We start from the raw sequence: 125,691 nt of genomic DNA, 5'->3' as shown, positions 1-125,691 counted from the left end.
TTTTTTTTTTTTTTTTTTTTTTTTCTCATTAGGTTTATTGGTACTTTTTAGGGTATATGGTATAGCTAGGGCATTCTTGCTTCAGAATCATCTTTTCTTTTAAAAATTTTTATTAATCCATGTTTGACAGTACAATTGATACAAGGGAAAATAAAACCCCCAACCTGCTAGATGTCAGATGTGCTGAGTTTGTATCCCCTGAAAGAGAAGAATGAATTTCAAAGGACAGAAGAGGTTAAGGGTAGGAAAGATTTATTAGGGAATAAGAATAGTTCCTGAGAGGTAGGAGGGGACTGGGAAGTGGGTTGCCACTGAGGCTCTTATTGGGATAATTTGTACAGCAAAGTCATAATGTGGGTACAACATGGGTCAAACTATAACCTATAGGACTAGAAGTATAGCTGCCTAGCCAATATTGGTCTAATAGGGAAGCAGGTCACATAGCAAGGGTACGTGGAAAGAACAGAGGCATTTTAGGGGGGAAGGGATGGGTCCAGATGCTTTGGTCACCAACCTGGGCAACTGATTCCTGTCTGGACTTTCTGGACCAGGTAAGGCCAATTATGGTATAATTCTGTGTTACTGCTTATTCCTTAGGGAGGCATGTAGTCCTGACCATTGTATCTTTTTCTTGAGGCCTGGTCGTCTTCAGATGTACCTCCAGCCACAATTCTGATACCTTTATTTTTTTTTTCCAGCTGACTCCCTTGAGAGCCCAGTCCCTCCAACTACATAGTAATTTCTAACTTAGCTGCCTATAATATTACGATTGCATTCATTGTGGGAAGTTGGTACATGGATGTAATACAGTTTAAATCTTGTTTATGGGGAACCTGACACTAAACCATTCTTTTGTTTTTTTCATTGTTAACCTACCCACTCCCCGGTGACTTTAGGAACTCTTTCATCCATTGTTCCTCTCTCACCATCCTTTAGTAAGATTACAATTTTAAGGAGTTAGTGATCATAGTGTTTAACTAAATGGTGACAATGCATGTCTTTAACTTTTAAATGATGATATAAGACTTTCTAGCCTTGTGAGACACTTGCATGTAGGAAGATGTTTATGGACAATGTTTTAGCTTTCACATACCTGGGTTACAGGCTAGACTTTCATCATTAGTTGTGATTGTGGGCAAAATACTTAACTGTTTTGGACTTTGGTTTCCATGTCTTTTTTGTTTGTTCGTTTTTGAGACAGGGTCTCGCTATGTAGCTCAGGCTGGCCTTGAACTCACTGTGTAGCCCAGACTGGCCTCGAACTCATGGCAATCCTCCTACCTTAGGCTCCGGAGTGCTGGGGTTACAGCTGTGCACCACCATGCTGGGCCCAGTTTCCACATCTTTAATGGAATTTTACAAATGGGATCTATTTTTATAATGGAATCTACTTTGTGAAGCAGTTGTGAAGATAATGAATATAAGTTGGTTTACACATAGCCAAACATAGAAAAACATATTTAGAAAATGTGACCTGTTAAAATACGTCTAGTAATAGTAATGGTCTTTGAAAAATACTCAGAAAGATCCCCATTGTCAGTGTTTAGGGGGTTTCAAATCTTATTTTAAAATAAAAATTTATTTACATATGAATCATAATTTAGCAATTCAAAAGAACAGTTTTGACTTAGACCCATTTTCCTTCATACAGGTAGAAAGTTGAACTGAATCAGATGAGCATTTCTTCTTTAGTGGCAAGTCTTGTGTGCTCAAGCTTAGTGACTTGCTTAGTTTAATGAGAATCATGTTCAGACTGTTTTTCAGTTGCCTTTGAATTTCATGATAACTGGGATCTGGTATTACACTAGAATTGGATGGGGTTTTGGAGGTTCTGAACATGTCAAATGTGATCAGTTGGTCAGCAGGCTTAAATTTAAGCCTGCTCTGAAATGCAATTCAGAAGAAGGAAGAAAATACAAAATAGTTTATTTCTAGGGTATAATTAAGTATATCATTACAGAATTTGAGAGGATATAAACTCCAAAAGTTCACAGAGAATGTGTGCGTAAGGCTGAATATGAATGTGGTATCACTTAATGGTCAAGAATATGATTCAGAATAGACCTTTTCTCTGTATTCTAGTGATTTACTGATGTCCAGTTTTCTTTCGTGATTGAACTGGTTGGTAGTAAAGTGAATGAAAACCAGCATCTTTTACTTCTTTTGTATGTGTTAGCATTAACTTTGACTTTGAGCTTGACTGAGACAATACTCTTGGACACCACTTGGTCTGGCTGAGAGCTCAGCTTTTTGTAAAGGGCCCAGAGGCACCTTTCTGTGATTCTAAAATGACTCCTATGTTGGAGAATGATGTCTGTTCAGCTGCTTGGAGCATGTAGTTCTTACAAGGAACAAATGCTGAATCCGAGAGCTAGTTTAGAAGAATATATTCAAGGCAGAATATTTAGTCTAAGCTTGTTAATTACTGTATATTCCTCTGTCCAGATTCTGAAAGTTTCAGGAGTTGAAAGACTGGTATGAATTTGGAGGTCTTGACTTCTAATTAAGTATAATAAATACTTCCCTTAGAGTACTTAGATCTGTGGGGTGGGATTTATCTTTAAAGGCAAGTATCGTTGTGGATATAAACAAATTTTTCCACTTAGCAAACTCTATTTTTAGTTACATCCATGGCTTTTGGACTGTAGGGAAAGTTTTGTTTCATTCTTCCTCTTGTCTGGAACATTCTTAGTCTAACATTGGCACATCCTGACCCTACTCTATACGGCAGGGCTGGCCTTAGCTCATGAACTATGCCTTTCAAGGGATATCAGGAAGCCACTCAGAATGCTCTTGCTTAGCTCTTTGCCCTGAATCTTAAGATACTGCCTCAGTTGAGAAGTGCTGAATGGATCCTAAGTGCAGTTAATGGTTCAGATAATGCTTGCACTATAGTTTCCTATCCTAGGGGCCAATTCCAAGCTTTTCAGATAAGCCTGGATGGATTATGATTATTTTACATTCTGCCATTGCTACCTCCTCTTATGGAAGTATAACCTCAAGCACATTCTGGGAAAGTTAAAGTAGGCATCAACTACAGGTTTAGAGAGTGCTTTGAAATGTTTGTTGAGACCTGGCCTTCATGTTAGAATTCATCAGTGTACATTCCTCTTTCTTTTTGGAGCTGATTTCTAGAAGACAGCTAACTAAACTATGTAAAGTGAGCTAGTCAAAACCATGTTTATTTGAGGGACTGGCTTTTCACATTTTCCTAGGTGAGTAAATTTATGGAATTCTACAGTGAGTTGGGCTGCTGTTATTTCTGGTTCAGCTCCTGAGCTAACACTGATAGTAATTCTCACTTGGAGTCAAGTACAGACTGTCCTGTCTCCTGTGCCTAGGAGTCTGCGTTCGAGGAGGGATTGTCTAATGGTAGACCACTGGGCTGTGGTTTGCCATAGGCACAGGAAAGAATGAGTGTCAGGCATAGTCTAATCTGAACTCAGAAACCTGCAGGAGAAATTTGCTACCTTTCAGCTGAAATCTGGACTGGCCCCCAAGAGAAAGTACCAGTAGGTCAATTAATACTTCTTGTTGAGGCTTACAAAAGACCTTGCATCTCTAACAAAATGCTTATGCATCCAAAAGAGAGAGATCCTGATCCTGACTTGGCACATAAACATACTGCCGCTTTTGATTATCCTTCATCATTCTCCTGAGTTTTGAAAAGGTAATGGTTTGTGCTGTAAGGAAAGAGGCTCTTCCCCAAGACATGAGGCTTTCTCGTTCCTTCCAGCCGGGCCCATTGCTCAAATGCTTTCCAGTGGGCTTGCTTTGCCTGGCCAGCACCTGGGCTGCCCCAGCTTGCAGTGGCCTGCCTTTGCTTCATAAGCTTCCCAGGGTGGTTCTTCTTCTAAAGGCTTGTATGAATTGCTATTACTGTCTCCTTATGGTTTAAAAATGAATCCTTTTTTGTTCTTTGCAACTCATTTGCTTTTTTCTTTTCTTTTCTTTTCTTTTAAATTACTATTAACACCTGTTGATTCTTTTTTTTTTTTTCTGGTTGGCCTTTCACTGCATTCCTGCTCCCCCTCCCTCTAGCTGGGTTTGACCCCTTTTGACTTTTTTTTTTTTCTGGTTGGCCTTTCACTGCATTCCTGCTCCCCCTCCCTCTAGCTGGGTTTGTCAAGTCGCCCATGTCAGAAACTAAGCTCACGGGGGACGCCTTTGAGCTGTACTGTGACGTGGTCGGGAGCCCCACGCCAGAGATCCAGTGGTGGTACGCAGAAGTCAACCGGGCAGAGTCTTTCAGACAGCTGTGGGACGGTGCTCGGAAGCGCCGTGTCACCGTAAACACCGCCTACGGGTCAAACGGCGTGAGTGTGCTGAGAATAACCCGGCTCACCTTGGAGGACTCTGGGACTTACGAGTGCAGGGCCAGCAACGACCCCAAGAGGAATGACTTGAGGCAAAACCCTTCTATAACATGGATTCGAGCCCAGGCCACCATAAGCGTCCTTCAGAGTGAGTCCAGCACCCTACAGTAGTAGTACTGTAGTCATAGAGGTGGCCCAATGACCCTTCCCTCTGCTTCCTTTCCCTTTTCCCCAGTATGATCGCTCACCCCACCCCTTGTCTTCGTTTTTCAAACCCACGACCCTTCTGGTTGTAGTGTATGAAAACATCTGTGGCGACTTCTCTTTGCTGTCCTCTCTGCCTCCCTTGTCCCCCAACCCTCCTCTGTGTCTTTCTCCTCAGGAACAAAGAACTTGAGGAATCCGTGATTGTCCAAAATCATCTGCGCTGGGAAGAGGTGGGGAGGGAAAACTGGGAACGTTACAAATTTTTTTTTGAAAAAAATAAAACAAAACAAAACAAAAAACCAGGCAGTCAAAATGAGGGTAGTGTTGAAATTGTTTATTTCCCTCTCCTTTAATTTTGTAGTAGGTTTCCTGCTATCCTTTTCCTGATTTCTTCCTTGGTGCCTATTTTTGTTTTTCTCCCCAATCTAACTACTTTTATATTGTGTGTTTATCTGTTTGAAGCTCTGAATAGCTGCCTTCACCTCTATGGTTTTAAGTTTGTGTCTGCCCAGCCTCTTCCCTCACCGTAACTTGGTGTCCCACTGTTTTGTGATGGGAATGTTGCCTTGGGTGCAGTGTGGTGATGTGTTTTGATTGTTGGGTGGCATGTAAGCTTGGATATTCCATAGTTCTGGCTCTTTTTCTTTTCTAAAGCAGTGGCATGTTTCTCTGACAGCAGCCCTCCACTGCAGGGAGAGACCTCCTCTCTGGGCCTCCCTATTCAGTCTCCTGAGATTTGTCTTTATATACCTTACCATTCAGTATTAGGTGACAACAGCTGCAATCTGCATATTATAATATATATTCCCCCACCTGCACCCCCAGTACTGGGGATTGAATCCATGACCTTTCCCTGAGCTGCATCCCCAGCCCAATTTTCATTTTGAGACAGGGTCTTGCAAGGTTGCCCACGACTGGCTCAAACTTGAAATCTTCCCACTTCAGCTGCTCAGAATGGTAGGCAAAATAATATATTTTTAAAACCCTATCACACTGTCTCAAAGTCTTTTTAACAGAGTTTCACCTGATTCCTGTTGACAGATAGTTTGGCTTTGATGAGGAACTTGGCACAGGAACCCTCATTCCAGAAGATGGTAACTCCCGAAGTAGTTTGGCTGCCATTCACACTAGCTGTCCTTTGTTTTTGAAAAAGGAGGAAATGAAGTTCAAACCTTGTTCCTTGTTCCTCTGAGTGAACAGCTGGGTTGAAATCCTCTTCATCTTTTGCAGTGGGAACAAGGAGACATCTGACACAGCAGCTTTGGAGCCTACTTCTCTTTCTGGAAAGTGACTGACTTTGGTAGGAAGGAGGGGGAAGTCACCACAGAACCAATGCTCCTGGCCAGGAAGAATTCCAGCCCTGCATTAGACCTGGTTATAGCTGAGGAAGAATTCCTATTTAATAGACGCCTTTACGTTTTTCACATTATGTTCAAGGGCTCAGTAAGACCTATAGCCACTTCTGTCTTAAAGAACCGATTGATTTAGACAGTGAGTAAAAGTAGTAAAACTATTTTTATGAGGAATTTGGTAATAACACAGGAGGTAAAATGATTTGGGCTTTGAATCTATATACGTAAATGAAAAATAGTGAATTAGTGCCTGATCTTTGTAACCAATGAGGGGGTGGGCCACAAAAGAAAAGCTTGAGAGGAGAGACCGGAAAATCTGCTGCAGTTGGCACTGTTGACTCAGAGAACCTGCTTCTGTGAAGGGGAAAAGAAAACCTTGTCTGTGTGAAAATGGGGAACATTAACCCAGCGATTTTTCTTTTCTTTTCTTTTTTTAACAATTTTTTTCCCTTGCACGCCTCCTTCTCCTGCCCCCTTGCTCCTTTCCTTAAAAAAGCAGAATTACCCAAATGGCCACAAATGTCTGCAGAAGTTTATAGGCATGGCCTGGGCTGGGCATTTGCTAATTTCCTTCCAAGGCCTGATTTACATCTTAGAAAGGCCATGAAAGCTAGAAAAACAAGGCTTTGGGAGTGCCTGCCTATCAATCCTGAGTATATAGCATCTCCCAATTGATTTAGAAATGCACTTCCCAATTTAAGGGTGTTTGCATGTGGTTGAATCAAACCTGGCTAGTCAGTCTCCCCAGACTTATCTATTCCACTTTAATCCAAGTTAGTGATTTTGGAGAGCCAGGCTGTTGGTGCTTTTTTTTTTTGTTTTAAAATATCCTAAATTAACTTTAACTGAATTGTTTTATGGTCTCAGGCATTCCCAGAGATATTGTTTCTATGGGGAGGTTAAAGTCTTCTAAAAATGACCTCCTGGTAATACTTCTCTCAGAGCTTTGAGTAATGTAAGGCAAAAAGAAAAATGTGCTTAGTGAGTGAATCTCGCTGGCCAAAGCATGTTCTTCACATGTGCACGATGGCTAGGGTAAGAGTCTCCTAGCCAGTGCTTCTAAACAGGAGTCAGTGGCAAGTAACAATGTTTGAGCCTCTCCTAAATGTTCCTCAGTCTTGGACTTTGGGCAGCACTCAGCCCTAGCAGTAAAATCCCCACCTTCATCCTGGTGCAGAATGCAGATATGGCACCATGGCCAGAGGAGCACAGTCTAGCACTGGCTTCCATATACAGCAGTCACAGGAGGAAGGGCACCCCGCAACCCTCCTGTGTTACAGAATCATATTTAAACCTGTTACATTATCTACTTGCTCCCAGCTGACTCTTCTGGATCTTTAACACTTAAGGGGAAAAGTGCTATCCTTTGCCTTCCAAGATTTCTTGGCAGAAAGTCTACCAGGTTGGTTTCATCAACTTCTTAATCTCCCTGAGCTTCAGTGGGCATTTGCATCACCACAGGTAAGAGTAGCATTTACTTTGGCCTCCTTGTATGTAAACATCTGGAAACTCTTGGCCTCGTTCTCAGAGTTCACCCTTTCTCGGTGCAGTCTGAGAGGAAGAACAGTCCCAAGTGGGACAGTGAAATTGGATAATAAAAATTTAGTAAAAACCTAAAAGTGTGTTTGGGTTTTAATGTTGCCTTGATATTTTTTAATTTCTATTTTGTGGAGTACTGGTTCTATCTTTTTCTCTTTTGTTTTTGCTTGGTTTTGATTTTTCTTGGAATTGTGATGCTTTCTGCTGATGGTGTGTGTGCGCCTTCCATTGCAGGGTTTGCAGCTGTTCTGCTCGACTTCTTAAAGCCCAGGGATTTGGCTTCTGTCCAGTGTGTCTTGGAAACCATGGGACACCACTGCGCTAACATGTTTACATGCATCTGCTTTTGTCATAGTGGCTGCTATGCCTCCATTATCTGTACATAGAAACTCTGTTTAATGTTACTGATAAGGACCAGTGCTGAATGGAAGATAACCTCTATCCTTTTGCCAGAATTGGAAATCAGAATAAATCTGTTAGTTGAGAAAATATAAGGATTTGCTTTATCACAAGTTTGAAATGCTATTGGCCAGGAGGACCTTAAGTCACTACATTTTCCAAGTAGCCCATGACTTCTGCATCCTTTTACCCTCCTGAACAACATGAATTCCAATGAAGGGAGACAGTCCTGTCTTCACCAATTCAGTCAGAACCACCCTGCATAAAGTGGTAAGGGGAAGTTGCTGCACAGATGTAGGAGTCAGGTAAGGAGAAATAAATCAGTTATGTGTTTTAGAGAAAGAATTAAGAGGAAAAAGAATAAGTATTTCTTATTGTGGATGGAAAAAGATGCTTAGTTTAGAATTCACCTGAAAATGTTTGATCAAAAGTAGAAAAAGAACTAAGCATGGGAAAGGATTAAAGACAAATGAAAAAACAAGGAATAAACAGACATGTTCTAACTAATATAGCAATGAATATTTCAAAATGCTTTAAAGATAAATTTCCATGAATGGTACAGTTTAACTTACTTAAAATTTTTCTTATCAGTGTGTTATATTTGACTCATAGGATACTTTTGAAGATAAACTGGTGATCCTATGTTATCTAAGCCCGGGATAGAACCAGAAAGTGAAGTACACACCTTGTTGTAGGGTGGAAGGTTGGGGTGGGGGTATTTTGGCATGGGGGTAGGGGTAGAGAGAGAATTCAGTCAAAATGGGTTTCTAAGCCCAGTTTTGCCACTAATAATAATTATGGCCTGCACAACTCATTTTATTTCTTAAGCCCTTAAAAGGGGGGCCGGGGTTCAGTAAGTTCTAAGGACCTTGCAGCTCCAAAATTCTAGGAGCCTATAATACCTAGACATACTGCACTCTCATATAATTGTATTATCTTAAAATGGAATGTGAAGTGCAACTCGGAAAAAATTGGAAATAAATATGGGCCAGAGAGAATAACTAATGGAATTTTTTCTCCTCAGTGTTCAGAAAATGAAGAGTTCCAGTGGGAAGTTTGCTTTTAGGATCTGGAATTTTCTGCATAAACAGCTATGGATCATTTGCCATAGGTTTAACAGATTTAAATGTAGGAAACAACACACATGTATCTAATTATACCTATTAGTATTTCAAGGCCCAGTGACTCCATAGGGAGTTTATTAGTTTTAAGCAATAATGCCTTTGTCTTTAAAATTGGAAGGTGGAGCCTGGTTTTATAATTGAAGCTGAATTGGTTGGTGGTTCATATATCATAAAAAGGTGGTATTCAAAATTATAAACGGTTTGTTGCCAGTCCGAGCACCTGTAATATTCCCATTCTTTCACATCTAGGCCAACTGGTCTTCAGGCTGTTGTCTGCGCTAGTGGTCATTTGCTTATAATCATTGTTTTTCCTTTCTTGACTCCTCCAAAGTGATAAAGTGAAAGTCCTCATGTAGTCCTGTCTGCCCTCCCTCTTCTAGTCTTCCCCTCCTACCCCACCCAAGTCAGGCCAGGGCTGCAGATGCTGGAAAGCTGTGGCCCCCTGTCATTATGCACTCTTATTACAGAGCCAAAGATTGTCACCAGTGAAGAGGTCATTATAAAGGAAAGCCCTGGCCCCATCACCCTGCAGTGTAACCTCACCTCCAGCTCTCATACCCTTACATTCAGCTACTGGACAAAGAATGGGGTAGAACTGACTGCCACTCGTAAGAATGCCAGCAACATGGAATACAGGTGAGCGGGGCTGGCAGCTCCTGGGAATGGGAAGGAGCGGAGATGAAATGACTTTGATGTTCCTGTTTCATATTGTCAGGAGTTTGTTTGCATCTACATGTTGAAATGATGAATTTGAGAATGTTATCTAAAAGATAGGCCCCAGGGCATGGTAGTGCATGCCTGTAAACCCAGCACTCAGGAGGCTGAGGCAGGAGGATTGCTGAGTTCAAGGCCAGCCTGAACTACATAATAAGACCCTATCTCAGAATAAAAAAGACATATTATGAATATTTATTACAGTGAATTGAACTGTTAACAAAATTATGACCACTGTAATGATGTATCCTCAACTTTTTTAAGGTCTTACCAATGCATTTCAGGATTTACTGGGAGTTGTCATGTGCATGTTGAAAAGATGAATCTAAGAATGTTTCTTTAAAAATGCACTGTGAACTCTTTATTTCTGGGAACTGAACTATACCAAACTATGAACTTTGACATGAGATATATTTGGTCCTCATCTGCATAGTTAATTCAGTATCTCTGAAGTGAGGTCCAGGAATCTATAAAAAACTCTTGAGATCATTCTAGCAAGTAGCTAGGTTGAGAACCATCAGTAATCTCCCTGTGGTAAAAGACTGGGTAGAAGGGAGTGCCTTACTCCAGGTAGCCATGAGAGTCACTGGTAGGGTCATCAGTAGAATGCAGGCCTCTGACTCACTCTAGTGCTTGAAGGGATCAGAGTGAAGTGGGCACCTACTGAGTTACCTTTTAGGAGCCTTATCAGGCCCAGCAGGCCCAGGATCTGGAATGAGGAAGGTTACCTGGAAATAACCACTGAAGAATGAGGAATGTTTGTAGGCCTTAGTTACTACGCACCCAAACAGCTGGTGCTTTTTGGAATATCTGGAACACACAGCACCTCATTTTTCAGACTTTCTATTTGGAAACCAGTCTGGAAAAGGATCAGCTAATCCTGCTTGGCAGGTTGATAGAGTGCAGAGAGAGCCCTGGACTGAGGCCAGGAGACCCTGTGTACCCAGCAGTAGCAAGGGCATCTACAGTGTTTACAGCTTTGAGAACTTTGACACCCTTCAGGCGAGCCACAGGGGTTCATAGATTTTGTTTCTCTTTCTTTAGGTGAAAAAACTAAGCCCCAAAGAATAACTTTTGACTGGTTTGAAGACCAGGTACCTTATCTGCTAAGTTTTAGAGCCAAAGCAAAGTTCTCAATCTTCTGACTTTCTACAGAATTTTTTTCCCTGCTGCTGTACCAGTACCACTTAGTGGCAAGTTAATTAACTATCTCCACTGTAGTTTCTTCTGATATCAAAGTGGAGATATGGCCTCAGCTATATCCTCATAGTTTGGAAAGGATTAATCAGAGATGTTAGTAGACAAAAGGTAATCCTAGTCTGCTTATCAGATTTTACATAGATAATTTAAAAAATAGTACTTGTTTCAAGGTAGCAGACATCCAGTGATATTGGGGTATAGGGGGTCTTGCACTGTTGTCCACAAAGCTTTGAGGTAAAGCTTCATGGCTTTATGCCTCTTCTTTTTTCATGGTTTTGTTTATCCTGTGATACTCTGCATCTCTTAAGAGTTTTTCAGAGATTCCGCATTTGTGGAATAACAATTTAGGAGTCTCTTGGGCTACTCATTTATAGAGCCACGTTCAGAAACCTGCATCTGCCTAGCTTGTAGGGATTCTGTGTGTTTCATTTCCTTCCCAGTGTCTAATTGAAGGGAATGGTGTGTGAAGATCCTGAGCCCATGGGTGTGGCCTCAAGCTAGGGTGGATATGGTGCCCCCCCACCCTTATCTAGGGGAATTTAGAGTCAGTCTGGGCCCTAAATAGGGTTCCTCCAACACACTGAAATACTTGTTATGAAGAGCAGCTGGTCTCTGTCTATGCCTATTGGGAGCACGTTAGTTTTTAAGATAAGGTGTTTGTGTCAAATTGAGAAGACATCTTGACTGTTCCTATTAGAATATTATGCTGCAGCTGGGCATGGTAGCGCATGCCTGTAATCCTAGCACTTGGGAGGCTGAGGTAGGAGGATTGCCACAACTTTGATGGCAGCCTGGGCTACATAGCTCAAAAAACAAAATAAAACAGAAGAATATGTTGCTGTGGACATGCCAAGACAGGCTTGGGGTGGGTTATGCCTCACTTCATCCATAATGAGTCATTCATGTCAACACCTAGCTCTGTATCTCTCCCTCTCTGTTTGCAGTGTGTAATAGTTCAAAAATTTTTCTATTTGGTAATTTTCAGTCTCTTTACTCTCTTTTTCCCCTTTCTCTTTCCCCAGATAGTCTGTCTCATTCAGTCTCTTAACCTGTGCTTTTTTTTTTCCCCCATAATGAACAGTAAGCTAGGTACATGCTTGAGCCAGTTAGTGGATGAGATTCGTTTTTTTTTATTAGATATTAGTACAATAGAGATTGGATCATAACAAGTCTCATATTTTGACTGATAAGCAACAGAGCAGGAGTCTAACCCTATCTAAATATTTATACCTAATCTGGAAGCTACTGATTTTCTATTTTCTGTAATTACTCACTAGCCTTTCTGCACATTTGGTGTGTTTATACACCAGAGTGTGCTGAGGTGGTGTGAAGTTGCCCCTCAGAGGCAAAAAGGCTTGTTTTTTGATTTCTTGTGAGATTGAGAGGAGGTGCTGTTAGGGTCACACTGCATATCGTATGTCCTTCCTTTTACTCTGCTTAAATTGGTCTGGATCTCTGAACAATTCTTCATTCTGAATGTGTTCATTTAGTCATTTGTTTATTGATTTCCCACTGTACTGCAGGCACACAGGTAGGTGCTGGGTTTCTAACTGCACCAATTAAATAGGATCTACCCACACGGAAGTTGGTCCATTAGGAAGTGAACGTGAATCAAGCAGTCACATACATACATATGTAACTGCATGTTGTGATGGACACACTGAAGAATCAGAATTGTGTGAGAAAGAAGGATAATGGAGGGTGGAAAGGAGAGTGACAGGGAAGCCCAGACCTGATGGCAAAGGAGCTAGTAGGCTAAGAATGATGGGAAGAATATTTTGTGTAAAGAAAAATCTTTTGTGAGGATCTGGCTTAGGAACAAGCTTGACACATTGAAGAGAGCCTAACAGAGCTGGACAATGCATGGATGAGTCTAAGGAGAGGAGGCAGGGGCCAGATCTGGAAGGGCATTGGCGTTTATGATAAGTAAGGCCTTTCTTTCTTAAGCTGCATCTCTGTGGCTGATGCTCTGTTGTCAGATTTGGCTGCTTGCTTTAAAAAAATAAAAAGAAAAAACAAGTATGCCTGGATCCCGTTAGTGAGAAACTTACCAAAGGGCATGATACTAAGTATTTAGGTCTTTAGGAAGGCTCAGAAAAGGCTATTTTTTTTCCTGTTCTTATCTGACTAAACTATGAGGCAAGACGTTTTTAGTGATGGCTCCATCCAGTAGATCTGAGTAAAAATTGTAATACTTGGTATGGCCTTCATTTTGATTACTTATTTTTGCAGTTTTTTCCTCCTAATAGACTAGAGCATGTTAATATTATGGCCATGAGTCATTCCTTCTCTGTGTTCCTGTTGTCCGTAAGTCATTAATGTTTTGGATGCACAGAGGGAAGTTTTTACTTTTAGTTAGGAACAGGTCATTTGAGTTAAGGAGTAGGATTTGTAGAACAAGGTCCCTCCCTGATGCTCCCTTTGAGTTTCCTTTTGCTGTATATTTTCACCATACTCAAGTTACCTCACTTTGTTTTTCTTCTCATCTCTGCAGGATTAATAAGCCGAGAGCTGAGGATTCAGGCGAATACCACTGTGTATATCATTTTTTCAGCGCGCCTAAAGCAAATGCCACCATTGAAGTAAAAGGTACAAACTGGCAGAAATTGTGGGTTAGCCTCTCATTCCTGCTAAGATATCTCCTCGGTCTGGATTAAGTCGTCAAGCTCTTACTGTTTCCATTTTGAGATGTAATGTAATGTTATGGTTAGGACCAGATTCAGGAGCCGGGCTGCCTGGGTTTAAATCTCAACCCCATCATATCCTAGCTGCGTGACATAGGCAGGTTTCTAGCTTCTCTATGCTTCTGCTTTCTTGTTTGTAAAATGAGGATATCATAGTGTTTTACCTCATGAGTTTGATAGAAGGCTTAAGTAAGCTTATATATATAGTGGGTTGGACTATACAGAGCAGTTTTTGCAATTCAGACATTATTAAAAATTGGCAACTCATATGGCCCAACCTCATGTAAAAACTCTTAGATCAGTGCTTTACACGTTATAACATGGGTCTTAGTGGGTTGGTAGGATTGAGTAAAGTACAGCATGCAAGGTGAATATAAACTGTTTGTGGGTAATTCATAAGAAATTTAATAGAAAACCTATGGGTTTTCATCTTAGAAGTGAGGCTATAGTGGAAAGTTTTAAGAAGGGAAAATTATAAAAATTAAGAGTTACTTAACATTATTCATGTCAGCTTTCCCATGGTATTCACAGGAAGCAGCTAAGACAGAGAAGGAAACCACCAGCTGTGTATTCTGCCATGAGCTAATGGCAGAGCTACCATAGAGCCCAAGTCTTGACTCCCTGTCTGTTGTTGTTCCCACTGTCATAATGTGACCGGGGGAGGCAGGGCTTCTGTTTGAAGTCAGACTGAAGAGATGAGGTTTAAATTTTTCATTGTTTTTCATTTGCTTAGGAAGGACACACATTTCTTCTTTACATCCATAGTATCATCTCAAGAAACTGGATGGACAGATTTAGGAAAAAGAACCTATTTAACAGGTATTCAGGTTTCCTTAAAATAGTTGGAGGATTAAAAATCCCGATTTGGGCTGGGTGACGTAGCTCAGTGGTTATAGGCTAACCCAGCTAATAAAACAAAATTTGAAGAAAGGCTTAGTCACTTTCAGAGTTTCCATCATATGGTAAGAAATGAAATATCTTTGTGATCTCACTGTAATTTGTGAGTGGAGGAAGGGACAGCTGGTGCCTCTTTGGGCTGCCAGATTTAACTCTGAATGCCCGGGGTGGGGTAGGGAGTGGAATCACAGTGCTTACAGGTCACACAGGCCAGAGCCTAACTTCCTCAGTGGCTTTTCTTGGAGACATCTAGCGGCCTTTCTGGTTTTGAAGAATGTCACATTTGTGCAACATGAGGATGAGAGGAAAATGTTTTCTTCAGGATGGCAGAGGCCTCCTCCACTTAGGTGAGCTGAGCTGTGTGGAGGCTTCCACATAGGAAACTTGAGGCCCTGCAGCGTCTGGGCTGAGCTGTTGGCAGAGTCCAAGGAGCAGACAGGACGGTGAAGGAGGGAGAGTGATATGTCCAGCTGGTGCTCTCTCTCATGCCCAGGGAATGAATAATTACTGCACACAGCTGCAAGTCTTGGCTGACTGTGATCCTTATGGGTTGGGAGGTAATCCTTTCTAAGAGTGGAAGCAAGAGGTTTTTTTCATTGGTTTGGCTGCTATAGAAGGTAGAGTTCAGCCCCAGAGTCATCAGTTTTCACCTTCACATATGAAACAGTAGTGGAAAGGGGCAGAGAATAGGCAGTTGTAGGCAAAGCAGTGCTTCTGATTTTCAGATGGAAGTTAGAGCTTGAGTGGCATCTTCCATGGTGCCATACTCAAGGTGCTGCCTGCTCTGTTGCACTTCTAGGGTGTCACAGCCCTGGGGAAAGGTGGAGCAGGTGCTGGTATCCTGGCTTAAAGAAGTATTCAAATTATATTTTATGCAATCCTAATGCATATTTTGTGACTATGTTGGATGTATATAGTGCATTTTCTGTCAGGGAAATTCATATGGAATTTCTTCCTCTTCTTTTCCCCTAACACCTGGACTGAAAGCTTAATGTCCTGGTCTTTCAGGTTCTGGATCTTTGAGTCTGGTAAAGGCTATGAACATTGGGCCTTTTCTGCATAAGTTGAAAAGGTTTGCACATTCCCAGGACAATATTCTAAGCTAGCTTTTAATTGTGGTTGGGTAGAAAACTTGCCTTACATTTAGAGTGAAGTGTGTGTTAACTCTCAAACCACTGTCATACATACTCTCGTTTTATTCCCTCAGAGCCTCCAGGGTGGAGTTAGTTATCTTTTTATAGCTACAGTGATTGGGAGAGTAATGAGTATGAGGTGATTGTACTTGACAGAAGAGATATATTGACCTCTTTACTGAAAGGAGTCCCTGAGAATCTTCTTGCTTTATGGCTTTTGCTGAGCCAGTACTTCATAGCAAAAAGATAGTTCTTTGGCACTTACTCTGAATTCAGCCCATTTCCTCCCCATCTGGCTTTTCCTGGCTTTCAGAACATAGCAAGGGAGTTGTTTGGGCTCAGCACTGTGGAGAGTGAAGGACTCAGCTTAGTCAGGAACCGGGCACTATGTATCTACCTGTAGTAGTGATGATCTTGCATCTGAAGTAAGTTTTGTTCCACTTTTTTTTTAATACCAGGGATCAAATGGGCCCTTGTGCTTGCGAGGCAGGTGGCGAAACCACTGAGCCAAATCCCAAATCCCCAGTTCCTCCACTTTTTTTTAAAGGACAGGAATGAGGCATGCAGGAAATTGGGATTACTCTTAAGGTTTATGTTTCTCAGGTATTTGGCATTGACCTTGTGTGGTGGTGAAAGCAGAGCCAGGCTGGTCAGGACAAAGGAAACAGTCTGAAGCCTGGCTTTTCTGGGATCTGCCTCCCTCACTTCTTGACATTTCAGAGGTGGTGGCTTCCAGACTCTATACCTTGTAGGGGATGTGTGAATTAGTAGATGTTGAAAATGTCTAACCCTGTATTGTATTCTTCAGCCTTCTGCCCTTTATTCCCTCTGTCTTCCTCTTCCTTCCTTTTATGACATTAAAATATATGCTCATAAAAGAAACTTAATATTTCTATTTAATTTACAAAGTAAAAAGTAAAATTTTCTCTCATGATTTCCAAGCCCTATTCTCATTTCTCCATTCGTTTAATACAGCACATAAGTAGTTATTTTTTATTGCCATTTTTGAAAAATGCCTATTGCGTGAGGTGCAGCCCATTCAGAAAGGTATGGAGCTATGGACTTGTCAGAGCCATCTCTCTGTGCTTACTAGGTATTTCTAATGAGTTTGTGGCAACAAAAGTCATATTGGTCTTGTTTTTCCCCTCCCAGTTACTAGTTTTCTTTGCATTTTCATGTTTTTTTAGGACTAAATGTTAGGATTTCTAGAAAAGGGTTTGCTTTGATTCTATTTGCTGTTGTACAAATGCTGTACAGACGACATGTCTTAAAGAGTCTAGACCAGCTGAGGTGGACTGTGGGGATGATGAATATCACTGAGAGAGGAACAATACACATCTCACATTTGTGCAGCACTTTTAGAGTCTGGGCAACAGCATGTTTACAGATATTTCTTGCTATTTCTTAACAGACCACCTTCCGTAGTGATAACAAGAATAGCTAACATTACACTTACTACTGTAGGCACTGTTTGGTCCTTCTTCAGTCTTCATAACTGCACAGGATAAATTCTGTTGTTATCTTGCAGTAGGGGGGTTTGAACAGGGGACCTTCAAACTGAGCTACATCTCCAGGCCGTACCCCACCTCCCCTTTTGCTATGTGTATTCTTGGTTTTTTGTTTGTTTGTTTTTAACATGTATGCTTTTTAATTGAAGGGTTACTCAGTAATTTGTTTTGTTTTGGTTTTTTTTTTTTTTTTGAGACAGGGTCTCACTATATAGTTGAGACTGACCTGGAACTCACCATGTAGCCCAGGCTGGTCCGGAACTCACAGCAATCCTCCTGCCTCAGCCTCCCGAGTGCTGGGATTACAGACATGCACCACCACGTCTGGCTACTCAGTGATTTTTAAGTACATAAAATCACTAATTTTAAATGTGTTTAAAAATACACATATATCTGTTTACAACAGTAATACCACCCACATCAAGATATTGAACAAAAATCTTATATATGAATGCCACAATCTTAAATGTGAAATTTCTTATAATATCCTTATTTCTGCCTAATAAAAATGTTACTCTCAATTTCTCTGACCTGTGAGTTTCTATTACCTTTAAACCCATTAACTTTTGTTTTATACAAATGTATCTTGAGTCAGAGACTGATTTTTTTTTTTTTTTTTACTCAATTTGGACTTACTCTATTTATTTGGTACTGGGGATCAAACTCAGGACCTTGTGCTTGTGAGGCAGGTGGCAGAACCACTGAGCTAAATCCCCAGCCCAATTTGGACTTTATTAATTGTGAATTTAACAGTTTACAGGTATAAGTCACCTTTACCTCTGTCAGTATCTTCTATGCAAATTTTAACATTTCCTTGATATTTTTCTTTGGCTACTTTTCCTTGGTTTTTCACTTGTTTCCAATTCCAGAAACTTAGAATGTATATAGTCTATTTTTGTCCACAACTCAATGACAAATTGACTAATATGAATGATCATCTGATGCAGTAATTATTGGTTCTCCCAATTTAGTATTTCAGCATGTCCACCCCTCTAACCAGTGCTTTGGAAATTTTCTCCTTAACATTATCAGAATTAACATTACGAATTTGTTAGTTTTTTCCTTTTACAGGAAACAGAACTGTACCATTTCCAAATGTCTTTTCAGTACTTGTGCCCATAGTGACAGAGCACTTTTATCTGACATACATTTGGCCTAACAATATGTATCTTTATCTGTAACATTATATGCAAAAATAAAACAGTATTTGTCCAGTACATTGAATATTTGGTATGTACTTTGACAGTTTAAAACTATGTAAACTGAAAATTTTAGATATAGCTTACAGATCTGTTTTGCATTTAGGTTTATTACTTTATATGTAACAATTTTAGACATCATGCTTAATTAGTTGTAACCATCAAATCTTTCATATAATTATGTCTCTACTCTTTAATTTTTCTGTTGGCTGTAGTAAATCAGCAAAATTTTCAAAGAAGATTCTTGGTCAATATCCTTTTTTGGGGGGTGGGTACTGGGGATTGAACTCGGGTTCTTGCGCTTGCGAGGCAGGCAGTGGAGTCAATATAGTTTTTGAACCTCTTAGCGTCTGAGAATTCCAGTTACCCATCATACACAGATGCTAACTTGGTAGGGTCTATAATTCTTGATTCTATGTTGTTGTTATTGCTAGCTCATACCTTTGCCCACCCATTTTCCTCTCTTGGGGACAGTCCCTGCTTGTAGTCCCTGGCTTCCAATGCTGGAGCAGAAGATAGGTTGGAGCTTTTGCTAAATTCATCTGATGTGTGGCCTGGGTAACTAGATGCTGAAAAAGCCCGTCACTTGATTATAATGTGCAGCCACCCTTGAGAACACTGAGAGGAAATGTCCACACTTTCTCAGTGGTCTCACCTACAGATTGCAGTGATAGTCCTAGATTGCTGTCAGCCTCCACAACCAAGAGAATGTGCCTCTGTGTGGAGAAGGCTTGTTGAGCCAAAAGCCTCATTTTGTTTCCATCCAGACCAGCCTCATAGTCGTTCTGGGGCTTAGCCCTTGACTAGCAGTAAACCTTAAGTTCTTCCTCTGCCTTTAGTCAAGTCTTTATTTTGCCTATAGCAAAGATAAGATGTCCCGGGGTTAGAAAGGTTGCATAAAGGAAGCAAAAAAGACTGCAAAATTAGAGCGTTTACTTGGAAACAGCCAACTTGTGGACAACCTTAAATGATAGGGTTTTAAAATGAGTTGCCAGGTTGTAAGTTTGCTTTGAAAAGCGAGCACTAAACAGGCAGTCTGTGTAGACCTAGTGAAGAAGTGGACACTGCTCTGAGTGCAGGTCAGTCAGGCAGCAGGTGCCACTGAAAGGCAGGCATTTGTCCTCAGCCAAAGGCCCAGACTATCCAGATAATAAAATTGGGTCAAGTGCTGTTGGGTAGCTAAGACTCTTTAGGGACCCTGCATGGCTCTTCATTAGGATGCTAGAAGAATGTCATTAATGTGCCTGGAGTGTGAAACTGACAAGGCCACAAAATGAGTCTGTTCCCAGGTGAATTCTTCTAAGGGTCCTTTGGTTGCTTTCTTCTCCTTATTCTTGTGGCTCAGCCGTGCCCCCCTCCCAGGGGAAGGGAAGGAAAGAATTTGTGCTGTGTTTCTTTCATGATATGGAAGCTTAGTCAGACTCCTCACAACTGTTTCTAGACAGTAGAACCAGGTTAAGCAGTCCCTTGTTAAATGGCAAGCCTGTTGTACAAGGTGAGTCACGAATAAGAGCCACCAATTTATAATTTGTCAGTATCTGACCTGGTTAAACTTTACTAGAGCAAAAATAAGAGTCCTGTTTATAGTAGTATCAGCAGATGGGAGGACAGCATATCATATGATAATCAGCATCTCTTTTTCCTTTCCCTGACTGGCTGTTTAGGTGTTTATTTCAGACCTTGATCTCTAACCTTGTGTAGAATAGTACAAAAGTATCATTTAATCCTCACAAGACTTCTGGCAATTATGTGAGTCTTATTCCTATTTTACTAAAGTAAATACTGACACTCCAAGATTTTAAAGAACCAGCCCTAGATTACCCAGTGAATGTGAAGTAGAGCCTCAGATGGTCCAGATTTCTCTGGCTTTAAGTCCAAAGTTGTGTTTTTTACATTATTGTATGTGGCATTAACTCTGTTAGGTAAACTAGCCCCCTCAGGCCCAGGGAGTCCTATACATCTACAAGTGGGTAGTCTGTTGTATAGTTACAATAATGCATATTGTATTTTAAAAATTATGTGTTCTTGTTTGATTTTTTTTTTTAATTTTTTTTCTTAGGAAGAAGATACACGGTGTATGCATGATCTCTGGAGTTAGATAGCCTTGAATTGGATTACAGTTTTACCATTTACTAATAGTATAATTTTAGATGTTAAATAACTTTTCCAAACTTCGGTCTTCCAATTTGTGAAACTGGGTTAATACCAGCCCTTCCCCTTTCCTATTTCTGACCTTTTCAGCCCATTTCCTTGCAGAATAGTGACCAGTAGAGGCTGTGGAACTGTATATGCCAACTAAACTTGCAGTTTTGTAGGCAGTGACCGGTTTGAGGACAAGTCCCCAAAGCAAAAGCTGATAGTATCGAATGCACAGTGCTAATGGCATTTCTCAAATAACTGGCCCAGAGTGGGTGTTCTTTTAGGGGCAAAGGAGAATGAAAATGGGAAAATATACCACATGCAAACTGATTTCTGAAAATTCTGTCTCAACCCAAGCCCATATCCCTGAGCATCAGACTTGATACTCAGCTGCCTATTAGTTAAGAGTTTTCTGCAGTATTCTTTATCTCAGTAACTGGCAAGTCCACTCTTGGCAGTTACTTAGGCCAAAACCTCAGAGTCATCCATGATTCCTTTTTCTCTCATGTCCTACATCCAAGTTCATTAACAGCTGTATTAATTTTGTATTAACCTACAAAATATGTCCAGGATCTCTGTGCCCCTGTGCAGACCCCCTCTCCTATATGGATTACACAAGTGACCACCTGTTCGTGTAGTTAAAACCAGACTCAGTACTGTCACCAGTGGCTCCTGGCAGACTCATTTTATAAATGCCAGAGTTGTTCCAGTGACCTACAAAGTCCTGACTGATTTGGATCCCCAGTTGGTCTTAATTCTACTGTCTTCCTTACTGTGTTCCAACCAAACTCCTCTTCACTGCTTCTCATATAACAACCACACAAGAACCTCAAGGCCTTTGCTTATCTCTCCAGAGTGTTCTTCCTGCACATATTGTGACCTACCTTATTTTCTTCACAACTATGCTAAAGTACACTTCATCAGAAAGGCCTTTCTTGACTCCTCTGTGATGCACCTGCCCTGTAGGAGTTGCTCAGCAAATGAATCAGCATGGGGTAGTTTTCCTGTTCTTCTGCACAGTGTCTCCTGGCCTTGCCATGATGGTGTTTTGGTTATGGTATAGTGATAGAGCTTACTCTTTAATATGTTTTGACTATAGACAGCTCTGAAGAATGGTGAACAGTAGGCTTGAAAAGTGGCTGTGGAAAGTTTGGCTTAGGAGAGATAGAGCCAGCCTGACTACTTCCTTGGTGGTAAATAATTTTGACTGGAAAAACAAAATGTTTCTTTATAACTTCCAGGCTAGAAAACATTCCATACTGAGTTGGTGCTGAGTGGGCCTCAGTTTGGCAGTGACTGATTGATTACAGGAGCAAGCTGGAGGTCTTCCTGCTTCATTCCTAACCAGGTATCCCTGGAAGTTGAGTACAGAAGCAAGTTGGACCTCAGTAGCATAGTCTGTGAAAAATAGGATTTTGGATTGTTTCTAAGACAAGAAAAGCCAAGCTAGTCAAAAGTAATATGGGGCGGGGGTAATACATGGGCTATGCATGATTTAGTACAATTCAACTGGAGTTTGCAGTTTCAAAGTGAGTATTTTGACATTTATGTATCTTCAAGAACACTGGGAGACAGGCAAGGTTGATAATTATCCCCATTTGATAATGAATATAGAATCAGAGAGCCAGCAAAGCTGGAGTTTGGACCAAAGTCTATTGATTATTTTCCTCATCTTGGCCAGCACAGTGATTTCTGGCCTACTTTGAATTTCACTGCTTTTAAGTAACTGATCAGGCATTAATTTAAAATATAGTTATAATAAAAGGTTATATTGAAAGAGCCCATCTCATGCTCCTTGGATCTTTGAAACTGATCTAATTTTTAAATTATAGCTGCTATTTATTTCTTCCTAAGTGATCCCTAAAATTAGAGAAGACACAGTAGTCTCTGGCACGTGTGGAAATTCTTCCAAGATTGGATTCATTGAGATTGTTGCAAATCAGGTGTTGTTCAAGTCTTTTTTGGTACCAGCAGTTGAACTCAGGACCTTGTGCTTTCGAGGCAAGTGCGATGCCGCTAAATCCCTGGCCTTCAAGTCAGATTCTTAATCTAACAAAAGATTTTTGAGACACTAGCTAAATTTCCTGTTCATTCCTTTCCCCTTATGAAGCCCAACTGGCTGGGTCCCTCTTTCCCGAGAGAGCTGTGGTCATTGATGTCAACAAGTAGGCTTTTTAAGCCATCATTGTTTTTACATGCCTTGTAGTAGGACTTGGTTTTATGTATTGACATATTTACATATTTGGTCTCCTGTTCTCTTAAGGGAATATGACATAGGACATCTGTAGTTGTTAGTCCACGTATTTTAAGAAAAAAATTGGATGGGGAGAAGATATGATAATGACTTTTGTTTGCATTTTCTTTAACCACTTATCAGTACAATTATGTAAATACAAGATGACCCAAAATTGTATATATTTATCAAGTTTTATAAGGTAACAGGAAATATAAAGAAAACAATTTTATCAAGTTTATTCAATACAGGAATTGACTGGTTGAAATGAAACCTGCCCAAGCGATGCTCAGGATAGTACATAATCACACTGCCCGAGTGATGCTCGGGGTAAACCGCTAAGTGATTCAGGAGAGTATAACTTAGGACAGTTGGGCTGCTGTGTCTTTTCCAGGCGGAGAATCACCTACATTAGCAAAATGTCATACGTGAATAATCCTGATACCTGCTTCACTGCTTTGGGGCGTGGAGGTGTGGCATGGGGTTGGCCTCATTACTCTATTCTGACCTGAAATGCTCTTTAGCAAAGCTGAATGAATATGGGGGTGTGCCGAAGGCCAATAGGTAGGGCCTTTGCATCCTGTTCAAAGTAGATTACTGTGGTAACTGTGTTGAACTCTGTCATAGCTGCTCCTGATATCACTGGCCATAAACGGAGTGAGAACAAGAATGAAGGGCAGGATGCCATGATGTACTGCAAGTCAGTTGGCTACCCTCACCCAGAGTGGATATGGCGCAAGAAGGAGAATGGTATGCTCGTGGTGAGTAGGAGGAGCCCTGGGTCTCTATGCCTGGGTCTCTCTGGTTGCTAGAGTTTTTCCTAGGGAGGTCCAGACATCTGAACCAGTTGCTGTAACAGCTATATCTTGGATGTGTGCATGGCTTGGGCTAGTCTATCTAGAGTGGGGTATGATTTACACAAAGGATACAAAGGCCGTACCTATTGGCCTTTGGCACACCCTCATATTCATTCAGCTTTGATAAAGAGTATTTCAGGTCAGAATAGGGTAATGAGTCCAACCCCATGCCACACCTCCATGCTTCTGGAGGACTGTGTGTATCCAACATGGACTATCTACATGATTTGTCAAAGCTGTCTGTTGGGTTAGGGATACAACGCAGAAAAAGATAAGCCTAACCTTTAAAACAGTCACAAAGAGGTTGTGATTCATATGTCTCATTGCTGAGTGGATTGATCCACCAGTGCTATGACTGTCCCATTGGGCACCTTTTTATTTTATTAGTAAAAAGACTGATAAAAGTAATTAGACCTGTTTTGTACTACCTGTGGCATAAGCTGCCCAATTGGACAGTCAGGCTTGTACCATTGGTAGATAAAGATGTTGGCAATGTGTTAAAGTTTACTGTTATTCTGGGGCTAGGATTTAGCTCAGTGGTGTCACCTTGTAAGCACAAGGTCCCAAGTTGGATCCCCGGTACCAAAAAAATGAATAAATAAAGTTTACTGTTAGTCTAGTTCACTAGAGTACCTATCTTATTGTTGAGGAAAACAAGTGCCTGAGGACAACTGTGCATATATTCAAAGAACTCAAAAAATACTGGTAAGGAATTGGGGCAACCTGAGGATACTGAAACAAAGTCTAAACACTGGTAATTTGATGACACCTGCTTCAGAAAAGGTAAGGAGAATCTCTTTTCCAACCTGTGGGATGATTCTGATAATGTTTGGATAGTTGGTGCCTTAGCTTACAAATGCTCTCTGATTCTGTGATTTCTAACCCATTTCCCTTTCTAGCAGAGGGATGTGGTACATTCCTCCTATCCTTAGGCCCATGTGCCCAACTTCATCCTCTTTCATACCCTCTGTGTCAGTCTTCTGAACCAGTAAGATCATCTAGTCCAGCTCCTTTGGGAAAGTTATGTAGTAACCCAGAGGCCTGATCCAATTTAGTTTTGTTTTTTAAATTTCAAGTCCTGTTATTCCCTTTCCATGACCTCTTGATAGTAATCATTGAAATATTTATAGCAATTCCACATGGGCATTAATGGCTGGACTTCAGAGGCCAGTTGGAAAGGAAGTCAGGAGTGGGCAGCAGAAGATTTGAGTTGAGTCTTTTCAAGACAGGCCCATGAATGATCAACAAGACAATGGTTTTTCTGAGGTGCTAGTCAGGAAATGCCCATCTCTCTACTGGGCCCTGGGAAGAAGGGCCAAGCTTTTGCCAAAGCAGGTTGAAATGATTTAGTGGGTATTTTCATCTTCTGAAGGACAGACTTTGGAATTTCACTTTAGCTTTTAAAAGCTGTGATTTCTGCACTTCAGCCTTACCCACACTCAAATACAGATAGGATTAGTAGAGTCATTTAGGGGATAATATTCTATGTTGTTTCTTTTGTAGTTGTTGCAGGGTGGAAACACACAGGCCTGTCTTCACCTGCTGGTGTGCCCTGAGATTGGGGCTGCACCCAAACCCCTGACTGTGCACTGTGATCCCTCATTGCACACATTCGGTGTCCTTTGCGGGGAGTGCTCCAGTTTGCTCCACAGGCTCTCCTCCTTTATATTCTTATGCAGACGTTAGATGTCAGCCCTACTCTGACTTCCTGCATTGGCTGCTGCCTCTGTGCCCTGTAGCACCCCATATACTTCTTCCCCATTGAAGCCAACGTCTTTTGTATCACATCTTTCCCTGTCCATCTCACCTTCCTTTCAGGGGGATATGAAATGTGTAGTGTACACTGGTAGGTATTTGTTGATTAAAATAACCTTTCCTTTCATTAATACTATAGGTCTGAAGGGAAAGAGAAGTTAGGGATTTTCCCCACTTCAGAGCAAGTCTTAAAGTCTTAGCACTGTTTGTCAAAGAAGTTTAGATTCACCAAGGATGAGGTCTTCAGTTGTTTGGTGGGGGAGAGGTCCTGCCCTCCTTCCTCATCCTCCTCCTGCTTTGCTTTCTCACCTGATGTTGGAAGTCGCATTCATTGGCTCATTGGTCTTTTCAGGGTCATCAGACTGTAGTCCTCCTTGCACTTAAGAGGCAGAAGTCCAGAGGGACCAGTGGTGGCAAAGCAGGGGGAGGGGTGTGTGCCGTATTTCTGTCCGAAGTTTGTTGATTTATTGTTTTGTAGATTGACATTGAAGGGCACTTATCAATGGAGTGTTCAAAATGCTTTGAACAAAGACAAAACCCAAACACCGCTGTCTCATAGCAGCCAGCATCTTAGTAATAGTGGAGACAGCATCACCCTCTCTCAAGCACTGGCTTATCTACTTGGCCTTTGTGTGTCCCCACTTCTGCAGGACATTGTCAATTCCTCTGGTCGCTTCTTCATTATCAACAAGGAGAATTACACTGAGCTGAGTATTACGAATCTCCAGATCACAGAAGACCCGGGCGAGTATGAATGTAACGCAACCAACCTTATTGGCACTGCCTCCATTGTCACAGTCCTCAGGGTACGGAGTCACCTGGCCCCACTCTGGCCTTTCTTGGGAATTTTGGCTGAAATCATAATCCTTGTGGTGATCATTGTTGTGTATGAGAAGAGGAAGAGGCCAGATGAGGTTCCTGACGGTAAGAAAATTCCTCCAAAGCAGTAATATTGTGATTGGGTTACTCAGGGTGGTTTTGAAGTACCCAAAGAGGAATATAAGAATGTTGGGGTTCAGTTCTCAAAGGAAGAGGGAAGAGTTTTTACTGGTTCTTAACCTCCCACCTCTGAGATATTTTGTATTTGCTACTTAGAGCTTTAATTAGCTCTCTTTCTCCATAGGTGTTCTTCAAAGTGTAGGCCCTGCCCTTAAGGCCATGTGGGGAATGGGCAGCTGTCCTCAGTCTCTGCTCAGCTCTGTCCTCCTTCAGTATAGCCCTCAGGCAGATTGAGAATTCCAAGTCACCCCAAGATGGCAGGCTGCCAGTCCTTTCAGGTGGATTTAAGGTATCAAATTGATTGTCACATGGTTGCCTGTGTAGCTGCCATAGATCACTGCCCCAGTTCAGTCAGACCATTTGAGGAAAGCCATTGGGACAGGCCACCTTTGGCTTGTCTCTTTCTTTGCTAGGTGCCTAAGGGTCTCTACCAGACAAGCATGGCAGAGAATGTCTTGATCTACCTTCCCAGGTGAGATTAGAGGTGGCTAAGTGCACCTGCTGGGAGGCCATGACCAGTGTAGGCCCCCTCTAGCCCAGGGTCAGAGAGAGTAGATAGTGGCAGATTATTAAACATTCGAAAGAGCAAGAGCTGCCTTACAATATGACATGCTTAGAATCAGTAAAGCATTAGGGATTTTAAATTTTTTGGTCATAGATTTTTCATCTCTAAACCTGTGATTGCAGTTGGGGGAAGCTCCTTATAGAGACTACCACTTGTGCTTCAGATTCCGGACTAGTTCCTCATCCCCACCCTCCTGACCTCTAACAGCAGTTGAGAAGTATTTGTGGCCTGCCACAGAAGTGTGTGTCCCTGTGCTCATTGCCGGCCAGTGAGTGGTGATGGCAGGGTCACCACCTGCGTTCTGGCTGTCCTGAGGCTTTGGCTGGTACATTTGTGGTACTGTGTCCTGTGCCACCCCCACCCCCATGTATATCAGGTGAGGGCTCCTGCTCCCTTGGAAAGAGCTTGCCTCAGAGGCATGCCACTGCCACGAGACTCTGCAAGGACACATTGGAGAGTACAACCCACTGTGTGCCTTTTTCCTCTTGGCCGCTAATTCCCTTGCCTGCACTTGGTTGTCAGTGCTGAGGCTGGAAAGAGGTATTTTGTTGACACTGATGATGCCTGAGGGAGGCCTGGTGGGCATCCCTCCAGATGTTCTCAGCAGTGAGCTGGATGGTGGGCCAGATAGTTGTCAGCTGGAAGCAGAAGGACTTTGCAAAGTGATCTACTTCCCTGCAACAAGGCTGTCCGCAGAAGTTTTACTTCTTGTTCTATGAGTGAATCTGTATTCCTGGGATTTTTGTGTTACTTTTTTTTCCCCTTCCAATTTTTTTTTCTTTTCTGCTGCATATTAGACTCCTGAGAGAGAGCACACCTATATTTAACCAGAGAGTAAATGGAGAGAGCAAGGCCTGTCTCCTACATGTTTGTAGCTCTGCCCTTGGGGAACAGTTTGTATCTCATTCCTGTAAAGGGGATTCACCCCTCAGAATGCTTCAGCTTTGCCAAATACTGCCTTCCTCATTCTGCCCTTTATAGGGATTAGATGAGAAATGGGCACAGATTTCAGAACCTAATTTTTAAAGTTTTAAGACAAGGTTGGTTGCTGCTGTCTGTCACAAGAATGACACAATAATTAGCATGCCCCCCCCAGCTGTGCTAGTTTCTTCACAGAGGCCCCTTTGTTGATGAGGATACTGTGTCAGCAAATGTGGCATGTGTTCAGGTTGAGACTTGAGAAGTGGTTCGGATCAGTTTTGATAAGTACAGGCACACCTGCCCAGGGACAAAGCTGACTTTTTAAAAAAGTGTTCATTGGCTATTGAATTCAAAGGAGGTACCAGTTTTGTTACAGGGGATATCTGTGGCCAGCCAGTCTTCTGAACCACTATTAAGCTCTTAAGTTAGTAGAGGCAGTGAATGGACCCTACTTAAAAGACATGACTGCAGGCTCTCTTGGGAGAATACTTTAAAGCTAGCTAACAGCTTTTATTTCCTTGCTTTGGTTGGACTGGGGTTAAAAAAAAAAAAAAAAAAAAAACAGTGATGCTGAAATGACTGCAGCATCTGCCTTCTCTGTCCCTGCCAGCCAGCTCCATCTCCACATACCTGCCCTTGCCTCAGCCTTTCCATCTCATAGTTTCTTCATCTATTTCTTTCTCTTAAACTCCTCCCTGCCCTCCCTCCCTCCTGGAAGTAATCGTTTTAAAAGTTGGTTCTTCAGGGGCTTTCCTTACATTGCATTTTTCCCCTCAACTCTGATTACATTCACAGGCAAGACAATTGTGTTCTTCCCAAAATTACATGGAGATGTATATATGTACACTCTTTTGGAAGGAAGACACACACATTCTGATATAATCTTGGAGAGTTAGAAGTGTTAAAGTGCTGGCTTATTTATGTCACTGTGGAAATGGAAATTTCTTTGGGAGGCCTGACATACTTTTTTCACTTCTGCATAGGTGCTTTAATGTCAAGACCTCTTGCTCATTTCAGACTCCCTGAGCCTTTTTATATGAATTCACAATATTCATATGTTGGGCAGTCTATGGATTCTTGGTAACCCATCCCTTTACTAGACAAGCATTAAGTGGAGAATACAAAAGTATAAAAATAACACACATTTAGGGGCCAGGGGTTTAGCGTAGTGGTTCCAATGCCTACCACACAAGGTCCCGAGTTTGATCCCCGGTACCAAAAAAAAAAAAAAAAAAAACCACACACACACACACACATTTAAATTTAGAGTTTAAATGGGTTTCGCTAGAAAAGCTGTGATGAATTCCCCCTCCCCGAATCTGGACAGGGTGGGGGTTCGGTTAGCTCCTGGCCTCTGCAGCAGCCATGGTACACATGAGTCTCACAGTTGACTTTTAGGCATCTGCTATCGTTAGGAATAGTGAATCACAGAGCCCAATAACAGCTTTGGTTTTTCACTGATTCTGTTCTCTGAACCAGTTTAGCCTTCCATCCATGGTACAGCTGGACTCTGGCTGGGAGCAGACTCGCTCCTGGGTGCTGACCGAACAAAAAGAGCAGCTGTGTGTGTGTGCTCTTGGACTCCCTCCCCACCCGCTGGGAGATGCAGTGATACTGCCCAGCCACTGGGGTTTCAGTTGTGCTGGATGTTTTAGTGACCTCACAGACATTAAATTAACATAGCAGGAGGAACTGATTTAAGAAAAAGAAGTGCTAGAATCAAAGAATTTCCTGTTTTTCATGCTGGTACGATTCTCATAAGTCACAGGGATCCTTCAGAGTTTGGGGTGAATTAACTTTTTTGATGAGTCTGATGTATCAAACTCATTTACATACTTCAGATTTAAGCAGTCACAATGTTGAAAATCTATTAGTTGGTCAAAGTGTTTGGTACATAGGAAGCTTTACAGTAGGGGAGGCATGTGACTGTAAAATGATGTGCAAAACACATTCATCTCTTCACCCTTGGGCCGTCTGGGTCAGTAACAAATTACCCTACAGAGAAAATGCCATAGGACCAAATGAGAGGAAACTGGAAGTAACTATCTCCCTTGGGTTTAATGCTACTCTGAGATCAGGCAAAGTTGAAGTGGCTTGAGAACCACAAAAGTCCATCTTCTTTGAAGTGAATGCATTGGCAGAGGAGCTCTGACCAGAGTCAGCTCTTGGTCATGCTGACTCTAAGCCATCTTTTTGGAGGTGACATTGTGCCAGGCAGTGCTCTTTACTAGGCATCGCAGAGCACCTTCTAGGCTGCAGGGTGGGTCCCAGAGGTGGGGCGAGGGAAAAAGGAACCTGAAGATACAAGTGTGCACTGGCTCTGCCAGGAACTCCGCTTTGGACAGGCGGACTCCAGAGGCATCTGTCTCTATCCTTCCTGCCCTCGTCCTCTTCCTCTTCTAGACATGGCTCTGTGTAGTCCCTAGGTGGAAAGAACCTGTCATTGTTTAAGGTCCCTATCTTTGGCCTGAGGGTTTGGGATATGTTGATATTTATCGGTTACTATGACTTCTTTTTTTTCCCCCCTCAATTGCATCAAACCCTTAAAACATGGTGGTAAGTGAGCGATATGCATGCTTTTGGAGTTTGTTTAATCTCCGCTTCAGTCTATACAATGCACAGTTCATGATGTTAACACTTTCAAGTTTACTTCATTCACTTTCACAACTAATTTGGATTTCAGTTTGCTGTTTAATCTTCATTTACTTTGATTTTCATACTTTTTTTTTTTTTTTTTTTTTTTTTTTTTCATTTTTTTTTTTTTTTTTTTTTTTCTGTAGTTCTGTTCTCTCCCTCTCTCTCCTCTTCCCTATCAGGGGCCAAGTCACCTTTTTCTTTTTTTGTTTTTTTGTGTGACCTGTAAAGGAGAGAGGTGCTGCAGGTAGTGACTCAGTGCAGGAGTGGAGGGAGACGAGGCTCTTTTCTTTGTTCTCGTTGTGAAAGTGGCTTTGGGGAGAGGGACTCTTGGGAAGCACAACTCCTCCCACTTGTAGGCATGGCTACGCCACAGGCACTATGGCTAAAATCCAACATGCAGCCCCTTGCATGTGAGCAGCTTGTCAGGTTGAATAGTGAAATTTCTGAGCAGCCACCAGATCAGACCTCTGCAAAAGGAGGTCTGAGGTGCTTGGATTGGTGCCTATAGGGTCCTACTTGGAAAAGATTAGCCTGCTATTGTGATTCTCTCTCCTCCACTTTTTAAAGTTGGGAGTAGATTGGTGATATCCTTGATTCCTCTTGCATTAGAATTTTGTATTTTTGGGTGCACAGCCAGAGCACTAAAAATACTGCAAGTTTGCTCCTGTGTCGTTGTCTTTAGCTCCCTAAGATGCTTAGCTCATAGCATGTAGTAGAGCTGGCTTGGCCAGGCGCTGAGCAGCAGGCCGCTGTGCAGGGAGGGTTTAGGCTGGGCTTGTGTGTCTCAGTACTTGGTGTCTTTGTAACTCTTCACTGCACACACACATACACACGTCCTGGGTGTCCTCAAGTCTTAGTTTGTTCTTTGTACCTGTTTGATAGTGTGCTGTTGTTAGTAATGGATTTGTGGACACTGGTGTGTCGCTAGCCTATTGTTTTGGCTGATGAGTTGTTGGTTTGTGGTTAATTTTTTTCCTTCCCACCCCCCCTTTTTTTTGAAATCCTCTTTTGCTCCAGTCACTGTGTGTGCTGGCAGTGGCTTTGCCTCTTCGTTGCCTGGAAGGAACAGGTGGAGCAATGTCTCCCTGGGACAGACATTACTCCTGACGTGTGCTCCTGCAGATGCCTCCACTGAGACTGTAACCTCATAACTGCTTCATGTGCACCAAGCCCTCTTGTGGAATCCTGCTGAGAGGTTTTCTAGACACCTTTCGTGCAAACTTCTGAATCCTTTCGTCCACCATACTTATATATAGTAAAAGCAAACTAAGAGCACTTACTTGTTTCCTCCCCTTTTATCTCTGCTGAAAAGGGACCAAGTTGCCCTTAGTTGAAACAGGAAAAGCTTATAAACCAGAAACATAAATACCAATTTTAAAAGGCTAAGTTCACATAAAATTAAAAAAAAAAATCTCATGGCTGTTCTGGTTTTGGCCAGTACACAAGAACAAGCCTGACTTTTCTATCTGAAGTCTTTTCTGGAGGGCTGTCACTGTGAGCTCTCCACGGTGTGGCGCAGAACATCTGGTGCTTGTTGCTGGCGTGGCTGACTCTGTAGTTGGTTAAACTATTACAGCTTCCTCGTCCTCAGCCTCATTTTCCAGACTAAGACTCCCAATGATCACAAACAGCAAGAAAAGCAGGGTGCCTTTTGGGGAAATGAGGATGTGTGGCTAAAAGGACAGAATGTACACATCCACATACCAGTGTAGGATGGAGCTAAAACTGCATGTGTTCACCACAAGAAAACAAACAGCAGGATTTTACAACTGAAATGTTGGTTTGTCTTCTCATCTTTTTAAGAGTGAACCACTGGAACTTGGGGACAAGATGAGTATGATGATAATGCAGCCTATCTGTCCGCTACAGTTGCAGTTTTTCATGACAAGCATTCAAAGTGTTAACTAAAACCATTGAACCAACATACCTGCCATTAAACTTGAATCTAGAAATAACAACTCCATGAGTGTTTTGCACCTCCAGACGGAATGGCCTCTAAACGCAATGAATAGCCATGTTTGCCACTTGCAGTTTGTTGTCCTGCTAACCCTTATGCAGAATCTAACAGTTTTCCTCCTTTCTTTTATCTCTCATGGCATATTAAAAACTGAACGCTCACATAGATGATGAACCAGCTGGACCAATGTAAGTACTTTAGTGGACTTGAACTTCACAGTTTTTGATTGAATTATGTTGTATTTATAGTTGAGTTAAACGGAGTGGGGAAGACAGTGAGTCTAATGTTGCAGTGAAGACTTCTAGCCTGATAGTTCTAACTCAAGACCATTTGATTTCCAAGGCAGGTTGCCGTCTTGTTTTAGCTGTACAGATGGGACACTACGCAGAAATGGTTAAAATGTTGTCTGCTCTGTATACTTAAATTGATAACATAGGGGAAGTGACCAGTGTTTTAATGATGCCGCATGTTTTGGCCAAGCTCACTTCAAGCTGGACAGTAACATGGATAAACTCCAGCCTCATTAACAACTTCTGGTGTGATGAGATGGAGCTGCAAGCTTGGAATCAAATAGTGGCAGTCTCTTAGAGCTGGGGACAAAGCAGCATGAGGCAGGCAATGTCCACGTTAGTGAAGGGCATCGCACAGCCAGTTAATGACTGTCTTCTCTGTCAGTTAAGTAATGGTGTTTAGTAGAGTAAAAGTTAACCTCACTTTGAATCAGCTGCAAAATCAGAAGGCAAGTTACCTCTGCGTGTTATCTGCCTTGGGAGTCAAAAGCTCTCTTAAGGGGAGGTGTGAGGCTGCTTTAAGACTGTTGTCAGGCACTGATGTTGTGCAGTAAGTGAAAGAGCCCTGTATTTCCATCTGTAACTTTCAAACCTTGTAACTAGTTTAACTCATGTAATGCAATTTTTTCCCCCAAAGGAAAACCAACTCTACCAACAATCACAAAGACAAAAACTTGCGCCAGAGAAACACAAATTAAGTACTGCTTACAATGTAAGTATGGCCTTCTGTAGAGATTTTAAAAACTGTATTCAAATGAGTTGTGCCTCTGTTGACCTTGCTATCAGTTCTCCAGTAGTTGGTGTTATATGGTTAGACCTTTGAACTTTATTTCCGAGTAGCTGATACTGATGAACAAGTTCTGCTTGCTGAGTATAGTGGCTGGAAAGCAACATTCTTCAGCTGCCTTAGTTCACACATAAAAGTCATTTCAAAACTGTGTTTCAAAATAAATACTTTGCACTACCATTTACTTACATCTTTAAAAAGAGATAAGAAAGCAATAGTCAGAAAGTGGATTATTGTCAGAAGCCTGTGATCACTGCTTTGCTTCAGAGGGCAAATCAAAAATGGTGGCCAGGAAGCACGGGGCCAGAGTATCATCTGCAGAGGCACACGGAGATCAGAATTTTATACCACATCCCCGCGCATGCTGCTGGAATCAGAGCTTTATTTTATGGGGCACTTAGTGTAGTCCTGAGTGACAGCACATGTTTGTTCCCTTTTAATTTCCAAATACTTCCTTTCTTTATAGATCTTTAGGTTCCTGAAACTGGTGGCATCATGACCTGCTCAATTTTCTGCTTGGACCTCTTTGGTCTCTCTCCTTCAAGTGAGCAACACCACAATGACCGTCTAAAGCATGCCTTATTTAGCCTCTCCTGTAAGGGTGACCTAGCCAGGTACATTCTAAACAATGCTTCAGTGTAGAAGGTGTAAACTATTTTTGGGCTTGATGTGCTGTGAATGTTGCTTTTTTCCCTTTGTTAAAATATTTAAATAGAAGTGAAAAGGTCCTCGGAGGATCAGATCATGCATGCACCATTTTTTACTTAATGCAGCTGTTAAATTGGCAAAGCTCTAAAGTGCACTGCTGCCATCCAGTGGTACATTTTTGTAAAGTACAGCAAACCTACAGATATATACAGTATATAAATATATATATCTATATTTATATTTTTTGGGGTGGGAGAAATCCAAAATAAATGCTTGTTCCATTTTTAAGCTGCCGATATTCATTCCTTATTGTATGTTGTTGGATGAGGAAACTGTGCAGTTCTGGTACCTAAAGATAAGTGATATAAACTGAAGTCTGTAATTTAAGGGCTTAATCTATGACTTTTAAGAAGCTGGCACAGTCCAGTGAATGGATATAATGAATTGCAGTATATAATATGTATGATTGCTTTTTAAGTAACTATTTTTTCTTTTGTTTAAATCTGTAAATTCTTAAATCCTTTTGCACTGATATGTTGACCCTTACTCTTGTACATTCAGTCAAGGCAGACTTTTATAATTTACCTTTTGTTTTCATTGACCTTGACATGTTATAGCATGATGAGATTCTATGCAAGTAGTTATACTTTCGGTTTGACACTGTACTTTTTCATATTGATTTAATGGTTGATGGTAGATTTTATAACCTGACCGGGTTCTCATGCAGTACGTAACTGTAGATGCATGTCCTTGTGTTTTGTGTAATTGTTGAAGTGCAATGGTGTATAAAAAGTGGATTCACCTGTTTTTAACAATAAAATATTGATAAAAGGTGTTTGGAATAATACTTTTTCAACACTTGAAAGTTGCTTAGTTTTTATAGATTCATCAAGTCTTAATTTCTCATCCCTGTCAGCTTTTTAAGTTCGTTTTCTACCTTTTCCACAAATGCTGGAAAGTTTTGGTCCATGAGGCACAGGCGTAGGAAAGGGCCTAACTCTTCCACACTCCATGCAGATTGTTGATAGGCAAGGGGCAGCTCCTTGGATGCCAGGACAGACTGCAGGGACAACACAAGAAGAGTCTGTTACAAGCAAAAAAGAATACTCTTTAATTAGCGGTTATAATTTGTTCTTCCCTAATCGCTAACAGTGCAAGGCATCTCTTCATAGGCTTATTTATCATCTGTATGTTTGCTTTGGTGTCCTACAGTGTTTTAAAACTAGTTGACCTTAAAATTAAAAAGTCTGGCTTTGCTTGGCATTCCTGAGAAGTGACAACCTGGACCCTCTGGGACTCTTATGTTGACAGTGGGCTGCAGCTCTGCTAGGATCCACTTTGTCCGCACATGAATTCTATGAAGTATGTGGTTTAATTCCCTTCCTGTGCATGGCATAGTTTATTTTAATTAATTTATTTTGGTACCGGGGATCGAACTTGGGTCCTTGCGCTTGTGAGGCAGGCGGTGGGCAGAACCACTGAGCTAAATCCCCGGTCCCTGCATGGCATAGTTTAGTGCTTAAGTATCCAACTGCCCTCTGTCTAGGAGCTGTAATAGAATTTTCCTTTTCTAAATTCAGATTGCCTTCCAGACTCTGCTTAAAGGCCTAAAGAAGAAAATGAAAATAACATGGAGCCTGTCCATAGCAGGGAGGGCCACTGCTAACACTGCACTCCCAAACAGTGTTACAGAAAAGGAATCATCTTGCTATTTTGTAGCATTTTAAACAGGGGGCATGGACCAACATCACTTACTGATTACAATCTTATCCCATCTATGCTTATGCTGCACTTCAGCCCCTCAGCTCCTATCAAATGAACTGCCTGATACTGTTTGTGTGTCGCTGAAAGGGAATAATGAGTAATATGATACATAGTGCTAAACTGCTTTCCAAAAGGTTAGAGGAAACAAGGAACATAAGAGCTCTGAGTCTTGTGCCTGTTCTCATTTGTATGTAGTTCTTCTGTATTACAAGTAAACTGCAGTAAGGCATCACTCATTGTTTCCTCAATCTCTTTACAGCCTGGTGTCCTCAACCACTCTGATCTGATTCAACTCCTAACCCCAGTGCAAATGGGAGCATTATCAAGTCTATGCTGCTCCTGGACACAGAAGCACAGTGGTTTTTTGGCACAGTCCAGGGTTTTTAAAAGAAACAAACATGATGTGGAGATTGCACCTAGAGCATGATGCGTGCTAATGAAGCACATGCTCTGCCACCGACCACCATCCCCAGCCCAGATCTCCTCACCTCTTGAGTTCTTTATTCTCTGAGTTAGTGGTAAGCCAGATGGAGAAAATACAGAGTTCCTTTTTGGTACCACTGTTAGCATAGCTTAGTAAATCCGCGGAGTGAGCACCCACAAAGCTCCCACAGAGTAGACAGAGGCCACCACTGCAACCACGACAGTGAACCTAGAGGTTCTGTGGGACTCTGGTGGTGGCAACCTACTACACGGTCTGAAGTAGCTCAGCTGTGTCTTCCTGGGTGTCCACACTGAACAGTGTCCTAAGAAATCACTGCAAAGCCAACTCCAAATCCACCTGCATGTTTCTGAATAATTCCCAAATTTCCTTTCTAAAGTTAATTCTTTCTGGGAAAATGGTGAATAAATCGCTATCTCACATTCAACTCGTCTTCCCCTCTTCTGTCCAGTCTCCACCAGGGTAAAAGACAATGGTCTGTCACACTGTACCACCTCCTATCAACTATCAACGTGCATATTAGATTTACATTCTCAAGCATGAACAGAGGAATACAAGTCCTTAAAGACCACTGTTTTCAGATATACAAAAAAGCCCCTACCTGTGCTAACTGTGCTACAGAGGTCTTTCCTTCTGGAGCATCAATACCAGCAGCCACATGTTTTCCCTGTTCCAGGTCCTGGTAGGGCTGGAGTAAGATAACATTTCGTCAGAAGAATGGTAACCACCACAGACGAATGGAGAATGGCGGCACAGGACTTGGCCTTCAAAGAAAAAAGACCTGTAAAAGCAATCTTTTAACTCTTCTCAACAGAGGCCTACCCTATGTACCCTATGATGGTTGCCCACCTATCACAGCAAGGGACCATAGCCGGTGGCCTGTCCAGAGGCCCACCTGGGCATCAAGTCCAGCACTCAGGAAGCAGAGTGTCATGGCAGCTATGTACTCAAGCCCTGCTGCTAATGGCCAAAATGTATTCTGATGTGAACTAGAAAGTGTAAAGTCGGGGGAAAAAACCTTGTAATTGTGTCCATTCTCTACACTATTACAGCAGACACTGAGCGGGGATGGGAGCTGTGTGGCACAAGATGGAGACTGCTCTGCAGGAACCCACAGCTTGGCCTGCACTACACAAGTCAAGGGTGCTCATCCTGCAGCGCAAGAAGCGTGGGTGCCAGCCATGAGGCATTGTCTTCAGTAGAACACAGGGTGCTTCCCACAGAGAGTGGAGGTGCAAGGTCCCTATTGCTCCTCCTTCCCTAGCCTCATGGCTGCAGGTGCTAGTTCTCCCAGTACCAGGAGTGAGCTGATAGTGTGAGAAGGGGAGAGAGCAAGGTCCTCCTGAGGGTGCCTTTGTTGGCATCAGTAGCACATCTGACAGGCAGACAATACCCAACTGTGTCTTCTGTCTTGTATGGGTGCTGATGCTGCTAATCCACAGGTAGCAGAAAACTAGACTGGGAAGCATCAAAAAAGAGGTAGTGGAGGGACAACGGAAGAAAAGAACAACAACAAAAAAACAATATTAAAATCAAAGTAGGCCAAAAGGCCAAGGGACCCTACAGTCAGAGGAGTCCTTGGACAAGCTCTATTTCTGTTAGTTTCTTTAGTTTCCTCATCTGTGAAATTAAGCTGCACTCTAGTGCAGCAATCCTTCCTACTCCGGTAACTGATGCTTTCCTAGGACACACAGCAGTTCAGCCCATGGTATCCTTTATACTGAAAATGACGTTAGCTAAAATCCTGTGCCACAGCCACTAAATATACAACCATGTGACTTGGCCCAGGAGACTGGGAGTTCACCTCACCAAGGGCAGAAAGGAAGGAAGGCTCAGCACACAGCAGGCTCTTCTGGATCTTCTGCGCTCACAAAGGTAAGTTCATCGGCTAACTGCCAGCTTCCTTCCTGTTTCCCACCTCCCATTCTGGGGTGGGCTGGATTGCCTCAAGAATCCTCAGGTTAAGAAACACCTGATTGGGCCACAATTAACAAAATTATGGCTGAGGAAAAGTAAAACTAAAACATGAGCCAGGAAATAGACATGAAATTATCCCAATTTGCAAAGGGAACTATTTTAGACTAAAAATATACTGTATTGGAAAAAGGACACATCTGAATCTATGGGCACAACAACATGACCTGAACCTACCCCACCCCCACTCCCACTCGCCCCGCCATTCAAAAGGTAGGGAGCGTGATACCAAATTTGTGCCCAGCCACTAAAGCCAACCTAGGAATGTTCTGCATTCAGGACAACTGAGCTGTCCTGCTTTAACATGCTGCACCCAGGGGAATGAATCCAGGGGCTTCAAACACTGGATCTTCTTCTGGAGGTTCTGACTCTTGTTACTTAGGTCTTTGACCTGGATGCTGATTTGTGTACAAGTGAAGGCAAGTGTGAAAATGTGAGTGCTGCCAGTAACAGTAATGGGTAATGTGACTGAGGTCACATTGGCTTAGCATTGTGCTCTGTGCCTCTTACATGGGCTTCACTGTTAGCTGTGTACAATCAAGAAATTAAACGATGATTCAACCTAGATCTGCTTGGGTTCCAAAGCCTGTGGTCTGTGCCCAGCATCATACTGTCTTTATTTTTCAGAACACCAAAATACAGATCCCAAAGAACCTCAAAGGGGGAGATCCAAGAAAAGACATCAAAGTTTTCTAACCACTTACAGGGTATTTCTACTTAGACCCTGGGAACAGCCTTTAACATCAGCATGCTGAAGCCTTCTGCTGCTGCACCAGCTCACAGCTCTCAGCCTGAATGTGTTACCACAAAGTACAAATGCAATTTAGCTTGTGTTTTTGGATATGCAAATAACTGGATAGCTTGATGTGTCTACCTTTGTAAGTCATTCAGTCCCTATTCCCAAATCCTGGGACCATGCTGGGTCCTGATCACACTCTAGGCATTGGGGATGCTGTACATAATCTGACTCTAATGGCCAGTGAAAACTGAAAAAAATTTAAAAGGGCAAAGATTCCTAAGCAATAAAGCACTGATTCCATTGTAGGGAAGGGAGTCTTAAAGATTGTAGCAGGAGTAATGAGCATCTTCACAAAAAAGATCAAAGGGAGGGAAAGAGTTGGAAAACACCAAAAGCTAGCAAATGAAACACATTGAAGAGGAAATAATGTAGCACCTGCTTAAAGAAAAACTAATGTTCATTCTTGTTCACCTGAGATAAGCTGTGAATGACAAATTCTGTGATTAAGCAGTAGAAATGAACTGTCTTAGTTAAGGGGATCTAACAGGATTAATGAAAAAATTGGGTTTGGAGAATCATTTCTCAAAAGTAGAAAAATAAAAACCCTGCTTGAGCCAGGGATTTAGCTCAGTGGTTCTGCCACCTGCCTCGCAAGCACAAGGTCCCAAGTTTGATCCCCAGTACAAAAAGAAAACAATTCTTGAAACTGGAATTCTACCCCAAAAACAAATGCATGCTTATTCTCACATTTGAGTCTGCTGAAAAATGCTAGAATATGTATTTTTGGAAGGAATGCTATACTAAGTTCCAAACTTGTGATCTCAAGACCCCTTTATATATAAGCTTATAATTACAGAGGCCCTCAAAGACTTTACTTGCATTCATGTATATCTGGCATCTATATTAGAAATTAAAACAATTTAAAATATTCTTTTAAAATTAAAAAATCATGTTAACATTTTATGAAAATAACTTTTCTGAAACATAATGTGTAACTCCTGCAATATCTAGCTCACTGGAAGGTCACTGATTCTTACGCCTGCCTCTGCATGCAGTCTGCTGTTTGCAAGTTGTTTCGGCTAAAGTCCATGAAGAAAATCTGCCTTTACACACATGAAGATGGAAAGGGAGGAATATTTTAAAACAGGCTTTTCACAACATAATTGTAGGTATTCTTGACACACAAAAACAAAGTGGTAGCTGCTCCAAGGTTAGTCGCAACACAGAATCTGAAACCATGGTAATAGATTTGAAATACTGTGTTATATCAAAATCCACTGGCCTATCTTACACTTGAAATAGCTTTATATTCAGTTTTGTAGCAGCACGCATCAGTCATCTGGGAGATACTGGCTCACTGAACTCTACCTATCTTCCAGGTGTTGCCTCACACATTGCCTCACGTCATACATTTACATAAAGTGAGTCAGGTTCATCAAGCAGCCTCAGAACAGTGTTCTGGGTAAGGAAGGTGCAAAGCTCATGTGGTTCAGACTCCACTTGGATGCTTCCTCTCTGTTATGGGGAAGTGAGAGGCTCATGTCTTTCATTTCAGAGAACATGTTCACCACACACCTATCTGACCCCAGTGTGTCCATGGTGGTATCCGTGGGAGGAAAGTTCAGCTCCCAGCACAAGCACCACTTAGGCACTGTCAGGGTCCTGCAGGATGCTGGGCCATTCTGTCCTGGTGGTTTCTGCTGCAAGTGATTGGTGAGAGATTACAGCTGGTGGCATGGGGCACCACTTGGTCGGTACTGACAACAGCTTTGCTCAGTGCTCTCATCCCATTGGTGCAGATGCTTATGCAATGAAAATTCCAAGGTTTCAGGGGAAGGTGGGCCAGTGTGAGAACTGTTCTAAGCAAACCTTGTGGCATCTATTTGGTAGGATTATAAACTTAAATAGTAAGTACCAACCTTCAAATTTAAAAAGCTACAGAACATTAGATTTCTAGAGCTACAAACCCAGTGGACCTACTGATCCCACTGCGACTGGGTGCCCATGGTGTGTCACACCGGGTTCTCTGAGTAGCCAGTGCTCGCCTACTCACCCCAGGCTGCAGCGGTGGGATGCTCTTCACACAGTCCCTCCCTTGGTGGTCACCTGCCCGCAGCAGGCCAGGACTCGGCTGGGTAACACTGTCCGGCACCTCAACAGTTGTGTAGCGGGCCAGACTCTGCACACAGCTGCAGCAGTGCTCCAGGGCCTGCTCCTTTGACTCTCCACCAAACTGTATGCGGAACATGCGGCTCTTGTTCTGTTGACAAGTGAAAAGTCATTTGAGAGACCCTTGATTTTGATTTACTGTGGGGGCTTCTGGGACTGGCCCCTTGGCTTGGGCAGAGGTATGGGTAGCAGAGAGGTCACCCATGCTTGTTGGCGTAGCTGTAGAAAAGCCAATCTGTTTTCTTCCCCTTTTTGGAAGCTGTTCTTCATGCTGAAATTAATTTCACTCGGAACTAGCAACAGCAAAAATGTTAAAGCCCATTACCATAAATGCGAGAAAGGTCATGACACTGCGGGGAAGATCCTTGTTATCTTGCTATGGAATACAGATTTTAAGGCTGCAGACTGCTTAAACAGAAAATCTGAGGATAATACCACATAGTTCTTCCTGGCTCGTTGAATTTTTTTAACCTAAGTAAAAAAGCACACTCAGTAGATGTCACATTGAGCAATGCAGTGAGTGCAGTGAGCTTCAGTGACATTGGGGAGAAGGAAAGAGATGGCTGCTAAAAGGAGATGTATTGCACGTTAAGAGCCCAGGGCGCCTTTCTCTTTAGGAGGCCGGACCACCACTCTGGCACAGAGGAGGGTGGCCCACAGTGTGCTATGTGAATTACTTCCCTTTAGTACAGCAGAGGTGGAAAGGATGAGGTTAAAAATTTCTTTAATACCTGGCAACTACATCAAAGTTATTGGAATGTAAGTTTAAAAAACTGACCCAGTAAGACCATTAACTTAGTAGTTTGCTCCTCTTCTAGTCTAATATTCTGTGTAGTTCAGGCAAGTCAGCCTACATAAAAGCACAAACAGGATTGTATATTCAGTTTGTTTTGGTTTTAGGCTGAAGGTTCTACTACCATTTCATTACAAAAATGTTCATCATTCAATTCTTTTTTTCATTTACTTTTTATTAGTACATAACACATTCATCTCAGGGAATAGGTGCATATACTTAACACATCTTAATTCTTTTTTTTCCCCTTTCCTTTCCTTCCCATTTCTCTGTTCAGTTGCTTTCATAAAGAAATGCAGGTGTTTAGCACAGTGCATCATTTTCATTTATTAAATATATTACACTGCTAGCATGAAAACAGTTCTAACTTCAGGGAAAATCCTAAACGTTCCAATAAGTATGGTTCTTGATTTTCCAACTCATGGTTTCTACTGTTTAAATAAATTCATCAAGGAAATCCACCCTTTGGGTTCTAGAAAACTTATGGTAGACTCAAGACAAGAGCAGGTGCTCCTGTCCAATAATAAGAAAATATGAAAAGGAAGTGTTCCAATATATGTACATATTATATACACAGCAGAAAACACTCATTTTTATAGGTCATGTACATAATACATAATATGTAGGTTATATGAACTGTGTATGTGTATCTTTACATTGCTGTCTGTAGCCAGATCCTTTTTAACAGTGTATAAAATAGATGTACACCTCATTCATTTTAAATGCTGAAGAGCATTCTTTTTATTAACTGGCCCCTGCTGACACTGAGATTACTCTTGCCTTCTTTCTATTACACACTACCACTTCTCCAACATCACTGTGGATAAAAGCCTGAAAGCAGGTTTGTTGTGTCAGGGTGCCACATGCCCTGCAGCAACAGGGCTGGTTTACTTACTGGGAGCAGCTGCCCATTCCCTGCAACTCCAACCCAGGACGTTCTTACTCTTTTGAATATTTGTCCACCTTCTGGGTCAATGGATTTTTACAATTTTACTTCTTTGATTACAAGTGAGGTTGAATATTTTCATGCTGACTGGTTGGTTGGGTTTTCCTTTTGAGACATGCCCTTGCCCATTTCTTTCTGGGATGGATGATCCCAGTATGTGAAGAGTCATAAAAAGCTAGCTTTCCCTGAAGAAGGGAGGAACTGATGAGAGAACTGTAACCCTGCATACAGTGATACTAAGAATCTTCTCTCAGACTGAGCTGATTGCTTGTTGACAGTTAATTAGCTATTTCTAACTCCCCCTACTTTAGATGCCGTATGAAGACACCTACATCAAGTAGCTTTGTATTAGCCACTTCTATTCGGATTCTGTAATTATCTAAGCAGCCCTGTATGTAACAGCACATCAAAAATGGTGTCTTGTCACTAAGCAACAGCATACAGACACAGGTTAAGTGTATGAGCAGAGCGCAGATCCAAGACCAGTTATGGTACGTAAGCCTAGAGGTGTATGTGAGTGCACAGAGGAATCTGTCTGGATGGTTCAGGTTTCTTTGGGGAGTAGTTAAAAAATGACGGGAGAGCTGGGAATTTAGCTCAGTGGTTCCACCACCTGCCTTGCAAGCACAAGGTCTTGAGTTTGATCCCTCGTACAAAAAAAAAAAAAAAAAAGATGGGGAAATCTGATGGTGTTGGTCCATGTTTACTTCTGTACAATTCTCAGGACTTAAACTTATAATGTGAAGCCAGAACTATCACTTCAGTGCATGTGGATGCAGGATAAGCACCCACTACCATCAGGAAAACTGGAGAGTTTGCTCTTCCTCCTGAGCCTCACTGCCATGGGCACAGTGGAAAAACTGCTGCTGGGTTTGAAAATCTCCATGGTAGGTTGAAAATCTTGGTGAGATTTATTTGCAAGGCATAAAGTCAGAAAGAGCTTCCTGCTATGAAATGGCAAGTTTTCAAGTATACCACGAGCCAGAACTGCCCCAAATAGTCCCCAGTTTCCACCACTTGAGGTGATCTCAGAACTGCTGTGTTATAGGTAGTGGTTTACATGTTAAGTTGCCTTCACCCTTCCTTAAAATACCTTATTCTCCAGTTTTAAGAACTTTTAGGAAATTCCATGGTATACAGACTCCTTGAGGAAACAAGTACTTGTCTTTTTACATTGCCCTACACACACACACACACACACACACACACACACACACACACACACACACACACACACACACACACACAAACACACACACACACACACACGAAAATCACAGCTTTCCTTCCTAGGAGGAAGAAGCCCATGAAATGCTCACACTGGTGTGAGCTGCATCACCTGTAAGATGCTTGAACCACAACTCTACAGCCGATGGTACAGGGTTCCACCACACCTGTACAGCAGGATGCCTGGGGGCACCATGAGAGCCAAAGTTAGCATTAGAAGCCCCATAACCCAATATGTTAGTTTATTATATTAAAACACGGATCTGTAAACTGATGGCATATATGTCTCCTTGGTGTCTTTCTTTTTTCTTTTCTTTTTTTTTTTAGGTACCGGGGATCAAACTCAGGCCCTTGTGCTTGCAAGGCAGGTAGTGGAACCACTCAGCCAAAAACCGGCCCTATGCTTCCTTATTAACATCCAATAAAAAGAGCTGGTACCAGGACTACTAGTAACTAATTCTGAGGTCTGATGAATATAAATGACACTGAGACACCTCAAACCACTCTACTAGGTATGAAAGTACCTGTGACTTCCACTGATAAGAGGGTCTAAGCTGTGGTCTGCTGTCCACATCAGAACAGAAGGAGATGACAAACTTTAGTCAGTGAAAACTTTTGCAAGTTCAGAGTCTCCCTAAACTCTGGGGTCCCCCTGGGTATTGATGCACCTCAGGTCTATATCCCTGCACGAGACTCTCTTCAAGACTTCATTTAGTTCTTAAGATCTGTGAGCCCATTAGACATGAGTAGCTTTCAACAACACTTCAGTATTATTTACTCGGTAAATGCTAACAGATTGGTTTTTATGATTATTCTGAAAGAAAGTAATTCAGGTGATTAGTCTGCATGTTTCTTTGATAAGATCATTCTTTATGATTAATACAGCTAGAAAGCAAATAAAAGTTTTTAAACAGGGAAATGAAAAGACATGTTCAGAAAAGTATTCAAAAATATACACCTTTAAGAACATCTAAATTGTAGCAAATGAACAGTGCTGTCCTCCACCTGTTCCTAGTCCATGTTTGGGGGCCAAGATGTGGTGCAGCTCCATCAGACTCATGCTGACAAAGCAGTCAACCACCTATACTTCTGCCTCTACAGCCTTTGTCTCCTGCCTTGCTTTTGATCCAAACCCTTTTTTAAGGTGCAAATTCTTCTCAGAACCATCTCATCTCCAGAGAAGCTTCCCCAACCCACCCCTGGCAATACCCACATGTGAACACACAGGGAGAAGTATGATTCTAGCATAAAAATAGTTGGCCACATGGTTAACATGATCTTGCCTTTATCGTTGTTCCAAACAACAGGCAGTCCACTCGTCTTACAATCTTCAACCAGTTCTTGCTACCAATGAGTGAAAACCCTTCCTGAAACAAAATAATTAGGCAAAATTAGCAACAGAAGCAGAAAAGAACTAAGAATAGCTATAGCAGGCTGGGTACCTGTTCATTCCATAACTTATGCACAGTGGAGAGGACCAACTGTGGGGTTACCTTCACACCAAGGCCCTGTATCTTGGTGCACTTCTGCATGACAAACCAAGGTTTTTCTTAATCTTTCATATCATAATAAAGGAAATAACCCAGAGAGTCAATGTCCATAGTCATATCTGCTAAAAATACATTACTATGCCTCTAGAATTCACCAAAATATTACTTTTTAGTTCCTGAGAAACAAGAGTTTATTATACTAATCTTACGAATTTGGCAGGCACAACCCTATACACAATGAATTTTCTTTTCAGATTCTTATGAATGGGAAATTCAAGACCATTTGTTTTTGGACTAAATGTTCAGTTCATTTCCGTGTGAAACAACAAACCATTCAGAGGACGGTAGAGGGCACAAGTCTCAAGGAGGACAGCAGCTGGCTCCTCAAGGTGGAAGGGTAAACATCAACTACATAGAACAGACCACCCAATGCGTACAGCAGCTCTCGGACTCAGTCATGTCCTTGTATTTCCTTCTGAAGCCAAGGCTAGACTGTGTTAGCATCCAGCAAAACTAACCCAGAGGCCCCACTCATGTAGTGTGCAGACTGCATGTAAGTGGCCCTTCTGCCCTCATGGGAGCACTCTGAAAAAGGCCTTCCCCAAATCCCTCTTTCTAAATCTATGTATGAAAAGCTGTGACTTCCACAGACATTTCCTTCCTGGGGAAGCAATGTGGATTCATTCTTTGATATTTGATTTTAAGAGTCAACTTGAAGATGCAAATTTTAACAATTTTATCACCAAAAGTAGCATTTTCTTTATTTTTAAACAAAAAAGTGAGTTAGGCAAAGCATTTGTTATGTCTTCTTAAAACTCTCAGTAAGATGGAACTTGTTTTCCCCAAAAATAGAGAATTGTAGTTGCAGATGGCAGTGTATGGGAAAGTGGCGCTCACATACATTGCTGTTAGAGAAGAAACTGATACACCACTACGGAGGATAAGTGGGTCTTCATCACAATTACAAATAAACTGTGACTTGCAACCCAAGTGCTAGGGATTCATTTTATGGATCAGCCTGCACGCGTAGGAAGTGATGCAGATGATATAGGGCACCAAGTAATCCAAAAATGATATAGAGCAAGTAATCCAAATAAGCAAAAACAATCCAAACAAAGCAAGTATTATAACTCCCAACCTGCTAGATACCCAAAACTCGAGTCTGTGTTCTGTAAAATAAAAAAATGAGGGAGCAGACTGGTGAGGAACTCCAAGCCACGCAGAAGCCACTGCAGCATCCCCCCACCCCTCGTCCTCTTGGGCCTCCTGATTGTGCTGGTACCTGGATCCACACTGCAGAGGCACAGGTGGTCATAAAGGACATTTTTTACTGAGCTCCAGAAGATAGAGTGGAAGTGAACAATCGTGATAAGATACATCAGACCTCTGTAGAGATAAGTTGGAGGGATCACCACCTTCCATCAGAACTTGGACTATCTTCAGGGGAAGGGCAGCTGGAATCTGCAGAAGAACCTTGCAGAGTTCAACCCTGCAAGAGGTCAGGGAGCTCACCTCGGGCCTTGCAGCCAGAATTCAGCCTGTATCTCAGGGGTCTGCCATTGGCTAGCTGAGACTAATTGACTTAGTTCTGCACATTGCTGAGTACGTTGTCTTCTGTGACAGCAGAGATATACCCTGAAAAAGGCTCTTCAAATTTTTCTTTCTTTTCCTTTTAAATTTTTATTTTTTTCCATCCTTCAAATTCTTCTTTTTCCCTTCCTTTTTCCTGCTCAGTCTCTTGCTCCCCCACAGTATTCTTCATCTCCCTTTTTGTTCCTGTTCCTTCCCTAATGAGGATTTCTTCTCTCATTTTCCTTCACTCAATTGTCATTAGTTTCAAAGGAAAGTGAATATAATTTAAAGCTTCCCTATTACTGTTAAGTTGTTCTATTCTTGTCTTTGTTCTTGCACTGTGTCTTTCCCTCTTGTCTTCAACAGTTTCCTAGAGTTTGCGAGGTCATTCTGTGTCCTCTGACTTCACTTGAAACCTTCTTCTATTCTTTTACCCATCTATTCTCCTCCCAACTCCTTCTAAGTCCCCATCCTGAAGGGTGAAGTTGCCATACTGAAGAGTTTATTCACTATAAACACTTTGGGCTGGTCCTCAATTTTGATTTAATTCACATGGTTTACAAATGGTCAATTTCTAAACTGTGCTTGATGCTATTGTGTTGCTGATTGTATCAATTGGGTTAAAGGGTTGTGATTGATTTAATGAGTTGTCCTTTATGATATTAGTGTCTCTGAGTCACTAGAGACTCAAAAGTTAAAGAACTGCTATATCAGGAAGATCAAAGTACTAACCCAGGAATTAAACCAAAGAGCCCAACAACAAAAATAAAAATGAGCAAACATTTAAGCAAGGTACAAATACAGACTTCCAGTTCACCAACAGCAAATTCTAGGGGAAACAAGGTGGAAAAGTCTGACAACCACTAGGACACCCTGAACTCATAGCACAGGAAGTAACAAAATAGATCAATCAGGCTTTAGAAAAATTCAGAACAGAAATAGTTTCCCAGATAAGTACAGAGATGGTGAGCACAATGAAAGACATGATTAGAGACTCTAGAAAAGAAACAGACAAAAAATAGATGAGCTCAGGACCATGATAGAAGCTATGAATGCCCAACATAGGAAAGAAATGGAATCCATGAAACAGATTCAAATAGATATACAGGAGATTAAAAACTGTTGAAAGCATTCACAGCAAGAGAAACAAATGTGAAGATAGGATTTCAGATATAGAAGATAGGATTGCAGTCAATGACCATGAAAAAGAGAGATCTCTTAAAAACAGTAAGGGACCATGAGAAATCAATTCAACAACTCCTAGATGATACAAAGAAGAATAACATAAGACTGATGAGAATCTATGAAGTTGCAGGATAAAGTACAAATGACTTAAAAAAAACTGTTCACAGAAATAATGACAGAAAACTTCCCAGAGGGGAAGAATTTGATATACAGATAAGAGAAGCATATAGGACTCCAATTAGCCATAATAAAAAAAAAATCTACACCTAGACATATAACAGTCAAGATCCCGGAAACCCAATAGAAGAACAAAATACTGCAAACAGTCAGAGAAAGAAATCACATGCAAAGGAAAGCCCATCAGAACCACAATAGACCTTTCAACACAAACCCCCAGGTCAAGGAGAGCCTGGAATGAGGTATTTCAAGTCCGAAGAGAAAACAACTTCCAACTTCCAACCTAGACTGATGTATCCTGCAAAACTCTCTTTTAAAATGAATGGGGAAATAAGATACTTTCATGACAAAGAACACCTGCGAAACTTCATGAATACCAAACCAGTACTACAAACAATTCTAAACAATATCCTAGAAAAATACAATGAAAGTCATAACACCTTAAGGCCCAGCAGAGCAAATAAATTAGGCAAGGCAAGAAACTAAAGGGAGGGGGGAAAATTAAGAAGAGCCAACAGCAGGACAATAACATGACAATGATAAATCAATACATATCAGTTATAACCATCAATGTCAATGGCCTCAATTCACCAATCAAAAGAAATAGACTGGCAAAATGGATTAAGAAGGAAAATCCAACAATATGTTGTATACAAGAAATACACCTAGTTCAAAAAGAAACTCATAGACTGACGTGAAAGGATGGAAAACAGTTCTCCATGTGACAGGAGCCCAGAAAAAAGCAGAGGTAGCTATCTTATTCACAGCAGATAAAGAAGATAAAGTAAATTTCAAACCAAAACTGACTAATAGAGACAAAGAAAGCCTCTACCTGCTTGTAAAGGGAACAATCCAAGAGGAAGAGATGACAATCATAAATATACATGCACCAAATATTAATGCCCCAACTATATAAAACAAATATTAAGGGACATGAAAAACCAAATAAGCACTAATCCAATTGTTGTGGGGACCCAAATACCCCACTATCACAAATAGACAGATCATCTAGACAAAAAATCAACAACAAAATACTAGAACTGAACCAGGCTTTTGAACAAATTGATTTAATAGACGTCTACAGAGTGTTCCACCCCCCAAAAATCAGAATATTCATTCTTTTTGGCTGCACATGGGTCATTCTCCAAAATAGACCACATATTAGCTCACAGAACATGTCTAAATAAATGCAAAGGAATCAAAGTTATCCATAGTGCAATTAATCTGGAAATCAATAGCATAAGAAACCATAAGAACTTCACAAACACATGGAAACTGAACAATACTCTCCTAAATAATCAATGGGTCACAGAGGAAATTAGAGAAGAAATTAGTCAGTTTTTACAAATAAATGATAATGCCAATACAACATACAGGAATCTTTGAGACACAATGAAAGCAGTTCTATGTGGAAAATTCATAGCAGCAAATGCTAGGAAAACAGAGCGAATCCAAATAAACAATTGAATGATGAATCTTAAGACTCCTAGAAAAAGAAGAGCAAAAAAAACCCAAAGCTCGTACAGAGGAAATTATAAAGATCAGAGCAGAAATCAATAAAATGGAAACTAAGAGCGATATAAAAAAAATCAATGAACCGAAGAGTTGGTTTTTCAAAAGAATAAATAAAATTGATAAACCTGTAGCCAACCTTGTCAAAAAAAGGAAAGAAAAGGCTCAGATCCACGCAATAAGGAACAAAAAAGCTGAAGTCACAACAGATCCAGCAAAAATCCAGAGGATCATCAATACCTATTTCATGAACCTATACTCTAATAAAATGGAAAACAGAAGAAATGGACAGATTTCTTGATACTTATGAATTATCAAAGTTGAACAAAGAAGATAAAAAAATTCTAAACACCTCAATTACAATCAGTGAAATTGAAAATGTAATTAAAAGTTTACCAACTAAGAAAAGCCCAGGTCCTGATGGATTCACTGCTGAATTCTACAAGACATTTACAGAACTACTGCCACTACTCTTTAAACTTTTCAATGAAATCGAAAGGGAAGCAATACTTCCAAATTTATTCCTGGAAGCAAGTGTTACTTTGATTCCCAAACCAGAGAAAGACCCAACCAAAAAAGAGAACTACAGGCCAATCTCCTTAATGAACATAGATGCAAAAGTCTTCAATAAGATACTGGCAAACAGAATACAGAGGGTCATCAAGAAGATCATACAACCTGACCAAGTTGTATTTATTCCAGGGATACAAGGATGGTTCAACATACATAAATCAATAAATGTAATACACTATTTTAACAGACTCAAGGACAAAAACGATATGATCATCTCAGTAGATGCAGAAAAAAACATTTGACAAAATTCAACACCCATTAACGACAAAAACCATGCAGAAAATTGGAATAGATGGTCTTTATCTCAACTTGATAAAGGCTATCTATGAAAAACCAATAGCCAACATCATATTAAATGGCCAAAAACTGAAAACCTTCATGCTAAAATCAGGGACAAGACAAGGATGTCCACTATCACCACTTCTGTTCAATATAGTTCTGGAAACATTAGCCACAGCAATTAGACATGAGAAAGAAATTAAAGCAACAAAGATAGGAAAGGAAGAAGTTAAAATGTCATTATTTGATGATAATATGGTATTCAACATAGAAGACCCAAAAAACTCTGCCAAAAGGCTTCTAGACTTAACTGACACTTTCATCAGAGTAGCTGGATACTTCGAGATCAACATTCAAAAATCAATAGCTTTCTTGTACACAAAGAACAGACTCACTGAGAGAGAAATTAGGGAAACAATTCCTTTCACAATAGCATCCAAAACAATGAAGTATCTAGGAATCGATCTAACAAGGGAAGCAAAAGACCTCTACACTGAAAACTACAGCACTCTGAAAAAAGAGATTGAAGAGGATAAAAGAATATGGAAAGATATTCCCGGGCTCCTGGGTAGGAAAAATCAACATAATGAAAATGGCCATACTACCAAAACTGCTATACAGATTCAATGCAATCCCAAATGAAATTCCAACACTATATTTCACAGAACTAGAGAAAATAATCCAAAAATTCATTTGGAACCTGAAGAGAACTAGAACAGCAAAAGCCATCCTAGGCAACAGAGACATGACGGGGATATCACAATCTCCAATTTGAAGCTATACTACAAAACCATTATAATAAAAACAGCAAGGTACAGGCAAAGAAAAAGACCCAAAGATCAGTGGAATAGATTGGAAGATACAGAAACAACTCCGGATATACTCAGCTACCTCAACTTTGACAAAGGAGCCAACCATCCTTAGTAGAGGCAAGATAGTCTCTCTAATAAATTGTGTTGCAGAAACTGGATTTCAACCTGCCAAAGATTAAAACTAGACCCTTATCTTTCACCATGCACTAAACTAAAATCCAAGTGGATTAAAAATATAAATATTAAAATAGAAACACTAAACTTGCTGGAAGATAAGTTAGGCAGAACTCTCAAAGACATTGGCATAGGAAAAGACTTTGTGAACAGATACATGGGAACTTGCACAAAAAATCAGCAACTGAGATATCTTTTCAAAAAGCTTCTGCACTGCAAAAGAAATCAGCAACAGAGCTAAGAGACAACCTACAATGTGGGAAAAATTTTTACCAGCTGCTCCTCAGACAAAGGATATTATCTAGAATATATAAAGAACTCAAAAAAATCAGCTTCCCCAAATATAAAGACCCGATTCAAAAATGGGCATATGAAATGAACAGACATTTCTCAGACCAACAAGTAAAATCGGCAAATAAACATATGAAAAAATGTTCAACGTCACTGGTCATTCGAGAGATGCAGATGAAAACAACACTGAGATTCCACCTCACCCCACAAAGAATGGCTGCTATCAAGAAATCAACCAATAGCAAATGTTAGCGGGGTTGTGGGGAGAAAGGAACCCTTCTCCATTGTTGGTGGGAGTGCAGACTGGTGCAACCACTATGGAAATCAATATGGAGATACCTCAAAGAACTAGGATTAGAGGTTCCATTTGACCCAGCCATCTCTCTGCTGGGTATCTTTCCAAAAGAATTAAAAGAATCACACCACAGTGATGTATGCACATCCATGTTTATAGGAGCACAGTTTGTAACAGCCAAAACTTGGAAACCGCCCAATTGCCCATCAATTGGAGATTGGATAAAGAAGATGTGGTTTTTCTATAAAATGGAGTAGTACTCAGCCATAAAGAATGAGAAACTAGAATCATTTATAGGAAAATGGATGCATATTGAGACAATACTCAAGTGAAATATGTAAGAGACACATCTAAATACTGAATAGTTTCTCTGGTGTGAACAACTAAAAGTGTAAATATCCAAATTGTATATCTGATAATGTGAAATAGGAAGAAAAGGGCTAAAGGTGTAGGGGAAGTGGGAAGGGCAGGGGAAAGGAAATAAGGGAAAAGAAAAAATATGAGAAAATGAAAAAATGGAAACAAAGTTTTTGTAAATAGCTCAGGAGGGTGGAGGTGGTGAAGGGAGGGCAGGGGTATGGGGAAAAATGAGAACCAAGATCTGTCATGTAAAGGTACAAAATCCCCAGTGATGAATGTAACTGTACTGTACACTTTTTTTTTTATTTTTTTTTTTTTGGTACCAGGGATCGAACTTGGGCCCTTGCGCTTGCAAGGCAGGCAGCAGAACAACTGGGCCAAATCCCTGGCCCTGTACTATATACTTAAAAAATGCCAATAAACTCAATGAAAAACTACAACAAACAAAAAAAAATGAATTCTAGGAACAACAGAAGCTAAGAGTAGGAAAAAATTATTTCAAGAAAGATAGCTTCTAAGAGAGACACAAGGGGGACCAGAAAGTGGGCTGCTGCCCATCTCACTTTTCAAAGGGGTTTTATAGGGCAAACCCGTGAGATTAGGCAGGTACAAAGTGAGATAAAACTATAAGACACAATGGAAAATTATGAAATGGGACAAAACCATGATTGACCAATAAGATTACAAGTACAGTCAACCAGGTGATATTGACTGAATGGAGAGCAAATAGGAAAACAAGGAATTTCTGGAAAGGAAATAGGCTAGGGAGATTGATGTGTATTTAGAGTATCAATCACTGTTACTCATCTCTAGGAAAGTAGGTGTCATACCTACTCTCTTTTTATAACATTAACCAGTAAATGTGCTTCTGTTGTTTTTCTATGCTGAGGGCCCAGCTCTGTCAAATAACTAACTTAGTTATCTGCAATACATGGACAAAGTTAAGCATTGTGCGTTTTTAAAAGATTGGGAACTCAAGTATGCATCTAGGGAGAACTGATGAAGATGCTACAGTGGAATACTGTACAGCTGCAAAAACACTGTCTTTGAAGTCCAATGTGTACTTTATGTTTATATATTCCTAAATTTTATACTGCTTCCATTTGAAAATCTAAGTTAAAATTCAATTTTAAAATGCCCTTTCTTAGTTGTATCAGCCACATTTCAAGCTCTCAGTAGCCAGTTACATAGTTCATAGTGGCCACGCACAATAAAGCTATAAGACCAATCTCTAGGAAATACTGTGAAACAAACAAACAAACAAAAAGCAGCTCTAGAACACTGGTTGCCACACCTCCTAAGTCCCACACAGGCTGGGCTGATCAGATATCTCTTGCTGCTCCATCCTCCTGGAATGCCATGTGCACCGTGGCCTCTGCGGTGGCCATGCAAAGCAGCAGTCAGCACACGACGAGCATGGCTCTGTTTGATGCCTCTTCTCACCCTTCTGCTAACGCCAGCCAGCCCAGAGCTCTCCATTCTCCCCACTCACACTTTCACTGCCTACAGTGCACCGCCTTTATTTCTCCCCAGAACTGCTGCAATACCCTGCCTCAGTGGTGGTGAACCTGTGGGACGTGTGTCGCAGTGAGCTGTTTCTTATAACTGAAAGCTCTAGGGCAGGGGATTTAGCTCAGTGGTTCCGCTGCCTGCCTCACAAGTGCAAGGACCTGAGTTCAATCCCCAGTACCAAAAAGAAAAAAGAAATGGGTCAGGGATTTGGCTCAGTGGTTCCATAGCCTGCCTCGCAAGCACAAGGACCTGAATTCGATCTCCGGTAACAACAACAACAAAAAAAAAACCAAAAACAAAAACTGAAAGCTCTTAAAGGTTCACCATCACTACCCTACCTGGTCCCCTTCCTCCAGGCCCTATTCCTCATACAATCCATCCATGCTACTGCCAGAGCAGTCACCAGAAACAAAACCCTGCTGGAGTGACTTCATTGCAGGAAAAGCCCAAATCCTCTTGGTAGAGAAATCTCCACACCCGGCTCTACCTCATGCAGATTTCCTTCAGCTCTTGTACAAACCCTCCATTAGACTGGTACTAAATTCCTGAGGTCCTGTGGATGTGCTATGCTCCTCATACCTCACTTTCACTGCTGTTGTTGTCCTGCTTGTTCTTGGAACCACCTTCCTTTTTCAGCGCCCAGCATGACCCCAGCCGCACAAGGCTGTGCTGTCTTATACACATGACCTCCGTTGTAACTTTGTACCTTTTCCCTCTCTTGAGAGGAAATGAGGGCAAGTCATGTTGCAAGACAGGCAGTCCTACCCTCAGGTCCCCAGCAACTTAACATGTTTAGTAACGGCTCTGGTCCCAGGCTGGAGAGGGCATAAGGCGAATGCCCGCTCACTGAGCTGTCCTGTGGCTTTTCTTCTGTGTGCCAGACCATCCACCCTACCCTGGAGCTTCCTGCTTCTCTCTGGCTCGTCTCCCTGTCTTGCCTGACCTGACTTACCTCCTTCAGTTGTTCATTTCGCCTCAGCTTCACTGGGTCCCGTTACATTTCCCCTTAACTCTTTTTCCTACATTCAGTTTTTTACTTTTTTTTTTTTCTCCTTTTTGGTCCTGGGGATCGAACTCAGGACCTTGTGCCTTGTGAGGCAGGCAGCAGAACCACTGAGCTAATCACTGGCCCCTCTTTTTCCTCTCCTTAAATCTATCTGTGTGCGTCATGGCTATGTGTTAAATGTTTGTTTTTTTCATCAGACTGCAAGTCTCGTGAGGGCAAGGGCCCAGCATGTCCTGCTCTCTACACCACTGCAGCGTCTGACATTAGAAATGTGTAGCAAGCTTCACCGTGTGAGGGATGAGTCAACAATATGTCAGGCCAGCCTTACTTCCCAGGAGCAGTGCCATCCATCCACCCATCCACTGACACGCAACATCTGATTTCTGACTCACATTAACCTTGTACAAAATTCAGAAAGAACGCCTCAGCCCTGCACTGTGGGAATGGAGAAGGCTGTGTGCCTCCTTGCTCAGAAACTCCCAGGTTTAAATGGCAGATACTCCTGTGTTTGGGAGTCCCTCCACTCCGAGTGTCCTCTAAGACTTGTCCATGGGGTGCTCAGCCTGGCTCTCAGCTCCTGGGCAAATCCTGTCCCACCCGTCTCAGCCAGTGACCTGCACTCAGCTCTCACTGCTGCTACAATTCACTCCCTGATCTCTGACCCTGACCAGCCACAGGGCAAATGCGGTGAGGTCGGGGGTGCACAGAATCTGCCTTGGGGTGCGGATGTGCCTCAATCACCCTGGGAAGATTATCCGACTGGTGCTTGTGGTACTGTCCCCGTCCAGGTCAGAATCACTGTCATAAAAGCCACCATTCAGGGATGGGAGTCTGTCACAGCCCTGGAACTGCTGAGGTAGAAAAGTGGCTGAGAACTGATAATACGGGATAGGAAACGAAACAGCGGAGAACACTAGGAAATGCCACCTTCACCATCAAACAAAAGCAGAAGCCAATACCAAGAAGCAGCGTCTGGAGGATGCACGTGGAGGCAGGGGGAATGAGGTCCAAGCTGCGCAAGGCCCGCAGTGTCGTGTGGGCACAGGGAGGACTGAAACCCGGGATGAGAAGTCTGTGCGGCATTCAGCACCGAGCGCTCCTTCCTGCACACTCCGCAAGCGTAGGAGCGCCTTTCATCAGTCTGTATCCTGTCTGTCTGTGGAATCAGAACAGCACCAATCTCCAGCACGTGGCTGTCCCTTCCTCTGGCAGAGTCTAACCACCCTTCCTTCCGCCCAGTTCTGGCAGTGTCCCCACAGGGCACTGGCCAGGATGCCACACGATTCCAAGATGGGGCGCCACACGATTCCAAGATGGGGCGCCACACTTGCACAGTCTTAAGCTGGGCTTTCATCATTACACACCGTGTCAGGGTTTTGATCACCCACGTTCTCCTGGGCCACTGTCGTTACATATAATCACAGTTGCCAGGAACAAGAAGGAAGCCATCAAGGGAGGGGAGAAAAGGACTGAAGTGAAAGAGACGATATCACAGATGCACAGAGCTGGGAATCCAAGCATGAGGAAAAACCACCCGTGCCCTCCCCTTGCCACGGCTGTTCCTTTGCTGTGACCTGTCATCGAGCCTCCCTTCAGTGGCACAAGAGCCTCTCAGTCTGACTGTCCACCAGCGGGGGAGGTCACTGGTACTCAGCAAGGCAAATTAGCATCAAAACCATGCCAGGGAGACTTCATAAATACTTTCAAGAAACACAACATTTAAATTTTATGGAAATAACAATTAAAAGTATTCACACCTGCTACAAATACCCTGATTCAAAGGAAAGCAGCATCGGAGACTAGGGTTACAAAAATAACTTGATGACTAACCGTTTAACAAGCCATCTAGTCCCCAAGTGCAAAGAACCAAAGGGCTTCTTGATGAATGTGAGACAGTGTTTCAGTGCCAGGTGATTTATTTAAAACAGATTCTGGCTTAAGCTTCAGGACTGTGTTTCTGACTCACTTTCTGGAGCTCAGGATTTGTGAGGTTCAAATTATACTAAAAACAAGGAAAAATCCATTAAAAGGAGCTCCTACAGAATATGAAGATGATAATGTGAAGAGGGAATAAGGTAAAGAGAATTGAGAGTTTTAAAAATTAAGTTTTTAATAAGCAATTGCTAAAAAAAATAGGAGGAAATGAAAAAATGGAAATATAATGTTTGTAAATGGAGAGGGGAGGAAGAGGTGCAGGGAGGGCAGGGACAAGGGGAAAAAATGAGAACCAAGATCTGTCCTGTAAAGGTACAAGATCCCAATAATAAATTTAACTGTATTGTATACCTAAAATGTACCAATAAACTCAATGAGGAAAAAAAATAACCAATTGCTATTCATTAAGGATTAATAAAAGGAAGTTAAGATAGAGCATAATTTATAGCTGGTTTGAAGATTAGATTTTGGTCCTAGATTTGAATGGGGATAGTTCTGCTGTTTTCAAAAATACATAGTCTTGTGCTTGAAGTAAGAATGGTCTCACTGCAAAGGACCCACTCTTCACTTTGTGTGAGATAAATAGTATATCCCCAACTGACACAGCTCAAACCAAGAGACTATTCATTCATTCTATTTTGGACTTATATTCTTCCTGATGTATAAGAGATATAAACCAATTTGGTTTCATGCCAACCCACACAGGCCCTTGGGTAGAAGATAATAAAAATAACTAACTAGGATGCAAAAACTGATGATATGAATCAGACTTTTTCCCATCACACCCAACTCAACAGACCAGAGACCAGATCACAAACATTTGCTACAGGAACTGCCTTGCAAGCCAACCCCATGAACCACCCGAGACTGATTTACCCAGGACACAGTCCATGCCAACTGGACGCCCAGCTATCACTTATGCATGTGCATGCACTTGGGCTTGCTTTCAAAACACTCCAATTGGGTTTTTTTTTCCCCCTTCTCCATAAAACCCCAACCTCCCAACCTCTTCCTCTGTTCTTCAGATGCATCAGAGGCTACTTTGGTCTGTGTCTATGTCCCAGATTGAAGCATTATGCCTTGTTTATCCCTAAATAGAAACTTTTGCTTGGAGATCCATCTTAAATTCTTATTTGCCTGTGACAACTATGTTTTAGAGTGTTTAATATCTAGAAATCAAGATAAGCCATGGAAAGTCACAACTTGTTTCAAAAATGTTTACTAAGGGTCTGTTATAATCAGATTGTGTGTCAGTCCTCTGACCAACACTAAGAACCAAAGTCACACAGGCCCTGCCTCCAAGAACTGAGAACACAGAGGCATCTAACAGAATGATGGATGCCTAAATTCCACATTTCTACAGAAGCATAGAAAACGGGCATTAGATTATGAGGCCCAGAAAAAAAAAAGTTTATTTATTTATTTTTATTTTTTGGTACTGGGGATCGAACTCCCTTGGGCCCTTGAGCTTGTGAGGCAGGTGGCAGAACCACTGAGCCAAAACCCCAGCCCTTGAACTGATTTTTTAAAAACCTTTTATTTTCAAATTGATTTTAGCTCCATGATATAAATTTTCAATATATATAAACAGTGATGACCTACAACACACCACTTTCCACCTGTCCAAATGCAGCCAATCTGACTCCCTGCACCACACACCCAATACCCAACTCCCTGGGTCACTCCAAAGCAGACAGACATACCTGTAAGATTTCAGAATGCATTTCTTAAAAGCCAAGGCCTTTTTTTTTTTTTGAGACAGGGTCTCCTTATGTAGCCCAGGCTGACCTTGAACTCCTAGTAATCCTCCAGCCTCAGCCTCATGAGTGCTGGGATTATACACATGTGCCACCACGCCCACCTAATGACTTCTTAAAACTAACCACTAAACCATTATCACAGCTTTAAAAATAAACAATTCCTTGATTTCAAATACCTCTGGGGCTACTGACATTTCCTTGATGATCTTGTTTTTCTAGTCTGTTTCATTTGTTGAATAGGAATCAAAAGAAGGTAGATCTTACATTGTGACACTTGACTGACGTCTCTTAAATGATTTAAACGATGAGCTACGCCTTTCAGCTGTGTTCTTTCCTTGCAGAGATTGAGCCATCAGTGTTTACAAATTTCTTTCTAGTTAGGACCAATGAGTAGATAATTCTGGCACTGTAGGTCTTAAAGAGTTTGGGCTCTGCCCTTGGCACATGTAAGCAGCCATGGGCAACAAGTAAAGAGCGCACAAGGCCTGTGTACCAATAAAACTATGAGCACTGAAAATGGAACTTCATATTTTCACACAGTATTATTCTGTATTTTTCAAACATCTAAAAATGTAAAAACCAAGCTCAGCTCGTTATTCACCAACAGGCAGTGAGTCAGATATGCTCTGGGGGCTTCTGTCTGTGAGTCCTGCCCTGGAGTCACCCTCCTCCGTCCTGTACAGTCCTCCACTGTCTTTAATGTGCTCCCCTCTCTCACGCACTCCTTACAGAATGGCAGTCAGATGGAGAAGCTGGAGCACGTTCGGCTGATGCGTGACTCCCTGGCAGGTACTTTAATGCCTATGCCTCCTTGATTGGGATGTGGAGTCAGCAGCTATTGATGATCACTGCCTAGGCTCATAAATTCAGTGGGGCCTGCAAAATGATGATATTTTAATTTTTTCATTCATTCTTCATTTATATGCTTGAACATCTCTAAAGGGAACTTATCAACTTTTTTGTTATTCTAAGTTAAAACAGGAAAGGCAGGATAAATGCTCACTTCATTTCTTCTATTTGCCAGTACTCAAAATAATGACATGGTCCTTTAGTATCCTCCAAAGACGACAACGAGTTTGTTTTTAAAGTATAATTTAAAACTCAAGTTTAAATACATCGGCTGTTTCAAAGCAATGTAGTTACTGGTCTTTAAACAGTCTCTCTTTGGTTAGTGAGGCCTTTCCCAGCTGTCCTCTGACACAGCCCTAGCAACCTCAGGCATCCTGTGCTCAGTGCCTGTTTTGCAGCTGTCGGGATTCGGCAGCACCCATTGGTACCTGGGTGTGCCTCTTCATCTCACTTCGCTGCAGAGACTAGCAAAGAATTTTTCATTCTGGAGTCCCATCCACCTGTCTCTATCTTTTTGTTTGTTTGTTTGTTTGTTTTTTTGGTACCGGTCACCGAACTCGGATCCTTGCGCTTGTGAAGCAGCCGCCGGAAATACTGAGCTAAATCCCTAGCCCCTGGCTCTATCTTTTTTAAAAATTAGTTTTACTATAGTACATTTAAGGTATACAATATACTAACATGCACTGTTGGAAATTTGTGCCTTTCCATAATCAATCTTGGTTCTATTTTTCCCCATCCCCCTTTCCTCCCTTCAACCCCTCCTCCCTCCTTCCCTATCTATAAAGACTTTGTTTCCATTATTTTTCATGTTCTCATATTAATTCCATTCCCCTTCTTTTCCCCTACCCCTCCCCTTTCCCCTTTCCCCTTTTCCTTTGTCCCTTTTCTTCCTATTTTACATTGTCTATTATACCTTTCAGTCCTCATTTACACTTCCAGTTTCTCACACTAGAGAAACTATTCGGTATTTATAATTGTGTCCTATTTATTTCACTTAAGAGTAGTATTGCCTCAATGTGCATCCGTTTAGCTATAAATGTCTCTAACTTCTCATTTTTTATGGCTGAGGAGTATTCCATTTTATTTTAAAAAAACACACACACATCTTCTTTACCCAGTCTCCTGCTGATGGGCAACTGGGCTGCTTCCAAATTTTGGCTATTACAAATTGTGCTGCTATGAACATGGGTGCAGATATATGACTGTGGTATGATTCTTTTAATTCTTTGGGGAAGATATCCAGCAGGGGAGCAGCTGGGTCAAATGGGACTTCCAATCTTAGTTCTTTGAGGTATCTCCCTACTGATTTCCACAGTGGTGACCTGTCTCTTTCAAGGGGAGATTTAAGGAAATTAAAATTGAGCAAAGTCACAGGATAAAAGGCCAACATACAAAAGTCAGCTATATTTGTATATACTATCAGTGAACAAATGGAGATCAAAATTTCTTTAACAGTTTATAGCAGTACAAAAAACAAAGAAAGCTTAACATTAAGTTAACAAAATGTTGTCCCAGCACTTGAGAGGCTGATGCAGGAGGATCATGAGTTTGAGGCCAGCCTGGGCTACATGATGAGCTCAAGGCCAGCCTGAGCTACATATTGAAACTCTGTCTCAACAAACAAAAAAAGTATACAAGGTTTGAACACGGAAGGCTACAAAATCCTGTTGAGAAAAATGAAGTTAGACCTAATAAGCAGAGGGATTTGCCATTGCTATGGACTGAATTGTCCTGCCACCATACTTTATATGTTGAAGCCCTAACCATCAATGTGATATGCTTGGAAAAGGAGGGTTTGGTTCTAGATAAGGTAATAAGGATAATTAACAAGTTGATACTAGAATTCACATGGAAGTGCAAAGGTCCTAGCACAGCCAACATAAGCTTGAAAAAGGACAAAGTTGGAGAACTTCTACCTCCAGTTTTAATAGTATTATAAAATTAAGAGTAATCAAGACCCTATAGTTTTGGCATAAGAACAGACACAGATCCTCAGAACCCTAAGTCCAGAAACAGTCCACTGACTTCAATAAAAGTGCTACAATGGTTCAGTGAAAGAAATACACATAGTCTCCAAAAAGTAGTGCTAGACAACTGAATAAGCCATTTGGGAGAGAGCAGGAACCTTGCCCCTCACCTCACAAAATGATGACCCTCATCATACACAAAAATTAACTTAAACCATAAGCCTAAACATGCTTGCTAACTCTATAAAACTGCTAGAATAAAACATGAGAGAGATTCTTTGTAACACTGGAGTAAGCGAAGATTTCTATCACAAGATATAAAAAAGTATGAACCATAAAAGAAATATTTCAGAAACCGGATTTCAGAAAATTTAGTGTTTACCTGTACCAAAGACAAGACTACGAAAACAAGGGACACATTTTGAGAAAAAATACATACCTGAGAAAGTGCCTGAATCCAGAATATGTAATGTTTTAAAACCTCTCACCACTCAATAGGACAAAGATTTGAACAGACATTTCACAATGGAAGATTTACAAGTGGCCAAAATACACATTAAAAGATCTTCTTCATTGTCATTGTCACCATCTCATCATCATCAGAGAAAAACTACAATCTCAAGACACCACTACCTACTCATAAAATGGCTAAAATTTGAAAGACTGCCAATACCAAGTCAGAATGCTGTGCACTCCTGACTGATGTGTAAACTTTCCCATTTTGGGAAAGTTTGGTGGCTAAAAGGGTTCCTACAATATTATCCAGTGATCTCACATTTACTTACCTAGGGGAAGTACAAAAACACACATCTACACCAATACTTGTGTACTAATAGTCCTGTTGTATTCGTAATAGTTTCAAACTAATCAGCCCAAATGTCCATGCACATGTGCTTGAATAAATAATTTGCAGCTTATCCACACTAACTTTGGAAGGGTAAATGGAAGTCACTGAGTAAAGAAAAAGGTGGAGTGATAATACACGTGAAGGCAGTGACAAGGGTGTGCAAACTGCTCCACAGGTAGCTGAAGAACTTGTACATCTGTGACATGGGAAGGGGAGAGGAGCTGGAGAGATTCTTACCTGGAAAAATGGTCATGAAATGTTTCTACCTCCTGAAAATGTGGTGAAATGTTTTGATTTTTAAATATTTATCTATCTTTGCATACTTGAAATAAAACCACATCATTGTAACATAGTGTTCTTTTTGTATTCAATTTGCTAATTTTACATCAAAGATTTTTGCATCCATAAAAAGATCGGTAAGAGATTAGACTAATTTTCCTTTTTGGTAAATTCTTCCTGTAATTTCTTTTTTATAATCAGAGTCAGAATTCCCTCTTTTTCTGTCATCTGGAAAGTTTGGGCAACATTTGTGGTTTTTCTTCCTTAAATATTGAAAAAAGCATTCAAAAGTTCTATGGGATTGAGGTTTTCTATAGTGAAGGTCTTCAATAATGGAATCCATTTCCTTAAAAAGACCTTGAACTGTTTAGATTTTTCTAGTACCTTAGCTTCAGTAAATTGTATTTTGAAAAAGTTGGTGCATTTCATCTAAATAATCAAGTGACATGACACAAAGACCGTAGAATAACCTCTTCAATCTTTCATGTCTGTAGGTTCCATAGCAATATTCCTCCCTTTCTCCATACCTGATACTAGAATTTGTTTTTAAAATCTTGTCCTTGAGAAGGTTCAACTTTAATAATCTGTTTAGTGTGTCAATTTCAGGCTTTATTGATCTTTGCCATTGCACATCTGCTAATTGATTGATTCCCTTTCCTGTTTTCCTTAGGTTTGATTTGCTGTCTTTTACCCATCTTTTTTGAGATAGAAGCTTAAATCATTGATTTTCAATCTTTCATCTTTTCTAATATGCTTTTATAACTACAGAATTTCCTTCAAGCACAGCTTAAGTCAACAAATATTCACTGTCTGGACCTACATTATGTGTACTTAAAAAGAGCATGAATTCTGTCATTCTTGGGTACAGCGTTCTGTATGTCAATTAGGTTAAGGTTATTAATTGTTTTGTTTCGTCTATCTCCTGGTTTTTGTCTGCTCTTCTAGTTGTTACTGAGAGAGATGTGTTAAAATCTTCTGTTAGGGGCCAAAGATTTAGCTCAGTGCTTTCGCTGCCTGCCTTGAAAGCACGAGGACCTGAGTTCGATCCCCAGTACAAAAAAAAAAAAAAAATCTCCTGCTAGGATAATGAATTTATCTATTTTTCCATGTTCTTTACATGTTAAAAAATCTGTTAATTACCTCAGCAAAGACTTTCCTTACTACCTGGTTGATCCTGGACAAGATGCCAGTCTTCCAGGTTCCCCAAATCCCTTGTGCATCCAGCACTCACCATTATGTCCTCTATCATGGCCTTGGCTGTGAGGTCCAAGAGCAAAGGCCTGTCACAGGCTTTTGTATCTGTGAGCTCAAGGCACTTACACTGAATGCATGAATGCAAAAAGAGAAGTACAGCAATCTTATCCATGGCATAACAGTGTGAGCTGACTTCTTCTGAACAGATATAATACTGAACTACAAACTATTAGAAAATATATTAAAATGTTCTTTTGAAAGATAGTTTCTAGTAACACAAATGGACTATTTAAGAGAGAACCAGGACAAGAGGGTTTACAGAGCATATCAACTGACAACACTGTGGAGTAGAATCCACATGGCTGGAGACATCTCCAGGGTGAGGGACAGGGAGTGACAGAGGTGCAGCTTCTGGTTGTTTTTGTTTGCGTGGTGCTGGGGACCATCTCCAAGGCTGTGGCCATGCAAAGCGAGCACTCTACCAGTAAGCTACCACTTCAGCCCAGGTTCAGCTTCTGACAAGCTCAGCCCCTGGAATCCTGTCTTGGGTTTCAGGCACTGATTCTTACAAAAGAATACACTAAATTAATCAATAAAGAACAACTATTTATGCAACTATTATTTATTTAGTCAGTGTATCTTCTTACATTTTTAAGCTGTGGTAAAGTACACATGAAATCAACCTTCACCATGCTTACATGTACAGTTTACTGGTACTAAATATACTCCTAATGTTGTATAACAAATCTCCACAACTTTTTGATCCTGTAAAACTCAAACCCTATGCCTATTAAATAACAATTCCCCATTTCCCCTTCCCTAGTCCCTGGTAGCCACCATTCCACTTCGTGTCTTGACTACTTTAGACATTTTCGATATCTCATAGAATTGGAATCATATATACCTCTTTTTGTGCTGGACTATTTCACTTAACATAATGCCCTTAAAGCCCATTCACCACAGGGTGGCACAGAACAGTATCGCCTTCCTTGTTAAGGCTGAATAATATTCCACTGTCTGTATGTACCACCTTTCACTTACCAATTCATCCACTGGTGGATACTTGAGTCCTTTCTCCCTTTTGCTAATATAACTAATCTGCTATGAACGCAAGAGTACAAATCTCTTTGACTCTGCTTTCATTATTTCAGATAGAGTTCCCAAAGTGAAACTGCTGGATCACATGGGAGTTCTATTTTTGATTTTTTGGAGGAGCTGCCATAGAAATTGAACCTGTCTGCAATCCCCGAGAGTTCAACTTCTCCACACCATCACCAATGGTCTCAGTCCATTTTGGCTGCTATCACAGAACACAACACAGTGGTGGTATGTTAGCTGCAGTTCAAGAGGCTGGGAGTCCAAGGCAGAGGCCTGGCAGATGGGGTATCTGACAAAGACATACTCTCTGGTTGATGGAGAGCATCTTTCTGGTATGTCCTTGTGTGGTGGAAGGGGTGAGCGAGCACACTGGGGTCTGTCATGTGAGGGCATCAATCTGAGGCATGACAGCAGAGCCCTCTAGACTTAACCACTTCTTTAAAGCCGTGAATGCTGTCTAAGATTAACTCTGTCACCCTGTAGAGTAAATTTCAGTATGAATTTCAGGGGCACACAAATATCCCAACCACAGCACCAACATTTGTCTTCTGGTTGTTTATTTTTTTAATAGCAGCCATCCTGACAGGTGTAAGGTGATAGCTCATCGCAGTTTTGATTTGCATTTCCCCAGTGATTAATGATGTAGAACAGCTTTTCATGTGCTTGTTGGCTTCAATCAGTCTTTAAGATTAGTTATTATTCAGGTCCACAAACCAGCAGCAGAACGTTCAGCAAGAAAAGTACAACCTTTCTCTAGTCGTAAAATCAGACCCAGTGGCTTGTTCTTACACATTTCAGCAGAACATGATCCCTTTATCTTAGGCCAAAGGACTGTCTATTACAGAAGCAGATATTCAAATATATTGAGCCAAAGAAAGGGATTTTATTTTCTTTTTGAACAGCTGAAAGAGACAGTCACTGTTTTTGCCTACCTAGCCTGCATTTTTCCTTCTGGGATCATCTTATTTTCCTTCCTAAAATCACCCCTCCCCATTCACGATCCAGATAAAACTACTTCCTCACCTGTCCCCGCTCCAGGAGTGAAAGGTAACTTGGGCCTGGCCTGTCAGTACATCCAGTTGTTGCTCACCAAAGTGATGGGTTTACAAATAAGCACATGATATAAATTAGTAGAGCCCCAGTGAATCCTGGGACTTATGCTGCAACAGGGAAGGAACACTCTTCATGAGAACTGTTTATTAAGGATAAGGTAAGCCTGAAGTTGCCAGGGACCACCAGGAGAGAGCCTTCCCTAGAACTGAGGGCCAGCTGGGTGGCTGAAAGACACAGACACAGAGAGATTCGGCCAATCATAGTGCTTGAGCCCTAGAGGCAACTGTTCAGAATGCCATTCCTATCTCTGAACTTTTCCATGCCATTCAGCAGGGAGTTTATTTTGCTTAAAGAAACCTAACTTGGGTTTTTGTTATTTGTGATCCAAAGAGCTGAAGAAGCTTAATAGAAAACACAATCCACATCCTCCACTGCCCAACTGTTCATCCAAATTTCCCTGTGCAACTGCCATACCATTTTCAGAGCTCCCTCTCTCCATATTTAGCAATACAGCAATTACATTATTTTATCTTATTCAGTGCTTCAGCAGTATGCAGCTAACTGAATTACTTCTTTCTGAAACACTTTGTCCTGGCTTCTGTGATCCCATCTCCCGGCATCCTTGCCACCCTGACAGCCCCCACTTCCCTGTGGTCATTCTTTTGCCCTCCCCCAGGTTGTCTCTACCACATCCGAGGTCTCAGTTAGGATTTAAATATCCATGATTCCCACATCCTGTCTCCTGCACAGACTTCTCTCTGACCTTCAGAGGGTCAGGAGGGTTTGCAGTTAACAGTAAAGGGGACAAACGGAACCGATATTCCTGCTTGAGTGTCTCAAGGACATCACTGAGATGTGGTCACTGCACATGCCCAACTCCAGGCTTGGCTCTTCTCTGAAGTTCCTAACCTCAGTGAATGAGGGGGGCCACCTTCAGATGCTACAGAAGCCAGAATCCTTTACGTGTCTCTCCCTACCCTCTCTGCCACCAGTCCTATTGATTTTTGTTCTTAAACATCTCTTTCTCCAATCCATTCCACCCTCATGCAAGCTACCATTTTCTTCCCTGATTACTAAAATAGCCTCCATCACAGTCCTTTTCCCCTGGCCACCCCTCCTCCTCTCCACACTGCTGCTGAGATAGTGTTCTTATCTAAAAACAAAACTGGCTCTGTCGATCCCCAGCTTAGAATCCATCAATAGCGAACTACTTCTCTCAGGATAGAAACCAGATCTTTTTATAGGCTCTGCAAGGGAATACATGGGAAGAGTGAAGCACATAAACATCGTATACCTTGCTGATAAATGGAAGACTTTTGAAGGTTAGAAACTGCCAAGAAACTGTAAGGACAGCCTAGGACCGGAAGCCTTTGAGACGAAAGTCTAAGGATGCAGAATGAGCCTCTGAACCAGTGGGTTATTAATCCCACGTACCCAGCCCTCAGCATGCCATGGGAGGACAGCATTGATAGGTGACCTACAAACATCTTTTGCTGTCCCTCTGTTGGGGTGGGGTTTGGCCCATTATGCTGTCTCCTGTTGGGGATATGGAAACCCACATTCATCAGGACCCTCTCCAGGGTTCTGTTGCTTTACCTTCACTCACCTTTCTTTACAACTTGGCCTGTGAGCAATCTTCTCTCCTTGGGAAATGTTCTGTATTTCTGCTTTGGCTTTTACAGTTTAGCTGTCCAAGGAAAATCTTCTTCTTTTTTTGTTTGGTACCGGGGATTGAACTCAGGACCTTGTGCTTGTGGGGCAGGTGGTGGAACCACTGAGCTAAATCCTTGGCCCTAAATCTACTTCTTTTGTTCCAGCAACTTGAAGAAAAAAAAAAAAGCCCTTTGGGTCAATATATATGAATGCCTGCTTCTGTAGTAGACAGTGCTCCGGCCTAAGATAAAGGGATCATGTGCTGCTGAAATGCGTAGAACAAGCATAAAAACTTGCGCTGAGTTATTTTCAGGCTATTGGTGGGTATCTTTCTAGCACCCCCAGATACTTACAACATTGGTGACTAACCCTCAATTTTATTGGTAGTGTAAAGCTGTAGTAACTACTTTTTTATGTTCAGTTTTGGGTTGTGGGCAAAATACAGAAGTAGCTATTGTGTGACTTTAACAGTATACCACAAGTTGTGAAAATCTGACCCTAACTCTCCTCAAACTGCTGTCACAAAATGCTAGAGACTGGGCAGCCTAACAACACTAGACATGGCCCTCTGACAGTTCTCTATGCTGGCAGATTTGGGGTCTGGCAATGGCCCCCTTTCTGGTTATCAACCACCATTTCCCACTGTGCCCATGTGGACTTTCTTTGGTGTGTAGGCCACCTAATCCCCTCTTCCAAGCTGCCCTCCAGGTATCATCACCTTTGGAGCTAGTGCTTCAACTCAGGGACTTCTGGGAAGACACAATCCAGCTCATAATAGCCCACAACAGCAAGCTGCCAAAGGCCTTGGGCATTTATAAGATCATCAGTACGAGAACTGCAGCAACCCAAAAGAATACAGATCGAACTGTATATGCTAAAATTATTTTTTAAATTCAAAATATTTACATAACTATAAACTTCTCAGAACAGAAATTTCCCAGACTTCTACCAAATGTGTAAGATGATACAGTAAGTCATTTGAGTGTGTTAGTATAGCTAGAGAGAGAATATTTGAGTCCTCATTTAAGTGCTTTCTTGAAGAAAGGAAATTTTAGCCACTGTACTTAAAGTTACTGTAATTACAGCAATGAGGTATGCCCTCCTTTCTCATTTTAAAAGATTTCCTTCTAGTTTTTCTTTGTATTTTGTACTTACTATTAAAAGTATACTTTATAGGGCCAGGGATGTAGCTCAGTGGTGCCATGCCTACCTGGCAAGAGCAAGGTCCTAAGTTCAATCCCCAGTACTGGAAAGAAAAAAACACACACAAAAAACCTCCTGACATCTGAAAGGACCACTCTCTGGATCACTGGCCTTTCAAGGATATAAGACAAGATTTATAAAATGCACTCACTAACATTTATTCCCCTCAAAACCAATAATTGTAATAACAATGTTTTATAAATGGGTTTAACTTGGGAAAGAACATATAGGTGGCTGAATTAAACTATAGTCCTTATCAAACCAAAGACATTCTTTAGTTATTATCCATTTCTGATCTAATCCCTGAAACATTAAATACAGCACTCATTGCTGGTGACACCTCACTGTGTCCTATCAGCATTCCAGGCATCTTTTTAAACTTTTAATTTTTAGACCCCACAAGCCATAGTAATTCTAACAGCATGCTGAACCAGCTGAATTAGGTACAAGGCCACCTCTGGCTATTTCAGTACAGCTCAGACAGTAGTAAGTGGCACTAAAAGCAGAATTAAGACAACATGGCAGAACTTTTAAAAAGAAGAGTCACAACTCAGAGCCCCATGTATAGTATCAGTTCCCACTCTTTTTCCTTACTAGAAAACAGATGTGATAAAAATAAAGCTTTCGCATCTAAGGAATAACAAAGCCTTCATAACTTCAATTATGGAGCCTATTCCATACATAATATAAAAAATTTTATGGGAGTTTTGTATAAACTAAATCAATATGAAAAGACTTGTTTGCAAAAAAGGTTAAAAAAGCAGTGAGGCTATTCTTTGAGTGGGTTTTTTTGTTTTGTTTTGTTTTTTGGTACAGGGGATCGAAATCAGGTCCTTGAGCTTGCAAGGCAGGTGGCAGAACCACTGAGCTAAATCCCCGGCCCTATTCTTTGTCAGTTTGAAAAGGATGTGTTCTGCACAAACCACATTTCTCAGACTTCTGGAAGTGCTCAGTCCCAGGAAGAATAAAAAGAGCTTTTTAAACTAAGAGCATGAAGTTACCACAGCTGCAACAGTCAAGGCAGAACCAGGAACTTCTACGAACTTTAACCCCAGTAAGACCTGCAGCTCAGTGTTAGATGAGAAAAGACAAAGGGCACTGGAGAAAAAGAACTGGGTCCTGAGGAGCCTGTGACAGCAGTAGGGCCAAACACTATTTTCCTAAGAATCTTGGTGGAGTTGGCAAATGAGACAAACAGGTTGAGCACTTGTGCTAAGTACTCACAATAACACCACACGTTTAGTTGGTAAATTTACACTCAGTGTCAAATTAACTACTATATAGGAAACTGTGAAACTTTCATACATGAAGAATATTATAAATGCAGTGAATATAAGACCATTCATAAATACCTACAGGGCACCTACTGTGTGTTAGGAACTCTTCAAATTAAATGGAATTAAAAAAGAAATAAGACACAAAAGCTCACAGATGCGTACAGAAGATAAACAGGCAGGAGCTCTCCAGAGAAAGAGGAAAGCCCCTGATGAAGACAGAAATCACCAATGTACAAAGGAACAGAGGAACGTGGCATGAACACAGAAAAGAACCCGATCTGATTTGAGTAACAAAGGGGAAGCAGTTTCATTACTGTAGGAATTTAGCCAAGGTGTAACATTCCTTAACCCAAATTAAAATGTCTACATTCTCTAACAAAACCACTGAAAGTAAAAATCCATCAAAAGTTTACACAGCATATATGTGTTTAATATGCATATCAGTGCTTTAATAAGTAAAAGACAATTGCAAACAGTCCATTATAGGCCAGCCCACACTGTCAAACTTAGGTCTGCTTCTCCTTGCCCCAACTCACACAAGAATATCCCTGAGGAAGAATTCCAAAGGGCCAATGTTCCAAAGCAGCAGGTATCTGTCTTCCAAAGGAAGCCAGAAGAGGGAAGTAGCTGCTGGCTGTGGACAGGAAGGAAGAGCTAGGGTTTTTCTACCAAACAGGACACAATCCAGGAAAGGGACCAACAGCAACACATGCCAGCAATGCAGGGTGCACTCAAAATTCATAGGAAACGGTTGTGTTAGGACAACTGAGTGTCCACATGAAAAAAAATACATAATGGATTCCTATGTTACATTACAAAGATAAATCCCAAGAGAATCAGATACACAAATGTGAAAAAACAGAAATATGAAAATATTTCTACAGAATAATTTCTGAAACAAGATACAAAAAACACAAAGTACAAGCCAGGTGTGGGGAAAGGAAAAATCACCAGCTTGGGCAACATAGAGAATTCAAAGCCAGCCTGGACTACACAGAGATAACATCTCAAAAATGCCTATTAATCTCACCTAATGGAAGGCTGAGGAGGAGGATTACAAATTCAAGGTTTGCCTGGGCAACTTATTGAGACGCTGTCTCAAAATAAAAAGGGCTGGGGATGCAGCCCAGCATTCTTTGAGTTCATTCATTAGAAGCAGAACCAGAACAGGAAGAAGGGTGAGGAAGAGAAAAACCAGGAAGAGGAGGAGAAGCAAGAAGAGAAGGAAGAGGAGGAGTATCATCTGTGAAGCAAATCCCAGTCATCACAGCATTTCTCTGTACACATTTTAGTTATGACCTTAAAGGGTGGGGAAAACTTTCAGACAGGCTTATCAAGGTACAACTTATGCACAGTAAAATTCAGCCTTTTCCATGTAAATTCTGAGTTTGACAAATAACTACATAGTGTATTCACCACTATAATCAAGATAAAGACCACCCCCTAGCTGTCCCAAACACAGCCTGCTGATCAGTCCCTACTGTCAACACCTCACCCCAGCTCTGCACAGTGACTTGTCTTTTTTTCCTGCCCTCAGTTTTCCTTTTCGCAGGATGTCAAATGGATGGCATACACACTGCATGTGTTTTGAGTATGGCTTCTTTCACTTTAATGTATTTAAGCATTATCTGCCTTCTCTGCATCAGGAGATCAATATTCACTTTGTCTAGCACAGTACTACTACTAGACTTGGTACCTTCACCAGGTAAAAGATGTTGTTTCCAGTTTGGGGGACGGTGAAAAAACTACTGCGAGCATTTGTAAATCAATCCTTTTGTGAAAATAAGTACTAATTTCTCTTGAATAAATATCCAAGATCCTTTATTACTAGGGTAAGAACATTTAACAAGAAATTGCCAAGCCTTTTTGCCAAAGTGGCTGTATCATTTTGCATTCCAACATCAATGTGTGAGAGCTAAATTAACACACATCAAAGAGGATTGTAGTTGTCACTATTCCAGTTTCTATGACCATAGAGCAACTCTGCCATTTCTTGGAACACAACACACACACACACACACACACACACACACACACACGTATCTATCTGGCTTCTTTGAAGAGACACATTCATCTTTATGTATGTCTGGGAAGCAAAGAGAAAGGGGTTGTAGCAAACGGAGAAGATATAAGGTTGATTTATCATTTTCATTCATACTGGACACTGATTGTGCATCAGTATCTATGTTAGGTGTACAAAACCCCATGTGCAGAGCTTGTTACCCACCCTAAAGGGATTTACAGTCTAGAGAGAGGAACAGATCAATGAGTAATGACATCGACTTATGGACACGCCAAGAGGATGGTCCCGCAGAGAACGCAGAAGGAATGGCCTGCTATATTTAGGAAGCCCTGGAAGACCCCAATGAAGACTAAATTGGGGAAATGCCAAATTCACAGATTGGCTCAGCTTTGAGACTGCAGTTGGGCGACAGATGCAAAACACTTCATTGTAGTATCGCTCTACTTTTGTGTATGTTGGGCCATATCCATAATTAAAAGCTTCTTAGAAGATTAAATGTGTCTTGAAGCATGAATAAGCATGAGCCATTAAGGGAATGGCATGTTGGTCAGAGAAACATTAAAAGCAAAGATGAGAAGGAAGTCTGTAGTTTTTGGGGAACCACAATGGGGCTTCGTGGGGCTAAGACTGCTGAGTCAAAGCGGGCTCATTCACTAAGGCCTTGCATTTCACTCTAGGAAAGTTGAGCTTCAGGATAACTGAGACGACTGGGAGCCATTCAAGAAACTGCAAGCATGAAGATGATCTGAACAGACTTCTGTTTTATGATTATTTACAGAGCAGTAGCCGATAAATAAGAGACTAAAGAAAACACTCAGCAGGCAGTTACTGAAGGAACCCTGACAAGAAATGAGGACCTACATTAAGCTAATGGCTATAACAATGAAGGGAACTCCAGTGTTAAAAATATGTGGTTGCAATATGATAATTAAAAACCACCCTGTTGATCTTTGTCAACCAAACTGCAAGATTAGCATAAAGAGTCACAAGAGACAGCAAGTGGTCACACTGAGTTCCAACGAATATTTAATTTTGCTATTTAAAACATTCACAAAGCTTTGCAGCAATTAAAACGATTTTTTCCATAATACTCGCCCCTCATAATTGGTTCAGTTCCATTAAATAGAAGGAACCGGTAATTACTTCAGAAATGCTCGCACTTAGCAGGTGTCTCCTGAGTGCTCCGTGCCCTTGCCAAGTTCCAGATACTCCATCAGCCAGTGATACTGGAACAAGTTCAGTTGAGCACCATTCTTCTTCTTCTTTTTTTTTTTTTTCTTTAAATTTTGTTTTTGGTACCAGGGATTGACATTGGGTCCTTTTGTGAGTGAGGCAGGTGGTGGAACCACTGAGCTAAATCCCGGGCCTGAACACCATTCTTTTTTTTTTTTTTTTTTGGTACCGGGGATTGAACTCGGGTCCTTGCACTTGCAAAGCAGGCCACCGAACCGCTACCCAGCCCGGAGCACCATTCTTCAAGCACATCCAACCAGACCAACCAGAAAGCAAAATTCTGAACAAGACCAAAAGCCTGAAGTCCACTCACAGCACTTCACATTGATCTGATGTCTCCACAGATTTTTACAAATCCACACTTTAGGGACATCCACTCTCAAAATAAATGGCACACACAGCATCCTTAAGAGTGTCAGTGCCATCTGCTAGCTTTTATACACACAGTGAGGCAAGTCTGTTTCTAATCTCTGAGAGAACACAGAAGATGCCAACTGAAACAGCCTAAATCCATTAATATAATCATTTACTGTGATCTGTTCCTTCTCTCCCCCTCTGGTTCCATGCCTTCATTTGGCCATATTCATTAAAATGAAATAAAAAACTACTATGGTGTGAAATCTACTTCCTCAATTACAAATGTCGAACAAAGCGGAAACTCATTTATTCTTCCTTGGATATTTGAAGTTCAAATACTGCTATTTCTACTCCCTGTTCCCATCACTGGTACTGCTGAAGTCAGGAAAACTCATTAGAATTTTCCACCTCACGGTGCTCAGGCAGGTCGACCTACTTAGCAGCTTAGTCTACTATTTTTTGCCTGGTTGTTGTGACAGGAAGAAATAGAATCTTTATTCCCAAAGGCAGGGAAAAATAAAACAAATGTCGGTTAAATCACAAATTCAGGGTCCAGCAGATCCTCTAAATGCCTACAGCAAACAGGATACAGGAACAAATAATTTTGGGTAATGGATAGACATACTGATTCAGAAACTTAATGAGAAAAAGTCACACCTAGGAATTCTATATTCAGTATTGTCAAAGGTACCTAAAACTGGGGAAAAAAGCCAAGAGTAATAACATTCACAACACCACATGGTTTTGTGTGTTTCACACATCTTTAACAAAGTATACCAGAGATAACATTCCCAAACCAGACAAGTTTAAGGTACCGGGGGAAAAAAGTTCATGTTTTTTTATAGGCCATATTTAATTTGGTAATATATTCTGCTATATGAAACAAGGGAGTTTTCAAAACTAATAGATGTAATACTGCATAATAGTCTAGAGAATTCAGAAAGCTTTATTACACATGACAAAACGTGAGTGTGGGCTGCTCTATTTCTGATTTACTCTTGGTGTCCTTCTGCACTGATTTTCATACCTCTGGTTCTCACCACTTGCTTTCTTGACATTCCCTACAAAAGTAAGCGGGTGGTTTAAATGGTCTAAATGGCGAGCCTTTTAGAGCTTTCAGGGATAACAAACAGCTGGTGGCATGCACACCATAGGTTCACCAACACTGGTCTAAAAAAGAATTAAGCCTGCTCTTGAAAAGAGACTCTTTTCTGATTACCAGCACACATTCGCAACCAAACAATGACAGTAACCATGTGTGGCACATGTTATAGATCATAAGTCTATTTCATATACAGCACAGCACATATTATTCCCACTTTGCTCATAAAGGAACAGTTGAATATTTTGCCTAAAATTGAATTTCATGGTACACGGGAATTTCAACTCTGACAGTCTAACTGATATGGTCCTAGGGCATTATAGTAATGGAAAACAGCCTACGAAATAAAGTGACTATCCATGATTATAACACTGACATAATCAAACTGAATAAGTAAGAGAAGACAGTACAATTCTAGTAAGTACAGAGGAATGATAGCATAGAAAATTACCATTCAGCAATAACTGTGGAAGGGAAGAAACATCAATGGATGATAAAATTAATGGGCAAGGGAATAATAATGAGAAACAGGACATCTGCATACCTCAGAATATCTTCTCACAAGATGCTTGGTGATTACAAAGGGAAAAGGTGTAATGACACAATGGGGGACCATGCCTGAGACTCCCTTAACCACGGGGTCGAGGCTAACACTACCAGTAATGAGATGTCAACATCAGGTACCTCCTGAGCCAAGGAACTGAACAGGCTGAACATGTCCGCTGTCTTTCAGAGACACTGCTAGAAACTGGCTGGTGCTCTTCGAGGTGTCAAGGTCATAAAAAACAAGACCAATAGGGGCCAGGGATTTAGCTCAGTGGTACCACACCCGCCTCACAAGCACAAGTGGGGAGGAGGGCGTGGGCGAGGATGACAATGGGGGGAGGGCACAAAGACCAATAAACACCAAGTACATGTACACACGACGATAACGTCGTTTATCCCATTAACATGCATAATTTCTATATTTTTATCTAGCAGTTTAAAAAGTACTATTCAGCCATAAAGAATGATAAACTAGAGACATTTATAGCTAAATGGATACATAAGGAGGCCATGCTCTTACGTGAAATAAATAGGACACACATGTGTAAATACCGGATTGTCTCCGGTGGGAGAAACTGAAAATGCAAATGAGGACCAAAATGCACAATAGATAATGCGAAATAGAAAGCAAAGGTTCAAAGGGAAGGGGAAGGAGGGGGGTGAGGGAAAGCAAAGAAGGGAAAGAAAAAATAGGAGAAAAGAAGGAAAAACCCAGAAACAAACTTTTATAAATAGGGAGGGGTGGAGGGGTGGAACGGAGGGAGGGGAATAGGAAAAAACAAGAACATATAGTAGGTACAGGTACAAATTTTCAAAGATGAATGTGATCATATATATGTATACCTAAAATGTACCAACAAAGTTAATTTTTTGAAAAAGTTAAAAAAAACAAAAAACAAAAAAAACAACAACCTGGAGCAATGTGGAATCCTACTTCAATCTGGGACCAGCAAAAAGGCAATGAGACAACTGCAGGATCTGGACAAGGTCTGCGGGTTCACCGACAGTACTGTGCCACTGTGACTTCCTAGTTTTGTTCACTGTACTGTGTGACAGGTCAACATTTGCGAAAGGTGGGTGAATGGTCTACAGAAATTCCTTAAATTAGTTTTATAATCTTTTTTGTAATCCTGAAATTATTTTCATTTTTTTTTAAAGAGTATATTCCTGGTGCTTATAATGTAAGTCACATTATTTGGACCTGCCTTGTCTTTGTTAATATATAAATTTTCCCTTATCCACTGAAGAATTAACCTTCCCAAACATTAAATGGCTTTAAGTTTTAAAAAGAGTTTAATAGTCAAAGTAAAATCTGTTAATTTCCTTTTATTAATGATTAGTGATTTTTAAATGTCCAGTTTCTCCAATAATAAAAGATCTACTATTTTAAAATAACCAAATAAAGCTAATCCAACTGTATTTAATGCAAAACTGAATTCTGGGGAAGGGAGTAAATTTACACCAAAGATGAATTTTAAGTAGATCCTAAATTCTACGATCCCTTAACAAGAAAGAAAATCTAGAAATTGGCAGAATATTACAAAATAATTAAGCTTATCATGTTATGTAATTTGATATGAGGCTAACAAGATAAATTAACCCAAGAATTATTTTGCTGCCATCACAGACAAAGCAAGCAAACAAACAAACAAAAAAACTTTTTTCTTTCTTTTTTTTTTAAAGATTAGCACAGGCCAGGGATTTAGCTTAGTGGCACAGCATGTGGTCCTGAGTTCAATCCCCAGTTCACCCCCACCTCCAAAAAAAGATTAGAACTGCAAGATTTTTTAAGGTTCCAGTATCTGTACTGCTTTGTTTTGGGTTATGATATCAACATTACAATGTATCTTAGATAATTAACCAGCCACACACTGATTAAAATTCTGCACATACTCTAGGAATCAAACAATTTAGCCCCCAAAGAGCCCTTTTTCTTCCAAATTACAAATCTAGTAAACTAAATGGAAGCTCTAAAAATAAAGATAGTCTACAAAATTTGGCGAGTATGTATGACCAGTATGTTAAGAAATGAAAAAAGGAGGAAAAAGGCACTTGAGTTTAAGTGTCAAAATTACAAGTAGTTAGTACCCTTGCAAAAGCATCATTCCAAACTTATGACTCACTTTAGAGGGAAGAGAAAAGAAGAAAAAGAAATGAAATGGTACTTCACAAGTTTAAGGTTCTCATACTAAATACAAAATAAAAGCTTTTAAGAAAACATTGTAAAGAAACAGGCCCTAATAAAAGAAGGACAAGAAATACTTGCAAAGGTCACCATGCAAGTGCAACAGAACAAATGCATAATTATAGTTTTAAAAGCAAAGCAGGCCAGATAAGTCTCTGAATTCCCTATCAGAGCTATTACCATATCAGTGATGCTTGATATATACACTTAACTTTCCACAAAACACTTAGCATAGCAAGGCTTAGGTCAAAGATCACCATTTTAGCTGCCCAATTAGAGTGCTTCATTTCTGATACACTATAGTAAGTGAATTATTAAAAGCTACACAAATGTTCTTGATTTATATTTGGATATTCCAGCCCACTGATAGCACATCACTCAATTACAGAGACATAACCTCATCTGAGATACCATGAACAACCAAATCACACAGAAAGCTGTGCAAAACTTTAACTGTTCATTATCCTGTGAATGATACAGGGGAAAATATAACTCCTAGCCTGCTAGATGTCAGACGGGCGAAGTTTGTGTGCCTTGAAATCAAAGAAAGAATTCCAAAGGACAGAGGAGGTTAAAGGTAGGAAAGATTTGTTGGGGAATAAGAATAACTCCTGAGATAGGAGGGGAACTGGAAAAGGGTTGCCACCGAGGTCCTTTGTCGGGGATAATTTATACAGCAAAGTCACAATGTGGGTACAACGTGGGTCAAACTATAATTAACTTATAGGACTACAAGTATAGCTGTTTAGCTAATATTGGTCCACCAGAGAAGTGAGTCACATAGCAAGGGTGCATGGGAAAAACAAAGGTATTTTCGGGAAGGGATGGGTCCAGATGCTCTGGTCCCCTAGCTGGGTGACTGATTCCCAGCTGGACTTCCTAGACCAGGTGAGGCTAATTACGGTATAATTCTAAATTGCTGCTTATTCCTTAGGAAGGGGTGCAGGCCTAGTCATGGCATCTTTACACTGAGGTCTGGTCTTCTTCAGATATGTCTCCAGTGACAATTCTAATATGTTTATTTTTTTTGCTGACTTCTTTGTCAGGCCAGTCCCTCTCTGACTGATATTAATGTCTATCTAACTTAGCTGCTATAAGATGGTGAGAAAAGATACATTTCTGAAGACTTGAAAGTAGGTAAAAAGGAAAACTCAGGAAAAAAAATATAAAAGATTTTAGACCCTGAGATAAGAAAACACCTTGAACACAGATTTTTACTCAGTGCTGCATCCTATGAAAATTAGAATATTAAACAAAGATAAAAATAGAGGATAACTCTATCAGTCTAAGAAAGCAGGAATGGTTGCCCTTCATTTCACAAAAGCATTAAAGGATTTAGGCTGGATGTGATAAGACAGATCTGGATGAAAGAAAAAGAGTCAACTAGTAACTTGCTGTCCTCCAAAAGGTTATGATGACTCAGAAAAAACAAAGCAGATGCTGGCAAAAACATATTTAAGAAGAGGGATCACAAGCAGGGAGTGGTGGTGCATACCTGTAATCCCAGCTATTTGGGAGGCTGAGACAGGAGGATGGCAAGTTCAATGTCAGCCTGGGCAATTTAGAGACCCTTTCTCAAAATAAAAGGGGCTGGGGATGTGGCTCAGTAGTCTTTACATAGCACACAAGAGGCTCTGGATTCATTTCCTGGTACAGACAGGGGGAAAGGGGGACACCAGGGCTAAGAAACAGATGGGACATGGGAAAAAATAAGAAACAGAAACTGTTCATTTTAATTCATTTTAGCACTGCAACCAATCAAGAGCATTTGAAATCTAGGATATATCCTGCAATATACCAGTAATCTAAGAAATCAAGAGTTTCTCTTAGAAACAATGGCCAGGCATACCAGGAAAGTGGATGAACAACTACAATATAGAACTGCCATACAGAATTTGCCGTAGCAGGCAAATAATGATTTAAAAAAAAAAAAAGACATTAGAGACACTTCCTCTGCTATAACAGGTTCTTGGTCCACTCAGTCCCCTCAGGTTTCTGAGGTGAAGAGAGGAAATGTAAATTTATACTATCTAGGTCTCTTTTGTAATATCCATATTCAAGGATAGTGAGGTTATTGCAAATGCATCTGCTCACAGGTCTCTCCAGATGTCATGTATATTATATATCCCTGCATAAAGACAAGTAAAAAGGGCTGGGGATTTATTTTAGCTAACAGCACTGCACCTATGCACAGTCCTGAGTTCGATTCCTGGTATGGAAAAAAAGGATGAGTAAAAAGAGAGGAAGAATGAGAGAAGTGGAAAAAGAATTGCAGCAAGGGCAGGAAGAGGAGAAAACATAACACACAGTTTTGAAAAAACTAGAACAGAAGTAAATTTTAGTTAAAATTGCACTACATGAAATTTTTAAAAAATTAGAAAATGCAGACTCTGAAACATATTAGAAAAAGATACTGGGCAACAGACAGATTTAGCTAAGAGTAAAGTAGAAAAAAGAAAACTGAAAGAAATAAGAATGAGAAGAGTATAAAAATGTAATACCAGAATAAGAAAGTATAGCAAAAATAACCCAATAGAATAATGAGGAGGAGATGTCAACAGGTGCATCACAAAAGCAGATATCCAGGTGGCTAACAAGAAAATGTGCTCACTCTTTGTCTTGGTCTGTTTTCTCTGCTCTAACAGAGTACCTGGGACTAGAGATTCACAAAGAACAGAGGTGTGTGTTAGCATACGATTCGGAAGGCTCCAAAGTCCCACAGCATCGCACTGGCATTTTGTTGGTTTCTTGTGAGGGTCCTGTACGGCTTTAATTCATGGCACAGAGTAGATGAGCAATCGGTGTGCAAAAGAGAAGAGAAAGCCAAGGGACTAGGGCTTACTTTATAGCAATCCACTCTTCAAGTACATAATCCAATCCTGAAAGAGCAAGAATTCAGCCATACAAGGAGGCAGGAATCCATGAACCCATCCATGAGGGCTCCAGCCCACAACCCAAACACCCTTCCATGGCACCCCACCTCCCACCAGTGCTGCACTGGAAGCCTCAATGTAGCTTCTGGAGGCAAAAAAACATATTCAAACCATAGCAGCCATTACTAATCAGTAAAATATAAATCATAACCATAAAGAGATATTACCACACACCTTCCAAAATTGATAAGAATGCTGTCAAGAATGTGGAGAACTCTCACACACTGTGTGCAAGAATATAAGTGGGAAATATTAACCTTGAAAACTCCTTCAGCACTATCTACCCAAACTGTACCTGGGCAGACATCTCTATGCCTTGTCCCTGGATCAGTAGCGTCAGCAGCACTAGGCATTTGCTAGAAATGCAAACTCTCAGGTGAAAACCCAAACCTGCTGATTCAGAGTCAGCATTTTAGTAACAGCCCAGGTGTTCAGATGCACACTGAAGCTTAAGAAGTGCTATCCTGTAACTCACCAATTCCACTCCAAACTTATTCTCACTATTCCTTGTCCTGTTCCCAACAAACTACACACGATTATTCAAAGCAGCGCTCTTTTGTAATAACTAAAAGCTAGAATGGCCAAATACCTCCCAATAAAATTAATCAGCAAACTATAATATGTATAAATTCACAAAGAATGGACTTTAATTATCAAGCACAGCTGGTGAGAAAGGAAAATCATATAAACACTTTGAAACACAGTACAAAAGTTTTTATAAAGTTAAATACTCATTTACTATGCCTCCCAGAAATTCTGTTTTGAGGTATTATCCAAGAAAAATTAAGGTAATACACAAAGACATGTAAACACTCATGGCTTTTTATTCATAACTATCCCAAACTAGAAATAACAGGAGAATAGGTAAACAAATTGTGATATATCCACTGAAATATGAATCAACAATGTGGACATATCTCAAAAACTTTATGCTAAATTAGCCAGACACACAAAAAAATGCATCCCATAGAATTCTACTTGCATCCTTTTCTGGAAAAGGTGAACCTAACCTCAGTGACAGAAGGAGCAGAGAGAATACAGTTAGTTGTCTGGAGAGGAAAGAAGGGGACAGCAGGAACATCTTGAGGTATGAGAAGCACTCCTCTTTAATAAATGGTGTTGGAAAAACTGGATTTCAACTTTTCAAAGATTAAAACTAGACCCTTATCTTTCACCATGCACTAAACTAAAATCCAAGTGGATTAAAGATCTAAATATTAAAAAAGAAACACTAAATTTCCAGGAAGATAAGTTAGGCAGAACTCTTGAAGATATTGGCATAGGAAAAGACCTTATGAACAAATCCTCAGTAGCACAGGAACTAGCACAAAGAATCAACAACTGAGATATCATCTTTTTAAAAAGCTTCTGCACTGCCAGAGAAATCACAAAAAGAGCTAAGAGACAATCCACAATGTGGGAAAAATTGTTACCAGCTGTTTCTCAGACAAAGGTCTACTATCTAGAATAAATAACTAACAAAAATCAGACCCCTCCCCAAACATAAAGACCCAATTCAGAAATGGGCATCTGAAATGAACAGACAATTCTCAGACCAACAAGTAAAAGCAGCAAATAAAACATATGAAAAAATGTTCAATATCACTGGTCATTGGAGAGATGCAGATGAAAATAACACTGAGATTCCACCTCACCCCAGAAAGAATGGCTGCTATCAAGAAATGAACCAATAACAAATGCTGGCAGGGCTGTGGGGAGATAGGAACCCTTCTCCACTGTCGGTGGGAGTGCAGACTGGTGCAACCACTATAGAAATCAATATGGAGATACCTCAAAGAACCCCAGGATTAGAGGTTCCATTTGACCCAGCTATCTCTCTGCTAGGGATCTTTCCAAAAGAATTAAAAGAATCATATCACAGCAACATATGCTCACCCATGTTTATAGCGGCACAGTTTGTAACAGCTAAAATTTGGAAACAGCCCAATTGCCCATCAACTGGAGATTGGATAAAGAAGATGTGAGTTTTCTTTTTAATAAAATAGAGTACTACTCAGTCATAAAGAATAAGAAACTAGAGATATTTATAGCTAAGTGGATGCACATTGAGGCCATACTCAAGTGAAATTAATAAGCCACACGTGTAAATACTGAATAATTTTTCTGGTGTGAAAAACTAAAAGGGTAAATAAGGATCAAAATGTATAATTGATATTACATAATAGGAAGAAAAGGTCTAAAAGGAGTAGAGGAAGTGGGAGGGGTAGGGAAAAGAGAAAAAGGGAAAAGAAAAAACATGGAAAAAATATCTTTGTAAACAGGGAAGGGTGGAGGGGGTGAAGGGAGGGCTGGGGAATGGGGAAAATTAAGAACCAAGAGATGTCATGTAAAGGTGCAAGATCCCAATGATGAATGTAACTGCACTGTATACCTAAAATGTACCAATAAACTTAATAAAGATAAAAAGAAGCATTCCTCATCATGTTGTATGGATTTACAGATTTCAGCAAACTCAATGGTATATTTTATCAGAAATACATTACACTAAAAATAAAAACCTCATTTTAAGAGAAGCCAATGACAAATCAGGAAAAACATTTCAACATATATTCAAAGATTTAATATTCTTATTTTAAAATACATCTAATATCTATGACAAAACTCCAGTATTCTGGCAGAAAATGAGAAGGATGCTGTGGATTTCCAGAAAACTGAAAAGCTTGAAGAAAAGTTTGTGGGCCCCAAGCACTGACAGCTTTGAAAAAGGCACAGATGTGAATCTGATGCTTGTAAACATTCCATTAATTAGAAGCTGACTGTTTGTGTAAATCCTTCTGGAATGGCAGCATAAGTCTTAAGAATAAAAGGGCTATAGCCCAGCAAAGAGTGAATCTTCCCAGAGTCTGGCAAAAACCAGCGAAATAAGAAAATGGGGTTTAGACAAGCTTTGCCGAGACTCACTGTATTTATCCCAGTTATGGGTGGTCACCTCACCTCTGATAAAACTCTACTTCCTTTGCCAACTGAGCACAGAATGTCATACAACTCTGCTGTGCCTGGATGTACTTTCTCCTGGCATCACCTGAAATGTGACAACAGGCACAGACACCGCCACCATCTCTGTAGTATGGAAGGAGGGCTGAGAAAGCCAGTAAGAGGCCTGAGGTCTGAGGAAGATTCGAAGGGACAAGCACCAGCAGAGTAGTTACGTCAATTTTTTCTGGAGTATTTATTTAGTAGGAGAAATCACAGATTATCTCTACAATCAGATTGTGTGCCTCAAATTCCTGTTTTGAAACTTTGCCACCAATGTGACTTTGTAAAGTAGGAGACTTTTAAGAAGTAATTATAATAGGCCTTATAAATGAGACAGGAGCCTTTAAAAGGGGCCTACACAAAGATACAGAATCCATCCCTGTTTGACTCTTTCATCCTTTCTGCATACAAGAACACAGTGCCCTTCCCCTCAAAAGGACACCAGAGGGCAACCTTTGATGTTGGGCATCCCAACCTCTAGAGCCACAAGGAGAAAGTTTCCATTGTGTATAAGCTCCCCAGTCTTATGGACCAAGACCTCCTCTGACAAGCTACACCCAGTGGGTAATTTAAAAAGGAAAAGCATGGTCATCTCGAGCACCATGCACTAGATTCCCACTAAGGTGGTGAGGGTAATCTCAGATCCCTAATGGGAGTTGAAAAGCAGAGAGACAGAGAAGGGATGATGGGGGACACTTCATATGTCTCTCAGATGAGTAGGCAGGAACTTTTCAGGCAAGTACTACAGTGATGCCTTGGTTAAAGAACAGCTCCAAGCTCGAACTTTCCACTATTTGAGCAACAAAGTCTGAAAAAAAATCCACTCAGTGTTTTTAACTTTACTCCATAGTACAACAGAAAATCTGACTCGCTGGCAGTAGTCACAAAGGGGTGACGCTTCAGTCACCACCGATCTCGCCCAGACAACATATAATACTTGTATTGGTGCATTAAAACAGTTTTTTTTTCACTTTATCATAACCATGGCTCCAAAGACAGTTAGTGATAATCAGCAGTAAAGCTAAGAAGAAAACTATGACAGCCATGATGCTATGATGGAGTTAAAGAAAGAAATCACTGCAAATTTCATCAAAGTCCTGCAAAAATGATTTTGTAAGTGTAATGTTTGGGCCTCAGAACCAATTATTTGGGTTTCCATTATTTCTTATAGGAAAAATATGTTCAGGTCTTGAACTTTTTGGTGTTCAAATGTGAATTTGGAATGGATGGAGTTTGACAACCTAGGTAGCATTGTATTAGGTAAAAATGTAAGTTTATTTAGATGTAGAAAAGTATAAATGATGTCAGATATGCTGAACTCATGTTCTCTGAAACTGAAGAATGAATTCTAAGGAACAGTGGAGGTTAAGATTAGGAAACATTTATTGAGAGAGACAGCTCCTGAGAGACAGAGGGGGTCTCAAAAGTGGGTTGCCAAATGAGCAAAGAAAGTTTTACAGACCAAAATCATGAGGTAGGTACAATGTGGGTCAAAACTATGATCAACCAATAAGATTACAAATATAGCCGATTTTGTAATATCAATCCAATGGGGAAGCAGGTCACACAGCAAATGTACATGTCAAGAACAAGGACCTTTTTAGGAAGGGATGGATCAGGAGGTCCTGATCACCCATTTGGGTGACTGATGTCTATCTAGATTTTATTGGGGCAAGTGATACCAACTGTAGTATAATCTTCAATTTATTACTGATCCCTTGGGGAGGCATGCAGGCCTAGTCATTCCATTTTTATCTTGAGGCCTGGCCTTCAACAGATGTGCCTCTGGCCACAGTTGTAATGTGTTCTCATCCTCTGCAATTACTCCCTTCAAGGGCCTAGCCCTGACTGACTGCCTATAATATTTCTATCTAATTTAGCTGTTTATAATATCTCTGTAAGAGGTAATGAGACACCAAAAAAGTGAAACTAAATTGATGTCTGTTAGGGCTTATCTAGATGTCCCCCCCAAAGCTTCAGGCACTCTTAGGTGAGGCTTTTGGAAGCAGCTGGATCATAGGTGTGTGATATTGGATCCCAAGGGGTACAATAATGGTTTAGTTCACTGATTGGTTTAGCAAGGTTCTGGGTGTGACTAAATGGACTTTTACTAAAGAGGGAAGACCCATCTAGTTGTGGGTGGCACCAACCAATAGGCTTGGAGCAATAATGGGACAAAAAGGGAAAGAAGAGAGAGATACTGTTTCCTACCTACCCTACCATGGACTGTTTCTCCTCTGCCATACTGCTCTGCCTTAGAGCCAGACGACTATGGACTGAAACCTCTACAAATTGTAAGCTAAGGTAAAACTTTCCTCCTATAACTTGTGGGTGTCAGATATTTTGTCCCAGCAACAAGAAAATAACTAAGTCAATATGAAGGTTTTAAATGATGGGAAGGAGGAATAAAGTTATGAAGAACATTTTTTTCCCTTATCTTTCTGGAAAAGGGGGCTGAAGAAAAGACTGATTCTAATTTAAGGAACTTAAATAAGTGAATAACTAGATTTTGAAATTTTGTACTAAATCTTTCCTCTTAGACTATTCTACAATTGAGACTGATTTGGACATTTTAAAAACCGGATTAAAATTTGTGTTTGCAGGTTACAGGGTTCCCTTAAATAGGAATGTAACATTTCCACTGGTAAACAGAAAAATTCTTTGAGAAGAACATTTGGGTGTGTATGGGTGTGAAAAATACAAGAGAAACTAAAAACAAAAAGCAGTGACCCCTATCAATTTTATGATGACTCAGGTTTCCCAAGAAAAGAGAACTAAAATTGTTTCAAGACTATTTAATTTCTGTGTCTCAGACATAATTTTATTTAGGCAAATATACTCATGCTGGATCAGAACCTAAGATAAAAAGGAGTGGCTAAAATAGCAGCTAAGGTCTTGGGACATCGTTTCTCCCATTGGGTTTCTTTAGAACCTTAGCTTGACACTTTGGCTTCCCAATTTCTAGGGTGAGAAGGGAGATGAGTTGTTTTGTTTTGCTTTGTTTTGTTTTTCTTGAGAAATACTCCTAGAGGAATTATGAATTATTCTACCTTTTTTAGGGGAAAAAAATCAGAAATTCTTTTCTTTTCCATGCCTTAAATTCCAGATGTGATAAGGGAAAAGGCATAAATTTGATCACATACAAATTAAAAATTTACATAAACAAAATCAAAATAAAAATACAAATTGGGGGATTGTGGAAGATTTGTAATTGAAAATATTAAAAATATTACCATCTCTCATAAGTATGGAACATAGGGAAGAGTGCACTTTTTATTAGCACCCAGAGGTGAGACATTCAACAGCACTGAGCAGACAGCAAAGCAGCAGGTGACAAGGGCAGCCCCACACTTAACGATGATGGGAGGAGGGGTACAGTGAGTATTCAATGCCCCAGAGCCACAGTGCTTCCAAGTCCCTACCATCCAAAGTGATCACAGTGCTCAGCCTACACCTAGCCCAAGCTAAAAGAGATGGTTGGAGATTAACTGAGATGGTGGGGGGTGTCTTCCAGTTGAATGTGTATTTGTGCATGTGTATCTGTGGGGAGGTCAGTGACAGTGTAAAGGGGGGAAGCCCAATCCTACAACTCAACAATAAAATCCAATCAGACCCTTCTCTAAAGAAGACACACAAATGGCCAACAAGCACATACAGATGCTCATCCTCAGCAATCACTAGGGAAATACAAATCAAAACCATGGGAAACATCACCTTATCCACATGAGGACAACTTCAGTACCCATCATCAGCTTTTCACTGCTAGGACACAATACCCAAATCTCACAATTTAAAGGAGTCTCTTGGCTTAATAGGGGTCATGGTTTCGGAGGATCTAGTCCATGGTGGGCAGGCCCCACGGCAGGAACATCAGGGCAGAAGCCTCTGGTGGAGCAAAGCTGCTGACTCATGATAGCATGGAAGCACAGCCAGGGAACTACACTAGATGGGAAGGCCAGGGGCCAGACATAGTACAGAAATTCAGCCTCCACGCTCCACCCAAACACACCCGGATGTCTGTTTAATAATCCAACCATCTCACAAGCCAATGAAGCTGACAATCCAGCTTTATGGTCACAACTGTCATAGAAAAAAATCTTTATTATTACCTTTTGTGACGCAGGGAATCAAACCAGGGCTTTGCAAATGTTAGGCAAGTGATCTACCCTGAATTACACCATTAGCTCCAGGGAAGAATAAATAACAAATATGGGTGAAGATATGGAGAGACTGAAACCTCCTGGACTATTAGTAGAATTGTGAAAGAGTACAACCACTGTTCTATTAAAAATAGAATAATCATATGATTCACCAATTCTACTTAAGGATTCACACCCAAAGAATTGAAGGAAGGGTTTCAAGCATATTTGTTCATCATGTTCACAGTAGCATTAAGCAAAAGGTGGACACAACCCAAGTGTTCAATGACCAATGAATTGGTAAACAAAATGTATATTAATACTGTAAAATACTATTCAGCCTTAAAAAGGAAACTCTGGCCATGCTACAACATAAAAGAACCTTAAGGACATTATGCTAGGTGAAATAATCCAATCACCAAAAGACAAATACTGCATGATTCCACTTACATGAGGTACCCAGAATAGTCAAATTCATAGCTAGAAAATAAAAGAGTGGTTACCCAGACTAGGCAAGGGAGAAAAAAGGAGTTGTTGCTTTGATGGATACAGGGTTTCCATTATACAAGATGAAGAGTTCTAGAGCTAGACTATGGTGGTAGCTACACAATGTGGAATGTACTCAGTGCCACTGCCACTTAAAAAGGGTTAAGGCAGTAAATTCACTGTGTTAACCAATTAGGAAAAAAATTAAAGGTCCAAAATAGCCAAGGGGTGATCTCCTCAGATGCCAAGACTGGAACGTGGAAGCCAGCTGACTCAAGTGCAAGGCAGACTGAGACCTGGCCAAAGTTCTCAGCTTCGTGCTACACCAACCCTATGACATAAATGACAACAGAATGCCTGGTAGGTCTGCATGGAGCCCTCCCCAGGGACATCTGCAGCTAAGCGCAGACACTAAACAAGTGAGACAAAGGGAAACTGGTAACATCAGTAAACACCATACACACAGTTCACCTGAACCACGGCATCCCATGGGCCTCACAGGAGGCAGCATACAGAGCCCTATGAAGTTCTAGGGAAAATGAGTTCAAACGGCAACTCAGATCCAGGCAGGAAACCCAAACCTTTGCTGACCCGTTTGAATTTTTACAAAAACATATACACATGGAGCTGTTACTGAGCATAAGCCATTAGTTTCCCTAAAAGAAATGACTCTTGAGGGAGAGTCAGCTTCCAAAAAATGAGAATAAATACAGCACATTTCAATCCACACCCACAACTAGATTCTCATACACACAAGCAGCTGTGGAATGCCACAGCCATCTCATCCCTGTTTCCCATGAGAAAAATTCCAAAAACAGGTCACAACTCAGATCAGTATGAGGGGAGAGGGCACAGACATGTAATACCAATGTAAAATCGCAATTGAAATGTGTTATAATCCAAATGTATTCGCTATTCTAGATGTTGTTTTATGTGGAGCCCCTCTCAAAACTGAATAAATTGTCTGAGCTGACAAAAACTGTTTTTAGAGAGTAAAGTATCTTTTAACTATGTATTCTTACTTTTATTACAGTTACACATCTATGCAATTTTTAAAATCAACTACTTGTACAATAAGGTTTGATTCAGTAAGAGCTGATTACTTTTAAAATTTATTAACAGAGCTAAATAAAAAAGATAAAACATCTCAGTAAACGCAGAAAAGCATTAAAAAAAACCTCAACTCCAGGGTCAGGAATTTAGCTCAGTGATGCTGCTGCCAGCCTCAAAAACGCAAGGTCCTGAGTTTGATCCCCAGTACCAAAACAAAACAACAAAAAAAACTCAACTCTTATTCACGATTGAAAACAGCAAACTACGGTGAAGGAAACAATCAAAATAATGAAAGGACAACACAAAGAAATGAAGGACATTTTTGCAAACCTCACATCTAATAAGAGATTAATAACCAAAATGTACAAGGAACCCAATTCAACAGTGAAAAGCAAAGAATCCACTTAAAAAATAGGAAAGGACCTTTCATCAGTCAGCTTCTTGTCACCTGAGATAATCAGTTTACAGAGAGGAAAGGGTTCTCTAGCGTAGCCTTGGAGGCTCCAGTCTATCATTGGTTGCCCCAGTGCTGTGGGCCTGTGGTGGTCTATCAGGGTGGAAGAGAACAAAACCACTCACCTCTTGATCAGGGAGCAACTCAGAGGAAGAAGGGGCTGGGCTCCACTATCCTTCAAGGCCATGCCCCAGTGCCCTGAGCCACGCACTAAGCCCTACGCCTTAAAGATTCCATACATTCCAATACCATTCTGGGGAAGCCTTCAACACACAGGTATTTGACTGACATTTAATATCCAGATTACAGCAGACCTAAATAGACAATTCTCCACAGACTGGGTGACAGCCAGCAGCCTACTGAAGAGGTGCTCAACATGACTAATCATCAAAACTATAGTGAGATACCACTCCAAGCTTCATGAGTGGCCATTACCAAAAAGACAAAAGATAAAAACTGTTGGTGAGGATGTGGAAAGTAGGGAACCCTTCCGTATTATTGGTGAGGATGTAAATTGGTACATCTATTATGGAAAACAGTATGAAGGCTCCTCAAAAAAATGAAAAATAGCACTATTATATTATCTAGCAAATCTCCCTTCTAGGTACATAGGTACATAAGCAAAGGAAAGGAAATCAGTATTTAGAAGAGGCAGCTGCACTCCCATGCTGATTGCAGCAATGTTTGTAACTGCTAAGAAATAAAAACAATCTACGTGTCCATCAATGGATAAACAGATAAATACATGCATACATACAAACAATGGAATAATATTCAGCTTTTAAAAAGAAATCCTGCCATTTTTTTTACAACATAAGCAAACCCGAAGTACACAATGCTAAGTGAAATAATAAACAAAAAGAAAATATTGCATGATCTTCCTTATATGTGGAATCTAAAAAGGGTGATTTCATAGAAGCAGAAAGTAGAAGGGTGGTTACTAGGAGTGAAGAGAAGCATGGAAGAAACGGGAAATGTTGGTCTAAGAGTATAAAGCTTGAGTTATGTAGTATGATGAAATTCTAGAGACCTTAGAACAGCATGGTGACTACAATTAATAATACTCTATTTATTGAGAGCAGATCTTAAATGTTCACACACAGTGACTCTTTATTAGGTGATGATATGTTAGTATGTGTGTTGCCGAAGTGAACACAGGTGATGATATGTTAATAGCTTGACTATAGTAATCATTTCACAGGTATATGTATGTTAAAACACCACACTAAATACCTTAAATACATACATGAACAGTTTTAATTTAGAAATTACTAGAATCTTAACGGAGAATAAAGCAACTAGGTAAACTAAGAATGGAAGGGAACTTTCTCCATCTCATAGTGTCTGAAAAAATGTACAGGTAACATTATACTTAATGATGAAAAGAATGAATGTTTTCCTCCTAAGACTAGGAACAAGGCAAGGACATCACCTCTCACTGTCCTAGCCAGCGTAATTTGGAGGAAGAGGGTGGAGGAGCCTGGGAGAGTAAACAGATTGGAAAGGAGAAGGTAAAACTGTCATTAGTTGCAGTAACGGGTTAGGCAGAAAATCCTAAGAAGTCTACATAAAAGCTATGTAATATATGAGTTTATGATTTTTAATATTCATCTTGTGTTTCTATATACTAGCAACAAACCATTAGATATCCAAATTGCAAAAATTCTATTTCTAATAACAAAAATATGAAACACTTGTGGACAGATTTAGCAAATCATTACAATACTGGTCTTAATACTGCTGAGAGAAATTAAAAGAAGATACAAATAAATGGAGACTTAAAACATGCTCAGAGTCTGGAAGACAGTAGTAGGAAGTCAATTCTCCCCAAACTGATTTATAGATTCAAAGCGGTCCCAATCAAAATCCTAGCAAGCTCTTTTGTAGGAAAGCACATTCTATAATTTACATGAAAATGCAAATAACCCAGAATAGCCAAAACAACTTTGAAAGAGAACACAGTTGGAGGAATTACACTACCTGATTTAAAAAATTACAACAAAGCAAAAGAAATCAGGAGTGTGTGTGATTGCAGTAAAGACACACACAGGTCAAAAGAATAGAAAAGAGTCTAGAAATAAGCCAACACATAGAGTACTTAGCAAACATTTTCAAAAAGGCACCAAAGTAATTCAATGATGAAAAGTGGGTTTTTCAATTTTAAAAAACCCCTGCAATAACTGATCTCTATATGCCAAAAATAAACCCGAATCCTTAAACTTTCATATTAAAAACTAACGTTTATTTTAAAATTAATTTTAAAAGTACATTCCCTAAGATCCATGATTACATTTCATAAGATTGCTTTGAGGCAAAGAAAGTATTTTGTAAAATAAATAATAAAAAAGTATTAATACTAAAAATTTAACAGCAGACCATAGTTCTAAATACAAAGCTACAATTATGTAAAGTTTCTAGAATAAAACAGAAAATTATCTTTGCAATCTTGGAATACATGAAAATTCATTAAGTAGCACACAAAAAGCATGAAAGAGCAGAAAAAAACATGGACTTTAAAAGTTTTATCTTCAAAGGATACTAAACAACAACAACAAAGCCTGAGATGGCTGGGAATGTAGCTCAGCAACACAGCATCTGCCTGTCAAGTTGAAGGCCCTGAGTTTGATTCCCAGTTCAAAACAAAACAAAAACAAAACACTGGGAGAAATATTTGCAAAACGTATTTCTGATGAAAAGAGTCTAACCAGAATAAGAACTTTCATAATTCAAATATAAGAAGGTAAACAACTCAGTAGAAAATGGTTAAGAGGTGCACACATCCCCTAGGAGACATGCAAATGGAAAGTAAGCATACGAAAAGAAATGCAAATTAAAACCACTATAAGGCACCACTACACACCTACTAGCTAAAATTAAAAATGACTGACAATACCAAGTGTTGGCGAGGATGTGGTATATCAAGGGCACTCATACTTTGTTTATACTATACAAATGGAACTGGGCCAGGGATGTAGATCAGGGGTGCAGCACCTGCCTGGCAAGCATGAGAGCCTGAGTTCAATTCTCAGTACCAAAAAAGAAAAAGGGGAAAAAAAAATGAATGAAACTGAAAAATAGTTTTGCAGTTTCTTAGAAAGTTAAAGAGAGAGGGCCGGGGATATAGCTCTGGTTCCGGTGCCTGCCTCGCAAGCACAAGGACCTGAGTTCGATTCCCAGTACCAAGAAAAAAGAAAGAAAGAAAGTTAAAGAGAGATATTCCATATGATCCAGCAGTTCCTCTCCTGGGAATTTACCAAAGAAAAAGAAAAACACATGCTCGTACAAAGGCTTATATACATGTGCTTAGCAGCATTATTCATTATTATAAAAAAGATGGAAATAATGCAAACATCCATCCATCAAAAGTTGAATGAGTGAAGTTTATTTATACCACGGAATATTGTTCAACAATGGAAAGATATGCTAATGAAAGGAGTGAACTACTGATAGTGCACAAAATGGACAAATCTCAAAAGCATTATGCTAAAAGAAGAAACCAGATACAGAAGGCTATATTATATTCTATGACTCTGTTACACGAAATTTGAGTAAAGGCAAAGAACTGTATGAAAGTAATGCATATGTGAATCAGCTAGACATAGTCAATGCACAGAGTATACATTCTTCAAGTTAGTATTATATACAGTAAATACACACAATTTACCCAGCGAGTGAAAAAATAGGTGTACTTTAAAAATATATGTTTAAAAAAGAAAAGCCAGAATGATAGTGATAGCAGACCCGTGGCTGCTGGGTGCCGAGGGTGGGCAGAGGAGCCTTACTGCAAAGTGTGCATGCAAGTGCTGGGTCACCTGGAAAGACCTCCACTGTGACTGCGATGGTAGCCATGCAGGGGCCAAGACCTATCTAGCTGAACACTTACAATCTGAATTTCATTTCATATAAATTATACCTCAGGAAAGATAATTTTAAAAGAACATTTTTAAAAGTATAAATCAATTTAGTAATTTAGTGAAGATCATCTCTAAAAAATAAAAAAGGACTGGTCCAGGGTTCAGTCCCCACTAACACCCCCCCAACATAAAGAGAAATCAATTTTAAAAAACCCTCAATAGACAAATACATATATGCACACAACATGGATTAAACTGTAGAGTTAGGGTTATCTTTATATTTCTCAACAGTACCCACTTAACAGCTGGTAAATTTTTCACGGTAGTGCAGACATCATTCCCCATATGATACAAAGCAACCTGTATCAGTGTACAACACTCACAGAGGGACAGAAAGATGGGTCAGAGACAAAGCACTGGGTAGAGCACTGTGCCTGAGAAAGCCAGGCTGCACCTGTGCCACCATTCAGCAAAGACCCATGACCCTGCCAGGGAGAACTAGCCATGTACTAGGTGCCCCTCAGTCGGGACTATCCCTTCCTAAAAGCTACAGAAACCTCATCTCATAGGGCAGATGGAGGCACTGACAATGCCAATAAAGCAAAGTAGTGCAACTCAGGCTGCAGTTCTGCAAGTTGCAAGGAACACAAAGATGGCTTTGTGGGTCACCTCACACTCACTGACAAGGCTGCATTTTAATTAAGTGGAAGGATGAACCATGATAATACACACATGTGGGATGCTACCATTGTGTAATAAGACAGTCACCAAAATTAATGTCTTTTAAATGTATTTGGCCCATTTGCTTATCGCTGTTTCTCCTCACTAGAATGATGACACTCGTTGACATCAGGGATTTCTCTCTGCTGCTCACTGATATCCCTTGCAGCCTCCAAAATGCCCAGCATATTCTAATTGGTCAATAAACATTTGTTAAATGAATAAATTATGCCCATATAGACATCCAGCAAACAGTTGTTATGAATGCATTAGGTCTGGGGGGACAGTATACCTAGCTAAATGATGCAATAACTTTCTACAGTATTTCATTTCTTGTATAACTTCTTTAGAAGTTAATAATTGTCTTATTTCTTCATTCATTTTGTTTCTACATAACCTAAACTTTCAAGCAAAGTGGTTCTTATATATTTCTTCATTGTGAAATTTCCTTAAATATATATATAAACACACACATATATACATATATATATTTCCTTAAATATATATATATTATATATACATATATATAATATATATACACATACATACATACACACACATACACATACATATTCAGAATAAAGAACAAATTTATCTTTATAAAATTGGGAGATTTATGGAGGGCTTCATCAATTAAAAAACTATTCTTTGTTTCCTTTTAGTTATCCCTCTGCATCTGCGGTTTTCCCTATCCAGAAAACCCTGCCCAGTCTTCTCTGTAAATCTAGACTGTCTTCAAATCAATTTCCCCAATTAAGAACACTTCCTTACATACCAGTCAATCTCAATCCTTTGATCTACTCTGATCCCATTAACCCTAAACTCCTTGAGGGAAGGCAATATTCAGTATGCTGCTCTCTTTCCCACTATTTATACATATATTCCCCAGAACTGGGGATCAAACTCAGGACCTTGCACTTGCAAGGCAGACGCAGGTGCTACTGAGCTAAATCCCCGGGCCCTGATTTTCCACTATTATAGCAGGTTTGATGTTTAATTTGTTGAACTTAATGAATTTGGAGATGGAAGAAGTATGAGGGTACAAAAATTAATGTAAAGCTAAAGAGATATAGAAACATATTTGCATATTAAACTATTAAGCATAAAACCTACCAGTAGTGTCTGTCCTTGGGAAATGAAGAAGTGGCCTGATATAACTATGGTGAGAACAAGATACCCAGATTCTTCATTGGAATCAAAAACCTTAAAAAACAGACAGAGAGAAATATGTTTTAAAAAATATTTCTGTAATCCTGATAAATTTACTGTTATAATAACCAAACTATGTTCTCAGATTCATCCTTCTACCTTAAGTGTTCTCTTTCTTTTCATTCAATCTATAATCATTCCCTTTTAGTTCCAAGTTTCTCCAGTATATATACAAGCCATCAGCCAGCACTTTAAAAGGTGAACATAAATACCAATGTTTTGAAACAAAAAAGTACCAGATTAAGAGCCAAGAGCTAAGCCAAGAACCTTTCAGTTACATTTTAAGAAATTATTTGTTCTCTCTGAGCTTCAATTTCCTTTCTATAATACAGAGATAATGCCTTACAGAATTTGTGAGACTTCAGAGTCCCTTTTTCTTTAGCTAAATAATTCATGTTCCACATCCCCTTGAAACCAGATGCTTCTCTTTGGATCAGTTCTAGTTTTACAGTCATTCAAGATATAGTGCCACAAACCTGACATAATCCTCTCAGTATCATCTATTTCCTTGGTGCATGCAGTAGTGTAGCCTACTGTCACACTAACCTTTTCAGGGGTACAATAAAGCAACATGTAGCTCATCACCTACATTTGTGAAAGATCATACTTTTCCTTTCTTTATCTTAAACCTAAATGTAAGACCTTGGATTTACCCCCTTTATATTTGATCTTGTTAGATTTGGTCTGTAGTTCCAAACTATTAAGCTGTGGTGAGGAGCTGAGGCAATTAAAGTAGCAGGGAGGGCATGAACACTATGCACGTCGAGAGTGGGATTGGGTCTTAAATGACTACTGTGTAGGTGGCTTTAATATCATTAACAAACATTATAATGCATACATCTCTTATAAATGATGTGATAATTATAATATACTTAATGCCCAAAGTTCAAAGTAATTAACATATAGCTAATTTGAGTTAGTTATACTTTAAAATGGTCCTATAGGGCTGCGGAGTTGGCTCAGTGGTTCCGGCGCCTGCCTCTCAAGTACAAGGACTCGAATTCAATCCCCAGTACCAAAAACAAAACAAAACAAAACAAAACAAAACAAAAAAAGTCCTACAGTCCATCGAGATATAGTGCTCTATCTTACAGTTTCATATGTAAGTTTGGAGCTTTACTACTATATTTAAATTCATTAATTTCTTACTGAGTTCTAATTCATTTAAAATCTCAAATTTAAAGAGCAAACACTTTAGGTGTCAAAGGGAATATGCTAAGCCCTACACAAACCCCTCTAGTGGCAGTTATTTTACCTCTTTTCTGGTACTGAGAACTTGCAAAACCCACCACAGTCTATATGGATTATCCGGTATGTTCCATGACCGCATAGAACCAGTAGGACAGCTAGAAGTTAAGCACAACTTTCAAAACTAGAGTCTAGACAACAAATTCTTTGGAAGACAATATGTTAACACAGCAGTTGAACTTTTAAAAGAAATATGGTATATATACCAAAAAGTAACCAAAACATAAATGTATATAGCAAAATGAACGATGAATCAAGGAAACAACACATCATGACCATTCGATGCATTAAATGAAGAAACACATTACCAGATTTCCAGAAGGCCCCTTGTACTGTCTTCAATCACTACTTGCTTCTTTCTCTCCTAAAATAATCTCCATACTGACTTCTAACAACATAGTTTAGTTCTGTTAACACAAGTGGAATTACACAGAAAGAATTTTACATTTGGCTTCATCAATGTTGCACGTACATTGATTTCATTACCATCCAAGGCCTTTCTATGACTACACCATAATTTATTCTTTCTTCATATTTGTATTTTCCCCAGTATAGAGCTACTACAAATAACGCTTCTGTAAACATTCTCATAAATGTCTCTTGCTGGATAGGAACACTTATTACAAGAATGCCAAGTCTTTCCAAATTTTATAATTTTTTTTTCAAATGGTGACAATGACTTCCAGGAGAGTCCCAGATTATACTTCTCTCCCCCTATGCTCCAAACTGTCACTTCTAATTCACAACCAACATCTCATTTGAAGATCTAATAGCCATCTCAGAATTAAAAGTCCCAACCTCGAACTCCTAACCTCCTTATTCATTTATCTACTCAATACTTAACAAAGCATGTTCCACGTGGTAGGCTTGTTTTAAGCATCTGACTCCCACAGTTCTTCCATCTCTGAAAGTAATTCTGTCCTTCTAAGTCTCTAGAATTAGAAGAATCATTCCTTCTTTTCTCATACCCATATCCAATCTATCCATCAAATCATTCATGTCTATTATCAAAATATCGAAAACCCAACTTCTCACAGGCCTAGTCTGAATGATCATTCCTGCTAGCTGGATTATTATAATAACCTCCTGATTAGCTTCCCCAAGTCCCCTCTTCCTTCTCCTCTCCAAAACAGTTTATCGTATTTGCAAAAGAGTAAGCAGAGTTACCCTTTTAAAACTTCACAGTCAGATCACGTCATTTCCAGCTCAAAGCCCCAGAGCAGCTTTCCAGCTCATTCCCAAAGTCCTGGGAGGTGCTCCATGGTGTGGTCCCTTTGCTTCCCTGCTCTCCACCAAGCACACGGGCCCCTCCTCCCTGCTCCCTGAGCCACAAGGCATATTTAAAACTATAAACTTTAGGGCTTTACAATAGCTGTTTAGCTGGAATTCTCCTCTCCTGGACATCCACAGGATTCATTTCTGCATCTCCTTCAGGTTTTTGTCTCAATGTCATATGGGTGGATAAGACCTTTCCAACCATCTTGCTGAGAACTCCCTATCACTAGGCCAGACTTCTGCTGCTCCTTCTTCAGTTTTACTCTTCTCCATACCTCTTACACCTTTTTCATTATCTTTTCTTATTTTTTATCTGTCTAACCTGAGCAAGATTTAATCTTCATGAAGACTTTTTTTTTTCTGTTTTAGTCACTACAAATGCCTAGGACAGTGCCTGCCACATAATAGGTGTGCAGGATATTTTGACTGGAAAAATGAATATAAAATTTCCAAAGGGTGGGGAATTTAGCTCAGTGCAAGGTCCTGAACTCAATCCCTGATACTGGGGAAAAAAAAAAAGGGGAAGGCACCAGATTAAGAAAGCAAGCTTTTCAAAGGAAACGAAGGTGTTTTCAGAAAGAATCACTAGAAGATCTGCCCTGAAAAAAAAATGTTGAAGTCTTTCAGGAAAAAAAGGAAATAGTATCAGATGAAAAGTGAGAGCTCCGTAACAGAATGAACATTGGAAACAGTAATTACATGAATAATTATGTACTAATTTATTATGTAAATATCTTTAAAAACATCATTGATAAGTGAGGTTATAAACAATACATAATTAATTCAAAAGAAGGCAGAACAAAACGAGAACAAAGAACAGATCAATTACATAACAAAATGATTAACTTAAATTTCAATAATCAATAATCACAATAAATACAAATAGTTTAAATACCCCAATTAAAAGCAGAGGTTGTCAAAGCAAAGGACAAAACACAACTAGATGCTATTAGAAATATACTTTAAATATAAAATGTAAAATGGAAAATATGTGTCACGCTAATGCTACTTAAAAGAAAGTGGCAGGGCCGGGCGTGGTGGTGCACGCCTGTAATCCCAGCATTTGGGAGGCTGAAGCAGGAGGATCACTGTGAGTTGGAGATCAGCCTGGGCTACATAGTGAATTCCAGGTCAGTCTCAACTATACAGTGAGACCCTGTCTCAAAAAAACAAAAAATAAATAAATAAATAAATAAAAGCAAAGAAAAGAAAGCTGCAGTGGTTATAGCAGTATCAGATAATAGCAAAAGGTAAAGAGGTCATTTCATAATGATACTTAGGTCAGTTAAACATAAGCATTTGAAACATTTATGCTTCCAATAACAGCTTAAAAATACATGAAACAGTACATGGTAGAACTATAAGGAGAAACAAATCTACATTTAGAGTCATATTTCTATACCTTTCTCAATAACTGATAGAACGAGAAGATAGAAATTATCAAGTACAAAGAAGCTTGGAAGAAATTATCAGCTAACATGACCTAACTGACATTTACACAATACTCCACCCAACACCCATACTAGCACAAAACACATTTTTCTTAAGTGTACACAGAACATTCACCAAGACAAACTATATTGTGGACCACAGAACAAGGTTTGGCAAATTTTGACTTCACTAAAAAACTATTGGATCAATAAATTCAATGAGATTACAGGATACAAAAAATTAGTAGCATACCTATACGGTAATAGCAAATTACCTAAAAATCAACAAGTGCCATAGCTATATACAAAAAAAAAAAAGCTATGTAGGAAGGAATAAATTTAACCAAGAAAGTGAAAGATTTCTACACTAAAAGCTATAAAATAATGAAAGTGAAGATGACACAAATAAATGCAAAAATATTCCACCTCTGTGTAGTAAATTATTGTTAAAGAAACCACACCATTTAGTAGTGTGCAGACTGAATGCAATCCACATCAACAAAGCAATCTTGAATCCAGATGTAGTGTTGCACACCTTTAAACCCAGCTACTCTGGAGGCTGAGACGGGAGGATTACAAGTTTTTTGTTTTGGTACTGGGGAATCAAATTTGGGACCTTGCACTTGCCAGGCAGGCGGTGGCACCACTGAGCTAAATCCCTATCCGTAGAAGGATTACAAGTTTGAGGTCAGTCTGGACAACTTAGTTAGACTTTATCTCAAAATAAAATATAAAGGGCCAGGGTGAGGGTATCACTGAGAAGCTAAACAAAGACCCAAAGCTATGAGAGAGTTAACCAGTCATCTAGGGGCAGTGGGTTCCAGGCTTAGTGATTTTCAAATCTGTTAAAATCTCTCATTTAAGAGGTCTATATAGTGAGTTCATACAGTTCATCAAAGCCTAATTTAAGAACTTTTAAGGGCTTCAGGAAAAATGGTAGCTTTACTATATCCCTACAGTCTTTCCTTCCCTAATCTAATCCAAGTGGATTAGCCCATTGTGACCCAAACTTGGAGGATTAGCCCAACAAATGTTGGGTTGAGGTTGAAGGTGTAACATGTTCCCTCTCTAGGAGAAACCGAGTCCCAGGATGAGGGCAAGGCTACTGTTCTCTGGGAGAATGTTGCCAAAGAAAATTGGTGGACCTCAAGGTCAGGGGCAGTCACCAGACTGCATTTTGAAGCCCCTACTGGTCTCTCAATCTCCACGGAGTCACAATGCACCTGGACAATTTCAGTAAACCCTTTCTAATTCTCTGCAGGAGGCCAAAAAGACCATTCTGTGCTTTTCCTAACAATTAGCACTTAAAAGTGTCCCCTGACAAACTTTGAGGCCCAGGATGAAAAGACTCAAGAAAGTTAGACAAAGGAAAGTAGATACATACCCAATAGGCAAAGGCAATGAATAACAATCAGGAAACCCAAAACAGGCAGTTCCTAAAAACAAACTTGCTAGAGATCAACAGTTGAATCAAAATAATAATTATTATTAATAACACTTAAGGGAAATCTTGGAGCTAAAATGTTGTTTTATAAATATAAAAATTCAATAGCTAATTGAAGATTTGGATGGACACTAGTGAGAGCAAATTAAGTCTGAAAGATGAAGCAGGAGAAATATTTAGAACTGCAGAACAAAACCACAAAGAAGAATTCATGCAGTACACTGTAAGATACATGGAATGAAGATTCAGAGCCAGAAGAGCAAATGTTAATGACAGGGGTTAAAGTGGAGGGAGGAAAACAGACTGAGAAAAGGCACTGAGTAAACTAATAATACAAGAAAATATCCTACAATCGCAGAAAGGTATGCGACTAAACGAAGGTGGAAAGGGGTCAAGTTCCAGTCATTAATGGGGTGGAAGAAAAATCAACAACTAAGCACATCTGGTCAAATTCCTGAATTCCAAGCATAGAGAAAAATCTTAAAAGCTTCCAGCTAAAAACAAAAATATCCCACTTCAATGTTAGAGTATTCTAGGGAAATAACTCACTTTAAAAAAGTGGTTAATAAAAAAAAGAACCAAGCATTTATCCTACCTTTCCTATATAATTCAACTGCCAGATAAGCTACAGTAGATATGAGAAAGTCTTTCTTTAGAGAAATATTCCAGATAATAAAGATTCACATTGCCCATCAATAACATTTTCCTAAAAAGACACATTATATATCTCTTTAAATAGTATTAGCATGACACATTTTCCATCTTACATTTTTGTATTTAAAGTATATTTCTAATAGGTATACACACACACACACACACACACACACACACACACACACACACACACACACACACACACACATATATATTTCTTTCTAATAGAAAACCAACCTACCTAAATAAGTAATCTTCTCCCAAAAGAATCAACCTAATTTGATGAACCTGTAGATTAAATCATCAATTCACAAGAAACAATATAAAAGATCAGATTAACCTGCATCAAGATGCAGTCAGCAACAACCATGCCCTTAAGAATTTCTGTAAAACAGCATGGTTTCTTCATCAATGACAAATTGCAAGGAAGTGAGAGAAGAAGGAGGGTCAAGGAAACATATGGCCAGGAAACCTAATGATTAAAAAAAAATCTACCAATCAACCACAATGTATGGTCCTGTTTAAAAGAATTATGGTGCTTGTGAAAGAACATCTCAAATCTGAATACTGACTACTTTATAAGGGTAAAGAACTCTTAATTTCTAGGGAATCAGGCTATGTTTTTAAGTCCTTTTCTTTTAGGGATAGAAACTGAAATCATTACTGGTTATATAAGACATGGTATTTACTTCAAAATAAACAACGAGGAAAATTTTTTTTAATCCTGGTTATTGAACCTAGGGCTTCCTGCATGCTAGGCAAGTGCCTCTACCACTAAGATACACACATAAATATTTGTATTATATTATTCTCTCTACTTGTGATCATGCTTGAGATTCTTTAGAATAAAATGTTATAAGAAGCTTCCATGTTCTTTAAGTAAAAATCAAGGTTAAGGAAAGCATTGCACTTATTACAGAGACGCTACACTTAGGACGTGAATGTAACGTATTAATTCTACATAGAAATTCCAGTATCTTAACATCTAACATAATCCAAGTATCCAAGGAAAAAACACTGCTTATTTCTGACTCCTGGAAAGTACTCTGTTTTTGTTTTGTTTTGTTTTGTTTTGATACCAGGGATCAAACTCGGAATCTTGTGCTTTTGAGGAAGCAGGCGGCAGCACCACTGAGCTAAAATCCCCAGCCCCTGGAAAGTACTCTTAATGAGGGATAACTTAGTATTTTACTAGAATGTTCACATTAACACAATACAAAAAATTCAAAGAAAAATGTTATCTCTAATGACTAAGTCATAATTGAAAAAAGATATTAACTGTAAGCTCTCAGAGAACAATAATCACAGTCATATTTGAGTCACCAGCCTAAAGATGGTTTAAGATTTACATCCAGGGGCCCGGAGAGGTAAGTCAATGACACCATGCCTGCCTTGCAAGCACAAGGTCCTGATTTTGATCCTGGTATCAAAAAAAAAAAAAGAAGATTTACATCAATCTGACCCCTATTTACCAGTGTTTTGCCATCATCTTGATAGCATACGTTTGGATTTATTTGGAGTCTATCTCAATTTAAGATCAGTTAAAACTCCAGAACATGGCTTATATTGATTAAATACAGAAGCTTCTCATAATTTATATGAATATATTTATGCAAATCTGTAGTACATATCTAAAATGAAGTACAAATTCAGAAGAATTATATGAACATACTATAGAAAAGTATTTCAAATGTACTTAAATTATACTATAAGAAAAGTTAAAACACTTTTTCAGATTGTGATGAACTAAAATTATGTACTTGATTAAGGATTTTGTTTTCTACTTTTAAGATCCTTCAAAAAGGGTTACAGCTTTATTTATTGGCCCAAACTGCTGACCTACGCATTAGAAAACATGAAAAAAGTGCAAAACTTGCTAAGCAGTCTATCAACTGACTCTCCATCCTAAAGAGTTTCATAAATTATTTTGATAGATTTGTAGATTATGTTAATGAATGTGGTCCTGCCACATACTAGTTACCAAACTGTAAAATTATGCTTTTTTCTCCCAAGAAATATAGGGTTACCAGTAACAATAAAAATAATGAAACTCCATCTCTGTCCTCCCAAATAATGACATATAATGAATTGTTTTAGAAAAACACAAAAATGATTTCATATATACCAAAGCATAAGAGATGGTTGCCCTTTCCTTACCACATAACCCTACTTAGATTACTGATCATGAAAGAATCCAGTCTTTTTTTTGGTGCCAGGAATCAAACTCGGGGCCTGTGCTTGCCAGGCAGATGCTGTACTGCTGAGCTATATTCCCAGCCCATCCAGTCCTTTTAAACTAGGTGCTAGAATTAACTAAAAGTGGTAGCAAACCTATGGCATGTATGCCACAGTGGGCTGTTTTTAATCATTGAAAGGTCTAAAAGGTTCGCCATCACTCACCTAGAATATATCTACTCAAAACACCTTCTTGCAACCAAGGAGAAAGTTCTTTATGTCTCTGAAACTGCCAGTCCAGGTCCCTCTAGTTAATGTTCTTTCTGTAACAAATGCTCTTACAACACTTCTCCAAAACGCTGAGTATCCTTAAACATTTCCCAGACTAATAAATCCTGCAGAAATCACCAAGACCAGGAAGCAATCCTTTCCATCAGCATTCCCACAGCAGAGCCTCCAGCTCTGTGTGTCTCTCACACTCGCTCCGTGCCCTCTTCCATTCCTTCAGAAACCCATGGAAGTCCCTAACAGGGCCACTGTCTACACTGCACTCCTAGGTCTGAGTTATAGGAACACAGCAATGTATTTTATTTCTCAGATACCACACTGGCACTGGTTAAGTAAGGAGCCTCCGTTTTCCATACAACCAAGTCCCTGAGCTTGCTTGAGCAACTGACTCAGTACTGTCGCCTTAACTATCTCTAAACAAAGCTTTGCTGTGACCAGCATATAGTATGTAGGAAATAAATCCTAAAAATGAATGATTTCTTAATATTCTGGGTCTCATTTTAAACTTTATCTTCTTCAGCCTTCTTAAGATGCTAAGCTGAAAAGCATCTTCACATCTGTCCTTAAATCATGTTATGTAAATATGCCATGGCCTCTACGAAAACTGTGTTACACAATAAAATTAAGCCTTTGTTTTTGTAGGAAGAGAACAGTCTGACCCCTGAGGTAGAAATATGTATTTATAAATTGGAGCTTTGGAACAAGTAATGATTTTGTGGTAGAAAAAAAAAATGTTAGAACATCAGTTACAAAGTTCTTCCTCAAAAGCTTATGCAATCTACAATGCATATGACATGTGATCCAATTAAACATAACTACAAATATGAAAACACTTCTATACCTATCAGTCAGGTGTAGGACAGAAATCAACAGACCCCAAAGCCAAGGCTTATCTCTTGCGTATACAGATCCATCCATCCTCACTGTGCCTGTCTTTGAGTTCCACAGCACATTCCCACATCCTCACCACAGGACTCAGGCCAGCAGAGAAGCCTTATCTGTAGCCCAGGGGAAAAAATTAGATGAATCATGCCCAGGCTCCTAAAGCTTCTGCCTACAACATGTCAGTCCTGCTCACGACCAGGCTCGTGACACTTAAATTCAAGGGGCCCAGGATATGCAATCTTAGTATATTTAGTGAATAGTACTGATGACTACTGCCTTATGAAAGATATCTGGAATGAGACTCAGGATTCTCAAAGCTCAACTTTGCCATTTAGAAGTACATTTAATTTTCTCATCCATAAAATAAAAATAGTAATAACTACCTAACAGAGTTATCAGGAAGATCAAATGAGACATGAATTCAGTTGCTTAGCTAAATGCCTGGCTTTGATTTATTCAATATTTCGGGGGCATCTGCCAAGCACTATTCTAGATATTAACATTCAATAACCATGCACCAAATAAGTTGTTTTTGTTGTTTCTATTAGTCTATTTTCTGCTGCTATAACACAATTCCTGAGGGTGAGTACTTTAGAAAGAGATTTATTTAGCTCATAGTTTTGGAGGCGGAACATCCAAGATCAGTGACTTTGTGGGCTTGGCCTCAGGGGAAACTCCCATCCTCCAGCCATGTTATAACACAGTGATGAAGCACAAAGGAAAGGCTAAGTGGAACAGAGACCAGGCACATGGGATGGGCTCACTTTAATTCTCTTAAGACCAGCTTAGTCCCTTCTGAGGTGGTGCCCCCATGGCCTAATCATCACTCACCAGCTAAAGGTTCCTTCAGCACACCACCACCACACTGGGGAACCAAGCTTCCAGCAAACCACATTCAAACCAGATCAGCTTCCCATCTATGGCATCATAGTAAGACCTGTAGTTGGGAGTACTAACCAGGAAGAGGTTTATGAAAATATCAATTGCAAAGCACAATTTGGCATCAGCACTTCTTTGTCAACTGTTCTTCCCCTTTCTGCCTTCAGAACTGAGGCATAAGGACTGGCTGCAGTGCATATAAATCACAACAATCCCCTGAAATCTGATTCAATAGGTCTTGCCAAGGAACAAGGAAGCTGTGTTTTCATCACACACATAGAGATGCTAACGAAAGTCACCTGCCCACCTTGAAAAACCTGGCTCCTGTTCTTGTAATCCTGCATTTAGTGCCTAATTCAGTCACAGTCAAATACTATAGTCTGCCTATACAACAGTGGTCCCATTAAGATTATATCACCTAGTGATATCACCATCTTAATCTGTAAATATACACTATGATGTTTGCACAACAACAGAATAGTCAATGCATTTCTCAAAATGTAAACTTGTTACAGGAAACATAACTGTACTTTAAGATTTTGTGACTCACCAAAACAAAATCTCCAAACCAAAATGACAGTTCCATAACATCTCCAGTGCCTAGATTAGTGCCAACTAGCCCAGATAAGTTAATAATATTTTGTTGAGTGGAGGACCTGAAGTGGAACTGAATCCTAAGACCCACTATGTACTACTTCAGACTAGCACAAAATAACTGGGACCAAAGTTACTGTCCTGCCTGAAACTAAAAAAAACTGAACAAATTAGAAGCAACCATTTTCAGATATTGAATACCAGTTAATAAAGGATATGATTCCTGAGGAATTACAAGAAACAACAGAGGTGAACTCTACTGCTGTCCTAGGCTGAAGAGCAAGGGGGAGAAATCTGAGCATGGCTGGAGTATTCCTGAATTTAGGAGATGGAGCCATGAGTTCAACAGGGTCAGAGAAACTAGAGTTTGCAGGACAGACTTCAGAGGCAGCGACTCATGAAGACAGAAACCCAGAGGCTTGTAAACCCTCCCCTTTCGCTGACTACCCCTCAGCACATATGTGTGTGAGGAAACTACCAGAGCCTGGGGAAAGAACCACCTGAAAAGATTTAAAAAGCACTCCCCAGAGTTCACACAAGGTAGGGAATAACACCTGTTCTAAGCAGCCAAAGTGAAAAATTTCAATTTATGGAGCATTTGGCAGAGTTCTCTGAGGAGTTTTGCCTTAGGAGTGGGGGAAAAAATTAGCTCTAAGTGAAACACTTCTCTGGTCAATCTGACACAGTTTAAAAGCAAGACTTGAAAGGACCCAACCTCTTCTAGCTCCAGAAAAAAGCTCAAGAATATTTATAGAAATTCAAAAATATCCTGTACCTAACAAGGTAAAATTCAGAATAAAGATCCAATCAAAATTCATCAGGCATGCAAAGAAGAACTATTATATATTTATAGATTGGTTGGTTCTAGAGATAACATAGGGCCTCAAGTGCCAGGCAAGTGCTCAATTAGTGAGCTACATCTTCAGCCCTATTTTATTATTTTAAAAAATGTCTTAGGGTTTACAGAATCTTAAATATTCCTAAAAACAAAACACTGCCATCTTTGTAATTTTCACCATGTGTGCTAATCTCAAAATTCCTCCTCCACATGATTGAATTGTTATTCTCGTATGAGATATTAACGCTTCTAAGGCAAGCAGGATGGCAACTAAAAGCACAAGCTTTAGGGACAGAAAAATCAAGACCTGAATTTTTTTCTTCTCAATTTACATCTGTGTTCCCAAAAAAACTAATGAAACTCAGTTTCAGTTCACTTCTCTATAAGATGGGTATAATACCATTTGCTTCATACGGCTGCTATAAACAAAGCAAAACAAACAAATAGTAGCTACCATTTCATAATATCACATTATTATAAGAAAAGTTATCATACCACATATTCAAACATTTCCTAAATACCTATTCATACACTAGGTAGTAATGAAGGCACGTGGAATATGAAAGAAAAAAAAGAACACTGTTGAGAGGAGTCAAAGTATATTTTATGTTGAACCTACATTTAAAAGTTCATCTCAAGTACAAACTTCATATTCTACTTCTTAATTTCTAAGTAGGGCAATTATTTTAAGTTCCTCCTATAAAACTTAAAGGATGACTTTTTTTTCCCCTTTGAAAGAAAAAAAACTAAGAAGCTGTCAGGTTCAACCAATTAGGACACGTCGAGAAATACTTGGAATCTGAAAAACATGGTAAAACCTTAATTTAAAAGCAATCTGCAATTAACATCACCTTTCAAAATTATTCTCAAATTAGTAGACTAAATTATATTCAGACATAAAATACATAAAATGGACCAATCTGTTATTATGATAATCTTTTCAGAAAGGCTGGGCCAACAGATGTAAGGAACAAAAATCAAGTTCAAGTTTGTAATTCATTTGCTCACCCATTTAAATGATGACAGATGGTTTAAATATTAACCCTATTAATAAAATGTTTGCATATTCATAACAAATATGATTAACTTACATCATAACTCCATAAATTCATTTGTTAATTTTGCTATACTTCATTTTGCTGCCCACTTCATTCAAGACCTGCTAAACTCCTGCCTCTCAGAGTGTGGCCCCCAATCCATCAGCATCTGTGTCTACCTGAGAACTCTTTAGAACTTCAGAAGCCCACATCCCACACCAAATCTACCCAACTGAGTCACAATCTACGTTGCTAACAAAATCCCCAGATTTCTATGCATTTTAAAGTGAGTAGTATAGCTGTAAAATATTACTTTTTGTCCCACTTTTATTATTTCTTCTTTGCTGTTACAAAGTTTGCTTCCTAATTATTAATTTCTCTCTAAATACTGACTTTTAATAGAATAACTCAATTTTAGTGAGAATAACTCAATTTGGAGAAGTAAATTAAATCAATATACCTACATGTTATATTACATATGTAGTCTTTGTCTCAGATTTGACTTTACCTCTCAACTAAGCTTTCAAGTCTTAGAAGTCTTGTTGTACTACTCATTTTTTTCTCTTGGGTTGACATTTTTGTCTTAGCATATGGCCACAGTGATGAAAATCTTTTCTGTAATTAAGCACCTTAATAGTACAGAACCAGCACAGGTTCTCTCTATAATTTCAGAAAAAATTCAAAATAGGTTTATACAAGATTGAACTTGAAAGTTCCCTAGAGGAAAAAAAAAAACTATCAGAATGACTTTATCCTCCACCATAATATATTTCTGTGCCTTACCTAACATATTTTTACTGCAGGCACCACATCTTTTTTAAAATAAGAAATTCACATGGGACTTAGAGAGTACAGTTCTTTAGATGGCTCATCTTTTATTATTATTAGTATTGCACAATAGTCACAGTGCTCATAAAATAGAACAAATCTTATTTCTCTTTCACTTTTCAAGAAAAAAAAAAAGACCTAGGCGAAACTGATCACAGCAGGCAGGACGGTTCGGCAGAGATTCAAAGGAAGGTACAAATGTTCAGTTTCCAAAAGCTCTGCAAAAGCCAACCTCATCTCTTGTCACTGTGGCCATGGCTTTTTGCCAAACATTTGAAAACTATTGAAAAGTGTTGTTCCTTATAAGCAAATATGAGAAGCTTTGCAAAAAAAGAGAAAAGTTATAACCATCAACTGTTAAGATGGTCAAATATCCATAGCCCCCGAGTTGCAGTACAACATTAAGAGTTACTTGGCTGCACCTGAGCCAACCTATGCGACACAGATGCTCTAGGGCCCTAGGTAAAAGGGCTTAAAGAGTGTTAAGAGAAGTTATCAAGAGACCTATTGGACCAGTTGCAAAAGTTCAATGTCCTCAAACATCCCCAGATTTTTATAAACATTCAATTGTACAACTATCATCCTTGAATTTAACTCTTTCTTACCCTGTTCTGTATTTTCAGCTTATATAATTTCTTAGGATACTGAATTCCACAAAAGCACAACTAGTTATTTAATGTTTTTAAAAATGGGCCTAGATATATTGACTTCAAGCCTTAAAGAGTGCCCTTTAACATTCTAGAATGATGAATAATTTACTCTGCTCTATCTCTGCTCACATTCACTGCGAAGCCTCTCAGAATTGTCCAGGCACTTTGGTTCTTCTCCTCCCATTATCAGTCACTCTTCAGCTCACTCCTAACTGGCTTCTATTCCCTTCAGTCCACTGTAGCTTCTCTTGGTAAAGACCATTAAGGACCTTCATGCTGCTAAATACAATGAGCACTCCTTAGTCATTATCTTTCTCCGGTTTACAGCTTATTCCACAATTTATCAATCTCTCCCTCTTGAAATAACTCTTGCTAGCACTGAAAGGCCTTCATTCTCCCCAGGGATTCCCAACTCTATCCTTTTGGGGTCTCTCACCCCTCTACTTGACCTACAGATGTTGGACTACCTTGGGGCACAGTCCTATAACCTCATCAAGTCCTATGACTATAAGTATCACTATTATACTGCTGACTCACACCTTGACATCTCCACCCTAGATCTAACTTTTGAGTCCAGAACAGTATACCCTGTCTTCTCAATGTCTCCATGCAGATGTTTCATAAACATATTAAACACAGTGTATCCCCAACTGGAGTCTTAGATCTTTCCCTCACTTCCTCCTCCAGAGTTTTACATTCTACAACCTTGTACCTAGTTGCTCCCTTACTCTTACCACACATATCCAATCAATCACCAAGCCTTGTCATTTTTAGCCTCCAAAATATATATCCAATTTCCCCATCTCTACTATCATCCTCCAGGTTTAGCCCATGTCATCTCTGGCCTACAACATTGCAACAGTGTTCTAAGTGATTTTTCCGAATCCTCTCATACTCCCCTCCAATTCCATCTACACACTGCACTCAGAATGATACTTTCAGAGAGGAAAAATGCTCCTGCTTAGACCCTTTCAGTGGCTTCCCACTGGTTTTTAGATGATATTCACAAGGCCCCAATTACTTACAGATAGTTCCATCTTTTCTCTTTGTTTCCTAAACACCAGCCTTATTGGCCTCTATATCATATGTGTGGAAGTTTTTCCTGGGTGTGGGTCCCTTCTGCATATTCTTTTTATTCTACTAGCTAATGCTGCGTAAAACACACAAACACAAGTGCACACACTAGTGCATATGTGTATGGGTGTGTAGATAACCCCAAACCCTAAGGTCAACACCCAAAAGTCAAATCAGACCAAAAGAACTGAATGATAGAATACACCAGCAAAACAATACCACCACCACCTCATATAACTTAGGCTCTATTACAGATGACATATATATGTGTATATATACATATATATATACAACAAACAAACGCACAACTGATTCAGTGCTCAAAAGGATCCTATGAAGTAGGATTGTTTTCTCTATAAATATCTATTTCACTTCTATTATTTTTGAGACAATATTAAGGTATTATTTCTACTTTACGATAAATAAGATATAAAAGAGGTTCAGTGACTTAATCAAGAACACAGAAATTCAAGAAGCAAAGCTGGAAACCAGGGGTTGGCAATGTAGCTCAGTGGCAGAGCATATTAGCACTTTGGAGGGCTAGATTCAATTCCCAGCACATGCATAAACAAAAATTAAATTGAATTCAAATTTAGTCCTGAGCATGGGGCCGGGGATTTAGCTCAGTGGTTCCGCCGCCTGCCTTTCAAAGCTCAAGGACCCGAGTTCTATCCCCGTACAAAAAAAAAAAAAAACAAAAAACAAAAAACACACGACGACTTGGTGAACTTAATCTCTCCTTCGATAATTTACGGTTATTTGGGTAGATATTTCATCCTCGACTAGAAGGTAGGGCTCATTTATGTCTTGCTCACTGCTATATTCCCAGCACTCTGACTAGACTCTGCAACATACTTGATGCTCAATATTTACTGCATAGCTGTGTATGAATGCTTACTATTCGCTCACATGATTATTCTGATAACTGTGCTTCCTAGAAATACACACATACATACACATGCACGCACACATATCTCCTGTGTCAACTGTAGACCTGCCCGCCTTCAACAAGCCAGTCGGTTCCTCAACGTCTTCTCTTCCCGTCCTCCTGCCAGTGCGGCCTGGCTAATCTTGCCTTACTCCCTGGAGTACGAAAGCCTGGTGATCTTTTCTGCCCCTAGGCCTCACCTTCCACGTAGGGGAGGGCGCTGCCCCAGGTTTAGAGCCAGACCCAGACAGCTCTCCGACTTCCGAGAGCATGAAACGGCCATAGCGTTGCAAAGGCCACTGAACGGCGTCACCTCCTGGAACTCCGAGGCTCGTAGCTCCCTTTCCCGCTTCTGCCATATCTGGCCGCCCTCACGCTCAGCCTGCTGGGACTTGCCAAACTGCCCAACTAGCCAATCACAAAGCAAAACAACCCAAGTGCCCCCTCCTCCTTCGCGGAAGCCAATGGGAAGGCCTGAAATGTTCCTACAGGTGGCGCTTCCAGCCCGATGGTCTCACCTAACTCTTGGCACCGGGTAAGGGTGGTGACCCCTTCCTTGAAGCGGCGTTTCATGCTTATAAATGGTAGTAGCCTTCTGCGCTGCAGCATTGGGACCGTCACATTCCCTAAAGCCTTTTGTTGTCCAGCAACTCTGACTTGAGAAATTTCCCAAACGGCTGACTCCCTGGTAGTTCTACACCCAGGGCCTACTCTGGTTCTGTGGTCTCCCTCTGCAGCAGCCTTTCCGATGACACCTCAGACACACCACAGCACAGCCCCAGTTCCACTGGCCATGCAATAAATGTGGTTTATTTCTCATCCTGCCCCCGTAAAAATACTCCATCCAGACCACCCGTTTTTCACAAGAGAGAAGCAGATGGGTAGGGCGCTGCTAGCAACAAAAAGTGTGCCTTCATCAAACAGCAGGTGCAACTAACTAAAAGAAGTTACTGGGTGACTTATAGTTGATGAAGCAGTTCTACATGTTATTTCATTTATCTTCCTAACAACCTTGTGGTAAATTAAAGAATAAAAAAGGAATCATTACACCCCAAAAATACAGAGGCAAAATAAGGTCCAGAAAGTAGATATGATTTGCCTCAGGTTACACAGCCAGTGAATGGCAGAGCCAGAGTAGAACTGTGGACAACTCCACAATTTCTCCATGTGTCAGCCCCACCTGCAAAGCATTTAAGTATTAATAAAGTCTGTGTCAAGTCAGAAGCAAAGTAAACAGAATGTGGTGTCCGTGTTAACCAAATATATGAAATAGAATTAAAATGCAAACATTTTTTAAATTATACATACCAAAGCTTACTATGTATAGATGACAGCTGGAAAGATGGTAACTTAATCTACAAAGCATCTACAAAGTATCGACAGTGTGCAAATAATTATGCAAGTCAGCATCTGGTCACAGAAATGGGTAATGCATACATGTAACTTCCAGGAAATTAGGATCTAATAAGGATGACAGAGCAAGGTACAAATATACCTAAGACACCTAACAAGTAATGCCATGAGCTCTAAAGTTTTCAATAAAGTGAAAGTCTACCAACAGGGAGTGCAGTGGCATTTGAGTTAGGACCTGAACAGTAAGAAAGCTTCCCAAAGGAAGGAAGATGCTGGTATTCCATGTGGAAGGGAAAATGAGGAGGAAAGTTTTTAGAATGAGGATAATGACATAACTAGCTAGAATGTAAAGTTTTCTTGCTTGTTGGTAGTGCTGGAGGTTGAACTCAGGGCCTCACACATATTAAGTGCATACACTACCACTGAGCTCCTAGCTTCTGAAGGTTTCTTTAAGGAAGATGAGGCTACAAAGGTGAGTGGGGCAAAAGAGCATTGAACAGTAGCTAAATTTGACTTGGAGGGTGATAAGGAAATGTGGAAAATGCGCACGGGGAAGTGACACTATCCTAGTGGTGGTCCAGCCAGGTTTATCTCTCAGGGCATGCGGGATAAATGGATTAAAGGCAAGAGGGATTTGCTACATATCTTTTCATTAGTCCAGTAAAGCTTACTGAAGGAGTCAGATTTCAGAAACAGCTTCTGAAGGTCCTTAAATGACACAGCACTACTGCACTTAATACAGTAGTAAATGGTTAAAAGTTTGATTTGAATCCAATGTCTGTCACTTGCCAGCTGTGTGTCCTTGAGGAAGTAAGTGACTTAACCTGAAATATAAGGTTATGAAACAACTATTTTACAGGGTTATTAAAAGGATAGAATATAATACGTTAAAAAAAAACCTTGGTAAACTGCAAAGTGGTATGCACATTGGTACTTTCTGTTTCCAGGGCTAAACTGACTTTCCATGGGCCAGCTACAAAGAGGGAGGATTGAAAAGGAACCTGACCTTGGGTCTCAAAGGCACTCACCTTCTAGGTCCAGGGCTGCAGCTGCTGTCAGACACCCTTTACAGGACCAGATGGTGCTCACAGTTGGGACCCTGTCAGTGCACAAGGACACCCAGGGCCCTGCTGGGTTCCCACCTGCAAGCTCCCTTTCTAGACAATGGCACCTGCACTTGAGCTTCTGGGGCCACCAGTGTCTGCCAAGAACAGGTCATGTCTGCAGAGGGAGCTATGACAAAGCCACAGCTCAATGCATGAGACTCATGCATAGTTAAAATATTAGTGATACTTAACGGGACCCAACAGTGTAAGAGGTGCTGGGATTACTATAGAGAACAAATCAGACAAAAGCTCTGCCCTCTGAAGCTCTGCCCTCTAGTGCGGGGGCCAGAACATCCAGCAAATTTCTCCATGTTTTTAATGGCCAGTGTATTTTCTTTTTAAAAGGTAAAGCTATAATATTTATTAAGGCACAGTTTTATATAATAAAAAGCACATATCTCAAATGTTCACTGAGGCACATTTTGATACCTATGTCCACTCATGTAACCACATCCAAAACAAGATATAAAATATTTCCCCAAAACTCCTACATCCCCTTGTAAGTGCCTCCTTCCAGCTAATCTCCATCCCACATGGGCAACTCCCTGGCCTTATTTTTTTTTAAGAGTAGGAGATAACTTATTGAAAGACAGATAGGTTTCATCTAAGAGAGACAGCGGGGGGTCTGTAAAGTGGGTTCTGGTCTAATTTTGATCACTGTAGCTTAGCTTTCCTGTCCCCAGACTCTATATACATGAAACCACACAGAATGTACCTATTTCTTTTGCTCAGTGTATTGTTTTAGTTCCAAACATGTTGTGTTGTTTGGTTTGGTTTGGTTTGGTTTTTTGAGACAGGGTCTCACTATGTAGTTGAGACTGACCTGGAACTCACTATGTAGCCCAAACTGGTCTCAGACTCAGAGTGATCCTCTTGCCTCAGCCTCCCAAGTGCTGGGATTACAGGCGTGTGCCACCACACCCGGCTCAAACATGTTGTATACATCAGTACAGTAGTTTACTTTTTTGTGCATGAATAGTGTTTTATTGTGTGACTATTTCAAATTTTGCTTGTTTTGCTTTGGTTTTTTGAAATGCTGGGACTTGAACTTAGGGTCTTGCATATGCTGGCAAGCACTCTAGCAATGAGCTATCTATCCAGCCCACAATTTGCTTGTTCCACCCTTGTTGTTGGACATTTGGATTGTTGGCCAGTATTTTCTCCCAAACTCTTATGAATATTACTGTACAAGTCTTTTTTTGTAGAGATGCACTGTCATTTAACTTCAGTAAGTACCTAGAAGTAGAATTTTTGGAGCCTAGAGAGATGTGTTTAATTTAGCTTTTTTTTTTTTTTTTATAATCTGCCCAATAGTTTTCCATAATGGTTGTACCACTTTGCATCCCTATCAGGAAAATATGAGAGTTCCAGCTGCTCTCCATCCTTTCTGACATTTGCATTGCTGCCTTTAGTTTTAGCTATTCTAGTGGGGGCACAGTGATTTCTCACTGTGATTTTAACATGCATTTCTCTAATGAATACAGTTGAGCCCCTTATCAACCATCTTATTGGCTATTTGATTATCTTATGCCATGAAACGTCTTTTCAAATCTTTTGCCATTATTAACTTGTAGGGGTTCTTTATATATTCTAGATACCAGTCCTTTCTTAGATCTGGATAATGAAAATATGTTCCCATCCTGTGATTTGCCTTTCCATTTTCATAACAGTGTTTTTCAGAGCAAACATGTTTAATTTTAATGAAGTGCTTCCTTAATTGTTCAGGGGCTTTTATTAGTTGAGATTTTTTTGTTGTTGTTTTGTGTTTGTTTGTTTTTTTCTGTTTGGCTTTTGGTTTTTGGTATGGGGACCAAATTTGGGACCTTGTGCTTGCAAAACAGGAGGCAGCAGCACTGAGCTAAATCCCCAGCCCTAGGGGCTTTTTTCCAAAAAAGCGTAAACCAGGCGTGGTGACACATGCCTGTAATCCTAGCACTTGGAGGCTGAGGCAGGATCTCTGTGAGTTTGAGACCAGCCTGGGCTACATAGTGAGTTCCAGGTCAGTCTCAACTAGTGAGACCCTGTCTCAAAAAACAAACGAAAAAAAAAAAAGTGTATTTTGTATTTGCCTTAGAAAACATTGCCTATTCTAAAGTTGTACACATATTCTCTTACAGCTTTCTTCTAGAAACACTGCGGTTGTGGTTACAATTTTTCTACCTAGCCTATGATCATCCTTGCATTAAATTGTGTGGAATGAGTTAGGAACTGAGGCTCCTTTTTTCCAGATAAGATATATATATAATTGTTTCTCAAGAGCATCCCTCAACCATTGATCGATGGAAACTGACACATAAATATCCTGGCTCCCTCAGTCCTCAGGCGGGATACCTCTGAGATTTGTGTCCTACCTTGTTTTCCAGAGTTCCCCAGTGGGACTAAGCTCCAGTTGGAATGATTCTTTTCTGGCTTACTTACTTTGTTTGTCTCTCTGCCCTACTACTGTGTCCTGGGATCACCCCTCAAATAAATTACTTGCAGTTAAACCTTTGTTCCAGGTTGGCTTCTGGAGGAACACAAACTAAGATGGTGAGAAGCAAAACTGACAGTGCCTACAGTCATGTGTTTAGTTTTAATACAGTTACATACAAGCAGATGGTGCAAGAGGCATTGAGGCACTGAGTCCTTGTCACATCTGAAGAAGACCCTTCCATGGCTCTCTGAAAATCAGCAGCAGAACAACAGCATTTATGGTCCAACCTAATGGATGACAAGTGATGAGGGGCTAACACGTGCCCCTCTTAGGAGACTGTCCCCAGGTAGAGAAACATAGCCCCTGAATATTTAAGAAAAATCTTTATTCCATGAAGATCCTCTTCATCCCTTTTCCTGTGTGACTCTATTTTTCAGTTGAGTAGTGAGCATCATTCTTGGAGGTGTGTGCAGAACCTATTTTGGAATCCTACTATGCCCTTTTAAAGGCAGATCAGAGTCCCTGGACATGCCCTCTTCTTAGAATGCTGAATTAGTAAAGGAAATGATGACTTCAGTCTCCTTGAGTCCCCTAGATGACAGGATGACAGAGAGATCCACAGCTTTGCTCTGTCTGCCATGTCCCTCACCAGCAGCACACAGAGTGGCTGGGAACTACAGGGCTCGGCTGGTGGCTGTGGAGTTCCCAGAAAAGCCCCATTCACGTCAGGGAAGCCAGATGAGCTGTCTCCATAATGTCAGGCCTGGGGATGCTGTGTAGGAAGAGGATGTTCCCGTGGATCTTTACACTCATGGCTAGAAAGCAATTATGTTCCTTTCTATTCTGTATCTTCCACGTGTGAAAACCAGCTGCTCCGTTGCAGGTAATTGAAGGGATTTCAATGTGACACAAGCAATCCCAACTTGTCCACAGGCTGTGTTCATTGGCACAACACGAAAAGAGATTAACACTGACTTTTCCCATTTATTAAAGGCACAGAGAACAAGCTAGTAAAAAATCCTTGCCAGAAGGTAAATTGGAGAGCACACTTTATAAAGCTGGGTTAGAATTAGAAATAGGAATTTAAAGCAAGTCCTACAGAAAGACTATGAACTCACATCTTGAAGAGAGGGACTATATTTTATTATGTTAAAATACAGAGTTGCTGGCATAGGGTAGGTTTCGATTTTTTTTTTTTAAATGAAACCACTGCAAATGTTAATCTGGAAGAGAGATATTTAAAAATCACTTTGAGAGTATGAAGGTCTAATGTGGGGTGTTTCTTAAAACCCTCTCCTGTCCTTATATCCACATAGATTGGAGCTCATATTAAAGGAAAAGAGTACTGTATAGTATCCACAAACCCTACCTAACCTAGCAGTTGTTCTATTCAGGAAATCCTAACTGTGACACCTACAAATGTGTGGTCAAACACAAGAGCAGGGACTGTCCCCCCTGAAATCTTTTCCAATTTGACCTATTGTTTATCCAAGTTATTTGTTGCCCAACCCTAGAGAAGTCATTGAATCAACCTCTCTGTAGAGTGAGACTGCAGGATTTGCAGTTTACACCTCACAGGACAGATGAAAGCATCATAAAGAAAATGCTTTGTGCTGGCGAGTGACTCAGCAAAGATGTTCTGAGCTTACTTGTTGAGAATAGCTTGGGTAATTTAGGCTGCAGCCATGGGGACTATGCCTCCAGTAGATGGTAGGTTAGGACTCGCAGAGGTTGGGAGGTCAGAGTTCTAGCGGGATACCTGGGGATGAGCGAGCTTTAGCTAAGAGGAAGTCACCATATGTTTCAGATGAAAACCCTGTCCCCTGGGGAAGTGAAAACCTTCCCCCAGAAGGTCAAGTTTTCGTGGCACAGTCACATCCGTTTGACTAATTTGTCCGTTCATTTATTAAGCAGTGATTTGTGGGACTTAACTCTGTGCCAAACATTAAGCAAGATGACAGAGATACATATATGAAGAGGACATAGCTTTTTTCTTGCAAATGCTTATGGTCTGGTAGGGGGATACCTACGAAGACAAATAATTTGTGATAGAATGTGATGGTGTTCAAGAAAGATAGTACCGTGCTGGTGCCAGTGAGGAGGGATACACTCGAGCAAGGGCAGTTAGAAGGTATGCAGAAGGCCGAACTCCTGTTCCTTGTAGTAAAATTCACAAAGCATAAAATTCATGATTTTAACCATTTTAAAGTGTCCTATGTGCATATAAAGTGTATATACAATGTCAAACAGCCATCACCATTGTCTAGTTCCAGAACATTTTCATCATCCCAAAAGGAAACCCTTTACCCATTAGCAGTCACCTCTATTATTCCCTCTGTCGCCAGCTAGTGTGGGTCTTTGCTTTCAGAGGCAGTGGAAATTAAAACTAAAATACAACCTTGCAGGGAAAAAGCTTTAGTAGCTAGAGGGCTCCTCCCCCTCCCCCACTCCTTCTTTCCTCTTCTTTTATTTTGGTTTGTTTTTTGTTTTCTTGAGACAGGGTTTCAGACTGGCCTTCAGCTCCCTATGTAGCCCAGGCTGGCCTCAAACTCACAGCGATCCTCCTCCCTCAGCCTGAGTGCTGGGATTACAGGTGTGTGCCATCATGTCTAGCCTCGGAGGGACACTTTCTGATGCAGGTTTCAGATTGGCCTACCCACATGGACAGGATGCCAGCTTTTAAGGATCAGCTGAGGCAGATGAGGGACTTGTTGATCATGGTCTCAGTCTTAGATTCCTACCGCTGGAAGGGTCCATTCTCATGAGATGACTGTCTCTGTGGTGGTTTCAGTCACGTGAAGATTTGCTTCTTCTTGGATCCACGCAATTACCAAGTTAAAACAATAGCTGGAGACTTCTAGGCATTGCTCCAAGGTGGAAGATCTGGAACTGGATGTTGTAAGGCTGGTAATCAGATGTCCCTCTGAATCCTAAAAATTACTTTCTTTACTTACTCTTTTATCTTGGTGTCCTCCATCTTGAAGGGTGACAAGCTAGATAAATTCAGGGCTAATAAATTTTGTTCTGCCAACTTCTCTTAAATGAGCAACATACCTAGATCCCAAGATGTAAGGTGATAAAGAATACAAAAATTAAGCACAAGCTTTGTTTTGATTTTAGTTACCTATTGAGCATTTATTGACCCCACTTAAGAGGCATGCGTTTTAGCAATGATACACCTTTGAGTCCCTGACTGTCTCAGAAAAAACACAAATTATCTTCTTAATGAGTAACAGGTTAAAGGCCCAGGAATTTTTCCTTTGTCCCCGTAGTGGTCTCTGACTATGTTGCCTACCTTCAGCCCTCAGAAACCACCAGCTGGCTTCTGTTTCTATGAATTTGTCTATTCAGGATGTTTCATATCAATGTGATAATATAATATATGGCCTTTTGCATTTGGCTTCTCTTTCTTAGCATAATGTTTTCAAGGTTCACCTGTGTTATAGCATGAATCAGTACTTTTTTTTTTTTTTTTTTTTTTTTTTCCAGTACTGGAGATTGAACCCAGGGCCTTCACACTGAGCCACACCCACAAGCTTTTTTAACTCTTCAGACAAGGTATCAAGACATCACTAACTTGCCTGGCCTGGGCCTGAACTTGTGTTCCTCTGGCCTCAGCCTCCCATAGTACTGGGATTATAGCCATGCACCACTGTGCCCCACGTATACTCCATTTTTAAAATGAATGACTAGTATTTTTTTTTTTAATTTATTGGTACCGGGGATTGAACTCGGGTCCTTGTGCTTGTGAGGCAGACTGTGGAAACCCTGAGCTAAATCCCTGGCCCTGTATTTTGATATTTGATATAGCATATGTTGTTTATCATTTGATCTGTTGAGGGACATTTGGGTAGTTTCCAGTTGGGTGGAGAGTTATGAACCTTTTATTTCTTGCTTTTCAGGATAAAAGTGATTTTGTTTTTCTCTGATGAAATAAAGCAATGCAGACTCTAGGCATCATAGTACAATTACCTCCACTCTTCCACCACTTCTACCTCCAGACACAGAGCAAAGATAAAGTGATCAAATATAAGAAAAAGAATAAAAAAGAGATACCTGTGACTGAAAATAGGTCAAGTATCTCTGAAACCAGAAATTCTCAGATATAGCTGGGTATGGTAGAACATACCTGTAAACCAGCACTTTGGAAGCTGAGGCAGGAGGATTGCAAGTTTTAACCTACACTGGGCAACCTAGCAACTTAGTAAGAACCTGTCTCAAAAGAAATACATTAGAAAAGGGCTGGCTGGGGGATTTAGCTCAGCAGTTCCTCCACCTGCCTCGCAAGTACAAGGTCCTGAGTTCGATCCCTGGTACCAAAAAAAAAAAAAAAAAAAAAAAAAAAACAAAAAAAAAGAAAAAAAAAAAGAGCATACAAAAAGGGCTGGAGATATATAGCTCAGTGCAAAGCCCTGAGTTCAGTTCCCAGTAGTATTGCAAAACCTGGAATGGTGGGAGGAATTGAAATTCACAACTCTGAGTGAAAAAGAAACCAAGGGTATTCTGGCTTGTAGCAGAGAAACAAGGAATAACCAGCTTCACACCAGGCACAGAAGAGAATTGGGCTCCCTGCCTGAAGCCAGGAGCTGGAGCAGGCACTTTTCCTTGGAAGGAGCTTTAAAATGCTGCCAACTTACTGCCTGGTGTAACTGCTTCCAGAAAGACAGGCTGAAGGAGGCAGGTGGAGAGACATGGTTGCATGAGCAGAACCAGAGCTAAGTTTCTAACAGGCCCCTGGCTGGGTTTCCCCAACATGGCTGCAAAGGAGAGGTCCAAAACACCTCTATAGATTCAAGCCAGCAGTTGGCGGATAGGGGAAGATGGTAGCATACCACTCCATGACCAGAAAGTAAGGAAGGAGAAGCAGAGAGCTTCCCATTTAAAATGACCTTAAGAAACCAAAGCCTAAAACCACCTGAGGAAATACAATTCTTAGAAAGATGAACAACAAAATCAACAATAGGAATACAAACTCACTTCCAACAAAATTGGTTGCACAGACTGACAGGCTTTAAAATGGTCAATGCTTTTATACCTGCAACAACACAGTGAGTAACATAATATTGAACCAAAGAAGTCAAACGCACAACAGTGTAAAACTCATATTTCCATTGATATAATGTAAAAAACGGACCCATGGGGTTAGAAATAGGACAGAGGTTACCCTAGGAACAGAGCCCAAGGGGAAAACTTGTTATATGGATGCCTTAAAAAAAATCATCATGTTGCATAGACAGACGTTCTTCCTACTTGTTAAATTTTTTTTATAAACCCAAACCAATACTTGCTGAGCTTTGTGGTCATTTGCAGACATACACAACGAGGGGGACATCTGAGTCACCAGGTGCACATGTCCCCAGCTGAGGTCAGACAGGATGACTCCCTCCTGGTTTCAGTTCTCATCTTGGAAACCTCCCTTTTTCAGAGTCTACATAGGATCACATTTGGGGGTTTTGTTTGTTTGCCTTTTGATGCTTTTTGAGGATTATTTCACTAGAACAGACTCCAATCATAGTGTTTGAAGTGTTATCTAAGTGTATCGATACACAAGGCTATGATGTGCTTTACAGAGAAAATGCCATCAATCAACCAAGGGTTCTTTTACTCCATTCCGATAGAAGTCATGAACTGGCAAAGTGTTACTCTGCTAGCAGCCCTGATGCCATGGGTAGACACCAGTTAACACTGGATGTTTTCCGTCAGCTTTGCTGGTGCTGCTCTCTGTGATTGATCTTTCTCAGCTCCTGGTTTCTGGAGCTCTTGAGAGTTAACGGCTCCTAGTGTTTATAGCTCTTTCTTTCAAAGTGACTGCCCTGGCCACATTATTCAGGATAAGAATCCTGAGCAGATTTACAAGATGTTACAAGTCCACACTACCCAAGAAACAAGAGGACCACCTAAGTGAGGACTTATTAGAACAAGACCTGTGCTGAAATGGGGAGAAGGGGGTTATCGCTACACCAGAAGGAGCTCTTCTAGGCCAACCCAAGGATTTTAAGAGGAATGCTACTTATATAACCACAGCAGGCCTGTGATTGGTCAAAATCCAAGCCTAATGATTGGTCCAAATTGGTCTAAACACAAACCTTCTGCTCCGAGCTTATTGATTGGTCCAAATTCAATTCTACTTCTTAGTTTAAATTTAAGAAGCTGTGGTCAGGGTAGACATCTTCTAGAGTGTGTGCGGGGTTTCCAGACAGCTGCAGCTGTGATGGCAGTTGGTAGGTGGAGTCTTGAGAAACGTAAGCTATTTTATTGACAGCTGTTGCATCTTTGTTAAAAAAAAAATGGTGGGACCCAAACCAGGGAATTTTCAGAGGGAGCACCTATTTTAATCACAACTTATTGGGGTTTGAGTTGAGCATGTTAATAATGGGCTTGGATCCCTTCCTAATCTCTGCCATGTGAGAGGTGGTTTCCCCACTGCTTCTTCAGTGGCAAGAGCTGGGTAGGAGCACCAGTTGACTACAGCTACTCCTATCTGATTGGTCCAGGAATCAACCACAGGCAACTGTAGGGGTTGTGGGAGGACACTGAGGCAAGCTGTGCCAGTCCCTTCTCAGAGGACCATAAGAGCATAAAGGGTAGCAAGGGGGAGGTAAGAGCTGTTGGCCAAATCACACCCCTAGGGCTGTCACGGAAAAAGAGGAGAGTCAGGTGCTTCTTGTCTATCTCTAAACTACACGTGTTAAAACCCATTCAAGTATGGGTCATAGTGTAGCTGGCCCTAGGTTCAGTATTAATGAATCAACAATATATATTAAACAAAGTGCCATTAAACAAAAACACACAAGCCAGGTGCGGTGGCGCACGCCTGTAATCCCAGCACTCGGGAGGCTGAGGCAGGAGGATTGCTAAGTTCATTCGAGACCAGCCTGGGCTACATAGTGAGTTCCAGGTCAGTCTTGACTACATTAGTGAGACCCTGTCTCTAAATAAATAAATAAATAAATAAATAAATAAATAAATAAATAAATACAAAAACACATAGAACACAAGATTATATTGATCATTTGATGGAAATACTGTGACCAGAGGCTCATGGGAGCCTAGTCCTGCATTTCACCCAGGAGTAATGGTTCAATATTCACTAGTGCAGTGTTCATGGTTTATAGAATATAACTTCCATGAATAAGGTCAATCAAATGTACATATTTTTGTAGTTTGTCCTATGTATATTTCAATTAAAAAGTTGTGCATTTAAAAATTTTAATCAATAAATTATCAATGTATTTAGAGAATTCATTCTGCCAAACTTTCACTAAAATAATTAGTAGAAACTGTATTTGATGATAGCTCAGACATTAGTTGGGTTTTTTTGTTTTGTTTTGTTTTGTTTTGTTTTGAGACAAGTTCTCACTATGTAGTTGAGACTGACCTGGAACTCACTATGAAGCCCAGGCTGGTCTCTAACTCACAGCGATCCTCCTGCCTCATCCTCCTGAGTGCTGGGATTACAGGTGTGCGCCACCACACCCGGCTGCTCAGACATTAGTTTTAAATGTAGAGAAATTTAGGGGCCCGGGATTTAGTTCAGCAGTGCCACCACCTGCCTTGCAAGCTCAAGGTCGCAAGCTCAAACTCCTGAGTGATCCCCAGTACTCCTCCCCCAAAAAGTAGAGTTAAAAACATTTTTATATTAAAAATTTTAAATGGAAACTCAAAGTAAAAAAAAAAAGTTTCAATGAGTGCTTAAACTATTACATTGTCCAAAGGTAGAGCTGAAATGTTTAACAACATTTATTTTGTTAGAAAAGAGAGGAATTGTGATGGCACACACTGTAAGTGTGGTGCTGTAATCCCAACACTTGGGAGGCTGAGACAGGAGGATTACTTTGACTTCAAGGCCAGCATGGGTTACCTAGTGAGTTCAAGGCCACCCTGAACTACATGGCAAGACCCTGTCTCCAAAAACAAAAAAACAGAGAGGAGTTAAGTGTGAATATGTTCAAACAAAAAATTAGAGAAACTACTAAAAAATAGAAGAATAACCTGTAGTTTCAAATGGATAAACTTAAGAAAGTGGGCTGAATTTAAAAATCATCAGAAGGGTTGGGGATTTAGCTCAGTGGTTCCACCGCCTGCCTTGCAAGCACAAGGACCTAAGTTCGATCCCCGGTACCAAAAAAAAAAAAAAAAAAAAAAAAAAAAAAAAAAAAAAAAAAAAAAAAAAAAATCAGAAAAAGAAGGAATAAAGAAAAATGGTAAACAGAAATTATCCATAAGCTGGTTCTAAAAGTTCAAGTATATACATAATCACAGAAATATGAATAGGTTATAGTCACTAAGTAAAACAAAACATCAGAGTGGACCTTTAAACCCACCTAGTTTTATACACACCCCATAAAAGCAATCACAGATTATAAAGTGAAACATCAGGTGTAGTAAAACACCAAAAAAGAAGTATTAAATGCAAAGAATCAACTTGAAAGGCCAAATGCACTGTCACATGAAGAAATGTAAAAGTCAACTCACCTAGAGGGGAAAAAAAGGCCACAATTGCAAAGCAAAATGAAAGACTTCAGTAAGTTTCTGAAGAGAAAAAACTACATGAGGAAGAGTGACAAGAGAGTAGTGCAAGGGAAGCTGCAGCCTGCAAGAAAGCCAACACGTCAGGCAGAGATCAGTGTCCCTAGAAAGCAGGAGTGACGGTGTAGGGCTGGAAACATGGGTTCGTCAAAGTCCATAAATGGAACACTCTCAAAATTTGAGTATAAAATATCTAGCTACAGGGCATTTCTCCAGGCAGAGGGCTACTGCATACAGAAATGATATAACTCCTATTTATCTGAACTTTAGGGCCCCTCAGGGTAGATGTGAACTTCCTGATAACC

General features: G+C 40.2%; 2 protein-coding genes across 4 annotated transcripts; one reads left to right on the top strand and one right to left on the bottom strand.

Annotated features, from left to right (window-relative positions):
* The first annotated feature begins 4,102 nt into the window (after positions 1 to 4,102).
* Nptn (neuroplastin) lies at positions 4,103 to 36,184 on the top strand. Of its 2 annotated transcripts, XR_780798.3 has the most exons (9): positions 4,103 to 4,464; positions 9,405 to 9,573; positions 13,346 to 13,440; positions 23,272 to 23,405; positions 25,907 to 26,180; positions 32,502 to 32,523; positions 33,263 to 33,337; positions 33,879 to 34,026; positions 36,084 to 36,184. XR_780798.3 is itself a non-coding variant. In XM_010627072.3 (8 exons), the coding sequence occupies exons 1-7, from the start codon at positions 4,137 to 4,139 to the stop codon at positions 33,321 to 33,323; spliced, it is 1,083 nt and encodes a 360-aa protein (XP_010625374.1). In that variant the 5' UTR covers positions 4,103 to 4,136; the 3' UTR covers positions 33,324 to 33,337; positions 36,084 to 36,184. The 2 variants fall into 2 exon arrangements, 1 of the variants encoding a protein (XP_010625374.1); XM_010627072.3 differs by lacking the exon at positions 33,879 to 34,026.
* Rec114 (REC114 meiotic recombination protein) lies at positions 34,557 to 112,365 on the bottom strand. 2 transcript variants are annotated; one of them, XM_010627044.2, is made up of 6 exons: positions 112,186 to 112,365; positions 95,663 to 95,752; positions 45,398 to 45,481; positions 41,033 to 41,239; positions 36,868 to 36,954; positions 34,557 to 35,120 (listed from the first exon to the last, which is right to left on the bottom strand). In XM_010627044.2, the coding sequence occupies exons 1-6, from the start codon at positions 112,342 to 112,344 to the stop codon at positions 34,956 to 34,958; spliced, it is 792 nt and encodes a 263-aa protein (XP_010625346.1). In that variant the 5' UTR covers positions 112,345 to 112,365; the 3' UTR covers positions 34,557 to 34,955. The 2 variants fall into 2 exon arrangements, with proteins under 2 accessions (XP_010625346.1, XP_033612140.1); XM_033756249.1 differs by lacking the exon at positions 45,398 to 45,481.
* Between the last annotated feature and the right edge of the window lie 13,326 nt (positions 112,366 to 125,691).

Source organism: Fukomys damarensis, unplaced genomic scaffold (genome assembly GCF_012274545.1).
Source record: "Fukomys damarensis isolate Sample0158 unplaced genomic scaffold, DMR_v1.0_HiC HiC_scaffold_25, whole genome shotgun sequence".
Lineage (NCBI taxonomy): Eukaryota > Metazoa > Chordata > Mammalia > Rodentia > Bathyergidae > Fukomys > Fukomys damarensis.
This window is presented reverse-complemented; position numbering and strand designations above follow the sequence as displayed.

What these genes read in the sequence shown, in the direction of transcription:
- Nptn (XM_010627072.3), top strand. Translation starts at nt 4,137, where the DNA reads ATGTCAGAAACTAAGCTCACGGGGGACGCCTTTGAGCTGTACTGTGAC. An exon ending in CACCATAAGCGTCCTTCAGA is followed by an intron (nt 4,465 to 9,404) that starts GTGAGTCCAGCA and finishes CTCTTATTACAG; the next exon opens with AGCCAAAGATTGTCACCAGT. An exon ending in GCCAGCAACATGGAATACAG is followed by an intron (nt 9,574 to 13,345) that starts GTGAGCGGGGCT and finishes TCATCTCTGCAG; the next exon opens with GATTAATAAGCCGAGAGCTG.
- Rec114 (XM_010627044.2), bottom strand. Translation starts at nt 112,344, where the DNA reads ATGGCAGAAGCGGGAAAGGGAGCTACGAGCCTCGGAGTTCCAGGAGGT. An exon ending in CGCCCTCCCCTACGTGGAAG is followed by an intron (nt 95,753 to 112,185) that starts GTGAGGCCTAGG and finishes CTGTTTTTTAAG; the next exon opens with GTTTTTGATTCCAATGAAGA. An exon ending in CTGTAGCACAGTTAGCACAG is followed by an intron (nt 35,121 to 36,867) that starts GTAGGGGCTTTT and finishes TTGTCCCTGCAG; the next exon opens with TCTGTCCTGGCATCCAAGGA.